Source organism: Haliotis asinina, chromosome 12, assembly GCF_037392515.1.
Source record: "Haliotis asinina isolate JCU_RB_2024 chromosome 12, JCU_Hal_asi_v2, whole genome shotgun sequence".
Taxonomy (NCBI): domain Eukaryota; kingdom Metazoa; phylum Mollusca; class Gastropoda; order Lepetellida; family Haliotidae; genus Haliotis; species Haliotis asinina.
Window position 1 is genome coordinate 39,875,074 of NC_090291.1, and position 144,179 is coordinate 40,019,252.

Genomic DNA, 144,179 nt, shown 5'->3' on the forward strand with positions numbered 1-144,179 from the left:
TGAGCAGAGAACTGTGTTCAGGTACCTTCTGAAAGGTGTCTGTGTCCCTTCTTGCATGTCAGTGTACCTCTTAGCATGTCAGGGTACCTTCTAGCATGTCAGTGTACCTTCTAGCATGTCAGTGTCTCTTCTAGCATGTCAGTGTCTCTTCTAGAAGGTGTCAGTGTACCCTCTAACATGTCTGCCTTCAAGGTAGTATCAGTGTGCCTCCTAACAGGTGTCTGTGTACCTTCTAGCAGGTGCCAGTGTACCTTCTAGCATGTCAACGTACCTTCTAGAATGTTGGTGTCTCTTCTAGCATGTCAGTATACCTTCTGGAAGGTGTCAGTGTATCTTCTGAAAGGCATCAGTGTCCCTTCTAGCATGTCAGTGTACCTTCCAGAATGTCAGTGTCTCTTCTAGCACGTCAGTGTACCTTATAGAAGGTGTCAGTGTACCTTCTAGCATGTCAGTGTACCTTCTAGAATGTGTCCATATCCCTTCTAGAATGTCATTGTCTCTTCTAGCATGTCAGTGTACCTTCTAGAATGTCAGTGTCTCTTCTAGCATGTCAGTGTACCTTCTAGAATGTCAGTGTCTCTTCTAGCATGTCAGTGTCTCTTCTAGAAGGTGTCAGTGTACCCTCTAACATGTCTGCCTTCAAGGTAGTATCAGTGTGCCTCCTAACAGGTGTCTGTGTACCTTCTAGCAGGTGCCAGTGTACCTTCTACTAGGTGTCAGTGTATACCCGCTAACATGTGTCAGTGTACCTTCTACTGGACATCAGTGTACATTCTAGCATGCTTTGGTGTGCTTTCTAGTCAGTGTCATTGTACCAACCAGCAGGTGTCAGTGTACCGTCTAGAAGGTATCAGTGTACCTTCTAGCATGTGTCAGTGTACCCACAAGCAGGTGTCTGTGTACCTTCTAGCATGTGTCAAAGTCCCTCCTAGCAGGTGTCAGTATCTGCTAACACGTCAGTGTTCCTTCTAGCATGTGTCAGTGTAACCACAAGCAGGTGTCGGTGTACCTTCTAGCAGTTGTCAGTGTATCTTATAGCAAGTGTCAGTGTACCTCCAAGCAGGTGTCAGTATACCTTCTAGCATGTGTTGGTGTACCTTCTAGCATATGTCAGTGTACCCACAAGCAGGTGTCAGTGTACCCACAAGCATGTATAAGTGTGCCTTCTAGCATGATTCAGAGTCCCTCCTTGCAGGTGTCAGTGTACCTGCTAACATGTGTCAGTGTACCTTCTAGCATGTGTCAGTGTACTCACAAGCAGGTGTCAGTGTACCATCTAGCAGGTGTCAGTATACCTTCTAGCAGGTGTCAGTGTATCTTATAACAAATGTCAGTGTACCTTCTAGCATGTGTCAGTGTACTCACAAGCAGGTGTCAGTGTACTGTCTAGCAGGTGTCAGTATACCTTCTAGCAGGTGTCAGTGTACTCACAAGCAGGTGTCAGTGTACCGTCTAGCAGGTGTCAGTATACCTTCTAGCAGGTGTCAGTGTACTCACAAGCAGGTGTCAGTGTACCGTCTAGCAGGTGTCAGTATACCTTCTAGCAGGTGTCAGTGTATCTTGTAACAAATGTCAAGGTATCTTCTAGCATGTGTCAGTGTACTTTCTAGCAGGTGTCACTGTACCTTCTAGCATGTGTCAGTGTACCTCCTTGCATGTGTCAGTGTACCCACAAGCAGATGTAAGTGTGCCTTATAGCATGTGTCAGTCCCTCCTAGCAAGTGTCAGTGTACCTGCTAACACATGTCAGTGTACCTTCTAGCAGGTGTCAGTATACCTTCTAGCAGGTGTCAGTGTACCTTCTAGTCAGTATCAGTGTACCTCCTAGCTGCTGTCAGTGTACCCACCAGCAGGTATCCGTGTATGTCAAAGCAGGTGTCATTGTACCTACCTGCCAAGTATTCCCTCCTTTGTGTGACTTCGTCTGTGACTCCTGACGAGTGAGGGTGATCACCGGATTGCCTATAAAACATGATAAACACCAAGAGAAAAGAAAATATGTTAAACTGGTGTTGGGTATCGGAAACCAAATCCACTATCAGAGGACTTGTGGTGAACGATTATCGATTATAGTTGAAATAAATACATTTTTAATGTAATCACCAATTTTAAAGGCTTTTCCCAGGTTCAGTCTAATCAATGTTTCTCATAACTAACATTGTCATGCAATGAAATGCACACATGCCAGAAAGACACTGGAATCATAATTAAACAATAAAACTGGTTAAACTTTTACAATGCTTCCTGTTATCTTTTCATTACTTGATTATTTTATTCTATCTTATTAAATATATATACCATCATTCATGAGTGTCCCGAGTCTGATTATGATCTGAATGATTATTACTCTTCATATTGTCACCCAAAGATTTTGCCTGCATACACAAACCACGATTTGACACTGAGACTGTCTGACACATTCACCTTGCTGACAGCCTTTTAGTTTGGGAGAGAAAATTTGAAAAATCATGGTCAGTATACAGTAGTTTGCAATAACATTGATGGACACTGACGGTGACAATCATTCATCACTTCACACCAACATTTGAAAACACGATGAAACTGACGGTGAGATTTATTCAGATTCACTGTACAGGTACATTACATAATAACATTTGCTGTTTAATTTGTATTATTATCTAACAGGCCAGTGTGTTATTGAAATATGAAATATTGACAAATATCTTAACTTCAACTCATGGTGTTACTTGATGTACCATTACATACAATGTACAATGTATTGGTAGATGTTTTGTTTACCTCTCAACAACAGGCAGATAAGTACAATATTTTCATATAAAAATTTTAAAGTGAACTACTTTTACTTTCTACATACATATTATTCTGTTTATTCACAAAACAAATATTTAGCAGTACATCTCATTCCGTTCACAATAGATGTAGAATTTATTCATAGACAGGTTACAGTAAATGTAAAACGAAACTTTGCTTTACACTGTTGAGTGCATGTTTGTTAGTGAATATTCCTCAAATTTGATGGTTAGTTTACTTCATTCAAGTATGTTATACTAAAACAACAAAATTCTACTTAATCGAAAATATGTTTTTTACAATCGATAAGCATGATTAATCTCCCTTTCAATCGACATTTTATCATTTTTTATCATCAGAACACTACAATGTCAAATAATAATAAACATTACTTCCAGGATATATATATATATGTCTTTATGTATGTAGAAAAAATGACGAAAAATGTAAACTCTACACCCCATGGAATTTATGAGTAAGTTTCATTTGAGGTTGAGTAAACTATACGTAGTAGTAATACTAGCAGCAGCAGCAACAGATATAAAATTCCCATGCTGGTGTTTGAACCACAGACCTGATCCGAAGTCCTATGTCTTGATCACATGACCAACGTCAGCAAAATAACGAGGTAAACATGTCAACTATGGGGATGAGTCCACGCCCCTTTTTTCGGACTCAAAATCCAAATTTGGGAGTCAAACAATTTACAAAGATAATAGATTTTCAAGTAATAATTTCTTTTCTTTCAGGTATATGTCTGTAAGTCTGTATTCTAACGAACTATCATGTGTACTTTTGAATCAGTTTGAAATCAGAAATCAATTTTGTTACATTTATTACACATAGCATTGAATTGTGTGGTTTTGATTAGTGACTTTATTGCAGAAGAAGTGATACAGTGTTTGTTTTTTGTGCGTAGTTTCACTTTAAACTGCATCATATATGCAGGTTTTCCACTTCAAAGGGAACTCTGACCCCCGTAGTGGTGGTTGAAGTAGAGGTAGTAGTTGTTGTAGGTGTACAACAGAGGGTGTCGTAGGGTGGCCATGGTGTAGTGGTCGTAGATGGAGGAGGGACAAACGTTGCAGATGTGGTAGCAACAGCTACAGTATGGTTCAAAATTATTGAGAATAGCTAAAGCATTTCATATTATTAAACGAGAACAAATCAGATAAAATTGAATGTATTGTGAAAGTGAACTGACCTTTTCATGTTGTGTAGGTAACAATTTAATATTTTATCAAGTCTCCTTGAGCTTCACGGCACAGTCTAAGACGGGTAGGCATACTTCCTATCAGAGAGGTTAGTGTCTCGTGAGTTATGCTGTCCCAGTATCGGACCACTTCTCTCTTCATGTCTTCAATTTTTGTCAACCCCTTTTGATTCACACATTCCTTCATCATCCCCCAAATGTTCTCAATGGGATTTAAGTCAGGACTATATGCAGGAAATGGTAATGCAGTCACATTTTTCTCCTGAAACCACTGCTTGGCATGTTTTGCGGTGTGTTTAGGATCATTATCTTGCTGCAAAATCCAGTCATTTCCATAAAACACATGTGCACTTGGAAGGAGAAAATTATCTAATATGTTAGTGTAGCGTTGACTTGTCAGATTTCCCTCAAACACACACAGCGGGGTCGTTCCTAATAAGGATATCCCTCCCCATACATGAAACTTTGGGCTGTATTTAGGTCGTCGATACAACGGTGCTGTCGCAGACTTTGTCCATATTTTCACATTATTGGGATATACCCATATTGAGCTTTCATCAGTAAAAATCACATTTTCCCAGTCAAAGTTTTCATGTGCCAAACACCACTTAACACGCCTGTCTTTATGTTCTTGTTTCATGAGAGGAGAAGGAATTCCAGTCTTTTTCTCCCATCCAAGATCAATCAAATTTCTTCTAACTGTAGATTTTGATACAACTGTTAATCCCCTTTCTATCATTTCATACCTGATGTTGGAGATGCTTGCCCTTTGCTTTTTAGACGCTAAAATTCCCAGCCGGACGCGATCTGAGAAGTCCAATTTTCTGGGTCTCCCTGCTCCTTTCTGGTGCCCCAAATCCTTTCCCTCTTTAAAATTCTTCCTAATCCTATACACAGTAGAAAGAGGAGTTCCTGTTCTCTCTGCCAATGTATTTACATCATCAATTCCTTGATTACACAACTCAAAAATCAACCTTCTTTTATCTTCAGCAGACATTGTTGACAGTGCTGAGGAAAATGACGTCTGCTGCAAATTCAGGGGAGGTAACTCTAATTGTACTATACTCAGTAGGGCAAGATGAGTTACCTCCCTTATACCATTACTTAGTTTTAAGTATCAGTGAATCAGTTGAGGTGTTAGGATAGCTCAAAGTAAGAAGAAAAATTCTCAATAATTATGAACCAGACTATAATATATTGTGGCAGTGGGGTAGTAGTAGTAGTAGCAGCAGAAGTAGAAGATGGTGGTGGTGGTTGTGCTGTTAAGAGTATGTGTCAGTCAAAGAAGACCTTCAGTGAAGTGATAGCAGCATGTTTCTCTCACCTTTCTCCTTTGATTTTGTCCCTTAAGTTTTCTGCGTGGGTCAATAATGCTGCTATCTTAGTGTTCAATAAAACTTTTAAATTTCCTGTTCTGCCAGTGTCTGAAAAATACACACAATAACAAATGGCATTTGGATCACAGAAAAAACAAAAAATACATCTATCAGTATCATTGTATACAACATCTGATGACTGTTTTTAATAAACTGAAGTCATGCAAATCTTATCTGAATTATCTGAAAATCTCTTGATTTACTTGGTGGAGTGGATACAGCACTTCCTAGAGACTGGAAGGCAGGTGGTTCGATTCCCTTGTCACACTGCATGTTTTTACCCCATGAGCATTAAAAGAATACAACAAGGACAGTGTGCAAATCTGCACCAACAAGTCACTAATACAATAAAACAGTGGATGCTATCAACAAATATTACAAGTTGTATACTTTCCTATATCTTGAATTTAATCAAGCAGGTGTATGTCAGTCAATAAAAACAGGAAGCTGAAAATTGTTTACATTTTCATTTTCAACCACACTATGAGATTTAAGGAAATGATAACTTCCACTCTGTGCAGCATTAGGCAATAACCTTGTAGCACCAGAAAGTAACAGCTCCTGCTCCTCAATATGTTATTATGTATTATGTTTCAGTTTTATAATGATGATTTAGAACATCATTCTAACAAAAGTATTGTCTGATGAGATCACTTCCTCATACTTCATAAAATTTCATGACATGGACAGTATCAATCATTCAGTCACTGTCTGTGTAGTCATCAGTCAATGCTCTAAGCCAGTTTCACATTTTGTTTTCCAGCAGGTCTGTGTTTTTCCAAAATTGAAATGTGCAAGTCGATTTAAACACCAGTGTGCACATCGTAGTTTTAGACTGCACCAGTGCAAGTTCTAAATGCTAAGTTAAGCCATGATAAACCTTTTACTCCAAACTGTTCTGTAAACCAATTGATAATAAAAATGGGGGTGCTGATGTCATACCTCAAGAGGAGCTAAGGGAAGTGGTAAAAGTGTTCGTTTATCATGTGACAGGGCCAGGTTCAATTCCCGACATATGTGCAATGTGTGAAGATCATTTCTGGTGTCCTCACAGTGATATTCCTGGAATACTGCTAAAAGGGGGTGTAAAACCAAACTCACTCACTCACCTATTTCCTTAGATGCCTCAAGAAGAATCTGAATTCCCTCCTTGTAGAGGCGGAAGGACTCTGGTAAGTCTGAGTTCTTCTCACTCTCGGACGCTCGTCTCAGTATAGCCACTGCTGCAGCTATCTTCCGACGAAGAGTCTATGAACAACGCACACTATTTTATAGCACGACACACAACAAAACATTATGAATTTAACACCCCACTTCAGCTTACCTTAACACAGCTCAACATAGCTTACCATCAACAAAACATGAGATGTGGTGTGACAGATTTTTTTAAAATTGCACTGTGACATTTGTTGTGATTTGCTGAAATAAAACGCCTAACATATTGAAGGAACTATCTTATAAATAATTGTAATGAGATATTCACAATGATCGTGCTTTGAAATTCATATCCAGGATATATATATTTGTTTTAAGATGATTACAAATGCAAACTTTCTCTATTGAAGTACAGTATACAAATGCAAACAAGAAAACACAAAACATGGTAAACAATGGTCTGAACAAAGTCAAATTTCAGTTTCTTAAAACCACAGTTTTGTGCATTTTGTCTGTCAGATATTTGGATGCAATGAGTCCTTATGCTACGAGATAAATCAGAAACAGTATTTTGTATAATGTGTATGCATGTCATTCATGAATTAAGTAAATCTTCATTATAATTGTCTTAAGTACTGAGAAGTTTCCAATGCACTTGAACATTGATGTCTTAAGCTTTCAAGGTGTGTTTGTCAATATAACTATATACCTTATCAGTCCTGAGGTTCCCATCTGAAGCATTTATAGACAGAATAGATTTACTTCAAAGGTTAACAGTCAATCACTGTTTTACTAATGTTGATTGAAGCAGTGAGGTAGCTTCAAGACTTAAGCATTTGCTCATCACATATAAGGCCTGGGTTTGATTCCTCATATCGGTACAATGTGTAAAGCCCATTTTTGGTGTCCCCTAACGTGAAACTGCTGGAATATTGCTAAAAGTGGCACGAAACTTAACTCACTAATGTTAATTGTGAGCATGGTGAGTGTCAGAATTTATTTGATTTTTCTTGTGGCTTTGAACAACTGCTGTGGTTGAAGACATTGATAACCAGATTGCTGACAGCTGAGAGAGTGATAGTTTGCTGGAAACACAACTTTGGCAGAGGACGTATTTCCTCACAAAGTGAGTTAGCTATATCTATTAGTTTGTTTTAAGTAAGTTCACAATATCCAACAACCATGTAAACTATTCAAAACATGGATGAATATAAATGAACTGTTTGTTATATAGATCACTTCAAATTTGCTATTATCTTTATATGTGTGTTAGTTATAAACATTCTTTACTGTATGCTTCACATATGCATGCATGAAAACATTTTCTAAAAATATTGTACTGAATGTTCCTCCAGAAAGGAGAGAGTAAATGCATGTTCCCTGAACAGCAAGAGTTATTGCTCACAATATGCAAACTGATAACAGGAGCTCTGTAATCAATCAATTATCAGGTGTATTCACAAAACTCATGTTGTCAATAACTGGACACAATCATAACATTGTGCAAACAAAACAGACACAGATTAATTAACACTACAATCAAAACATTCCAGACTGCTTCCTGGAATCAGAGACAATATAGTAGATCTATTACATGGTCTCTGCTGGAATACATTGTATATCTTTGTATTGGGGGTTTTCGGATGCTGCTTAAGAACAATTCTGATGACAGTGTAAGAATCTAAATTGGAACATCGCCCTATGCAATTCAGAAGAAGTTGTCATCCATAAAGTTGTGTGCTTCATTTATAACAAGTATTATGTCACAAATTTATAAAAGACAACTTTATCTTAACAACCCATGAGCTAAATATTTAACAACTTTAACAATGTCGGTGACAATATAGAATTATAAACATGATTTCTGAACCTTTAAAATGATGATAAATGTAATAGCCAAGGATAGGACTGAGATATCATTCTGGTGTTTACAACTTGCCAGATTGTTCAGCTGATGGTTTGAACAGCATCCACTTGTGATCAAGCTGACGTCCATAACATTATTGCCTTTATGTGTATCACTTCTAAACGATATTCATTTTCAGCAAATATCTACTTGATTCCAAAGCCCATCGATTATGCAAGCGAGATTGATTAACTGATTATTCGATTAATCCCCCTGAATTTCTAAAATTCAACAAATTAACATAACAACTTTTCTGTTAATGAATAGTGGGCACTAACATTCTTTCTTGGTGTCTCCTGTTTGTCAGGAGAAAGTTCCAGTTGTTCCGCATCTCCACTGCCGGAAACGTTTCCATCAATATGAGAGGTGACATCTTCTTCTCTTCTGCGTCCATCGCCCGTATCCACGTGCACATCATGATCGCACGCGCCTTCTACGACAGCACCATCACGGCACCCAACATCGTCAACGGTGACATCTAAAATTTCTGTCAAATCACTGATATTTGTGTCTTTAACGTTGTTTTCACAACCACCAGACGCCATATGTTGTTATATTTATTATTTGGTCGTTATGACTCAAATTTGTTGTGAAGATTCCACTGTGACACAGAGTGTTATCAACATCATCGGCAAAAGATAACCTAAACCATCCGCAAGAAAGACACTTTGTTGGGTTTTCAGGTACACGACAGCTATATATTCTATTTATACTACGTGACTACTGTTCGTTAGGCGTCATTACTCAGAGTCAGCCGACACGGTTTGTTTATGTTTACCTGCACGACCCACTTCCGGTGTTCACAAAACAGGTTAGAGTTTGTGAAGTATCCATCAACAATGTTTGACAGTCTGAAATATAGGCAATGTGATGTTTTGTGTGACATTTCTCATTCATTTATTTTCACGTAGTCGAATGACAATGCGCTTTTAAAGTTTATTTGCACCTTATAGTGCTCGTGTCGTCTGAACAGGTTTTCTTACTTTAAAGGTGAAGAGTTACAACCCCATTAGACTGGTTCTATGTAAAAGGATCGCTTACCATACTGAACTGGGTAGCTGTCTATTGTGAAACCGACGTCAAATAACGTGTTTTATAGTTACTTTCCTGGAAGATTGGGGACGATTTTCCAAAATATGACAGTCGCATAAGATCTGCAAAAGATTAACCCTTTCATACAATAGTACCAGCTGTTGATCTCTTTGTTCAAAACGTACAAAGTATTTCAAATACTCCGGGAAACCTATGATGATACGACTCTACAAAATTACTTGTAGATCTGTATGAACCGAAAAAAAAAGAATTTTCTAAATAATTGATTTGAAGCAGGTTAAACTGATAATATTAATGGACGATTCAATGACAAATGTTTAAAGCTACATGGTTTTTTTTCTTTCATGAAAGGTGAAAGTGAGAATGTCACACCCTTTTTCAGATCCATGGTCATGAAAAAGACTGTAAGATCATCATGTTAAGTTGTAACGGGAACTAGATCGACAAAGACCGACAACACCGCGCGCGACAGTTTTCTATGTATGGAGCAATTGGTTACATTCCAGAAATTGTTATGGCAAGACTAGTGTTCTCCGTTAACAGCTGCCAGAAGTGTCAATTATCGATTTCAGGCAAGCCGTGGGCGATAATACGTATTTTACCGCATTAATGGGGCGCTAAAGTGAGTGGATATGCCCCCAAAAATATATCCAAAATATGGGCCAAAATATTGTCGACAATGTGTGAATTTGTGCCATTAAATCTGGGGAAGCTGTTTCTCTCAACTGATTTGCTAAATACACGTGAAGCAGAAATACATTTCCAATCAATGGTGGGCATGCAAAAAATTCACAAAACCTCATTTGCTTATTTCTTGGTCAAGGCCAAACACAATCATATGCTTGAAACATATTTATCCGAGAATGGCCATGCAAGTCTAGAGTATATAATGAGGCAAGTTTAGATCTGAACATGTAAAAAGTCTCTGGGCTCCTTGTCATTAGATACACCTGGAAGGTAATTAAGCACCCCTCTATTTTCGGGATTATGAGAAACAAAACGTACTGTAACTCTCTCACTATTCCAAAGATAGTGGAACTTTAGCGAGTGAGTGAGTGATTTTAGTTTAGTTTTACGCCGCACTTAGCAATATTCCAGATATATGGCGGCGGTCTGTAAATAATCGAGTCTGGACCAGACAATCCAGTGATCAACAACATGAGCATCGATCTGCGCAATTGGGAACCGATAACACGTGTCAACCAAGTCAGCAAGCCTGATCACACGATCCCGTTAGTCGCCTCTTACGACATGCATAGTCGCCTTTTATGGCAAGCATGGGTTGCTGAAGGCCTATTCTACCCCGGGACCTTCACGGGTTGTGGAACCTTAGCGATTGTGAAGTTGTAATTGCGTAACCAATGTGATTTGGTCACTACTGATTTTTGATGAAAATAGTCACTGAACAAGTATGGTCGTAGCACTGTCAATGGCTGACTATTACAAGAAATTATGCACAACGAATGTCACATGTTAACGTCAGATGTGTCTGGTATCAGCATTGGGTGTCTCCCCCAGGTGCCTGGATGACAGCTTGAACCCTTCTCCTCATGCTACTATTAAATCTTCTGATAAGATAAAGTGGCAGTTGCAAAGCAGCTTCTAGCTGTGCAATATTCTGGAGAGGGGGTACTCTCAATCTCACACGTTCTCTCAATCTCCAAGAAAGTCCCATTCATATTTAACAATGGTTAACAGTTGCTCTGGTATCATGAAATATATCAGGGGGTGCTTAATTAAGTTCCAGGTGTATATTTTATTATTTTAATTAGGAGATATACATCATGTGTTGGCCAATTTCCGGGTGTTATTGAGTATTTGAAGCACGGGGATGCATTTGGAACCGACGGCGTCAGCCATCGACATTGTAAACACAAAAGTAAACCAAAGGGTTTTAGTTGTCTGCACTCGTTTACATCGAATACGGACACAGCAGTGAAGTGTCATCAGCTGGCCGTTTCAGCTGGTTCCCATGGTAGCATCTGGAGCTGCTCATTTGTGACGTCATTCTAACTTTACGTCACAATATGATTTGAATGACGTCACCACTGTTGATGACACAACAAAACAATTGTTTACGTGTCAATATGCGGTGAATAGTCTTTCAGTTTCCGGGAATCTAATACCATTTAATCATGTTTTTCAACCAATCAGATTACACAACACCGTAACTTTTGGTTTACAATGTAGATTATAGTCTAGTGTCAGAGAATAGGAATTACGATAGTCGCAGAGCTTAGGATGGTGTGTGTAGGCTTGCACGTCTTTGCACATGGACGATTGGAGTTTGTATCAAAGGAGAGACTGATAGCATGATCACTATACCACACCACTGAGATATTGTGAGAAGCAGTCAACTTGGTGTATGTAGTTGCCTGCACAACAAGCACAAGTAGCTGCATGGGTGAGTATAGTTTTACGTCGCTTTTAACAATATTCCAATTATATCACGAGCGGGGACACCAAAAACTGGGCTTCATACATTATACCGATGTGGGGATTCGAACCCCGATCTTTGGAGTGATGAACGAACGCTTTAACCACTTCGTTACTCCACCGTTCGCAATACTATAATACATGACGCATCCATGTTCTTGCCGAGTGCACACTTGCGTGTCTATCTCTGTACAGGAGTGAGTGAGTGAGTGAGTGAGTGAGTGAGTGAGTGAGTGAGTGAGTGAGTGAGTGAGTGAGTGAGTGAGTGAGTGAGTGAGTGAGTGAGTGAGTGAGTTGAATTTTACGCCGGGCTCAGCAATACCAGAGAATCCAGTGATCAACAACATGAGCATCAATCTGCGCAACTGGGAACCGATGACGTGCCAACCAAGTCAGCGAGCATGACCACCCGTCAGCGTCCGCGTCATACATAAACATTATAATAACGATACGTGTTCTTACCCTGACTGGCGAGCGGGATATGAGGATATGAAACAAGGATTGGTCGGCTCGGAGTCAGTATACTGTATCTAAGCCGGGAATCCGTCTTAAACCATCGACATGGTGAGTGAGTTTAGTTTCACGACACGCTTAACAGTAGTGAAGCAATATCACGGCGGGGGACACCAGGAAATGAAATAGCTTCACACTTTGCCCCTGTATGGGTAACCGAACGTTTTAACCACTAGGCTACCCCGGAGGCTTTCCGTTTTGCTTGACGCTTTTGTTGTAGATAAACATTCACTGATACGCGATAATCCCTTGAACAATGTGGGATTAACTTAGATATAGTCTGTTTCGGCCTAACAAAGTACGCACTATAACTTCATCTCGATTTTGTTATTTCAACAATTCAACATTTTTGTGTTATTTTCTCTTCCTGAAAAAATTCACAAATACACATTTCGTACAGTTTCAGAAAATAGTAACTGAAGACATATACATACATGTATTCTATTTCTTCATTGTAATAAATAGCCTGAGCTGGTTTAGAATGTCTCTGAACTTTGGTCTTCTACGTGGCTTGACGTCCTAACGATAAACCCGTGACCTAGATAGATTAAGTGTCCACCTCCCCATGAATTTTGAAGGAACTGAATGTTAAATTGTGCTTTTGGCATTTTGCAACGTGGGAACCATGTCTATATTCTTTATGTACAGACACGGTGGCAGAAATAATTATTCGAATAAGCTTCACTGAATTTAGCTAATATAATTCGACTTCATTCAAATTAGTTCACTAATTAGAAATCGAGTTCACCCAAAACGAAATCGGTGCCTTGTAATTAATGAATTCGAACTCAGTCTGGTAAACGCTCATGTCTTTCACATGAGCATGTGTGTGACAACTACTCACTGAAAACAGGCTCAGAGGCTGTAGCCTGCAAACTAGCGGACCGTTACTCTTAATCCGTTATCATCACATCAGCTGTCCTGGCAAATTGGGGTATCACCGTGATCACCGTTACACGCGGCACTACAGTTATAAACCCGGAGTCAACGAGAACCGGTTTATTGAAACTTGAGGTGGAAACGGGCCGCTATAGTCACCTACCAATCCCCTTAAATCAGAGATTTTGTAAATTCTGTTCGAACAATGTTGAAGGTGAAACCCATTTTCAAAATATAAGTACAATGTACTAATGACTTCCGGTGTAAAACCGTTGTAGAAGCGTTAACACGTACACACTTTTTTGTCTTCAATTCCATGATACAACTGCAGGATTGCTTGTTCAATAAGCGTTTGAAAGAAATATCATGCATAATTTCGGTTCAATTTTTACGTTTCAGTGCAAAATTACAGATATCGTGCACATACTCCATTGTATTTTGGCTGCCAGATTACAAGACTGGGCTTAAACTTCACCGCAGAATTAATCATTACAGATATCATATACATACTGCACAGGATTCTGGCTGCCAGATTGCAAGGCTGGGTTTAAATTAAACTTCATCATGGAGAGCATGAAAAGATAACCCAGGAAAAACATTGAGATTTATCAATTCTGGATGTATGTTGCAGCGAAGTATCTCTTCCTTAACATGATTAAAACAAGGTTTAATCTTAATCTTAGTGCACTATAAATGTTTTGCTTGGCAATAATAGTAATCACATTTAACAAGTTGTTTTTATTTGTTAGAAATCTAAGGATAATCTTATCAATGGTAAAACTATTCTCCTACCTATCTAACAAGTGATTCAATAATACCTGTGTGTAATCACACTCACATAACAGAAAGACAATTGTTGCAGGGTTTCGTTTCATAAAATGTACACTATATGGGGAGTCAACATAACCTATTTTATGTAAACATTTAATTGTGAACAGAATGCTATGCACAGTTGTGAACTGAACACATTTTAAGTTGACACTTTGGGTATATCTTTTCACTGTCAAGTATATACTTTCCTTTTCAGAACCTGCGTATTCTTTATAAACCAACCCACCTTTTCCCGTTTCAGGTATTCAGGAGGTTTGTTTGCACCCATTAAAGTTTGATGAATGTGTTTACTGTCTTTTTGTTTTCTGAGTTTTGAATGATTAAAGGATATCAAAGAACATTCCAGTTTCTATGAATGTTTATTTACATACTTGCTAGTATACTCGCAAACTGAGGCTCGCAAGACCCGGAATCTTAAATAGCATATTTTCAATTTTAACCAGTTCATTTTTTGAGCCGAAACAGTGTGCACCTATCCCACATGCAAACAACCTCTTTTATTTTAACTTGGAATCCATGCAGACATTATTCTATACAGCATTTTTGAAACAATATACTGTGTGTAGCTGTATCCATGGTAGAAGATACTAGTGACTGCAGTTAGTTCACAAGATCAGATAACTGAGCAGTTACAATATCATGTATGGTAAAAGTAGTGTCAGTATCGATAATCAAGGTGAATTTCGAATATATATTGTTGACGTATTTGTTTCAAGAGTTTGTTTTTATAGGAAATAGTGAACCAAATATACCGTATCAAGGGAAACTTCACAAAATGTAATTTTTATATATGATGAATAATTATTCTCTGATGATACATTTATGTATCCGAAATGGGATCCCCATCTTCCGACTCCAGAAAAGTCGTGTTTAGCGATGAATCCAGGTTTACCCTCAGATTCGTGGACGGCATGCATATAGTCTGGAGACGACGTCGTGAACGGTATGCCCAATGTTGTGTACAGGAAATCGACAGATTCGGGGGCGCGAATTGCATGGTGTGGGGTGCTTTCTGTGGGAACAACCGTTAACGACTTCTGGTCATCCGTGGAAACCTCACAGATGCTGCTTACCGCGACCAGGTGCTCACCCCTGTACTCGTTCCTTTCATGGCTGCTCATGGCCCAGGTCTAGAGTTCCAGTATGATAATGCTCGGCCGCATACCGCGATGTTGACACGAAATTTCCTTCGAAACGCTGGAATCAACGTCATGGACTGACCATCTAGGTCCCCTGACCTTAATCCAATACAGCACGTTTGGGATGCACTTGGCAGAAGACTTCGTGGTCTTAGGAACCAACCTCAGAATTTGCAGGTACTTGGCGCTGCCTTGCAAGAGCAATGGCGCAGAATCCCGAACCACGTGTTCACAAGCATCGGGCAGTCGATGGGGAGACGGTGTTTGGCAGTGGTGAATGCGCGGGGCGGCCATACACAATACCGAACAGAGAAATGTCGGGGTTTTTTTTCTTTCTTGTGACTTGACGCTCTGTATACACATGTTTAGGAACGGCGGTGTAGCCTAATGGAACTTATTGTGGCACTGTCAGTGTATCGAGTACATCACACAGATCTCAGCAATGAAATAATAACAATTTAACCATCTTACCATCTCTTGTTCTTTTATAGTGCCCCAACGATGGAATATGAAGTTTCTTTTTTGACTCGGTATACATTCTACAAGCAGAAAAGCACGCGTCTATGTTATGTAACGCTAAATCACCTTCACTAGAGGGTGCTGTCAAAACCCCGCATCTGTCCAAACTGGCAAGTTGTCAACACCGGCGTAAAATCGGCGTACATTTGTCATCGGCTCTACAACCCGGCACGTTGTCTAAACTGGATTATTTCTTCAGTCCCGATGAGGCCCGGTCTGGACAGATTCCACTGTACTCTGTTAACCTAAAGGGCAGAGTAGCCTAGTGGTTAAAGCGTTCACCCGTCACGGCGTAGTGGACACTTGCACTGTTCTTGGCCCCGTAGTGGTGTGCATGTCTCACTGGTGGGACTGGGTCACCTCGCCTTTTTCCATGTTATCATTGTTTGTGATTAATTCCTGAGATTTTGAAAGCGCGCTGCCTGACATATATTTTACGATTGTGGAAATAATTTTGTCGGTTTCGCTGAACATTAACAGAGGTAAACATAACTGCGCATGCACTTCTGTTCGGGACTATAGTGGAGAGCCTTTTCGACCATGTTACGAACTTCGTGTCATAGACTAAAAACTGAAAGTGGATGCTATGAAAATATTGATACGTAGAAACGGTACTGCGTCTACTGGAAAGGAAATAATGTACTTTATTATTTCCCGACCTAATAAATTCATAGGGAAAGAATCCACTGACGGGGGACAACTATCATGCTTTGTACTTCCTGTGGCTGCTATATATCAAGAGACACTAAATTAAAAATCTTTTCTTATTCCTTGTCTAATTATGCATGTGACGAGACGTGCAAACATGGAGACGAGTTAAAACAACGTTACCACCAGGCAGTTTGCGAAAATGAAAGACAGCTGCGGTCGTTCCTTGTTTCCCAACTACAAAACGCGTGAAAACGACTTACAGTTAAAAACAGTGACACCATGGTGAATGAATGAACCCCCAACTAAACAATACCGTAAAGATGTAAAACTAATCCCATGCCAGTGTAACACCATAGTGTCTGGCAAATCGTTGCCCCTTTAATGTTAGATATCGACAGTTCATATTCAGCCTCCAATCCGTCGTCAGTGTTCCATGTTACCCTAGCTAGTGTTTTCGTCATTAAGGTTAGCTAAATTTACACTGGTCTTTTCCAAACAACCATCTTCAGACTTCATAAATCATATTAACCAGAATCAGAATAGTATAAAGAGATCTGCGACTTTTTGTGATTACACTTTCATTACTTAATATTGTAACACTAAGATTAAAACAGGTCAACAATGTGTGAGTGAGCTGATCAATCATTAACACCATATCGCAATATTTCAGTCATATCTTGACGAGAACAATTTATACATTAAAGCGAATAAACTATTGAAAGAACATGCTTACGGGAGTCTGTTTTCTGTGATTTGTATTACACGTATTATTGATTAAGGTATAGTTATTAATGGGTCACAATGTTTACAGTTTTGAGTGGTAATTATTATGGATCATACTTCGTAATAGCGGCACGCCTTTAAGGTAGCGCTTTAGAGTTGCTTCCCTTTGGTGTGTGAACACGAACCGATCGCTGGAATGCTCAGGAATCAGTGACGGTGTTTATATAAGGCAGGTTTTTATTTTGACCGCACACACACAGACGTACAGAGTTTTCCTGGAGTTGTGTCATTCGCCCTACATCCATCCGTCAGCCTCTTTGCCAACGTGCAACCGGTATTCAAGAACTTCGGCTCGCTGCAACATTTAGCGTAACTGTTTCACTGAAAACGAAGACTTTAGTGAGTTGATATTATATTTTTTACCCATTACTTTACGTTTGATTCTCCTGCATTGTACTAGAAACCTCTATTGTGAATCTTTGTATCTTGCTCTTTGGTCAGCACATCATACTGGTTACATGTATATTGGATTTGTCAGTGTTATATTTTGCTGGTTCTGAGGGGATATCTTTCTTTTATACCTTTTGTTAAATTATCAAATTATCACCGTAACAACATAAAAACATGTCGTCAATGGGCAGTAAAGAACTAGTACTTTGACTTAAAACAAAAAAATACAACATAAATACCAGTCTAAGTAAACATAGTCTCAGTATTGTTCGTTACACTCCTATACTGAGTCTGACAACCTCTAGGAGGAGTTCTCGTCAGGTAACCTTTGACATTGACCTATCAGAACACAGCTAACCAAATCGCGAAAGTGCTCATTCGCACATACCTTTCGAACCCGGAAAAGATTTGTACCCGAAAGGCTCTATGCTATTTTCCGCACGATCGCTTCCGACTGATGCACATGGAGCACGCTACAACAGTGAGTAACAGTCGCTGAAAATAGCGTTTTGGCAATATTCAATCATGCTAGCGTGAGGACATATTACCTATTTGTAAGCATGTCAACAGAAAACCCAAAGAGTAGATACTGCATGTCAAATAGCTGTGTTATATGCGGATTTTCGGTTGTTGAGGAATCAGTGTCAGTGATCGAGGAATTTTGTAAGTCCCGCCGATCCCTTAATCGTAGCTGTTGTGTGATTGGTTAAATCCGTTAGGGCGTCTCGTATTTGACTGGACGGCCATAAGTCGCTCAAAGGTTTCCTGACGTGACCTCCTACCACAGTTTCTTAGACTCAGTAGTGGCGTGTAACGAAAAATACTAAGTTTGCATAGACTGATATAAATACGGGCTGGAGATCACAGGGAGGTAACTAAAGGTGGAAGAACATATAAAGTAGGGGACGTGGGACCACACTGTCCGATCTGATAGACTGTGTTATCAAACTGGACAGTGTTTTTCACCTATCGTGGAATCTAACACGATAGTGTAATTAAGCAAACCCTGTACTTTTGCAACGATGGGGTTTCAACAACCACAGATGCTAATTGCTCATTGTAATTAAAAACAGTCCTGGTCTTGGTACGATTATGTTGTGACACTTGCGACAAAGGGCCTTTACATGCTCTCAATCCCCCGAAACAAGCACCTCACAATATCTACCCAACTGTGCACAAAAAGGCGTAACTGATTCTGGTGCAAAAGTGAATGTGTTAGCTTGCATGATACTGCTTTCTCTGCCAGACCCATGACATTAGGATACATATTGTACAGTATTGAATGACAGTAGGATATATATTGCAAGGTATAGCATGATGGCTTGATATATATGGCGCGGACTGGCATGACAGCAGGTTATATATTGTACAATATAGCATGACAGCGGGATATATATTGTGCGGACTGGCTTGACAGCAGGATATATTTTGTACAGTATGTCATGATGGAACGATATATTTTTTACGGTATGGCATGACAGCGGGATATGTAGTGTACAGTATGGCACTGCAGGAGGACATGAATTGTACGGTATGGCACTACAGTGGGATATATTTAACGCGAGCATGTGACATGTCATCCTGATATACTGTGTTATTAAGGGGAGAAGAAACGTGTAGCCGTCGAATTGAAAGACGGGCAGCGTCATTTTTCCTTTAAACGTGTTGACAGCTTTGTTCTGGATTAGACGCAGGAAGCTGACAAAATCTTCCCTGTTTCAGAACTTAATTACTGCTCATTCCCAAGGGAACCATAGAAGAACGTGTCTCTTTTGAACTGGGTGTTTGACTTGTTCGGAAACATCTATTCTGCTTCGCAAAAGATGGCCAGGATTCATCTGAATATGGTCCCCCTTTTTGATGGCTCAGCTGTCCAAGTTTGATGACTGATCGCGGTGACATAGTTAGCATTTACCAGTAGTAGACATTTTGTAGCCTGTTTTAAATCGCCCTTACTAATTAGAGCAAAAAGGTATACCACAACTAAAAGTGCAACTAAAAAGTAAGAGAGCTATACGGGCAACAAAAAGGTTAGTGAGCTATAGGTGCAACTAAAAGGTAAGAGAGCTATATTAAGTTAACACCGTAAGAGAGGAATGCCTTCAGTTTGACCCAGTAACATATATCGAAATTGCGTTAGTCGGACGTTAGTATTCACTCGTCGATGGGGGCCGTTGGTGAAGCGACGGCTTTGGCCGACGCCCCGAGCTAGCCGAAATTACAATCCGTCCTCTTCTATCGATGATCTGGTCCCGTCTCGATGGCTCATCTCTTTGCTCATCTCTCCGAATGAGAGGCGGTGGGGCAGCCTAGTGGTTAAAGCGTTCGCTGGTCACGCCGAAGACCCGGGTTCGATTCCCCACATGGGTACAATGTGTGAAGCCCATTTTCTGGTGCACCAAACCGTGATATTGCTGGAATCTTGTTCAAAGCGGCGTAATACTAAACTCAATCACACACTCTCCGAATGATCATGTCAGTTAGGGACACTAGACCTATGCACATGCACATCAGAGAGAGAGAGACAGACAGACAGACAGACAGAGTGAGAGAGCATAAATGGGCTTCACACATTGTATCCATGTGGGAAATCGAACCGTTTCTTCAGTGTGAACAGCGAACGCTTTAACCAATAGGCTACCCCACCGCCCCAATTGACCGTCAGACCAATATCACGGTGGTTATTCGAATTTGGAGAGAGGGTTATCTCAGAATATAACTGTCATGCTTCAACGATCATGATTTTCAAAATGTTATTTTAATCTGTTTATTTATTTATTGAGCTCCAGATCGACTGCTCACATGCACTTTGTTTTTCCCTCGATCATAAGATGTCAGTCTCAACGGCACTTCGTATCACTCTCAACTCCACGGGGATCATGCAGTTCTTGTAGTCACTAGGCTCACAAAGTTAATTTGACTTTCCTATCCTTACAGGGTGCCCATTCACAGCTGGGTGGACTGGGACACATAGTCACCGTACTTTGTTCAAGTTTACTGCACTAGCTGTACCCACAAATAGGTGGGAGCACGTATTGACGTGGCCACCATCTGGCCATTTATCAAAGGATTCGTGGGTTCTTTTAAGTGCATGGGGCTGTGTACTGTAAATATGGGTTGTGACATCACTGAAAGTCGACTCCAAGGTATTGTCCAAGAGCGGCCGTGGTGGTCGCTATCGGGTGGTATAGTTTAGGATGGTGGACAAGAGACAGGGAAGACAAGAGTCGGTGTTAGAGATGATCTCCACCATCTGTCCAAATGCGGTCGTGGAGGTTGCTCTCGGGTGATAGTTTAGGATGGTGGACAAGAGTAATGGAAGACAAGAGTCGACGGTAGAGATGAAGACAGCAGCAGCCATGGTTTATTATTGTTTGGTTGAATGACGGTCGAAATGGTATACACAGTGATAAACATGTGACAGAACGCACATCGGGACTGAATGGCCAATGATCCCGATGTGGAGACCCGCTCTGTCTCTTACATATTAGAAGTCCGATTCCTCATCGTCGACGTAGTCGTAGGTGGGGTGACGGCCATGGCCTTGGCCGACACCCCGACTAGCCGCACAATCCGTCCACTTCTGTCGATGATCTGGTTTCGGTGGTTAGTCTCGCTGGTTGGTCTCCCGACTGACCATATCAGTCTGTTTTTTATACATAGGGCCATTACGCCACATTGTGCAAGGTCACTGACCCATACACATGTACATACGCAAGATTCGGCGACTTAGAGAGGTGTTAATTGACATGTATTGATAGCGTTTGAGAATTAAGGGTCCTGTCCGGAGCGAGGTTTATGATAAGAGGGGATACACAGAATGTTTGCTGAATACATTACATAGACAAAGGGGTTAGACTTTGGACATATATTGAAACAAATAGATCACGTGAATAAATGAAGTTTTAAAGAAGCTTATTGAAATGATTTAGTGTATGACAGTATTTACGTGTGGGATAAAAGGCTATCGGGTGGTATAGTTTAGGATGGTGGGCAAGAGACAGGGAAGACAAGAGTCGGTGTTAGAGATGATCTCCACCATCTGTCCAAATGCGGTCGTGGAGGTTGCTGTCGGGTGATAGTTTAGGATGGTGGACAAGAGTAATGGAAGACAAGAGTCGACGGTAGAGATGAAGACAGCAGCAGCCATGATTTATTATTGTTTGGTTGAATGACGGTCGAAATGGTATACACAGTGATAAACATGTGACAGAACGCACATCGGGACTGAGTGGCCAATGATCCCGATGTGGAGACCCGCTCTGTCTCTTACATATTAGAAGTCCGACCGCGATTCCTCATCGTCGACGTAGTCGTATCCAATCCAAACTCCATTCCAAAATCCATTCCATACTTTACACTGTGCCCACTGAAAACAGGCTCAGAGGCTATAGCCTGCAAACTAGCGGACCGTTACTCTTAATCCGTTATCATCACATCAGCTGTCCTGGCAAATCTTGGTATCACCGTAATCACCGTTACACGCGGCACTGCAGTTATAAACCTGGAGTCAACGAGAACCGGTTCCTTGAAGCTTGAGGTGGAAACGGGCCGTTATAGTCACCCACCAATCCCATTAAATCAGAGATTTTGTAAATTTTGTTGGAACAATGTTGAAGGTGAAGCCCATTTTCAAAATATAAGTACAATGTACTTATGACTCCCGGTGTGAAACCGTTGTAAAAGTGTTAACACGTACACACTTTTTTTTCATTTCCATGATACAACTGCAGCATTGCTTGTTCAATAAGCGTTTGAAAGAAATATCATGCATAATTTCGGTTCAATTTTTACGTTTCAGTGCAAAAAGTATTACAGATATCGTGCACATACTCCATTGTATTTTGGCTGCCAGATTGCAAGGCTGCGTTTAAACTTCACTGACGAATTTATTATTACAGATATCGTGTACATATTGCATTGTATTTTGGCTGCCAGATTGCAAGGCTGGGTTTTAATTTAACTTCAGCACGGAGAGCATGACAAGATAACCAAAACTAGAAAAAACAACATTGAGTTTTAGCAATTCTGAATGTATATTGTTTTTGTTGCCTCATAGTAGCGAAGTATCTCTTCCTTAACGTGATTAAAACAAGGATTAATCTTAATCTTAGTGCATCGTAAATGTTTTGCTTGGCAATAATAGTAATCACATTTAACAGGTTGTTTTTATTTCCTACAAATCTAAGGATAATCTTATGAATGGTAAAAACTATTCTCCTACCTATCTGACTAGTGATTCAGTAATACCTGTGTGTAATCACACTCACATAACAGAAAGACAATTGTTGCAGGTTTTGTTTCACAAAATGTACACTATATGGGGAGTCAACATAACCTATTTTATGTAAACATTTATTTGTGAACAGAATGCTATGCCCAGTTGTGAACTGAATACATTTTAAGTTGACACTTTGGGTATATCTTTTCACTGCCAAGTATATACTTTCCTTTTCAGAACCTGCGTATTCTTTATAAAAAAACAAAACAACTTTCTTCCCATTTCGGGTATTCAGGAGGTTTGTTTGCACCCATTAAAGTTTGATGAATGTGTTTACTGTCTTTTTGTTTTCTGAGGTTTGAATAATTAAAGGGTATCAAAGAACGTTCCAGTTTCTATGAATGTTTATTTACATACTTGTTAATATACTCGTAAACTGAGGCTCGCAAGACCTGAAATCTTAAATAGCATATTTTCAATTTTAACCAGTTCATTTTTTTGAGCCGAAACAGTATGCACCTATCCACCAAAGTGTAATTACGTTTTCACTTTTCCATGCAAACAACCTCTTTTGTTTTAACTTGGAATCTATGCAGACATTATTCTATACAGCCTTTTTGGGACAATATAGTGTGTGTACTTCGAATAAATATTGTTGACGTATTTGTTTCTGTGGGAACAACCGTTCCCGACTTCTGGTCATCCGTGGAAACCTCTTATTCTTTTATAGTGCCCTGACGATAGAATGTGAAGTTTCTTTTTTGACTCGGTATACATTCTACAAGCAGAAAAGCACGAGTCTATGTTATGTAACGCTAAATCACCTTCACTAGTGGAAGCTGTCAAAACCCCGTTTCTCTCCAAACTGGCAAGTTGTCAACACCGGCGTAAAATCGGCGTACATTTGTCATCGGCTCTACAACCCGGCACGTTGTCTAAACTGGATTATTTCTTCAGTCCCGATGAGGCCCGGTTTGGACAGATTCCACTGTACTCTGTTAACCCAAAGGGCAGTGGAGTAGCCTGGTGGTTAAAGCGTTCGCTCGTCACGGCGTAGTGGACACTTGCACTGTTCTTGGCCTCGGAGTGGTGTGCATGTCCCACTGGTGGAACTGGGTCACCTCGACTTTTTCCGTACGTGTTATCATTTTTTGTGATTAATTCCTGAGATTTTGAAAGCGCGCAGTCTGGCATATATTTTACGATTGTGGAAATAATTTTGTCGGTTTCGCTAACTGCTGAACATTAACAGAGGTAAACATAACTGCGCATGCACTTCTGTTCGGGACTATAGTGGAGACCCTTTTCGACTATGTTACGAACTTCGTGTCATAGATTAAAAACCGAAAGTGGATGCTATGAAAATATTGGTACGTAGAAACGGTACTGTATCTACTGTAAAGGAAATAATGTACTTTATTATTTCCCGTCCTAATAAGTTCATTGGGAAAGAATCCACTGACGGGGAACAACTAGCATGGTTTGTACTTCCTGTGGCTGCTATATATCAAGAGACACTAAATTAAAAATCTTTTCTTATTCCTTGTCTAATTATGCATGTGACGAGACATGCAAACATGAAGACGAGTTAAAACAACGTTACTACCAGGCAGTTTAGCGAAAATGAAAGACAGCTGCGGTCGTTCCTTGTTTCCCAACTACAAAACGCGTGAAAACGACTTACAGTTAAAAACAGTGACACCATGGCGAATGAATGAAACCCCAACTAAACAATACCCTGAAGATGAAAAACTAATCCCATGTCAGTGTAACACCATAGTGTCTTTAATGTTATATATCGACAGTTCATATTCAGCCTCCAATCCGTCGTCAGTGTTCCATGTTACTCTAGCTAGTGTTTTCGTCATTAAGGTTAGCTAAATTTACACTGGTCTTTTCCAAACAACCATCTTCAGACTTCATAAATCATATTAACCAGAATCAGAATAGTATAAAGAGATCTGCGACTTTTTGTGATTACACTTTCATTACTTAATATTGTAACACTAAGATTAAAACAGGTCAACAATGTGTGAGTGAGCTGATCAATCATTAACACCATATCGCAATATTTCAGTCATATCTTGACGAGAACAATTTATACATTAAAGCGAATAAACTATTGAAAGAACATGCTTACGGGAGTCTGTTTTCTGTGATTTGTATTACACGTATTATTGATTAAGGTATAGTTATTAATGGGTCACAATGTTTACAGTTTTGAGTGGTAATTATTATGGATCATACTTCGTAATAGCGGCACGCCTTTAAGGTAGCGCTTTAGAGTTGCTTCCCTTTGGTGTGTGAACACGAACCGATCGCTGGAATGCTCAGGAATCAGTGACGGTGTTTATATAAGGCAGGTTTTTATTTTGACCACACACACAGACGTACAGAGTTTTCCTGGAGTTGTGTCATTCGCCCTACATCCATCCGTCAGCCTCTTTGCCAACGTGCAACCGGTATTCAAGAACTTCGGCTCGCTGCAACATTTAGCGTAACTGTTTCACTGAAAACGAAGACTTTAGTGAGTTGATATTATATTTTTTACCCATTACTTTACGTTTGATTCTCCTGCATTGTACTAGAAACCTCTATTGTGAATCTTTGTATCTTGCTCTTTGGTCAGCACATCATACTGGTTACATGTATATTGGATTTGTCAGTGTTATATTTTGCTGGTTCTGAGGGGATATCTTTCTTTTATACCTTTTGTTAAATTATCAAATTATCACCGTAACAACATAAAAACATGTCGTCAATGGGCAGTAAAGAACTAGTACTTTGACTTAAAACAAAAAAATACAACATAAATACCAGTCTAAGTAAACATAGTCTCAGTATTGTTCGTTACACTCCTATACTGAGTCTGACAACCTCTAGGAGGAGTTCTCGTCAGGTAACCTTTGACATTGACCTATCAGAACACAGCTAACCAAATCGCGAAAGTGCTCATTCGCACATACCTTTCGAACCCGGAAAAGATTTGTACCCGAAAGGCTCTATGCTATTTTCCGCACGATCGCTTCCGACTGATGCACATGGAGCACGCCACAACAGTGAGTAACAGTCGCTGAAAATAGCGTTTTGGCAATATTCAATCATGCTAGCGTGAGGACATATTACCTATTTGTAAGCATGTCAACAGAAAACCCAAAGAGTAGATACTGTATGTCAAATAGCTGTGTTATATGCGGATTTTCGGTTGTTGAGGAATCAGTGTCAGTGATCGAGGAATTTTGTAAGTCCCGCCGATCCCTTAATCGTAGGTGTTGTGTGATTGGTTAAATCCGTTAGGGCGTCTCGTATTTGACTGGACGGCCATAAGTCGCTCAAAGTTTTCCTGACGTGACCTCCTACCACAGTTTCTTAGACTCAGTAGTGGCGTGTAACGAAAAATACTAAGTTTGCATAGACTGATATAAATACGGGCTGGAGATCACAGGGAGGTAACTAAAGGTGGAAGAACATATAAAGTAGGGGACGTGGGACCACACTGTCCGATCTGAGAGACTGTGTTATCAAACTGGACAGTGTTTTTCACCTATCGTGGAATCTAACACGATAGTGTAATTAAGCAAACCCTGTACTTTTGCAACGATGGGGTTTCAACAACCACAGATGCTAATTGCTCATTGTAATTAAAAACAGTCCTGGTCTTGGTACGATTATGTTGTGACACTTGCGACAAAGGGCCTTTACATGCTCTCAATCCCCCGAAACAAGCACCTCACAATATCTACCCAACTGTGCACAAAAAGGCGTAACTGATTCTGGTGCAAAAGTGAATGTGTTAGCTTGCATGATACTGCTTTCTCTGCCAGACCCATGACATTAGGATACATATTGTACAGTATTGAATGACAGTAGGATATATATTGCAAGGTATAGCATGATGGCTTGATATATATGGCGCGGACTGGCATGACAGCAGGATATATATTGTACAATATAGCATGACAGCGGGATATATATTGTGCGGACTGGCTTGACAGCAGGATATATTTTGTACAGTATGTCATGATGGAACGATATATTTTTTACGGTATGGCATGACAGCGGGATATGTAGTGTACAGTATGGCACTGCAGGAGGACATGACTTGTACGGTATGGCACTACAGTGGGATATATTTAACGCGAGCATGTGACATGTCATCCTGATATACTGTGTTATTAAGGGGAGAAGAAACGTGTAGCTGTCGAATTGAAAGACGAGCAGCGTCATTTTTCCTTTAAACGTGTTGACAGCTTTGTTCTGGATTAGACGCAGGAAGCTGACAAAATCTTCCCTGTTTCAGAACTTAATTACTGCTCATTCCCAAGGGAACCATAGAAGAACGTGTCTCTTTTGAACTGGGTGTTTGACTTGTTCGGAAACATCTATTCTGCTTCGCAAAAGATGGCCAGGATTCATCTGAATATGGTCCCCCTTTTTGATGGCTCAGCTGTCCAAGTTTGATGACTGATCGCGGTGACATAGTTAGCATTTACCAGTAGTAGACATTTTGTAGCCTGTTTTAAATCGCCCTTACTAATTAGAGCAAAAAGGTATACCACAACTAAAAGTGCAACTAAAAAGTAAGAGAGCTATACGGGCAACAAAAAGGTAAGTGAGCTATAGGTGCAACAAAAAGGTAAGAGAGCTATATTAAGTTAACACCGTAAGAGAGGAATGCCTTCAGTTTGACCCAGTAACATATATCGAAATTGCGTTAGTCGGACGTTAGTCTTCACTCGTCGATGGGGGCCGTTGGTGAAGCGACGGCTTTGGCCGACGCCCCGAGCTAGCCGAAATTACAATCCGTCCTCTTCTATCGATGATCTGGTCCCGTCTCGATGGCTCATCTCTTTGCTCATCTCTCCGAATGAGAGGCGGTGGGGTAGCCTAGTGGTTAAAGCGTTCGCTCGTCACGCCGAAGACCCGGGTTCGATTCCCCACATGGGTACAATGTGTGAAGCCCATTTTCTGGTGCACCAAACCGTGATATTGCTGGAATCTTGTTCAAAGCGGCGTAATACTAAACTCAATCACACACTCTCCGAATGATCATGTCAGTTAGGGACACTAGACCTATGCACATGCACATCAGAGAGAGAGAGAGACAGACAGACAGACAGAGTGAGAGAGCATAAATGGGCTTCACACATTGTATCCATGTGGGAAATCGAACCGTTTCTTCAGTGTGAACAGCGAACGCTTTAACCAATAGGCTACCCCACCGCCCCAATTGACCGTCAGACCAATATCACGGTGGTTATTCGAATTTGGAGAGAGGGTTATCTCAGAATATAACTGTCATGCTTCAACGATCATGATTTTCAAAATGTTATTTTAATCTGTTTATTTATTTATTGAGCTCCAGATCGACTGCTCACATGCACTTTGTTTTTCCCTCGATCATAAGATGTCAGTCTCAACGGCACTTCGTATCACTCTCAACTCCACGGGGATCATGCAGTTCTTGTAGTCACTAGGCTCACAAAGTTAATTTGACTTTCCTATCCTTACAGGGTGCCCATTCACAGCTGGGTGGACTGGGACACATAGTCACCGTACTTTGTTCAAGTTTACTGCACTAGCTGTACCCACAAATAGGTGGGAGCACGTATTGACGTGGCCACCATCTGGCCATTTATCAAAGGATTCGTGGGTTCTTTTAAGTGCATGGGGCTGTGTACTGTAAATATGGGTTGTGACATCACTGAAAGTCGACTCCAAGGTATTGTCCAAGAGCGGCCGTGGTGGTCGCTATCGGGTGGTATAGTTTAGGATGGTGGACAAGAGACAGGGAAGACAAGAGTCGGTGTTAGAGATGATCTCCACCATCTGTCCAAATGCGGTCGTGGAGGTTGCTCTCGGGTGATAGTTTAGGATGGTGGACAAGAGTAATGGAAGACAAGAGTCGACGGTAGAGATGAAGACAGCAGCAGCCATGGTTTATTATTGTTTGGTTGAATGACGGTCGAAATGGTATACACAGTGATAAACATGTGACAGAACGCACATCGGGACTGAATGGCCAATGATCCCGATGTGGAGACCCGCTCTGTCTCTTACATATTAGAAGTCCGATTCCTCATCGTCGACGTAGTCGTAGGTGGGGTGACGGCCATGGCCTTGGCCGACACCCCGACTAGCCGCACAATCCGTCCACTTCTGTCGATGATCTGGTTTCGGTGGTTAGTCTCGCTGGTTGGTCTCCCGACTGACCATATCAGTCTGTTTTTTATACATAGGGCCATTACGCCACATTGTGCAAGGTCACTGACCCATACACATGTACATACGCAAGATTCGGCGACTTAGAGAGGTGTTAATTGACATGTATTGATAGCGTTTGAGAATTAAGGGTCCTGTCCGGAGCGAGGTTTATGATAAGAGGGGATATACAGAATGTTTGCTGAATACATTACATAGACAAAGGGGTTAGACTTTGGACATATATTGAAACAAATAGATCACGTGAATAAATGAAGTTTTAAAGAAGCTTATTGAAATGATTTAGTGTATGACAGTATTTACGTGTGGGATAAAAGGCTATCGGGTGGTATAGTTTAGGATGGTGGGCAAGAGACAGGGAAGACAAGAGTCGGTGTTAGAGATGATCTCCACCATCTGTCCAAATGCGGTCGTGGAGGTTGCTCTCGGGTGATAGTTTAGGATGGTGGACAAGAGTAATGGAAGACAAGAGTCGACGGTAGAGATGAAGACAGCAGCAGCCATGATTTATTATTGTTTGGTTGAATGACGGTCGAAATGGTATACACAGTGATAAACATGTGACAGAACGCACATCGGGACTGAGTGGCCAATGCAATGATCCCGATGTGGAGACCCGCTCTGTCTCTTACATATTAGAAGTCCGACCGCGATTCCTCATCGTCGACGTAGTCGTATCCAATCCAAACTCCATTCCAAAATCCATTCCATACTTTACACTGTGCCCACTGAAAACAGGCTCAGAGGCTATAGCCTGCAAACTAGCGGACCGTTACTCTTAATCCGTTATCATCACATCAGCTGTCCTGGCAAATTGGGGTATCACCGTAATCACCGTTACACGCGGCACTGCAGTTATAAACCCGGAGTCAACGAGAACCGGTTCCTTGAAGCTTGAGGTGGAAACGGGCACCCACCAATCCCATTAAATCAGAGATTTTGTAAATTTTGTTGGAACAATGTTGAAGGTGAAGCCCATTTTCAAAATATAAGTACAATGTACTTATGACTCCCGGTGTGAAACCGTTGTAAAAGTGTTAACACGTACACACTTTTTTTCATTTCCATGATACAACTGCAGCATTGCTTGTTCAATAAGCGTTTGAAAGAAATATCATGCATAATTTCGGTTCAATTTTTACGTTTCAGTGCAAAAAGTATTACAGATATCGTGCACATACTCCATTGTATTTTGGCTGCCAGATTGCAAGGCTGCGTTTAAACTTCACTGACGAATTTATTATTACAGATATCGTGTACATATTGCATTGTATTTTGGCTGCCAGATTGCAAGGCTGGGTTTTAATTTAACTTCAGCACGGAGAGCATGACAAGATAACCAAAACTAGAAAAAACAACATTGAGATTTAGCAATTCTGAATGTATATTGTTTTTGTTGCCTCATAGTAGCGAAGTATCTCTTCCTTAACGTGATTAAAACAAGGATTAATCTTAATCTTAGTGCATCGTAAATGTTTTGCTTGGCAATAATAGTAATCACATTTAACAGGTTGTTTTTATTTCCTACAAATCTAAGGATAATCTTATGAATGGTAAAAACTATTCTCCTACCTATCTGACTAGTGATTCAGTAATACCTGTGTGTAATCACACTCACATAACAGAAAGACAATTGTTGCAGGTTTTGTTTCACAAAATGTACACTATATGGGGAGTCAACATAACCTATTTTATGTAAACATTTATTTGTGAACAGAATGCTATGCCCAGTTGTGAACTGAACACATTTTAAGTTGACACTTTGGGTATATCTTTTCACTGCCAAGTATATACTTTCCTTTTCAGAACCTGCGTATTCTTTATATAAAAAAAAAACAACTTTCTTCCCATTTCGGGTATTCAGGAGGTTTGTTTGCACCCATTAAAGTTTGATGAATGTGTTTACTGTCTTTTTGTTTTCTGAGGTTTGAATAATTAAAGGGTATCAAAGAACGTTCCAGTTTCTATGAATGTTTATTTACATACTTGTTAATATACTCGTAAACTGAGGCTCGCAAGACCTGAAATCTTAAATAGCATATTTTCAATTTTAACCAGTTCATTTTTTTGAGCCGAAACAGTATGCACCTATCCACCAAAGTGTAATTACGTTTTCACTTTTCCATGCAAACAACCTCTTTTGTTTTAACTTGGAATCTATGCAGACATTATTCTATACAGCCTTTTTGGGACAATATAGTGTGTGTACTTCGAATAAATATTGTTGACGTATTTGTTTCTGTGGGAACAACCGTTCCCGACTTCTGGTCATCCGTGGAAACCTCTTATTCTTTTATAGTGCCCTGACGATAGAATGTGAAGTTTCTTTTTTGACTCGGTATACATTCTACAAGCAGAAAAGCACGAGTCTATGTTATGTAACGCTAAATCACCTTCACTAGTGGAAGCTGTCAAAACCCCGTTTCTCTCCAAACTGGCAAGTTGTCAACACCGGCGTAAAATCGGCGTACATTTGTCATCGGCTCTACAACCCGGCACGTTGTCTAAACTGGATTATTTCTTCAGTCCCGATGAGGCCCGGTTTGGACAGATTCCACTGTACTCTGTTAACCCAAAGGGCAGTGGAGTAGCCTGGTGGTTAAAGCGTTCGCTCGTCACGGCGTAGTGGACACTTGCACTGTTCTTGGCCTCGGAGTGGTGTGCATGTCCCACTGGTGGAACTGGGTCACCTCGACTTTTTCCGTACGTGTTATCATTTTTTGTGATTAATTCCTGAGATTTTGAAAGCGCGCAGTCTGGCATATATTTTACGATTGTGGAAATAATTTTGTCGGTTTCGCTAACTGCTGAACATTAACAGAGGTAAACATAACTGCGCATGCACTTCTGTTCGGGACTATAGTGGAGACCCTTTTCGACTATGTTACGAACTTCGTGTCATAGATTAAAAACCGAAAGTGGATGCTATGAAAATATTGGTACGTAGAAACGGTACTGTATCTACTGTAAAGGAAATAATGTACTTTATTATTTCCCGTCCTAATAAGTTCATTGGGAAAGAATCCACTGACGGGGAACAACTAGCATGGTTTGTACTTCCTGTGGCTGCTATATATCAAGAGACACTAAATTAAAAATCTTTTCTTATTCCTTGTCTAATTATGCATGTGACGAGACATGCAAACATGAAGACGAGTTAAAACAACGTTACTACCAGGCAGTTTAGCGAAAATGAAAGACAGCTGCGGTCGTTCCTTGTTTCCCAACTACAAAACGCGTGAAAACGACTTACAGTTAAAAACAGTGACACCATGGCGAATGAATGAAACCCCAACTAAACAATATCCTGAAGATGAAAAACTAATCCCATGTCAGTGTAACGCCATAGTGTCTTTAATGTTATATATCGACAGTTCATATTCAGCCTCCAATCCGTCGTCAGTGTTCCATGTTACTCTAGCTAGTGTTTTCGTCATTAAGGTTAGCTAAATTTACACTGGTCTTTTCCAAACAACCATCTTCAGACTTCATAAATCATATTAACCAGAATCAGAATAGTATAAAGAGATCTGCGACTTTTTGTGATTACACTTTCATTACTTAATATTGTAACACTAAGATTAAAACAGGTCAACAATGTGTGAGTGAGCTGATCAATCATTAACACCATATCGCAATATTTCAGTCATATCTTGACGAGAACAATTTATACATTAAAGCGAATAAACTATTGAAAGAACATGCTTACGGGAGTCTGTTTTCTGTGATTTGTATTACACGTATTATTGATTAAGGTATAGTTATTAATGGGTCACAATGTTTACAGTTTTGAGTGGTAATTATTATGGATCATACTTCGTAATAGCGGCACGCCTTTAAGGTAGCGCTTTAGAGTTGCTTCCCTTTGGTGTGTGAACACGAACCGATCGCTGGAATGCTCAGGAATCAGTGACGGTGTTTATATAAGGCAGGTTTTTATTTTGACCACACACACAGACGTACAGAGTTTTCCTGGAGTTGTGTCATTCGCCCTACATCCATCCGTCAGCCTCTTTGCCAACGTGCAACCGGTATTCAAGAACTTCGGCTCGCTGCAACATTTAGCGTAACTGTTTCACTGAAAACGAAGACTTTAGTGAGTTGATATTATATTTTTTACCCATTACTTTACGTTTGATTCTCCTGCATTGTACTAGAAACCTCTATTGTGAATCTTTGTATCTTGCTCTTTGGTCAGCACATCATACTGGTTACATGTATATTGGATTTGTCAGTGTTATATTTTGCTGGTTCTGAGGGGATATCTTTCTTTTATACCTTTTGTTAAATTATCAAATTATCACCGTAACAACATAAAAACATGTCGTCAATGGGCAGTAAAGAACTAGTACTTTGACTTAAAACAAAAAAATACAACATAAATACCAGTCTAAGTAAACATAGTCTCAGTATTGTTCGTTACACTCCTATACTGAGTCTGACAACCTCTAGGAGGAGTTCTCGTCAGGTAACCTTTGACATTGACCTATCAGAACAGAGCCTACCAAATCGCGAAAGTGCTCATTCGCACATACCTTTCGAACCCGGAAAAGATTTGTACCCGAAAGGCTCTATGCTATTTTCCGCACGATCGCTTCCGACTGATGCACATGGAGCACGCCACAACAGTGAGTAACAGTCGCTGAAAATAGCGTTTTGGCAATATTCAATCATGCTAGCGTGAGGACATATTACCTATTTGTAAGCATGTCAACAGAAAACCCAAAGAGTAGATACTGCATGTCAAATAGCTGTGTTATATGCGGATTTTCGGTTGTTGAGGAATCAGTGTCAGTGATCGAGGAATTTTGTAAGTCCCGCCGATCCCTTAATCGTAGGTGTTGTGTGATTGGTTAAATCCGTTAGGGCGTCTCGTATTTGACTGGACGGCCATAAGTCGCTCAAAGTTTTCCTGACGTGACCTCCTACCACAGTTTCTTAGACTCAGTAGTGGCGTGTAACGAAAAATACTAAGTTTGCATAGACTGATATAAATACGGGCTGGAGATCACAGGGAGGTAACTAAAGGTGGAAGAACATATAAAGTAGGGGACGTGGGACCACACTGTCCGATCTGATAGACTGTGTTATCAAACTGGACAGTGTTTTTCACCTATCGTGGAATCTAACACGATTGTGTAATTAAGCAAACCCTGTACTTTTGCAACGATGGGGTTTCAACAACCACAGATGCTAATTGCTCATTGTAATTAAAAACAGTCCTGGTCTTGGTACGATTATGCTGTGACACTTGCGACAAAGGGCCTTTACATGCTCTCAATTCCCCGAAACAAGCACCTCACAATATCTACCCAACTGTGCACAAAAAGGCGTAACTGATTCTGGTGCAAAAGTGAATGTGTTAGCTTGCATGATACTGCTTTCTCTGCCAGACCCATGACATTAGGATACATATTGTACAGTATTGAATGACAGTAGGATATATATTGCAAGGTATAGCATGATGGCTTGATATATATGGCGCGGACTGGCATGACAGCAGGATATATATTGTACAATATAGCATGACAGCGGGATATATATTGTGCGGACTGGCTTGACAGCAGGATATATTTTGTACAGTATGTCATGATGGAACGATATATTTTTTACGGTATGGCATGACAGCGGGATATGTAGTGTACAGTATGGCACTGCAGGAGGACATGACTTGTACGGTATGGCACTACAGCGGGATATATTTAACGCGAGCATGTGACATGTCATCCTGATATACTGTGTTATTAAGGGGAGAAGAAACGTGTAGCTGTCGAATTGAAAGACGAGCAGCGTCATTTTTCCTTTAAACGTGTTGACAGCTTTGTTCTGGATTAGACGCAGGAAGCTGACAAAATCTTCCCTGTTTCAGAACTTAATTACTGCTCATTCCCAAGGGAACCATAGAAGAACGTGTCTCTTTTGAACTGGGTGTTTGACTTGTTCGGAAACATCTATTCTGCTTCGCAAAAGATGGCCAGGATTCATCTGAATATGGTCCCCCTTTTTGATGGCTCAGCTGTCCAAGTTTGATGACTGATCGCGGTGACATAGTTAGCATTTACCAGTAGTAGACATTTTGTAGCCTGTTTTAAATCGCCCTTACTAATTAGAGCAAAAAGGTATACCACAACTAAAAGTGCAACTAAAAAGTAAGAGAGCTATACGGGCAACAAAAAGGTAAGTGAGCTATAGATGCAACAAAAAGGTAAGAGAGCTATATTAAGTTAACACCGTAAGAGAGGAATGCCTTCAGTTTGACCCAGTAACATATATCGAAATTGCGTTAGTCGGACGTTAGTCTTCACTCGTCGATGGGGGCCGTTGGTGAAGCGACGGCTTTGGCCGACGCCCCGAGCTAGCCGAAATTACAATCCGTCCTCTTCTATTGATGATCTGGTCCCGTCTCGATGGCTCATCTCTTTGCTCATCTCTCCGAATGAGAGGCGGTGGGGTAGCCTAGTGGTTAAAGCGTTCGCTGGTCACGCCGAAGACCCGGGTTCGATTCCCCACATGGGTACAATGTGTGAAGCCCATTTTCTGGTGCACCAAACCGTGATATTGCTGGAATCTTGTTCAAAGCGGCGTAATACTAAACTCAATCACACACTCTCCGAATGATCATGTCAGTTAGGGACACTAGACCTATGCACATGCACATCAGAGAGAGAGAGACAGACAGACAGACAGACAGAGTGAGAGAGCATAAATGGGCTTCACACATTGTATCCATGTGGGAAATCGAACCGTTTCTTCAGTGTGAACAGCGAACGCTTTAACCAATAGGCTACCCCACCGCCCCAATTGACCGTCAGACCAATATCACGGTGGTTATTCGAATTTGGAGAGAGGGTTATCTCAGAATATAACTGTCATGCTTCAACGATCATGATTTTCAAAATGTTATTTTAATCTGTTTATTTATTTATTGAGCTCCAGATCGACTGCTCACATGCACTTTGTTTTTCCCTCGATCATAAGATGTCAGTCTCAACGGCACTTCGTATCACTCTCAACTCCACGGGGATCATGCAGTTCTTGTAGTCACTAGGCTCACAAAGTTAATTTGACTTTCCTATCCTTACAGGGTGCCCATTCACAGCTGGGTGGACTGGGACACATAGTCACCGTACTTTGTTCAAGTTTACTGCACTAGCTGTACCCACAAATAGGTGGGAGCACGTATTGACGTGGCCACCATCTGGCCATTTATCAAAGGATTCGTGGGTTCTTTTAAGTGCATGGGGCTGTGTACTGTAAATATGGGTTGTGACATCACTGAAAGTCGACTCCAAGGTATTGTCCAAGAGCGGCCGTGGTGGTCGCTATCGGGTGGTATAGTTTAGGATGGTGGACAAGAGACAGGGAAGACAAGAGTCGGTGTTAGAGATGATCTCCACCATCTGTCCAAATGCGGTCGTGGAGGTTGCTCTCGGGTGATAGTTTAGGATGGTGGACAAGAGTAATGGAAGACAAGAGTCGACGGTAGAGATGAAGACAGCAGCAGCCATGGTTTATTATTGTTTGGTTGAATGACGGTCGAAATGGTATACACAGTGATAAACATGTGACAGAACGCACATCGGGACTGAATGGCCAATGATCCCGATGTGGAGACCCGCTCTGTCTCTTACATATTAGAAGTCCGATTCCTCATCGTCGACGTAGTCGTAGGTGGGGTGACGGCCATGGCCTTGGCCGACACCCCGACTAGCCGCACAATCCGTCCACTTCTGTCGATGATCTGGTTTCGGTGGTTAGTCTCGCTGGTTGGTCTCCCGACTGACCATATCAGTCTGTTTTTTATACATAGGGCCATTACGCCACATTGTGCAAGGTCACTGACCCATACACATGTACATACGCAAGATTCGGCGACTTAGAGAGGTGTTAATTGACATGTATTGATAGCGTTTGAGAATTAAGGGTCCTGTCCGGAGCGAGGTTTATGATAAGAGGGGATATACAGAATGTTTGCTGAATACATTACATAGACAAAGGGGTTAGACTTTGGACATATATTGAAACAAATAGATCACGTGAATAAATGAAGTTTTAAAGAAGCTTATTGAAATGATTTAGTGTATGACAGTATTTACGTGTGGGATAAAAGGCTATCGGGTGGTATAGTTTAGGATGGTGGGCAAGAGACAGGGAAGACAAGAGTCGGTGTTAGAGATGATCTCCACCATCTGTCCAAATGCGGTCGTGGAGGTTGCTCTCGGGTGATAGTTTAGGATGGTGGACAAGAGTAATGGAAGACAAGAGTCGACGGTAGAGATGAAGACAGCAGCAGCCATGGTTTATTATTGTTTGGTTGAATGACGGTCGAAATGGTATACACAGTGATAAACATGTGACAGAACGCACATCGGGACTGAGTGGCCAATGCAATGATCCCGATGTGGAGACCCGCTCTGTCTCTTACATATTAGAAGTCCGACCGCGATTCCTCATCGTCGACGTAGTCGTATCCAATCCAAACTCCATTCCAAAATCCATTCCATACTTTACACTGTGCCCACTGAAAACAGGCTCAGAGGCTATAGCCTGCAAACTAGCGGACCGTTACTCTTAATCCGTTATCATCACATCAGCTGTCCTGGCAAATTGGGGTATCACCGTAATCACCGTTACACGCGGCACTGCAGTTATAAACCCGGAGTCAACGAGAACCGGTTCCTTGAAGCTTGAGGTGGAAACGGGCACCCACCAATCCCATTAAATCAGAGATTTTGTAAATTTTGTTGGAACAATGTTGAAGGTGAAGCCCATTTTCAAAATATAAGTACAATGTACTTATGACTCCCGGTGTGAAACCGTTGTAAAAGTGTTAACACGTACACACTTTTTTTTCATTTCCATGATACAACTGCAGCATTGCTTGTTCAATAAGCGTTTGAAAGAAATATCATGCATAATTTCGGTTCAATTTTTACGTTTCAGTGCAAAAAGTATTACAGATATCGTGCACATACTCCATTGTATTTTGGCTGCCAGATTGCAAGGCTGCGTTTAAACTTCACTGACGAATTTATTATTACAGATATCGTGTACATATTGCATTGTATTTTGGCTGCCAGATTGCAAGGCTGGGTTTTAATTTAACTTCAGCACGGAGAGCATGACAAGATAACCAAAACTAGAAAAAACAACATTGAGATTTAGCAATTCTGAATGTATATTGTTTTTGTTGCCTCATAGTAGCGAAGTATCTCTTCCTTAACGTGATTAAAACAAGGATTAATCTTAATCTTAGTGCATCGTAAATGTTTTGCTTGGCAATAATAGTAATCACATTTAACAGGTTGTTTTTATTTCCTACAAATCTAAGGATAATCTTATGAATGGTAAAAACTATTCTCCTACCTATCTGACTAGTGATTCAGTAATACCTGTGTGTAATCACACTCACATAACAGAAAGACAATTGTTGCAGGTTTTGTTTCACAAAATGTACACTATATGGGGAGTCAACATAACCTATTTTATGTAAACATTTATTTGTGAACAGAATGCTATGCCCAGTTGTGAACTGAACACATTTTAAGTTGACACTTTGGGTATATCTTTTCACTGCCAAGTATATACTTTCCTTTTCAGAACCTGCGTATTCTTTATATAAAAAAAAAACAACTTTCTTCCCATTTCGGGTATTCAGGAGGTTTGTTTGCACCCATTAAAGTTTGATGAATGTGTTTACTGTCTTTTTGTTTTCTGAGGTTTGAATAATTAAAGGGTATCAAAGAACGTTCCAGTTTCTATGAATGTTTATTTACATACTTGTTAATATACTCGTAAACTGAGGCTCGCAAGACCTGAAATCTTAAATAGCATATTTTCAATTTTAACCAGTTCATTTTTTTGAGCCGAAACAGTATGCACCTATCCACCAAAGTGTAATTACGTTTTCACTTTTCCATGCAAACAACCTCTTTTGTTTTAACTTGGAATCTATGCAGACATTATTCTATACAGCCTTTTTGGGACAATATAGTGTGTGTACTTCGAATAAATATTGTTGACGTATTTGTTTCTGTGGGAACAACCGTTCCCGACTTCTGGTCATCCGTGGAAACCTCTTATTCTTTTATAGTGCCCTGACGATAGAATGTGAAGTTTCTTTTTTGACTCGGTATACATTCTACAAGCAGAAAAGCACGAGTCTATGTTATGTAACGCTAAACGGATTATTTCTTCAGTCCCGATGAGGCCCGGTTTGGACAGATTCCACTGTACTCTGTTAACCCAAAGGGCAGTGGAGTAGCCTGGTGGTTAAAGCGTTCGCTCGTCACGGCGTAGTGGACACTTGCACTGTTCTTGGCCTCGGAGTGGTGTGCATGTCCCACTGGTGGAACTGGGTCACCTCGACTTTTTCCGTACGTGTTATCATTTTTTGTGATTAATTCCTGAGATTTTGAAAGCGCGCAGTCTGGCATATATTTTACGATTGTGGAAATAATTTTGTCGGTTTCGCTAACTGCTGAACATTAACAGAGGTAAACATAACTGCGCATGCACTTCTGTTCGGGACTATAGTGGAGACCCTTTTCGACTATGTTACGAACTTCGTGTCATAGATTAAAAACCGAAAGTGGATGCTATGAAAATATTGGTACGTAGAAACGGTACTGTATCTACTGTAAAGGAAATAATGTACTTTATTATTTCCCGTCCTAATAAGTTCATTGGGAAAGAATCCACTGACGGGGAACAACTAGCATGGTTTGTACTTCCTGTGGCTGCTATATATCAAGAGACACTAAATTAAAAATCTTTTCTTATTCCTTGTCTAATTATGCATGTGACGAGACATGCAAACATGAAGACGAGTTAAAACAACGTTACTACCAGGCAGTTTAGCGAAAATGAAAGACAGCTGCGGTCGTTCCTTGTTTCCCAACTACAAAACGCGTGAAAACGACTTACAGTTAAAAACAGTGACACCATGGCGAATGAATGAAACCCCAACTAAACAATATCCTGAAGATGAAAAACTAATCCCATGTCAGTGTAACGCCATAGTGTCTTTAATGTTAGATATCGACAGTTCATATTCAGCCTCCAATCCGTCGTCAGTGTTCCATGTTACTCTAGCTAGTGTTTTCGTCATTAAGGTTAGCTAAATTTACACTGGTCTTTTCCAAACAACCATCTTCAGACTTCATAAATCATATTAACCAGAATCAGAATAGTATAAAGAGATCTGCGACTTTTTGTGATTACACTTTCATTACTTAATATTGTAACACTAAGATTAAAACAGGTCAACAATGTGTGAGTGAGCTGATCAATCATTAACACCATATCGCAATATTTCAGTCATATCTTGACGAGAACAATTTATACATTAAAGCGAATAAACTATTGAAAGAACATGCTTACGGGAGTCTGTTTTCTGTGATTTGTATTACACGTATTATTGATTAAGGTATAGTTATTAATGGGTCACAATGTTTACAGTTTTGAGTGGTAATTATTATGGATCATACTTCGTAATAGCGGCACGCCTTTAAGGTAGCGCTTTAGAGTTGCTTCCCTTTGGTGTGTGAACACGAACCGATCGCTGGAATGCTCAGGAATCAGTGACGGTGTTTATATAAGGCAGGTTTTTATTTTGACCACACACACACAGACGTACAGAGTTTTCCTGGAGTTGTGTCATTCGCCCTACATCCATCCGTCAGCCTCTTTGCCAACGTGCAACCGGTATTCAAGAACTTCGGCTCGCTGCAACATTTAGCGTAACTGTTTCACTGAAAACGAAGACTTTAGTGAGTTGATATTATATTTTTTACCCATTACTTTACGTTTGATTCTCCTGCATTGTACTAGAAACCTCTATTGTGAATCTTTGTATCTTGCTCTTTGGTTAGCACATCATACTGGTTACATGTATATTGGATTTGTCAGTGTTATATTTTGCTGGTTCTGAGGGGATATCTTTCTTTTATACCTTTTGTTAAATTATCAAATTATCACCGTAACAACATAAAAACATGTCGTCAATGGGCAGTAAAGAACTAGTACTTTGACTTAAAACAAAAAAATACAACATAAATACCAGTCTAAGTAAACATAGTCTCAGTATTGTTCGTTACACTCTTATACTGAGTCTGACAACCTCTAGGAGGAGTTCTCGTCAGGTAACCTTTGACATTGACCTATCAGAACAGAGCCTACCAAATCGCGAAAGTGCTCATTCGCACATACCTTTCGAACCCGGAAAAGATTTGTACCCGAAAGGCTCTATGCTATTTTCCGCACGATCGCTTCCGACTGATGCACATGGAGCACGCCACAACAGTGAGTAACAGTCGCTGAAAATAGCGTTTTGGCAATATTCAATCATGCTAGCGTGAGGACATATTACCTATTTGTAAGCATGTCAACAGAAAACCCAAAGAGTAGATACTGCATGTCAAATAGCTGTGTTATATGCGGATTTTCGGTTGTTGAGGAATCAGTGTCAGTGATCGAGGAATTTTGTAAGTCCCGCCGATCCCTTAATCGTAGGTGTTGTGTGATTGGTTAAATCCGTTAGGGCGTCTCGTATTTGACTGGACGGCCATAAGTCGCTCAAAGTTTTCCTGACGTGACCTCCTACCACAGTTTCTTAGACTCAGTAGTGGCGTGTAACGAAAAATACTAAGTTTGCATAGACTGATATAAATACGGGCTGGAGATCACAGGGAGGTAACTAAAGGTGGAAGAACATATAAAGTAGGGGACGTGGGACCACACTGTCCGATCTGATAGACTGTGTTATCAAACTGGACAGTGTTTTTCACCTATCGTGGAATCTAACACGATTGTGTAATTAAGCAAACCCTGTACTTTTGCAACGATGGGGTTTCAACAACCACAGATGCTAATTGCTCATTGTAATTAAAAACAGTCCTGGTCTTGGTACGATTATGTTGTGACACTTGCGACAAAGGGCCTTTACATGCTCTCAATCCCCCGAAACAAGCACCTCACAATATCTACCCAACTGTGCACAAAAAGGCGTAACTGATTCTGGTGCAAAAGTGAATGTGTTAGCTTGCATGATACTGCTTTCTCTGCCAGACCCATGACATTAGGATACATATTGTACAGTATTGAATGACAGTAGGATATACATTGCAAGGTATAGCATGATGGCTTGATATATATGGCGCGGACTGGCATGACAGCAGGATATATATTGTACAATATAGCATGACAGCGGGATATATATTGTGCGGACTGGCTTGACATCAGGATATATTTTGTACAGTATGTCATGATGGAACGATATATTTTTTACGGTATGGCATGACAGCGGGATATGTAGTGTACAGTATGGCACTGCAGGAGGACATGACTTGTACGGTATGGCACTACAGTGGGATATATTTAACGCGAGCATGTGACATGTCATCCTGATATACTGTGTTATTAAGGGGAGAAGAAACGTGTAGCCGTCGAATTGAAAGACGAGCAGCGTCATTTTTCCTTTAAACGTGTTGACAGCTTTGTTCTGGATTAGACGCAGGAAGCTGACAAAATCTTCCCTGTTTCAGAACTTAATTACTGCTCATTCCCAAGGGAACCATAGAAGAACGTGTCTCTTTTGAACTGGGTGTTTGACTTGTTCGGAAACGTCTATTCTGCTTCGCAAAAGATGGCCAGGATTCATCTGAATATGGTCCCCCTTTTTGATGGCTCAGCTGTCCAAGTTTGATGACTGATCGCGGTGACATAGTTAGCATTTACCAGTAGTAGACATTTTGTAGCCTGTTTTAAATCGCCCTTACTAATTAGAGCAAAAAGGTATACCACAACTAAAAGTGCAACTAAAAAGTAAGAGAGCTATACGGGCAACAAAAAGGTAAGTGAGCTATAGGTGCAACTAAAAGGTAAGAGAGCTATATTAAGTTAACACCGTAAGAGAGGAATGCCTTCAGTTTGACCCAGTAACATATATCGAAATTGCGTTAGTCGGACGTTAATTAGTCTTCACTCGTCGATGGGGGCCGTTGGTGAAGCGACGGCTTTGGCCGACGCCCCGAGCTAGCCGAAATTACAATCCGTCCTCTTCTATCGATGATCTGGTCCCGTCTCGACGGCTCATCTCTTTGCTCATCTCTCCGAATGAGAGGCGGTGGGGTAGCCTAGTGGTTAAAGCGTTCGCTGGTCACGCCGAAGACCCGGGTTCGATTCCCCACATGGGTACAATGTGTGAAGCCCATTTTCTGGTGCACCAAACCGTGATATTGCTGGAATCTTGTTCAAAGCGGCGGAAACTTAAACTCAATCACACACTCTCCGAATGATCATGTCAGTTAGGGACACTAGACCTATGCACATGCACATGCACATGCACATCAGAGAGAGAGAGAGAGAGAGAGAGAGACAGACAGACAGAGAGACACAGAGAGAGAGAGAGACAGACAGACAGAGAGAGAGAGAGAGAGCATAAATGGGCTTCACACATTGTATCCATGTGGGAAATCGAACCTGCTGTTCAGTGTAAACAGCGAACGCTTTAACCAATAGGCTACCCCACCGCCCCAATTGACCGTCAGACCAATACCACGGTGGTTATTCGAATTTGGAGAGAGGGTTATCTCAGAATATAACCGTCATGCTTCAACGATCATGATTTTCAAAATGTTATTTTAATCTGTTTATTTATTTATTGAGCTCCAGATCGACTGCTCACGTGCACTTTGTTTTTCCCTCGATCATAAGATGTCAGTCTCAACGGCACTTCGTATCACTCTCAACTCCACGGGGATCATGCAGTTCTTGTAGTCACTAGGCTCACAAAGTTAATTTGACTTTCCTATCCTTACAGGGTGCCCATTCACAGCTGGGTGGACTGGGACACGTAGTCACAGTACTTTGTTCAAGTTTACTGCACTAGCTGTACCCACAAATAGGTGGGAGCACGTATTGACGTGGCCACCATCTGGCCATTTATCAAAGGATTCGTGGGTTCTTTTAAGTGCATGGGGCTGTGTACTGTAAATATGGGTTGTGACATCACTGAAAGTCGACTCCAAGGTATTGTCCAAGAGCGGCCGTGGTGGTCGCTCTCGGGTGGTATAGTTTAGGATGGTGGACAAGAGACAGGGAAGACAAGAGTCGACGGTAGAGATGAAGACAGCAGCAGCCATGATTTATTATTGTTTGGTTGAATGACGGTCGAAATGGTATACACAGTGATAAACATGGGACAGAACGCACATCGGGACTGAGTGGCCAATGATCCCGATGTGGAGACCCGCTCTGTCTCTTACATATTAGAAGTCCGATTCCTCATCGGCCTTGGCCAACACCCCGACTAGACGCACAATCCGTCCACTTCTGTCGATGATCTGGTTTCGGTGGTTAGTCTCGCTGGTTGGTCTCCCGACTGACCATATCAGTCAGGTTTTTATACATAGGGCCATTACGCCACATTGTGCAAGGTCACTGGCCCATACACATGTACATATGCAAGATTCGGCGACTTAGAGAGGTGTTAATTGACATGTATTGATAGCGTTTGAGAATTAAGGGTCCTGTCCGGAGCGAGGTTTATGATAAGAGGGGATATACAGAATGTTTGCTGAATACATTACATAGACAAAGGGGTTAGACTTTGGACATATATTGAAACAAATAGATCGCGTGAATAAATGAAGTTTTAAAGAAACGTATTGAAATGACAATGACGTAGTCTATGACAGTATTTACGTGTGGGATAAAAGGCGACTCCGGGGTTTTGGTTGAGAATGTAAAACCTCAGGGGAAGGAAATCTCATGACACTGAGGTTTTACATTCTTAACCAAAACCGAGGAGGAGTCTCTTATCAAACATATAAACCGTCTAAGACAACAATAAGTACTCAAACAAGCTCTCAAAATTAACACATACAGCCTGAAACGAATACACTGCGGTATAACGGAGATCGTCGGAATAAACACCGCACATGTTAAACGTAAATTTCCATAAAATAATCAGCAAGAAGGGAAATACAGCATTTTGTGCTTGCGTGCACACGCGCGCGCGCGCGCGCGCACACACTCACACATACACACACACACAAGCACAGAACAAAAACATACATTTATCAGAGCAATGGATAATACACAATATTCTCTCCCTCGTATGGGATAACAACCACTTTGGGTATTATAATTATAATTTATCACATTCCAACATGAAAGGAGCAACTATCATATGATCTGTGTCTACCTAGCGATTGATTTTAGTTTTACGCTGCAATGAGCAATATTCCAGGTATATGGCGGCGGTCTGTAAATAATCACATTTGTACCAAACAATCCAGTGATCAACAGCATGAGCATGAATCTGCTCATTTGGGAACCGAACCGCTGACGTACCAAGCAAGTCAACGAGCCTGACGACCCGATCCCGTTAGTCGTCTCTCACGACATGCATGGGTTGCTGGAGGTCTATTCTACCCCGTACCCTCACGGTCTGCACTCACCAGTATTCCAGGGGCGGTGGGGTAGCCTAGTGGTTAAAGCGTTCGCTCGTCACGCCGAAGACCCGGGTTCGATTCCACACATGGGTACACTGTGTGAGGCCCATTTTCTGGTGTCCCCAACAGTGATATCGCTGAAATATTGCTAAAAGCGGCGTAAAACCAAACTCACTCACTCACTCACCAGTATTCCAGCGGGACATGATGACGTAACAGTAGCGAAAATTTGTTGTTTGTTAGACCGTTATCTTTAAAATTTCCCGTGCTAAATGGGAACAAATACTCAATTTACAAAGATGTCTGTTTATGTACTAGTATTAGATATTGTTTGTTTCTTTTGGGCTGTGCGTTGTAATTGAGTTTGAATGTTTGGTAATACAGACGATAATATGATAGTGAGGTTCCCTAATGGTTATACAGGAAGAATCACATAATTGTACTTTTCAAGTTTCAGTTAAAACAAAATCAACACTTTTATCACATCTGTTGTGTTGATAAATTAGCCATGTTGGTGATCAAACTGAAGTGTTGAGACAGTGTTGTATACGTGCGCAGTGAAACGCCCGTGAGATCAGACACACTTTGTATCTGGCAGACCACCCAAAGTGTCAGAAGCATTCGTAAAATATTCCACTTAAACGATTTTTCCCTATTTATTTTTGTTTAGACTCCGGCATGAAACGGTATGTTATAGAAAACGCCTGTCAAATCACTGGTTACCATGTGATATATAGGCTTGTATATGTGTCAGCGTCGGTATGAGCGTGGGTGTTTATGTGTGGATCTCTTCGTATATTCGTTACTGTGTGCGTGTATTTACCATATAATGGTACGACTTCTTTTAATAATGTTGGCTGTATCATTATACATTATATATTTATTAATAGATTTCTTTCTTTGAAACAAATTGCCGTGCTATGTGTTATTCACGAGATAAAAATGTCATCCTCGGCCTGACATATTGATCCATTAATGAAAACTGCTTCTCATTTTACGCTCAAAAAAGTATAATGGTCCAAAGTTGACGGAAAATATTGAATTTTATTCTATTCCATGTTTGATAAGAACATACCATTGATTCAAAACACAATGACTGAAACGTTTTCATGTTGTGAACACCGGAACAACTCATTAAATTGTATTGTATTTCTCTCATAAAATGCATATGGATCTGCTTTTAAAACATGCATTTGTTAAATACATGTATTAGGACTGACGACGATGATAAGATATGATTCGTGTCGTGTACTAGTATATTAGTTATAGTACCTTATCTCAAACACTTTTTTTCACGTAAATTTTCTGTACTGGTTTGTGGTGCAAAGAGAAGACATATGAAAAAATATGTTGTTAAATATTTACAGATTGTGTCTACTGTTTACAATATGTTATTATGTATACTTGCAGCTCATTAAAGTTCACTGTATTTTTGTTTCTTGAATCATTCCATTTCATTACAAAGGTAGTTGTTGGTTCAATCAACCATACCATATATTGCTTTAACCTGTATGTCTGATGGGAGGACACCGAGGAAAGGGTGCGCATATGTTGAAGTTTTTGTAGGAGCTCGGCGTTCAGCGATTTAATCTGATATAAAGTTTAAACGGTGTTGAAAATTCAGCACGCGCTCAAACATGTCGTCATAAAATCCTTCATTATTTTCAGATCACTTGGACATGTTTTAATTCATAAAACCCTTTAATTAATCTAATCTCATTAGTAAAGTATCCTGAGACCCCCGAGATCTCCTATAGCCTCTCCCAAACGCATTTTCGGGTCAGTGACTCCACGGCTCATACTGACCCATGGAAAAATCACTCATGCGTGGTTAGACAATCCAGGTATAGTCAGGGCCTAAAAATTTGACCAATCTCATTACCTGTAATCATCTATGTATGTGTTCCTGTTAATGCTCCGCGCCCCAGTGATTTACTGTTATCAGCGGTCGTCTCCCAAGCTGCTGTCTGTTAGTCGTCACCTGGTGGCCTTACGTGGTGTTCGTGTATTCCAAAACCCCATATCCTATGACTGATTACCAAGATAGTGTTATCACCCAATATTACCGTATTAGTTTTCATTTTTTTGGACGCGCTTCCCATGTATTCAGTTTCAACTACGACTCAACAAAACCAATAAGCTGACTAACAATCGCACTTTCTGACCTCGATGCAAGAATGTATTTCAAGGAGTGTTGGTGGAGAGGTAGCCTAGTGGTTAAAGCGTTTGCTCGGGTTTGGTGACCCAAATGGGTACAGTGTGTGAAGTCCATTTCTGGTGTCCCCAGTCGTGACATTGTTATAAAACTGAATTCGCTCACGCCCAAGGGCGCGAACGTGAACATAGGGTAAACTATCAAAGCCTTCTCAGTTCATGCAAAGGATGGGATGTGTTGTAAAAGGAATTTTCGTACCTATGCTGATATTATTTCAGGTAAAGTAATTTCAGTCCGTTATTCCGTTGAACGTTGTTTAATAACCGGCACTTATTAAAGGATATACGGTTTTTCTTTTTGCTCTATACACGCCTAACTGTTACGTCTTCTTCATTCTCATACACGTGTCAATGTCTAGTAGCTCATTAGGTTGGACTGTTCAACACGGTATTTTTGAACAAGAAAATCTGCAGAAAGCCGATAAGACCTGCCTGCGCACCTACATTTTCTGGAATACACTCATTACCTCCCCTCGTTACACCAGGTCAATACAGCATCGTTGTCTTGGAACTAGTGTTATTCAAGTTAATTATTGGTTCAAGGGAGATAATTCAAAATGGACTACTATCAAAATACTGGCGACAGGGCCAAGGAGGAACCCGCATTGTCCACCCACGGGCCCTACTCTACCCTTACCACCTCTCCTGTCCCGGCGAACATCGAAAATAACTGCGTGAGTGTTAACAGTATTATTACATGCCCCCTGCCATTCAGACAATGGTAGCCGGCGCGGTGTAAACAACAAAAGCGTCATTTGTCGACTGCCTGTTTCGGGAGTGCGAGTACAGTAATGGGCGACACGAGCAGCGCCCATCGGACAGAGGAAGTGTTCCCGTGGCTGTTTGATAATACTGTTGTATGTAACATCATGATTTTACGATGGAAATAGACTACACAAAGACTTGGGGACAACCTCCCTGTCGTCTGACAGTTGTGGGTTGCCATGGATACCCGTAGTCGCGGCGGTGACAATGGAACGTGCACGTTGTTCTAGTCATTTCATTTTGGATGGCAGTGTTTATCCTGTGCGCATAGGGGGCGGGTTATTGATTGTGGTAGTGTGGGTTTATCGTACAGACCCGGTAGATACACACATGGCGAATGACTTTAACTTGGGGTTAGTGAATTCTTCTTGTTGATGTGATTAGAAGGATTCACGAAATCAGCTTGTCAGACATATCACAGTCACTTGGTGACGGAAGTAATTTCATGCGGAAAACTTAGGCGGATCTCAACGACTGCGGTGAATTATTAATCTTCATACCTACGCACAGACTGACGAGCCTACATTCTAGTTTCAAAATTAAAACTGATGTGATGTGAACAAGCTTGTGTTTTAAACATGCGGTTAAGGATCAGGCGAGCGTTCTACACGCTTTCCGTCGTGAACCTATTGGTATTTTTGTTTTATTTATACGGCCTCGCATCAACAGTGCCTAAAGATACAGTTGAACATCTTGGACGTCCTAAGACACGAAAGGAGGAAACAGTTAAACCAGCACCGACCACAACCGTTAGGCCCATTTCGGAATCACTGCAATTTGGAAACAGATCAAGTCAAACATGTCAGCACGTCAAACGACCCATCGCCGTTCCAGATATTCAGCAATTTCAAAAAGTTGGCCACAGTAATGCCTTTTATGTTTTTTCTGCATTTTTTGACGATGTGGTGGAAGCCTCACCCATCGTTCGACTACTGGGCCTCTCCACAAGGGGAGGGGGTGGACCCCTGTACTGCCAGCTGTGGTTCAATGATTCGACGGGACCTGATTTTCTGGAAGTTCCAATTCATGTCCAAAGGATACCTGAGGACCACGGCCGGAAGTAAGTACAGGTTATTAAATGACATTTTCTTGGTATTAACATGGGCAAGTGATTGAACCTTGCTTTACGCCACAACATCTTGCAGGTATTCGCTGCGAACTTCTAAACATAAAAATAGTACCTCATGGTTTACTAGGTGATTATCCGTCTCACTGGATAATTATAGCTATAATTGTTGTCAGTTATGAAGGACGTAGTGATGACTTATCATCCAAAATGGCTGGGAGATGAACATTATATGTCAATTCCAGGAATAGGGCACCGAAATAATGTGCAGACCACTGTGACGTCATCAGTTACTATGACATCACCATCAAATGACATCACTAATCCTTGCTCCTGAATGTTGATAAGCAGTACTTTCTACCCTTAGTCATTACTTTTTATTTTCAAACTGAACACATTACATGAATGATGATGGATGACATTACTTGTGTAATTATTTTTAATATTGATCCAGTAATCATGCATGATTAAAAGGCCTATCACAACTTAACAAGTCGGAGGGTGATATACTTTCAAAATGACCCCCTGAAAATTCACTAGCCAGTCGGACCTATGACGGTGCAGATGTACTTGCCCGATTTTAGTTTCACTAGCGGGCTAGTGACTAGTTCTCTAACTTGTTAGGAGACAAAAAATTCACAAAAACGTAATTTAAAACATTTAAACGGAGAAAGGTCATACACACTTTGTCGAAGTATGGGACGTCGCGTGGACGAAGAAAACAAAAAGAAGACTATTTTACATCCGTAAATGTTGTTTGATATGCAATCTGGACTGACACCCCAGTCTCTGTTGTTGATCATGACATGCGATAATCTGGTTGTAGTTGAACACATCTCGTGTTAAGCGCGACGTTTTCTTCGTGAAAAAACATTCGTTACCAGCTCGAGTTATTTAGTGACAAACCGAACAGAGAGTATGCCAGTGGTGACAAAAGTCAAAATATGATATCGACAGATTCGCACGTAGCTACGTTTACAGTTTAGATATACTTATAAATGCTATATGGTATAGTCTTGATATCACCTTATCTCAAATTTTAATCGGACAGTGTGCATATTAATACAATACACTGTTACTATTGAAGATAAATGTTTATGTAATGAAAATTGTTTGTTTATTGTCCCACAAGGAGAGGTATGTAGAACTAAGTCGCGTAGACACTGCTGTCTGCATATAATATGTGTGAGGAATTATAAATCTCTTCTGCCCTGATGACACGGTCCCTCAGTGGTTATGCTGCAATACGTGGCTTTGACACAATAAATCATAAGTGAGTGAGCGAGTTTAGTGTTACGCCGCACTCAGCAATATTCCCGCTCTATGGTGGCGGTCTGCATATCAACTCCATGAACATCGATCTGCGCAATTGGGAACTGATGACGTGTGTCAACCAAGTCAGCGATCCTGAGCACCCGATGATCCCGTTAGTCGCCTCTTCCGACAAATATAGTCGCCTTTCATGGCAAGCATGGGCTGCTGAACGCCTATTCTAACCCGGGACCTTCAATCATAAACATAAAGTAGGCATAATGGGTGCTGAAGGGTATGATCACACAATGAATCCGATTACAACTTGAGTATGGTTATTTGTGTATTGTTTCGCAATAACCGCACTCAGCAATATTCCATCTATTTGACGACTGGCGGAACCGGACAATCGGCGAATGACATCATGAGCACCGACCAACGCAGTTTGGATCCGATGACATGTCAACCAAGTTGCATTAGTCGCCTCTTACGATAATCATGGGTCACTGAAGATCAGTTCTAACCCGGAACTTCACGGGTACATCGGTTCTGAGACGGTCGGTTCAATTAACTCTGTTCCTAAATTACATGGGAAATTGTGATCTCATCTCTGCTAGAATCCTGAAGGTTCTGTATAATTTGGTCTTGTTCTGTAAGACGGATGTTACCAAGTATATCAATTAAAGATAGATATGTAATATACGCGATATATTGCCCATTTACCATATTGTCAGAAGTTCTTTACAAAACCATAAACTGTTCTTTATGAAACTATGTACCAGCTGTTCTCTATCGAAGTAGCAGCTGCTCTTCACCGAACTGTCTGCTGTTCAAAACCAAAACCGATTACCCGTGCTTTACCAAACTGTTACCAATTGCACATTGTCAAAATTAGCAACAACTTTACCAACCCTTCTGTTCACTATCCACCATATACTTTTACCAAAGCATCTTTGTTGGCCATTCGTTTCAAACCGTAAGTATTTTAAACAATAATACGTATATCTTCATTTTCACGCTTATCCAATTCACACTGTGCCCACGCTTTAGGGAACAGTTTGTGTTTGTATGTTGTTACGCTCGCATACGCACAGGGTACATGGGACCAATTCGAACACGGAATGCCCCTCTAGGTTTGAATGTGGACTAAGCGTATTTTACACCAGCACCGCTCAAGCATAAGTATCAGTTAGCAGGTGCTATGGCCTTAGAGGAAAAACTCACTGGTCGATAGTTTGAACATGTCCACACAGTGTCGGGATCCAGGGAAAAGGTGTACGAGAGTGGCAGTTTTCCAGTGGACACGGAAGGACAGCTGGCAAGACCTCTGTTCGCTAAACAGTTTCATTCCTTCCTTCGCTATATACAAGGAACCCTTAGAGTGTTCGAATCCCGATTTTGCCGATTATGTTCCTGGTGTTTTAGACACCAAACCTATGTTTGTGTATTTACCACTGTCAAAGCGGCAAATGCCTGACATGGAGACCAGTGTTCAGATCCACAATACGCCCGTAACGTTACGACTTGTCTTAACTAGATCCGTGAAGATACGGGTTGTCGTAAGAGGCGACTATCGGACTCAAGTGGCCAGACTCGTCGATGTTGTAGACATGTCAACGTATCCGAATTGCGTAGGTCGATGTTCATGCTGGTGATCACTGGATTGGCTGATCCTGACTCTGTTATTTACAAACCGCGGCCATTTAGCTGGAATTTTGCTGGGTGCGGCGTTAAACAACGAACCAACCGACCGACCGACCCGTCGTAACTAAACTCTAGTGTTTCATAGTCTTACGAATGTCGTACTTCGAACGTTTTGTGTGTCAGCCTCTATTCATGAAGCAACCTTAAGTAAGGTTAATCTTACCTCCCATTTGTTAACACTTCACTAAGGTAGGTGTTACCAGCCCCATAGACCTACGACAGTCGTACCTCTAGTTGGCCACATTTGCCCCCACCCCATCCCTCTTCCTCTCTCCCCACCCCCACTCACCCACACGTACGCACGCACGCACGCAAGCTTCAAGGACACTCAGCCAAAGAGGATTTCGTTTCAGCATTACAACGCCATGAAGTATTTACCTTGTCCATACATCTCAATCCACTATGTGTAATTTCCGTTATGTTCTATGTCGTAGTTCAGATGTAACACTTGGCATAGTGTGAAATTTCTGGTTATTTGGTGGATGAGTCGTTTCATGTTTTTACTGATCTTCGCAAGCGAGACATACATATCGATTTCATTTTTTAAAACTTATATACAGACGCTTTATTGTGTTTCGTGGACAGACAGGAATGTTTGCTAAAACGTCTGCGATTATCATAATTGTCAGAGTGATCCTCTGATTCATGTGTGTGTGTGTGCGTATGTGTGTGTATTATTTTTCTCTTTCTTTTTCAAAATTCGAAAGAGAGCATTGTGAATGAGTCTACCATCAATGGCATCTATTTTGGTGTATGCAAGGTGCGTTGGTGTTTAACGCGTTTGCCCGTCTCTCCAAAGACTCTCCGGCAACCCGGTAGTATAGTGGTTTAAGGTGATCGCTCGTCACGTCGAACATCCGCGTTCGACTCCCCACGTGGATACAATGCGTGAAGCCCATTTCTGGGGTCCCTCGCCGTGATATTGCTTGAATAGTGCTAAAAGTCAAATACACTCACTCTTGTCCGAATCCCATTGTACAGGGAAGGTCGTTATATACGAAGTACAGCATTACATAACACGGTCAAGCGAATTAGAGATAATGAGCTGCAGAATCACGAGCGCTATGTGACCACCCACGCTTGTGGAATTGCAATGTATTCGACCACGAGGCAACCTAATAAATACACCCGAAATCCTTCCGAATATTTTTATCAATAGCCCTCATAATGGACTACCTTCAATCACGAGCTGGTTGTCAAATACCAAATACCCCTATAAACAACAAGGGGATTTTTATTAAGACAAGTCCAGATACAACAGGACCGTTCTCACTCGCTGAATATGTTAAATTGTAAAGTTACGGAAATGGTGATGTCTTGGTTTCAAAGAATGATTTCAGTATTGCATCTTTAAACGTTGACAACGAATTCTGTCTTTTTTTTCTAACTGCAGTACATGTATATGGTCGCATAGTGTTCGTTATGTAGTGTTGCTTGATGGATTAAATGGCTTGGGTTTGGCCTCCAGGAAGAACACGTAGATACTCCGTAACCCCAGTTACTTGCGAAATTCTTCGTTTTAACATGTATTTCTTCTGAGGTGAAGTGAGGTGAAATGGGTTTAACGTCGTACTTGAGAATATTTCGCTCATATGAGGACATCCATGAGTGTGTATGTGTAGCCGCATGTACTGGCCCAGACTTAAGCTGGTTTTATAGAGCTAGCTCACGGAGATACCATGCTGCAGTTAAGCATGTATACTCCACTAAGACACAGTGTATTGTCTATGAGCCGACCAGTCCTTGTACCCGTTAATGCTGAGAGTCAGACAGGGGCCAACACGCACCATATGTTAACTTCTTATTTGGTATGACGTGGCCGGGGATCGAACCCGCGCCCTTCCGCTCTCCGCCCTAACCACTACACCACGGAGGCGGTCTATTGATCTGCGAACTAATGATGTACATCTTCAAGAACGCCAAGTCACGAAGACTTGTTCGGGAAGGTTGGGAAGTGTGGTTAAAGCGTTCATTCGTCACGCGGAAGACCCGGATTCGATCGCCTGTGTTTATTGTGTAAAGCTTATTTCTTGTGGTCCAGACGTATATTGCTGAATTTTGCTACAATAGGCATAAGAGAGTACTCATTTACCTCAGTGTAAGTAAACTTATCCTCAGTACTTTTCGTTACACGCCACTATTGAGTCTAACAAAACCTTATGAGAGGTCAGGTGACCTTTGAGATTGACCAGTCAGACCACAGCTTACCAAATCGCGAAAGTGCACATTCGCACATACCTTTTGAACTTTTTATCTCGAAAGGGTTCGTAATCGAACGATTCCAAATGCTAAATAGCGTACGCTCGCTTCCGCGTGATGCACACGACGTAGGTACAACCATGCCAACGGCGAGTAAACAGTCCCTGAAAATGGTGTTTTTGGCAATATTCAAGGATGTTAACTTGCGGAAATATTAGCTAATGGGTTTCAATAGAAACCCCAAAGCGTATATACTGCAGGTAAAATAATTGTGTTATATGCTGAATTTTGGATTTTTGTTTGTGGAGAGACCTGTGTCAGTGACCTGAATATTTTTAAAGTCCCTCCGATCCCTAAATAGTACCCGTTGTCTGATTGGTTAAATCTATTTAACCGTCTCGCGTTTGACTGGACGGTCATTGGTCGCTCAAAGATTACCTGACGCGACCTTCTACTAGGTTTTGTTAGACTCAGTGGTGGAGTGTAACGAACTACACTGAGACTAAGTTTACTTAGACTGCATTCACCTTGATCGTTGTGAAATATAAAAACAAACAAAAGACCAGCATGTTAAGATTATGTAAGCATTTATCGTTTGTAAAAACACGCATGTTTCAATGAATAAATTCTTATGAACGGATCAGAAAATATGCACGAAGGTATTCAATTGTTTAATTTTTGCATGGCAGAAACCGCCGTAGCCATTGCGCCATTACTTCAGGCTGCAGGTTTTATGAATGGTATCAAATATTCAAGGACGATGTACATGATTGCCCAAGCTGAGAGAAATCCGCCCAGTAACTTCCCACACTAGACATTTGAATAGAACAAATGTTGACACGCATTTGCTTTATTAATATTCGCTGTAAGCTGCCTTCTTATCTCGAGTACATGCAAACAAAAGAATGTACATATAATGTACAGGAGGTTAATGGGGTTATGTTGCGCTATCAGCAATTTAGGAATCAGAGAAATATGTTATCATGAAGGCCATGCTCTGTTTCTACAATGACGACTGCATCGATATAGAGGAGCGTCATTTGAGTGAGTATAGTTTTACACCACTTTTAGCAGGAGGTCCGGTCAAATATGGACGGGTAAATAATTGAGTGAGTGCATAAGCTCAATGGTTCAAGCGTCTGTTCATCATGCTGAAGGCCGAGTTCGTTTCCCAGCATGGGTACGCTACATATTAAGTCATTTCTGGTGGTCCTCGCAGATATAGTGATGAATCAGATGCTCAAAGCGGCGTTAAACCATACGCACTCAAATGCAAAGGCACCCCAAAATCAGTTTATGATGCTTCAGTAGTTCAATATTGGATGAAATTAATGTAATGTTAGTGTTGTGTAACCGTGTGTGCAGGTGCTTTTTCAGGCTATTCTGCTGTAGCGATCGACTGTAATAGTAATACTGAGCTGTCTACTTTGTAGGTGTTTCTTTTCTTCCAGTTCCATCCGATTGAGATTTTCATGGATACCCCAATGTGTACCCAGTGTACACTCTGGGGTCGATCTCCTACCTTGGTAACATCTCAAACCATCTAGCCTGTGTGTCATTCGTGGTGGGGTAGCCTTTTGGGGTAGCCTTTTGCTAGTCACGCGGAAGACCTGGGTTCGAGTCCCCGCATGGGTTCAGTGTGTGAAACCCATTTCCGGTGTCCCTAGCCGAGAAATTGCTGGAATATTGCTAAAAGCGGCGTAAAACCATATTCACTCACTCATTCCCCTTCCTGCTGAGCGCAGGAAGGGTAAAAACAAGTACCACATTTAAACATCTCTGAAAATGTTTCTGATGATTCCCATTGTAATCGTAAATCCTGCCTCTAGACAGCGACCAGAGCACGCCATACACTGACACAAGGAACGACTAATCGGAACATGAATTCATAACTACCAGTGTATATTTTTCATTACTGTAGGTCGTTGGCAAGGCAACCATAAACCTATTTTGTTTATCGCCTCCCTCCGGACCCTGTAAATATATGTAGCTGAGAATGAAATATCAGAAGTATATCCGTCGCTGACTGTCGAAACGTCACAAATTATTTATAGATAGGAATGAAAAAAAAGCATCCACCACAGAACTTGTCTACCCGCCGTATACTGGGTCACGTTGACCTGGAAGAAGATACCTGCTTGTGATATCGTTATATCATGCATATGTAAACACTTGCGCACTACGATTTGACATGGCAACCAGGGAATAAATATCTACAAGGCTCTTGCTGGGTTTTATTATTTCGACCAATCTAACGGTTAATAATTTTCTGATGACCAATGGACCTAGTGTCGGGTTCAGAACGACAATAATTACGATGTCTAGACCCATACACTCGAAATTGACTTCTCACGTTTCCCTTTAATATTTCACGACATCTCGCATATCGTCGGTTTCTATGTTTGTTCGGTTGGTAAACAGAATTTATCCATGGCAAAACGTCCAAACAGTTTCTTGTTACGTTTGATCATGATGGCATGAAGAAGTTTACCTGTATATAGAGTAACTATACCCTCAGCATCCTCGACACCCCCAGGGTATACGTTCCGACAAGTCTCTACTATACCCTGGATGCATCTACGATAAATTTATTACCTCCGTTGACTGGCTTTTTATCCAATCAGGTGTCTACGCAGGGAAAATGAACGAACCAATCACAACTCTCGTTCGCTTTTCAAAAGTATCTAGCCGATTAAACTCGGCAGCACAAACCACGCAGAGGTTCTTTGAAAGAGTTTGTTGACAGCAGCACGGTCGTAACGGCGGCTTATCTTATTGGCTACTATGAGATTGCGGAGCCTGCAAACGGAGGTAATAAGTTTATCAGGCCCGTAGATGCATTCAAGGTATAATGGAAACTTATCGGAACGTATACCCTGGAGATATCGAGGATGTACCCTCAGTGGTTACTTGGGTTAGGATTGGGATCCAGTAACCCATGCTTGTCGTAAGAAGCTCGCTAACTTGGTTGACACGTCATCGTATCCCAATAGATCGATGCTTATGCTATTGATCACTGGTTTGCCTGTACGGACTCGTCTACTTACAAACCGCCGCCATATACCTGAAATTGCTGAGTGCGGCGTTAAGCAACAAACCTGCCTACCCACTTGCGTCGTTTTGTCACGCGTTTATTGACGTGGTAATTCGTGTTATATGTGGAAGTAGCTTGAGAGGTTTTAAATATTTTTCGATTCTTTTTGTAATTATGTATCTTCTTTGCCATGGGTAACAAATCACCCAGTTTTCCATATCTAATTTTGATGTTTATGTGTTTATAAATATATTCGTCGTCTGAAGAGATGTTGTGTACGGCAAATGTACAATATGGTTAAAGCGTTCGCTAGTCACGCTTTAGATCCAGGTTCGATTCCCAACATGTGAACAATGTGTGAGGCCCATTTTCTGGTGTCCATCGCCACGATATTGCTGGAATATGGCTAAATGTGGCGTAAAACTACACCCACTCACTCACTATTGCAAATCGTGCAGTTCAGGTTCCCGCTACTGTTTTATAGTACCCGTCAAGATAAGGGGTAGAAATGGTATTCAACAACCCATGCTTCACCCTCAAAGGGCGACTATGTTTGTCGTAAGAGGCCAAGGCGACTAGCGACCGGGTGGCCAGGACCACCGACTTTGATGACGTATGTTATCGGTTCCCATTTGCGCCAAATCGATTTTCATGCTGTTGATCATTGGATTGTCTGGTCCATACTCGATCATCTACAGACGTTATTCCCATCATTATATATACACATATATATATGTGTGTGTGTGTGTGTGTGTGTCTGTGTGTCTGTGTGTGTGTACACAAACCAGGTTTGTTTGTTGTTTAGCGCCGCACTCAGCAATATTCCAGCTGAATGGCTTCGGTCTGTACATAATAGACTCTGGACCAGACAATCCAGTGATCAGCATCTTCAGCAACAACCTCTGTGGTTGAGGTATGGTACTATGTGTCAAACACGTCAGGGTCTGACCACATGGAAACTATGTGCGAAGCATACTTCTGGTGTATGCAGTCCTTTATTCAAGTGTCCATGACATTTCTACACTCAGTATGTTGACACTTCTACCGCCCCAGATAACGTTGTCAAAAAGACTTGATGTGAAATAAATTCAAATAACATCGATATTACTGAATTACTGCCAGGCTGTAAATAACATCAGTGTTGCAGTCTTACTAAACATTCAATATTTATTGCGTGCAATATATGTATTTGTATATTTGGTTTCCTGTATTTGAGGGATAAATAAAACCATATATAACATTTACAATCGGGGTCCTTCTACCCAACTCACAAAGTAAAGTAACCAAGTTTATGCACGTAGGCGTTATGTAAACTGTAAACTCTTGTGAGATTGTGGTGTACCTTTAGTCTGGTCACTGTTATCTTATCTAGTTCGCAATTCATCTCTGACTAATCGGTCGTCAAGGCGTGCCTCATTTCCATAGTAACCGATAGCTGTGACAAATAGGTCAAGGTGTCATGCGTTTGATGTCCTTTATTGGTTTGTGTCTCGCTCTTAGGGGTGAAGATAAATTGCCGTGCAGTATTTGTGTGTGAGTCAGTTTAGTTTTACGCCGCACTCATCAATTTTCCAGCTACATGGCGACTGTAGATAATCGAGTCTGGGGCAGACAATCCAGCGATCAACAGCATGAGCATCGATCTTCGCAATTGCGATACGATTGCAAGTGTCAGCCAAGTCAGCAAGCTTGACCACCCAGTCCCGTTAGTCGCCTCTAAAGACAAGCATGGGTTATTGACGACTGATTCTAACCCGAACACGATACAGTTGTAACTTTGAGTGAAGAAGCCTTATATCTCTGAAAGAAGGAAAATTATAATTTTTCACATCACCGATGTACGATATTATCTAACAAAACTTTCATATGTTATTGGTATTTTATTTCTTTTTGCAATATTTCCGATTATCGATTATTTTAGCCACCCCTATGACATATCCCTGAAACACACAAAGCTCCAGAAATGGCACCTATTTGCGTATTTTACTCAATAAAAAATTACATTTTCTGAATTAATTACAAATCTTTGAGTACTAAAAGGAATCATTTAAAATCCTATAGATCTATATATACCTTGCGTACTTTACTCAGTTGAGTAAACTAAATTGATTTGCGGGTGATACGTCGTTGTCGCGCTCAAACTCTACAACAGCGTTAGCAATTGTAAAACGATGCCTATATATGAGTGCAGAAATTATTTCTAGCAAAAACTCCTTCAAATTTCCACATCTTTCGCCGTTCAACGGCTCTTCGGGTGATTAATGAAAACTAAGCGTCGTCATAGGCGACGCACTACTGTAATAGATATGTCGTCATCTTGAGTATGACGTTACAGATAGTGACATAGAGGGAGACGTAAAACGTAGTCATGGGAAACAGTAGGGTTGCGTTTGTGACGTTATCATGTTTTGGCGTCATAATTAGGATACAAAATTATACTTTTGAATTGAACTTAGGTTTAAACAGCCTTATGAACAATTGTTCTTTTTCCTTCCGTAATTGTTTGTCATTGTTATACAACTGATGAAACGGAAAGATTGTAAACTTACCATTTCCGCATTCATCAATGTGTTTGCTTACATTTATACATCGCGTATCCGGATCTCAAATTTGCTGTCTGTGTACAGTGACTCGGTCCTTTAGTTACATTCGAGTTTCTCCAATATAATTTTGACCACATCCCGCACATGTTAAAACATATGTAACATTTTTGCTGCGGCAGTTCATGTTGGTTTTGATAGTAAATAGTTTGTCTTCGCAAAACATAATTCTACTGTCTTCGGTTATTATTGAACAAGTTCCATATCGAGGTGTGTGACATTTTGTCACACTGACAGTGTTTGTATCTTGTGAATATTTAGATTTACACAGGATTTGTTTTAGATTTTTAGGCTGTCTAGTGCTACGTATACATTTAGTCTTGGATAAATCCTTTTTCATAGTATAACTTTTATACAAAATTGGAAGATTCGCTTTTACACACTGGGCATAAATGTACAGTTATTAAGGTTCTAAGGACAAATAGAAGAATATCCACCTGTGTATTTGTTTCTTTTGTTTTCAAAAGTGCCCCTCTTTTCCCTCTCTCACTCTCTCTCTCTCTCTCTCTCTCTCTCTCTCTCTCTCTCTCTCTCTCATTAATTTTAATTTTTAATGATTTATGAACAGCATTTTAAACTACCCCACGTGGATATCCTTCTAGTTGAAGATATCTCACATTTCGTGTGTCCACAGTCGAAACTATAGTACATACTCATCTTGCCATTACATATGCAATATGTATTTTTGTGTGCCGCGGGTAACATTGATTGAATTGCAGTTATTGATGCATGTCCGTCGGCTTGTAGTAAATAATCGTTTTCAGTATGTTGCCTTGCTTTATGACTTTTTCGTCCAACAATGATATCGCTTTTTGGTCGAATTCCATGGTGAAAGAACTCAAAGGATAGATCGAATCAAGAATATTCTAAATATGATGTAACTCTTCCACAGTTGAAGTCCCAAAACAATCTTCCAGATATTTTCTCCGTGTGTCACGGACATATTTTGCTGTCTTTTCATTCATCGAATTTGCTACTTTGGAATATAACAATTCTTCTACATACCTCATCACCAGAATAGCGCATGTAGGTGCTACTTAGCTCCCATGGCTGTACTGTTTATTTGCTTATAAAATTGTTGTTGAAACGAAAGGTGTTGTTTTCCAGAATACATTTCAATGATTCCATGATGAACGCATTTGTGAAATTTGCTGTCAGCAGCCTCAGGATGCTTATTTAAACAATACTGCACCGCTTCAAGTCGTAAATCATGAGGTACGTCAAAGGTTACTAGAACGGCATCCGTAGGTACGACGTCAGGCAGGTGACTTAAAGAGTCTATGTCATCTCGAAGAAAACTTGGAACCTTCTTTGTGACTGGTTTCAAAATGATATGTATGAAGTTATTTGAACGTTGTGTAGATCTACATGTATTCGGTCCTCCAACGATAGGCCTTAATGATAGGTCTTTGGGGTTCTCTACTTCCACGTACTCACAATTCTGCTTCATGATAGCCTTGTTTATGTGTTGACTTTCATGTATTTTGGGTCGACCACAAAAGTTCGCAGTCTGAAGATTGTAATTTGATAAATAATTTCGTTCCTTTTTCGTGGAGCACAACATCCTCCTGGTCGTCAGGTTTTTGGGGTTTTTTAAATTATTTTTTTTACAATTGATCATCACGATTATTTGTTTAGGAATTGCGAATATAATCTAATGAATACTGAAACAAGTCAAACAGTTTCTTATGTCTGAGCATGCTTGTAGTGTTAAAGAACTGTGACCACATTGTTGTCAAATCGAATTTTTATACTAAGTGTTTTCTGTTATACTGCATACTGCTATACTATTTGGATATGATCGATTTTGCACATCTCGCTTTGACAAAATCAGGTAAACACTCTCCTTTTGAAGAAATGATCATGTATATTCGATGTTAGTGATTACGAATAGCGACTTATATTCAGTATGGCATACCGTGAAATTCACCAAACACTTGAGTCTGTTTTATGTAACTCCATTTCTGTTGTCCCCCGCCGTGATACTGCTGGAATATTGCTAAAAGCGGCGTAAAACAGAACGCACTCACTCACTCGCTGTCTTATATTCATCCTCGATATGTCCAGGATAGTGGGGATTCATCGGAACCTTTACCCTTGAGATATCGACGATGTCTCATGTTTAATTGATGCAGGTGGCGTTAAATTATATCTCTCTCCATGACAAAGATCTCATCTCGTAATGGTAATCACTGGATGGTCTGGTCCAGACTGTAATACTTACAGATCGCCATCTTGCAGTTAGAATATACCCATGTGTGACTTTAAACAAAAAGCAACCACAAACAGACAAAATTAATATTATCACACTATGTTTAGAATGTGTTTAGAACAGGTTCCCGGCAGTTGATGAGTTTACTGATGATGAGATCTTTAATCTCTTGGAACTGTGGCGTATCGTAACTTATATTATCGATCACTGGATTGTTTGGCCCATACTGTTTGTCACGTGGCTAGGTTATTGCTGGGATGGTGATTGGCGTAGGGGGAGGGTGTGTGAGTAGGGGATGGAGAATTCGGTTAGGGTGTTTGGGTAGGGGTGTGGGGTGGGAAGTGGAACGGCGTTAACTATGCCGGATTCTAGCTGTCTGAAAAGTCATTTGTACTGATTGTACCTTCCATTTTATTCAGTAAATGACGTCCAATTCTGGCTTTATTGCTTGCTACCCATGGGGCGTTGTGTGGATGTCATAAATGAGATAAACTGAATGCAGAAGTAGGCCCTGTGAATTTCCCAGGTGAAGAATGATTTCACCATGCACCTACGCCCGATGTCTCAGCGGGGTGGTCAAATGAAATGTGTGGTCATTTAGAGGTCACCCACACAGGCCAAATGTACATAACTGTTGACTGGATTCCCGTACACTTAAACGAGGACACACTGGTAGGCGGATTTCTCGTTGGATGCGATTCTACGACTTTAAACATGTTATTCATTTCGCTTTTGTATAAAAGAAACACGAACGATTTCCAGACTATAGGAGATGAAATTGCTTGTTCCGGTGTTAGTGAGTGAGTGAGTGAGTGAGTATGGTATTACGCTGCTTGAAACAATATTCCAGCAATATCCAAGAGAGGGGCTTCCCCTTTTTTACCCATGTCCGGAAATGAACCAGGGTTAACGGTGTACCGAGCGAACACTTTAACCACTAGGCCACACTGCCCACACCAGCAATAGCTTTTAATTGAGACCATTCTGATAATTGTTTTTTCACGGAAAACTTACTTTGTGTATGAGTGAGTTGAGTTTTATGCTGGTTTCTATGATGTTCAAACAATAACACCAGAAATTGGCTTTACACATTGTATCAAGGTTTCTTTGACGATACAGATGTGGACAGCCTCTATGACATGCATTCAGAAATAGAAACGTCCTTATGCGCTTCTGTAACCGGCGGTGGTTTTCAGATTTGGAGATTTTTGTTTGATGCCGCTACATCTTGTTAGCTACATACTTGGACAGGGCATTAAGCTTTTTCACGACGAGCACTATGAACCGCCATCTTACTCAAAGTAGCGACCTGCGAGTAGTTTGCATTCGTATCTTGTTATCGTAAAAGCATTATATGGTTTTCACATGTATACTTCAAAGAAATGACTTGGCCAATTACCGCTCCCTGTTGGGCTGCTCGTGAAAGAACGCAACGAGTGATGGTGTCATTGAAATACGTGTACTTTAAGTCGTGTTGATAGTTAGAGATCTACTCGTCTGAAGACAAAAACAGTTCAGGCCCGGTTTAAAATACGTTTGTTATACGTTTGCATGGAATAATTAATTTTGTAAAGAGTTTGAAAGTATTTTGTTTAAATAAAAAAGACGGATCTGTTCTCCACTAAGTGAGATTTTACCAAATAAAACCTTACGTTGCTCGAATCATTTTCTGAAATAGAAATAACATTTATTTAGGCAGAAATGTGTCTTTTGTGTGATTAGTGGTTATGTTGGCGAAAAGAATTTTTTCTAATTATTCCAGAACTGTAATTACTATATTTTCTATGTTTTGATACGTTTGTCATTGTTTTGTATTCACATGAGGAATCAAATTCCATCAGTTTGTTTGTTGAACGCCACGTTGAACAGTAATCTAACTATAGACGGCGGTTTGAAAATAATCAATTCTCTAGTGGCTGACACCATGAACATTGATCAGCTCTGTCACAATGACATGTGTGAACCAAGTAGGTTATCCTGACCACATCTCCTTGTTAGTGTCCTTTTGCGACAAACAAGGGTGCCTTGGTGTATTTCCTTTGTTTCGTCCAGCTGTGGTGATTAATCCGACAGAATCTGTTTCATATTACGTGTAAAGCAGTAGAGGTTGCCAGTGCGTAAAAGTAGCCCTGCTTTCTACTGAAAACGATACCACATTTCAAGGATGTCAGTTATATCTGGACCGAAACCTGAATCATATATCTGTCCCATCAAGCCAGGGACTGTGTTGGTGGATACATCCATCATGAATAGATCGTTCTAAAAATAACTGCTGATTCGTCACTCGTGTCCACAGGTCGCCTTGACACTACGATTTTGAATTATATTTGTGACGTCAATTCTTTGTACACTCGTTCAGGCCTGTTCTACCCCGGACCTTCACGGGTCTAAGACACAAAGTTGTGACAAGCGAATGTGACATCAGCAACACATGCTTGCCATGAAAGGCGACTTATTAAGAGGCAACTAACGGGATCGGGTGGTCAGGCTCGCTGACTTGGTTGACACATGTCATCGGTTCCCAATTGCACAGATCGATGCTCATGCTGCTGAGCACTGGAATGTCTGGCCCAGGCTTGATTATTTACAGACCGCCCCCATATATCTGGAATATTACTGAGTGGGGCGTAAAAATAAAATTCTCACTCACTCAGGTCAGACCACTTTAGTGGTACATCGTAGTGACCAGGCTCTGATAGTGGTACAGTGATGTGAGAGACTGCGTTAGTAGTACTATGCTATGACAGGCTGTGTTAGTTTTACACTGCTGAGACAGGCTGTGTTAGTGGTACATGTTTTGCTGGTGATACAACGATCCCCTTGTTAGTCATACAATGCTGTAACAGACTGTGTGATAATATGTCACACATTCGGAATCCATTCGATCAGACTATCTAGTCCACATCAAATATACATATATCATTTAAAGTTACTAACAGTTTAAGTGAAGAAGATACAGTTGGATGATTCTCGTTATTCTCTACTTTTTGACACAATACAGGATAATGTTGAAGGGGCTATTTTATGAGTTATTGTGTACAATCTGTATTAGTTAGTGTAATCTGTACAGACGTTTAATTGACGACTCTGTCGTTCGTTGTTGACTAATGGTACATAAACTGTCCAGGTCCACGTGCTCCCTACGTTAGTGTAGATACAGACAAGTGCGTGGGTGAGTTTAGTTTTACGCCGCATTCAGCAATAATCGAGCTGCTTTGTGTCAAAAAAATCACCCGATCCTGTTAGTCGCCTCTTACGACAACCATGGGTTGCTGGACCCGTGAAGGTCCCGGGGTAGAATAGGCCTTCAGCAACCCATGCTTGCCATAAAAGGCGACTCAGCTTGTCGTAAGAGGCGACTAACGGGATCGGGTGGTCAGGCTCGCTGACTTGGTTGACACATGTCATCGGTTCCCAATTGCACAGATCGATGCTCATGTTGTTGATCACTGGATTGTCTGGTCCAGACTCGATTATTTACAGACCGCCGCCATATAGCTGTAATATTGCTGAGTGCGGCGTAAATCTAAACTCTCTCACTCTCTTTCTCTCCCATGGGTTGCTGAAGGCCAGTTCTCACCCAGGGCCCGTTTCACAAAACTCTCGTAAGCCTAAGATCTCGTAACGTTTCTCGTAACATTTGTACCTGGCATACTGTAACATAGGAGGTGCAGATGCTACGAGGAAACTTACGAGATCTTAGGCTTACGAGAGTTTTGTGAAACGGGGCCCAGATCTTCACGGGTTAGCCTTTCACGACAAGCATGGGTTGCTGAAGACCAATTCTCACCCAGATCTTCACGGGTCGGGTACAGTCGAGTCAGTGGAGGAGGGTTACGACGGACGGCTTGATGTATATTTCAATCAACTATCCACGCCACCGGGTCACGATGACTCACTATCAACCAAATGTTCCTTTCTAACCTCCCAGTCCACTGCATTCGACTTGTACGTCTAGGTGGCAAGGGAGCAGTTCTAACCTGCCCCGCCCCCGGGGTTACTTGATGTGATTAGTCGGGGATCAAACCACAGAACATATTTTAACGCTTTGGGAACAAGGTCACGCACAGTGGATCTCTGCGGGACTGTCGTAAACTTGAGATCTGTACGAGACCACCGTCATGCACGGCGATTACCCCCTCGGGGACACCGATCCGTGGGGACCGTCACAAACTGTTTTTTGCCTGCATTAATTAGAGCATTCATGAAGGTGATGATTGGTTTCTGTTGTCGCCGAGTCGCCTTCACCTTCACTTTTATCGAAGGGCGGTTAGGTAGCCGAGTAGTTAAAGCGTTTGTTCCTCAGGCTGGCCAGTTTCGATTCCCTGTTCTGTGCGTGAAGCCATTTGTGTAGTCCCCGGTCGTGATATTGCTTGAATATTGCTGAAAGCAGCATAAAACCATACCCATCCACTCATAAATTATAGCATTCAGTAATTTGATGATTGATTTTTGTCAATAATCAGTGTGGTTAAAGCGTTCGATCGTCATTCCGCAAACCCGGGTTCGATTCTCTACATGGATACAATGTGTGAAGCCCATTTCTGGTGTCGTTCGCCGTGATGAATGTTGCTTAAAGCGGCGTAAAATTAAACTCACTCGCTCACTTTAGGATTGTTGTTACTCTTCCTATTTTCGTACAGTGTTTTATATGTTATTGTCTTTATAACAATGGAAATGTGATGACTACACAGTCCAGGGCCTTGATTTTCGAAGCTCACCTCTCAGGTAGCCTTAAGTGCCATGCATTAAGATTCACTTACGACTATCATAGGGCTAAGAGAGCTTCGAAAATCTTGGCTGTTGTTCCATTGGTAACACCTGTCGTACCTCCTATACTGGGCTTAGATTGTCGAATCTGTCTTAGCGCTACATAGTCGTAAAATAATGTAAACGTATGACACTTACGTCTATCTCAGCGCTTTGAGAGCTCCGAAAATCTAGGCCCTGTATCCATGACTTACGACAGTCATTGCGCTACGATAGCTTTGGGAAAGGGGTCCCAGGGCTTAGATTTTCGAAGCTCTCTTAGAGCAAAGATAGTCCTAAGTGCCATACATTAACAATAACGTACGACTATCCTAACGCTAAGAGAACTTCGAAAATCTAGGCCCTGTATCCTTGACTTACGACAGTCATTGCGCTACGATAGCTTTGGGAAAGGGGTCCCAGGGCTTAGATTTTCGAAGCTCTCTTAGAGCAAAGATAGTCGTAAGTGCCATACATTAACATTAACGTACGACAATCCTAACGCTAAGAGAACTTCGAAAATCTAGGCCCTGTATCCTTGACTTACGACAGTCATTGCGCTACGATAGCTTTGGGAAAGGGGTCCCAGGGCTTAGATTTTCGAAGCTCTCTTAGAGCAAAGATAGTCCTAAGTGCCATACATTAACAATAACGTACGACTATCCTAACGCTAAGAGAACTTCGAAAATCTAGGCCCTGGAAGATTGCAGAGTGCGGCGTTAAACAACAAACCAACTAATTAGGTCGATCGGATGCCTGTAAACAACAACCACACACTCCGCGAGGCTGCATGCACACGACCAGTCCGTCCAGCACTATGCCTTATAGATTTCCCCTTACTAACATATCGCCTTGTAAAATATTAATCGCACTTTGTCGTCACCTTAAACTGGCGTGTGTGAGAGTCAGGACGATCGATGCGACAGAGGATATGTCATGTACGTATAACATGAACGCTCATAAAAGCATTTCTATCTGTCTGAGAGAGCATCTCCCTAACGGTGACAGACAGCAGAATACGAAACGGATTAAGTGTTTGTTAGCGTGTAAAAATCTTTACAGGTTAACAGTCATGTGGGGACAGTTTCTGTACTCACACACGCTTGTCCAATGACCATGTAGTGATGATTTATGTATTATAAATCTGACTTTAGATGACAGACAGCCTGTGCCGTGTCTCTCACAAAACTCCGCTGATTGCTCGGTACGATCCACGTGTCAGGTGCTAATTGCGCTTGTAGACTGAATGGTCAATGACAGCAATAATCCGTCCGTGTCTGTTCCTCCACATATCCCGCACATGTGCCTGTTTCTGTAATGCTATCCAGTGCGGTGTGGTAGCCCAGCGGTTAAAGTGTTCGCTCGTTACGCCGAACACCCGGGTTCGAATCCCCACGTGGACACTATGTGTGAAGTCCGTTTTGAGTGTGTCACCGCAGCGATATCGATCACCGGGTTATTTACCAGCTGTCCCCACATAGTAGGAGTCAGCCGGATTCAACTCCGAATTTAACAATACTCCAGCAATATCACGACGGGAGACCCCCAAGTTGGGTATCACACATTGGGCCCGTGTGGAGAATCAAACCCGTAGCTTTGGCGTTACGAACGGACACTTCAACCACAAGGCTATCTCACCGCATCAACACGGCAAGAATGCTGTCAACTGCAGCTTTAAGTAACTCACATACCGAGAAACACCACACAACAGGCCCCCAAGTAAAGGATTTTTGCCTTAATGGCTAGCTTGTAGTTATTGGGTTACCTCGATAACATTACTGATTGTGTAGTATCAACGTACCCGGAAGTAATGGGTCGTCGCGAAGCGACATATTTGAAAATCCGAGCCTGTATTATTTACTTGGGATTGTCGTGATTCTCCACATCAACGGCCTCAGTGCAGGTTGTTTTGCCCTGGCAGTGCAGAAACCAACAAGGGACCTGTGTCCAGTTTATACCTATATGTGCATGGTTAGTCTTTGTGACGTCACTACGCGGTGAAAGACCCAAATCAGTAACGACGGGTTGTGTGTCTTAATTATAAAACAACAGCGTTAATATTTGATGAAGAAGGAAAGATATGTCACTGGTATATGGTATGTGTGAAAACACTGAAGTATAGTTCTGTGGAGATATTATTATGAGAGCCGTCATTTCCGACACTCTTCAATGCAGGAAGTGAGCGTTATGAGGACGGACAGTTAGTCAGTTTGTTGTTCGACGCTGCATTCATCCACGAAGATCCGGGTTAGAATTGATCTTCAGTAACCCATGCGTGTCGTAGGGGGTGACTGACGGGATCGGGTGATCAGGCTCGCAAACTTGGTTGACACATCGAATCCGAATAGCGTCATTACCAGTTTTCAGTGATCCATTCGCATAATTTTCACACCTATTTTCCCTTGAAAATGGAATCTGTTACTGACGATAGACAAGATTCTGTATTCTTCTGCACTGGCGTTCCATATTCAAGCTCTTTTGACTTGATTGTCGTGATTGAATACTGCTTTTGTTACCTTAAACCTTGGAAATGAACGTTCGTCTCCGACTGGCTCGAAAATTTACCTGTTTTATATGTCCATCGTTTGCAACGAAAAATCACGTTATTGTTTTCATTATTCTTGTAGAATCAGCGTGCTGTGTCTCTAATGGTGTGATCGGCGAATTTACATGAACACATGTGCATAACATGTCATACGAGAACGGTCGTATCTCAAGACAACAATGGGACTTAATGGGTACTTTGTTGTCACATGATATATGTTGACCTCGGCCCCAAACCTGTGTTAGTAACCGTTGCAGTGCAAATAGCCTGTCCTTGTTTCAGTATCAAGGATAAGAACATGAAGATGGTACAAGTAGGTAAATACTGTTCAGCCCGGTTATCTGTCGCTTTATCTAACAGCTAACAGTGTTTGTGTGACCCGGTGATATAAATGTGGTCGTCTCTAGCTTTTGCGACATTAGTGGAGGGCTGGATGACTTTGTTTATTGCTTGTCATCTTGACATGATGGCGTTATGGTGTTGTATGTTGGTTGCAGTTGGTCGTAGGTTGTGTCAGCGTTGGTCGTGGTGGCGGTCCCTCTGTCACGTTGGTTGTAATGTCGGTCGATGTTGGTCTTGATTGCTGTCGACGTTGGCCGTCATAGTGGTCAACGTCAGTCGTGATGGCTGTTGATGTTGGCTGTGATGGCAGTCAACGTTGGCCGTCATGGCGGTCAACTGTAGTCGTGATAGCAGTTGACGTTGGTTGACATGGCAGTTGACGTTGGTTGTGATGGCAGTCGACGTTTTTTGTGATGGCAGTTGACGTTGGTTGTGATGGTAGTTGACGTTGGTCGTGATGGCAGTTGACGTTGGCCGTCATGGCGGTCAACGGTAGCCGTGATGGCAGTTGACGTTGGTTGTGATGGCAGACGACTTCGGTTGTGATGGCAGTTGACGTTGGTTGTGATGGCAGTCAGTGTTGGCCGTCATGGCAGTCAACGGTGGTCGTGATGGCAGTTGACGTTGGTTGTGATGGCAGTTGACGTTGGTCGTGATGGCAGTCTACGTTGGTCGTGATAGCAGTCGACGTTGGTCGTGATGGCAGTCGACGTTGGTCGTGATGGCAGTCGACGTTGGTCGTGATAGCAGTCGACGTTGGTCGTGATAGCAGTCGACGTTGGACGTGTTGGCAGTCGACGTTGGTCGTGATAGCAGTCGACGTTGGACGTGATGGCAGTCGACGTTGGACGTGATGGCAGTCGACGTTGGTCGTGATAGCAGTCGACGTTGGTCAATAGTTATGGTTATGGATTGTTGATGACTGCGGGGTTAAACAACAAACAAACATGCAAACAGATTAAAGCGATCATTATGTCAAATGCATGGCTGGAACACCTCGCTACGCTTCCTTCGTACACAATGGCCCCGTTTTACAAGAAGTTCGGGGTTTGTTTAACTTTTACTATTTATATAAATTTTGAAAATGATATGAAATGTGTACATGACTACTATCAAACTCTCTTGTTGTTGAAAGGTACCAGCACTAAATAACCATATTGGATGGTTACAGAATGCATCTGAGGAATAATAGAGACCGATTTTGTTCTGTATACAATCATTAAGTCATTTGTTCTCGCAGGTTTGAGGAATAGGTTACAATTTTTATAAAAGGGACGGTATTTGTATCTTGGTTAAACTCTCCGGAATGTGGTCGTTGAACATTCTGACTCTCCTTAAAAAAATGGTTATGATAAATGTAAATAATAGTTCTGTGAATTTGCGTGTTTGGAATCAGCCCCCGCTGCGTGCGTTTATATTTTGCTTGTGTACTTCGACCGGGCGTCGCGGAGTATATTATACACATTCGAGAAACCAATTGTCCTTTTGGGAGACCATTAGGAGAATATCGTTTTTTTCAGAACGTTGCATTTTTCCGATGTACAGGCGAAAGAAAAGGGCATCCGCAAGTGTAATTTGACAGTAAGTGTCTCTGCTGTAAGACGTACTGGAGATTTAGAACCTTATTCTGTCTTGAGTATATTATCACGACTCATATTCCATCAGTTCGACGGCTGAGACTTCAGTGGCATTTCCAAAGGCTTTAGTAAACTGTATCTTGCGGTGACAATGGTGAATATTTCCTAGTCTGTTCTGACGGACTCAATCATTGGCTAGACAGACAGCATGAATGAATAAAGCATTTGTTCAACTTCTTCAGCTGGATTATATGAACACTCATGTCGTCGATGTCGTGCAGACGGAGACCCAGCGGAGGTGGTCTCATCACGACGTTGACCTCAAGCCGTTCACCACGTATCAGGCGTTAGTGATGATTCCTGTAATTGTATATGTCATTTATATGGGATTGTCCATGTTAGGACCTGGGGTTTGGAAGGTGGTAGGGCTAAGTGCCAGTTATGAAGCTGATGACTGCTGGAGTCAACGCACGGTGCCCCAGTATTAATGAGATGAATGGTATAATGTACGTCAAAGGCGCATGTGCGCTCATACACTCTGGACGGTACGGGTTATGTTTATTAATGCTCCACCGAGCAAGACAGACGGAAATAATACGTCCCCACTCCCCCACACCACACCCCGCACACACACCAACCCCAAACTACTGCTCATCCCTCGCATCTCTCCCCAACTGCCACTAAAGAATAAAAGAGAAGAAAAATTGATTTTATGAATGTCACGATGATGCTTTTCGTCGTTGTGCAATTGATCATTAAAAAACTAATTTCTTCGACTTTGGTTTTCCTCTACACCAACTCAGAGATCCTTAAAGATTAGGCTAGCTATTCTCGAAACGCTCGTAACCCTACGAACTTCTTTAAGCCCATACTTAACACATTGGCTACGATCAAAGTTAAGAATTCTTAGGGCTACGAACGTTTCGAGAATAAGGGCCCTGGGTTAGAACTGGTCTTCGTCTTTAGTGACGGATGCTAGTTATAGCAGGCGACTAAAGGGATTGGGTGGTCAGGCTTGCTGACTTGGATGACGCATGTCATCGCAACCCAACTGCGCAGATCGATGCTCATGATGTTGATCACTGGATTGCCTGGTCCAAACTCAATTATTTACAGAACGCCGCCATGCATCTGGAATGTTGCTGAGCGCTGCGTAAAACTAAAATCACTCACTCACTGTGACAAGATTCTCAGTAACGCGATGTTATGACAGTCTGTGTTAGTGCTGCAGTGTTGTGGTTAAGCCTTGTTAGTGATAGTAGTACAATGCTGTAACATGTCGGTGCAAGACTGATAGATCTGTCTAGAACTGCCTTTTGTATCCCATATAGACCACTGATCCATGCGGAAGGTCGAATAGCCGGCGTTATTAATGCCAGCTTGCACCACGACGCCGCTGCAACTGGTACGACGTCTTTTGACAAGGCTACAGCACAGCTGGGTGCAGTGTCGAATTATTGCAGCTGGGTGCAGTATCGAATTATTGCAGCTGGGTGCAGTGTCGAATTATTGCAGCTGGGTGCAGTGTCGAATTATTGCAGCTGGGTGCAGTGTCGAATTATTGCAGCAGGGTGCAGTGTCGAATTATTGCAGCAGGGTGCAGTGTCGAATTATTGCAGCTGGGTGCAGTGTCGAATTATCGCGGCTGGGTGCAGTGTCGAATTATAGCAGCTGGGTGCAGTGTCGGGCTTTTCATGAACAGGTGCTTCGTCTAATCGTGCAGTCAGTTCGCTTTACCGCAACGAAAATATTCGTGTAGGTTATTGTTTATTCAGCAAGGAATTAATATTCATCGAATCAGCAAGTCTTATATTAAATCTTGCTAATCTCATCGATAATTCTTAAATAGTTGAATTTGTGAAGGTTTTGTACTTCCATCAGTAATGAAAGATACATTAAACTCTTATTAGTAGTTCATATATTGTGAAAACTGGGATGAATGGTTAAAACGTTCGCTTGTCTCTCTGACAGCCCGGGTTCCATCCTCACGTGTGTGAAGCCCATGTATATTGTCCTCCGCGTCAGGCAACCTTGATAGCGTTGCCAGAGAGGCGGTCGGGAAACCAAGTAGTTAACGCCTTCACCTGTCACCCCGATAGCCCGGATTCTATTCGACATGTGTATGAAGCCCACAACCGCATTGGTGTTGCTCTCAAAACTGGTATTTTCTGGTGCTTTGGATACGGTTGCCAGTTCGGCAGTGACGTGGCCAAGTGGTTAAAGCGTTCGATCGTTACGCCAAAGGCCACGGTTCGATTCCCCACATGTTTGAAGCAAATTTCTAATGTGCTGATCGATGTAACTCGCAAGACTCTGGTCCCTCACGTGTACTTACTCGCCGCGGTGGGTACCACATTCAATCGCCAGTTTGTCTTAATCCTTCTTTGATACAAATAATTGTTTATTCCGTTATGTCGATCAGTCTGGATAAAGTGACGGAGAGCTGCATGTCACGATCGAGCGAAAGCTTCGTAACTCCGTTTCACTTCTCCCTGCCGTTTATTGACACACCCTGGCCTGTGTCATCAGCTCTGTTTACTGTAATAGATCTGTCAACACTCTTCGAGCTTACTGTTGTGTGGCTGAATTCCCCAGTCTGATCTGGTAAATCAGGAATTGACACGACACCGATCAGCGAGACCAGCTGTCACATGACTCGGGCTTTAACGACAGTCTGTACATCGCAGCATGGAACAACAGTCTGTTTCTAGAGTATCCTTTAATCACAGAAATATAATTATTTGAATACTCATGGCTACAACGAAATTCAACGTAAAATCGAAATTATGCCCAGAACAGTGTTTACTTTTTCTTTCCTCAAGTCACAGTAATGAGGACGGGTTAGAATTGATCATCGGTAAGCAGTTTATAAAACGCCTACAAAAAGACAGGGAGCCCACAGGGCTGTTAACTAGAAAATGTTGCCGGCCCTGTTAGCATTTAACAGCCCTGTATTAAATATAGGAAAATGAGATATGGTGTTAAAAGAAATTAATTAATTAATCAATTACTGGTAGTGATGTAGACATAAACATGTGCAAAAGCAAATTTAATAAAATCATGACTTGGTGGTCACTGCTTATTCAGTTAATGTAACTGCCATCAGGAAAGAGCATTATTCATTGGCTGAAAGCATTCTCTAGACCAGTCTCATTTAGTGTTAGATAAATCGGTAGGCTGATCTGTTGAAGTTACAGTTTGATTTATCATGAATTATACAGACATCATCTAGTTACCACAGATTTAAATTATTTTCGAAATACTTCCCGTAGTCAATGATATGGTCAAATATATTCCCTTGGAAAATGTAATGGCGCATATAGGGCCAGCTGTATAATAAGTTGCAAGCCCGCCTTGTAATTAGCAAGCAGGGGGCCGCCGGGAGACACTGTTTCATACACTGTCGGTAAACCTTGCAGGTCGTCATAGGCGAATGGCAGGATCTTGTAAGAAGGCTCGCTAACTTGGCATGTCATCGGTTCCCAGTTGCGCAGATAGATGCTCATGCTGTTGACCACTGAGTTGTCTGGTCCAATCTCGATTATTTTCAAAGGGACGCCATTTAGCTGGAATATTGCTGCAGCTTAAAAGTAATTAAACTGAAACTAATAACACAGAAAAGAAATTATTTAAACGGTCGTATTTAGAAATATATATCAGCTGAAATTAAAATCTACAAACAGTAAAACGATAATTATGTAACAATAAACTTTATAAATAATCTTTTTTATAAATGCTTAAACAATATTCGAACTGAAATCTGAATAAAGTCCAAAAGAATATTTTTGTTTATTATATTTCAATTGAATTTAAAACTTGATTTTGATAATTTTTATTTGTTTAATGTGTTTATGTATTCTATCGATTCTTAGAGACAGACTATTACCCATCACTGAAGTGTAACAGCTTGTGTGTGCTCGTTACTCGCTCTGTGGGATGCAGCATTAGTGGTTTATATCATGTCGTTAAATTGCCATTTGCTCGATGACGTTGTTATATTTCTAAATATTACTTATCGTTAGGGTGATCGTTTCTGTTTAATGTTGTGCAGCTGCTAGGACCTTTATTGGTGCATAATATCTGTAACGGGGTACAAAGATATTACTGTCTGCTTTCAAACTCTATTAAACGCCATGAATGGGGAAATCGGAAACAATCGACATCATTTTTGGAGACATTAAAGGAATGAACCAAAATACGCAGTCTTCCATGTTCTACTGGGGCATTAGGGGCCCAGTCTGAGGCGCCGGAATTCGCGCTGGAAGTTGCGTCCCTTGGGTACACCAGGAGTCTGGTATACTCAGTTCGAATGCCGGCTTGCGTTTTTTGTTTCTAGGTTTGTCAGTACTATGTCAGCGCCGAGTGGTCACCACTTTCATCACTTTCACCACTGTGATAATCATAGAAAATACTGTCCAAAGTGCCGTTAGACTCACTCACTCACTCACCTAGATCTAGCTTTACCCTCTGACACCTCTACCCGTCTATCCTTGGACTTTTGAACAGTGCGCTGCTTCAGGAGATTATCTGCAATATTATTCTGGCTGTACCGTACTGTACTGTACTGTACTGTACTGTACTGTACTGGTATTGTTATCGATCATTTCAGTGGTAAGATACAAAGATAGATATTTCCTGATTTTTTTTCAATTTTCATTAAAGGATAAACAGGAATATATATTTTTCATACACAGTTTTCGAACATGGACAGACTACTTTCAAAGTTGCTAACGTTATTAAATATTTTGCCCCAGATACTTTGCCGTTTTCAACGGCACCCTGCACAGAGGATTGTGTTGCTGAACAGTCACACGATGAGGCCTCTGACAACAGCTGTGCTTTGTCCACTACCAGAAACTATGATCACAACCCTACAGACAATCAGGGCCGTGAAGTAGCTCTATTTAAAGCATTATGCTGACTAAATCTGATCTTCCTCGTGGCTATAGTGAAGTTGTCTGTAAATGTGTTTCGTCAACCAAACAGGGAGATAAGGGGTTAAATGTCAGTTACAGCAATGTACGTATACGTGTATGTCCGTCGGGAAAGATATCTGGAAAGCGATTTGAATATATCTAAACACGATGTCTTTAATTTATTTCAAAATATATTCAGTTCAGTTCAAGATATGTTCAGTTCAATTCAAGATATCTTTAGAATAATTAGAAATTACTGTGTTGGAAAAATCAGATGTATATAACGAAGTTATAATACATATCTAAATTTGATTTAAAACCGAACGCGTCTGCTTTTCAAGATGTTAATGTGCTTCATCATATCACTAATTCATTTTGCGATATCATGAATTTTATTGCATATATCTCTATTTTTCTATTCGAGATATCTTGAATTCAAGTTATTTCTGTATTCATTCACGATATCTTTAAAACATGCTTTGTTTCTTCCATGATGCAAAGATTATGCAGTTCCTTGTTTACCGTGGATGTTTAGTCTGTAGTCTCTAGGCAGTCTCTATACACCTAAGTCTAGATTTTCGAAACGCTCGTAGCCCTACAAAAGCCTTAACCCCATTCTTGGCATTGGCTACTATCAAGGTTAAGAATTCCTACAGCTGCGAACGAAAATGTTGGCCTTGGATCCACTTGCACAAAGCGATGTTAGCGCTACGACGATCGTAAGCCAGTAAGTGTGGGAGATTCAACCATCTTAGCGCTAAGATAAGCTTAGCGCAACTTGGCCCCGCCCGCTTAATAATCGTCTCCCAAGACGTATTTTAAGGTAGTTTTCATGGCAGCCAAATTAACCTCTTGAACCTGCATTGTTTGACTGGCCTCGGCCTTGCCTGATATGATCGTTGTCAAGATATGATCAGCGAGTGTAAGGGTCAGGTTTGTGAACATGACGTCAACAACTGCCTTATCTGAACAGAGTTTACCGACAAGACGTTACAACTTGAGCCGACAATTTATGACTTGAAATCATGGAGACCACGTTCAGTTTGCTAAAATTGGCGTTAAAGTATAGGTTCGATTCCTCACATGGGTACAAAGTGTGAATCCCTTTTTGTGTTGTCCCCCGCCTTGATATTGCTGAAATTATGCTAGAAGCAGCGTAAAACTAAAGTCACTCCCCGTTTTATATGTTACAAACACCTAGTTGCAGATATACAGCAACGTGCAGTAAACATGGACAAAATACTGTGACTATGTGTCCCATTCCACCGAGCTCTGAATGTGTATCTTGTTAGCATGGGAAAGCTACATCAACTCGATGTGCCTTATATGCTGCAGGAGTTGTATGATACATACAAAGAGATAACGCGCCCATAAGCGTACAGCTTATGAAAAAACTAATTATTTCGTTCTTCAGATATCCAACAATGCATGCAACATGTCATATCAAGTTGACACGTTTACCGCTATTGTAGACTTTTTATTGCTGCAGTAAAGTGTCATCATCTAAGCTGATAAAATGCAAAACAGCTACAGCTGGGCTGCTATTGTTGTATGCAGCTGCAGGTCCAAGGCTTTCAGTTGACCATTTTTATGTGTTTATAGCGAATGTACAAATAAACATCAAGCTCTTGAACTCGCATCAGCGAGATCTTGCTACGCTTCTCATACACGACAAACATGCTCCAACAATGCATTTAACATGATGTATCTGTCATATCAAGTTGCCACGTTTACTGTTTACCGCTTAAATATTGCTGAGTGCGGCGTAAAACTAAACTCACTCAATCACTCGTTTACCGTTTATTGCAGTCTTTTTATTGCTGCAGTATTGTTTCTTTTCACAAGTTGATAAAATATACAACTGCCACACCTGGGCTGCTGCTGTTGTATGGAAGTCCCGGGTATTAAATTGATCATTTTGATGTGTTTATAGCGAATGTACAAATAAACATCAAGCTTTTGAACGCGTATCAACGAGATGTTGCTACGCTTCTCATACACGACAACTTGCACCGGAAAGAACTTATCATTATCATTTTGTTCAGCTGTTTTATTGTTAACAACTTACAGGAATATATAACTGTACATATGGAACGACACCTAAGTGGACACGTGTGAGCTATCTTTGACAAAACAATGCATGACGAAACGAGCAGAACAGATGATGAAAAGCAGTATGTTACAGTCCATTAAACGGAAACATATGGAGATCATATACTCTTCAAAAAAAGTAGGGGAACATGAACTTTGATGTCCGGTAGATAGAAAACCCATGGAGGAACGTTACAATGACATTCATCTTGTGTATGCAGCATCATTTCACGTCATCACCACACGCAAACACGATGCATGAGAAGCACGTGCACAACATGGGAGCCTCCTACACGTGCAGGGGGTGTCATTCTGAGTCTTGACGTTTTTCAGGCAGGTCGATAAATCACTGTAGACCATTTTTTGCCGATAATTTTCTTGCATCTGTGCATGGTCAGGGTTTTCAGGGTAAAATCACACAATACTGACTGAACATTGTAAAACTAAATTTTTCATGTCATACTCCAGTCACCTAACACAAGGGTGATAACTGAACGAACAGCTTTGCTTTGAATGTGGCGATGCATTCTAAAGACATCCATTATTGTTGTATCAACATTGATTCAATCCGACATATCTCCCAGTTTCGACAATAGTACATTGAAAGTACAGTTCCCCTACTTTTTTTGAAGAGTGTATTATGGTTTTACTGTATTGTGGAAAGTATAGACTAGGCATAGCGTGTAAACTTTCATTTGACAATTAGATGTTTTAAACGTATAGCAAAAATGATAACAATTAAAATAATAATCATATTGCATCATTGTTTCTGCATAAATACGGGTGGTCAGACTTGCTGACTGTTGACACAAGTCTTCGATTTCAAATTGCGCAGATCGATGCTCATGCCGTTGACCACTGGATTGTCTGGTCCAGACTCGAATATTTACAGACTATGTAACTGGAATATTGCTGTGCGGGGCGTAAAACTAAACTCACTCACTCTGTATAAATAGCCATAATAGAACTAATCATGATTCGACTTGAATAATGACAAGTATGTGAACAGTAGTGTAATGAGCTTCACACATATTACCATATTACCTTGCGTACTTTACTCAATGAATTTAGTTGGTTTGCGTATGATAAATTGTTGTGGCGCCCAACCTCTATAACAACGTTAGCAAATGTTAAGTGATGATTATATATGCATATACTATTATGCCTGTTGTCACTCTCTGGAGTTTACTGTAGTAGTCACGTGACTTCCATGTTGAGTGTTTAAAGCTGGCTTCCAACTATTTGACAATACAAGAATTACTAAAAACATAGTCCTATTGAGAAGCATTTGTATTTATGCATTTAATACTGTTAATTACCCAATAAGGACAAGAAACTCGGTGTTAAAGTACTCAATTCTTTAAAATAGGAGGAATACACAAAAAACTCCTCAAAAAATGCAATTACTCATACATAAACATACATGGGAATAAATAACCAGTTGCTTGAAAAATTATCTGGAGCCCAGAACATACTGTATAAAGTCTAAATAAAACCGTGGTCTAATGGAGGGTGTCAAGCACTGCTGATCAACCTGGTAAGGTGAGCAGTGTGGTTACACGGCCGGATGTGTCGTTATCTCTAAGTCCGGCCAGGCAGTAATATACATTCTGTAAAAATTCTAAATAAAACCATATCTGTTGTTCTCATGACACTCAATCATGTGAATAACTATTTTAAAGAATTGTAAACATGTCCCAGTCGACATGACAACGTGCCCAACGCTTCTATTTTGGCGATCATGAATAGGCCCGTCAGTTTGTGAAACACGATGCGGAGCTTTAGCATACTGCAAGCTTATCCCTTATACCCTAAACTTGAACGTCTCTTGAGCTTCGCAAGCGTCACGCACGGATGCTATCACAGCTTGCCTGTGTTTGTATGAGCGTGTTTCAAGTCAAGATGGACGATTGAAAGGGGGGTGGGGGTATGTTTACCAAGATCTTTCTTTAGAAACACATTATTTACACAATTGTTGTGTACAAGGTGGTGACGTGTGGTCATGCGCATTTAAGTCTGGGAAAAGATGGGACTCTGTCTATATAGCAATATATAATAGAAAGTGCATGCAGTATTGCTGAATGGGTCATTGTCGGCGCAAGCACTACAGATGTGTATACGGAAATGTAACCTAAACAGTGCCAAACTACAGAAATGTTCCCGGTACCCTAAACAGGTTAGGTTGTGTTTATGCCTTACTCAGTGATCAACAGCATGAGCATCGATCTACGCAATGGGGATACGATGACATGTGTTAACCCAGTCAGCGAGCCTGACCACCCGATCCACCCCGTCAGTCGCCTTATACGACAACCATAGTCGCCTTTTTGTGGCAAGCACGGGTTGCTGAAGGCCTGTCCTACCCCTACTACTCTTCTACTGAAGATCTGTTCTACTTTGATCTATGCTCATACTGTTGATCTCTGGATTGTCTGGTCCGGACTCGACTGATTACGGACCGCCACCATACAGCTGGGGTATTGCTAAGTGCGGCGTAAAACTAAACTCATTCATCCATTCACTATTGCTAGTCATGACAAAAAAATATTTGTTATCACGTCATGAAGATCTCAAGACCAGCAATATGTCTAAAAATCATTCTGACAATTGCTTAAATAATCAGTGTTGTTTCTTACATTTTCCTGTGTAGCATAGAACACAAAAATAGCAATGTGTCGTAAATTGATGCTGGCGATAAGGGATAACGGAAGATCGGTATGGATGGAATATTGCCGAGTGCGGCGTAAAACTAAGCCCACTCAATCTGAGTACCATGGGTCGACAACGACCTCTCATCGGCGGCGTTGAGTGTATCCAATGCCGCGCCTTCCTGGTGCTCGTCCTCAGCACGGGGTGATGTCCTGGCTTCACCATTGATTTTCCGTTTTATCAAACGTGACAGGATCCTAGATATGTTTTCGAATTTGGATTAGTCACGCACAGGGACTTGTCACATATGAGGGTTTTACTGTGACAAAAAGAGTTGCAGAGCATTAACACGCCAACAGGATGCGTGTGTATTTAACGTGAACAGGTTCTTCGTAAATACTTCTTGTTATGATCATTATTCCGTTTAACAGAGAACCCTCTAAACATGTGAAATGATACTGATTTCAAACAGCTATTCGTTCCTGTTTTTATTGACACTGAATAATTTTTCAAACTAGGGAACAACCATGACCTCTCAGAAGACGTGAGTCGATGAATGCAGCCCCTCCTTAAAATCGGGACAATAAAGATGAAATTTCAACCCGGATTTTGTACCGGACATATCCACACTATTTCTGACATGTTTCGCAACGAATATAGTTTCAGCTTCTGTCATTTACTTTGATGTTGAAGATCGTTGTTATTTGTCACTACCGGGAATGGGCTTGGGGAATGTGTTTCTTGTTATAATGAGACGCGTACGTAAGCACGTTTGTGACGTAACATCAACATGGTGTACTGTGTGATATTTACTGGGAAAATGTTGGATGATGTGTTATTTCTGTATAACGACGCGTCATCAGTATATCACATTTATGTGACTAACAGCATGAGCATCGATCTACGCAAATGGGATATGATGACATGTGTCAGCCAATTCAGCGATTTTGACCACTCGATCCCGTTAGTCGCCTGTTGCTGCATGTTTTTGGAGACCAATGTTTGATGTACTTGTCATCGGAATCATAGACAGCACTGTATATAGTCTTTACGGCCTTTCGGGTTTTTTCCGCCACAAGTCATTTACGACTGAAACCGAATATGCGAGTCTCATGACTCATAAGTCAAATGTTCAAAGGACACATTAATCGTCTTGAATCGACTTAAGCAGTTGTTTTATGAATGGAAATTGGTCTCGCCAGAAAGAAAGTCAGATACTGTACATTGCCTGAGGCTTTAGAACAGGAAACGGCGGGGACCTTTGATATACCGTTGTTGCCGTTTTGTATCGTCAACGACGGATGCAGCTGGTGATTTCGTTTTATCTTGTGATGTTTTTATTTTTGCATGGTCAGGAATTAGTTTAGGTAGGACGGTACACTGGAATCCCGGAAACGTAGTCTGTCTTATGTGTAAAGGCTGGATATTTTGTCTCTGGCCCTTGTACTAGTAACCCAATATCCCTCTCTTTACCAAATATCTGATAAGGTTTGGGGGCTCAAGGCACTGGTGCCATGGGTCCCATAGCAACAGTTTTTTTCAGCCAGTCCCCAGGGGGTATGTTGTCGCGTGACAGGGGCGAGATGGAGCGTGGGACCCCCAACCTCGAAATCTTCCTCTTCCTGCCTGTACTGTCTAGGTGACAACAAGCCCTCTGGATTGTGTTTTACGTAAGAATCCCGGTTTACCTCCAAATTGCTACTAGGTCTTCTGTATTAGGTTCCAATGTATATTTATGCTGTTAGCAAGAAAAGTAATTGTGGGCAGTTTTCAGATTAATACATTATTATTTAATTCTGATAAATCAAAATTTAAAACATGTGTTGTGGTCTCTGTTATCAGTTGTTCTTGCTGTGCCAATGTGGCAAAATGTCACTCATCTGTGACAGTCCAAATGTGCACTCGATGGCAAGAACAAATGACATGTACTCATTGTAAAATACTTCCCCCTGGAAATTAATTTTAGCAAAGTACTTTGTGTGTTGAGAATGGTAAATTGCTTATTTGATCTTCTTGTCAAAATTGCTCTAGCTCATTGCTAAATTCAAAATTCCATTTTATTTAATACTTGTTGCGTTAACAGCAGAACTTTTCAGCCATTTTATGCTACACTAAAAAGCGGCTGTACCATTGTCCCGGTTTCCATTGTTTTCCACTGCGCCCAGTTAAAGTATCACTGTGTCATCTGGAGGTAATTAGTGGCAATCATTATCATGCACTGACCAGTGCTGACCTCTCCACCGAGCAGCACACAACTTTGGTAGTGTTCGGTTCTCCACGGCATAACTCGGCTCCCTTCCGGCTGCATTACAAAATGGCTGCACCGGATGTAAACAAACCAGGGTCCGTCGTCTGCTCATGTTTATCTTAACACAGTGGAAGCCCAGTACAGTCTCATGTCACCTTATCCAGTATATCTGTAAATTACTACTGATGGGTAATGGCATATTCGTTACATGGTCATTCAGCATCTGAATATTACTGTCATCTCAAAACTGTGTTTACTTTTCTACACAAGACTACACGTCTGGCGTTACGCAACCTAATGTTGCCAAAAGCCTTAGCATTAACTACCATGCAACCCGCTCAATTTATTGTGTGAAATATCAATCGCAATTATTTCTTTGGAATTATGTAGTATTTCTACATACCGTTATGTCAATCATTTAAGGATGTTTCCCCACTTGAGGTGAAAGTGAAGTCACTGTTTATTCAATAATAATATGATGTATCATATTATATGGCCAATACTACACCTGCAAATTGTAGCAATATAAATAATGTAATATCCATTTATTACATCTTATTAATTTATTAATTACAATTAGGTGTTCTTCCTGGGTAACCACTAGTGGCTTACCTACTGGGTGTATCGACATGCTGTTGGAGCTAGCCTCGTATGGACCAGTTCGATCATCCAACAGGCTGTCATACCCCATCTCCCTTAGCCGCATACATTGTATGTCCTGTCGTGGTTATTGTGATGTAAAAATTAAAACCGGTTTATATATATCACAAATGTGTTCGGCATACACATTGCCCCACTTTGTGCATATATATGTATACTTTTATCCTCCCCGTTGGTAATGTGCATGTGACATTCACCCCACCTCAGGTGGGGATCCTATGTACATACTTTATATCACTCTGTATAACTGTTTTGTGGCTCTTTCTGCCTGTACTGTCTAGGTGACAACAAGCCCTCTGGATTTTGTTTTAGGTTTCACCTGGACTGTGCAGTCAGAATATGCAGATCCGAGCCACACCTTTTCGTTTTAATACATGTTTATTACTGTTCTTTTGTGTTGTGTCATCTTTGACTGGAGGACTTAGCGCAGTAGGCACACTTGCCCATCCCTTTTCATCGTGAGACGTAATTGTTACACAATCAGAGCAATTCACCAGGTCTTACATATGTAGTAAGTATGTTGATGGTTTTAAATGGTCGCGTATTAAGGGCGTCAGAGAAGACCCCAAGGTAACGAAAAGGGGCGGATGTTTCAGCTTATACTTCGTAAATACCACGGCTGGGGAAAACCATAAGTAGGAAATCGAACCCGGGCTTTCAGCGCGATGAGCGAACGCCTTAACCAAGTGTCTTCTTCAGCTACATGCAAACAACTGTTTCTATTGGAACTTTGAACCAAGATTTCTATTCTGTCTGAAGACATGTTGCGCCAGTATGTGTTTTGGAGCTGACGTTTTCTTCATTTTTCAACACCCTGTAGCATAAACTATACTTATAGTAACAATTTGTCAAGGACTACAGATATTTTACATTCATTGAGCAGACTATGTATTCGCGTACATCTCAATACTGACTCGATGCCAATGTTTACGTCGACACTATGTGGGGAGTAGAAGTCGTTTGAAGTTGCGTCACATCTTTTGCTTTATTTGAAATATTTGACGATTTCAGATATCCGTCAGTCAGTGTTGTATTGAAAAGAACGCCCGATGCGTTAGCCAACATACGTCCACTGCTCCACTCACTTGCCTGTGTACTCAGTGTCGTCTGCTCAATTTGTCGTCTGCTCAGATCGAGCTGCCGATTGAGCAATATGAAGTCCATGCATAATTGATGTGAAGCTCTTTGGATTTTGACCTTGAATGAATGTTTCATCGTGAAGCTACAAATATAGCTGTGTTACGATAAAGTAATATGTTTTGCTTTTAGCAACTCTCGGATCTCTGACACGTGTGGTGTTTTGGGCGTGTGCGATCTACGGGTATTGTCGCAAGACGACACCTGTATTGCATAAGCAAGCGTCAGTTATTATAGAAGGATGGAAGGTTCGAACATGTGGATTGGAAAAAGTTTGCAATCATCACCAAACCTTATTTCAGTATGGCGTCAGCGCATTTATACATTATCATCTAAACTCAGTCAGTGTGTGGCCTTAACAACGTCCACATAAATCTAGTCGTGTAATGCGTAGCAAGTAGCAATGTACAGGTATGTCCCTCGGGCCAGCCAGACTCTTATTATGGTCATGGGTTCGAATCCCAGTGAATTTTCAGTGCCCATGGGGTTCACTGAGTAGCAAATGGCTAGTGCCTGCATCGGCCCCAGATTTTGAATTGATACGATATATTTCCCCAACCAACAACCCTGATACTTATAGGGTTGGGCGCATATTGGTATTGTGTTGTCATTTGGTACACTTTATTTGAACTAGTCTAAGTAAACTTAGTCTCAGTGTGTTTCGTAAAGGTTACCTGACGCGACCTTCTACTAGGTTTTGTTAGACTCAGTAGTGGAGTGTAACGAAAAGTATTGAGGATAAGTTTACTTACCCTGAGTATTTTCAAGCATCCAACCCTTTACGTTTTTGATAAAAAACATAATGCAGAGAATTTACCCCGAGAGCTTCGAGACTGACGTCATGGCTGTCATAGCTGAGTCATTATATGCAAAAGGACTGCCCTTTTATTACTTTTGAAAGATGAAATTATAAATCCTGTAACTGCCCTTCCTAAAGCCGTAGAGGTTGTCACAGCGCTTTGTGGTAGAAACGATGCCATACCCACGTAACGTTGTGACTCGATGATACAGTAATAACAATCTGGGTCCTGTTTCACAAAGCTCTCGAGAGTCAAAGAGCACCCGTATACCTCTATAAGCTGTACCGTATGTAGTACGAGTGCCCCGTTTCACAAAGCTTTTGTAAGCCTAAGATCTCGTAACCTTTCTCGTAGCATCCGTAGCTCCCGTGTCACAGCATAGGAGTTACAATGACTACGAGAAAACTTACGAGATTTTAGGCTTACGACAGCACTGTGAAACGGCACCCAGGTGAGTATGGTTACACAAAGCTGTCGAAGCACTACCGCTGTCGTAACTAAAACGCTTTTAATGTAGACTTACGCGAGTCGCAGCGCTGAGGTCGTTTTGTGAAAGTTTGTTTAACTTAATGCTGTGGGTCCTGTGAATTTTCAGTGGTTCAGACAAACAATCTGAAACTTACAGGACCCACTGTCCTGTTACTTTGAAACACCATCGTGAACACTGGACCCTGTTTAAGTGGGTACGTAGGAGGCGAGACATGTAAGGCCTCAGTTGCGTGCAGACTCAAAGTGTAATCACACTGCACCCAAACTGTCTCATATTGCACCTATATTTGGTAGATAAGGAGGTAGATACGCCCGTACTACTCCGTGCTCGTATATGAGGCACGCACTTAAGGAACAGATTATATGTTAACTTAGCATGGCATAGTGTATTCGGGTGGCGTTTTGCTCTTTAAAGAGTTCCAGCAGTTGAAATAATTTGGGGGGTACTGCTAACTATTCACCTGCCTGAAACACTGATTGTTTAGGGAAACTACTTACCTTTTACTACTTAAATGAATGACTAACGGACAAGAAATGTCTTCGCAAACAGCGTAGCAGAGATCTGGTCATATTTGCTTTATACCGTCATTTAATGTAATTTATAACTGCATATATTAAGGTCGGGTCCAGGATGTTTGACGCACGACCTGTTTCAGTGTACGTTTTGAATTACGTCGAGAATTTCCCCTTGGCTGCAACATCTCAGCGTCGAGTATAAAATCATATCTTAAGTCATACATCATATATGTGTTCCTTCGGATTACGCATGATATCCGTCGCTGTGTGGTTGAAATCGCACGGGTTCGATTCACGGGTTTATACAATCATTTTTTTAGATTAAAATCTAGATTTGTGCAGTCGTATTTTGTTTGTATATGTTACGAGTACCATGTGTTTCAAATTTGAACGCAATAGGTGAAAAAAAACTACCGCTACTCTCATTGCATAAAATATGCAAGGGGTGACACTTGGGTGCTAAAAATGTGATAGAAAACTGGACACCCGACTATTTTAACGTGCTGTTCAGTCAAAACTCAAGACATTGTGTTGAGTGTGTATATCATTCTTTCACCTCTCCGCTCATCGTATGCAATTTGTCTAAATTCAATTCATATTAGCACAATACAATCGTGACAACCTGGCTCCCATTTCTCATAGCTGCCGTAGTGTCTTCTGTTTCAACGAACCCGTCAAGGTCCCGGGGTAGAATAGACCTTCAACAACCCATGCTTGCCATAAAAGGTGACTATGCTTGTCGTAAGAGGCGATTGGAGGGATCGGGTGGTCAGGTTCGCTGACTTGGTTGACACGTCATCAGTTCCCAACTGCGCAGATCGATGCTCAAGTTGTTGATCACTGGATTGTCTAGTCCAGACTCGATTATGTACAGACCTCCGCCATGTAGCTGGAATATTGCTGAGTGCGGCGCAAACCTAAACTCACTCACTCACCCACCTGGTTTCAACGACAAGACGTTTGTTTCACTGTGACCTTGTTCACAGAGCTGTGTTTGTCTTGTCCGTCTCCAAAACCTATAGGTCTTCTTTGTACACAGTGATCAGGGACTTCTCGAACATACTTCCCCCGTTTCCATGACAACAGATGCAACCATATAGATGTTCTTTCCGGACATTCTGCCCTCAGGTGAGACTTGTATGAATAGGTTATAAACTTGTGCTGTTTAGCTATTTACATACTTTTAGATGGAAATCCGTTTCCATGGCAACACGTTTTACGTTGATTCTGGTATAGTGGTCTGATTGCACCCATATTTCCAAAACAAATATTCATTTATAAAATAACCCTTGCACACGCGGCGATGTCCAGTGACATCTTTGGCTGTTTGGCGTTTGATAATCTATGACGTATTCTGGAATCCATGGCCTATATTTTCGAAGTTCTCTTAGCGCTAAGAGAGTGTTAAGTGCCATACGTTAACTTCCGACTCTCTTAGCGCTAGAAGAGCTTCGATAATCTAGACCCATAACTTTGCAAAGCTTTCGTAGCGCTACGACAATCACAAGTCAATGTTACAGTAATGGACGGCATAGGAAGACAGATACAGGAAAAAATACGAGATGTTAGGCTTACGAGAGCTCTTCGAAACGGAGCCAGGCATACAGATGGTTAGATCCAAAGCCCGATCTATGATACTGTTTTGACAGCTCAATAACTACTGTTTTATATGTACAGGAATATAGCATGTTCTCATCAAGTTGGACAGTTCATTCTTGTGGGGTTTGCTGTATCAATCAGATGATTTGTTCTTTGGAATGTATAGGGCCGTCGGGATTTGTCATCTTCTGATTAATCTTCGTGTACATTAATGTGAGTCGGGCCTCTACGATGGAAGCTTGTGTCATGAATGTGAAATGTGAAATAAAACCTCACTAGACATTACGTTTTACAAGTCCATTTGCATTTCGTATTCTGCTAGGCAATGTCTTTTATGCAGAGATCAACATTGTCGTGTGTCTCGTAGACTGATCAACAAGAAATAATCATTTATCCTCGATCTACCGGTGTTTGAGTTAAAAAGTTCGTTGTTCACATTAACATGCGTCGGGTTACCGAAAGTGGGATGGGTAATCGCACGATCATTATATATTGATGAGGTATACCAGCTTCTTTGTCGCGATTGACACACCCGTCAATTGAGACATATAGGTAGATAGATGGATGGATGGATAGATAGATTTTCATTTGTGTCATGTGTTCGAATATCGTTTCGGTACAGTGCAACACATTCATAAGCCTATACAATCACTGAGTGTTTCATCGACCGTTTTCTCGAACTCAACCTAGCTCATAAATGGCAAGGCAAAAACGGCCTGATATATTGTTGCATTTGGACAACCAGGGTATTGTTCCACAAAGAGATCGCAGCGCTAAGATGATCGTAACTCCCATACTTTAACATAGACTTATGCGCAATGATCGCCTTGAGGAACAGGTTTTAGTCTGTCCATCAAAGTCCATTTCACCGACTGTGAGCTCCTCTCCGCCTTAAAATGCTCAGGAATTCCTGATATTGTACGTCGATTTGACCCTGTGACAAAAGTCGACGAAAATGAGTACGGGTCAATTTACATTTGAAATTTTAGTCTCTTAAATATCTATTAACATTTCTTGAAATTTCAAGACAATAACCATAGGAAACAAGTAACCCCGAATGATTTCAATACCTTGGTTCACAGACCACCTCAAATACCTGGAATAAAGGAATGTAACGTATACAGAAGCAGTGATGACAATTCTAGTTCAACCAGTTCCATTTTAAAGACAGAAGCGATCGCAATTGATTTATCGAGTTTCACCCTGGCTGTCCTTTCATTGTTCTGGATCTTGCCAGTGTTTTCCAGTTACCAAGACAGTACCGTTACATCTACGTAGAGTCATAACCAGCGGAAAGCCAGGATATCTATAATTTTTTGTACCACTCTTGATAACACAATGAACATCCATGGGAACTGTTGTGTGATGGACGTTTGAGGGGATTCGAGCAGAGTAAGTGTATGCAGCTTTTAAAATTGCACTATTGTGTATCTGGAGTTCAAGAAGAAGAAGAAACTACAATTTAATGTTCGTTTGTTAAACAATTTGTAATCGACTGTCCATAATTAAGAGAGAGATTATCAGCGTTGGCCTAACGATTTCATGTGACTGCGCAAAATTTGGTTTTGTTGCATATATTAGGTGGTCTTTGGTGTGATGAGCGAACGCTTTAACCACTAGGCTACCCCACCGCCCCTTAATACCAAAGAACATTACGCGCATGCACGCACATCGCTGTGTACGCGCAGTGATGCTGTAAGCGACGCTAAGTCCTATCTCACTTTATCCCTAACTTTAGCCAAGGCTTGTGTACTTAGCATGAGGTACTTACCGATTGTGCATATATTCAATTGTTCATTGACGGTGTTCCGTGCAATCTTTTGATAAAACTAACCCTGCTTTGTCTCGAGAGGCGTCTGTTTTTACACCCTCCGTGGTAATATGGAGAGGAAATAGTCAGCAATACGTGCTTTCCTGTGTTCTGTTGTTGAATTATTGACCGTCGCCTCATGCTGGGACCATGGCTACGTACAAGAGAATAACCAAGGCCCCGCTCCTGGGAAACGTCGTAACACAAAGCGATCTTATTTAACGACGAGAATCTAATTTAATAGTGTCTTTCTCAACAGACAGACAATGGATGTCCCCAATCAGATAGTGTGAGTTGTTTGGGGGATTTGGAGTGAAAGCCTTCTTGTCCTACTTTCCATGTCTGGGTTTCATCAGCTGCTGATGAAATAATGGTATGTTTTACACGACTGTAAAACGCTTACAAGCATAACGGTACAAACAGTTTACGGCGTGTCTCATAACCAGCACGGCGGATAGCCTAGTGGTTAAAGTGTTCGCTTGCCACATCCAAGGTTTGCATTCCTCGCAGTGTGTGAAGCTCGTTTCTGGTGTTCCCCACTGTGGCCTTACTAGAATATTGGTAAACGCGGCGTAAAACCATAGTCATACAATCTTAAATCATTACGAGAATGGCCATAAGGCTGTGAAGTGATGAGTTAGTGGTGGATGAAACGTTAACACTAATTTGTCAGTTTGTCTGAAATAGAGGTAGCCCCGTCTTTTCTCCGCCTATTCGTGAAGCTGGGTAACTGAGGATGTTAAGTGAAGTGTTAAGTCCTTCCGTCAGTGGTTGCAACAACGTGTGTGTGTGTGTGTGTGTGTGTGTGGGGGGGGGGGGGGGGGGGGGAAGGGGTCATTTTTTGGGCTGTTAGAGCACATCTCCATTGTCTAACTCCCCTCTCGCTTTCTCTGCATCTCTCGTCTCTCTACACATGGATATGCATTTGCATTTATAAAAGGCGCTTTATAATGTATGTATGTATGTATGTATGTATGTATGTATGTATGTATGTATGTATGTATGTATGTATGTATGTATGTATTCCTCTTCCTCCTTACCCTCTATCGCACCCCCCTACCTACCACTCCCTCTCCCTCAACTGCTTCACTTCGTTTTTTTCTCCCATATTAGCCACACCAACTGGCGATCAGTTCACCCTGACGCCAACTGCCCTAATGGAGAACCTTTCAGTCTCCCAGCTGTCTCACCTGCACTTTACCAAAACTCCAGCTCATGTCCACAGAACTCACACACGTGTCCTCACACAACTCGAAAAACATTTACACACTCACGCACCTCAACAAGAAGACAGAATCACGGTTGATACTCATCTTCGCCCACAGGGATTTAGTATAATTTGTATACGGTGGAGCCATGTTGCTCAATTTGCCTCCGCATTCTCGTTGAGGTTTTGTTCTAGTGCACTGGGCGTTCTTTTGATGGCGCTTCAGCAACAGCACATTATCGCCATAATACGATACCACTCCACCACTAGCTGAAGCACTGACGCAACGTCGATGCCGTTCAAAAGAGTCACTCTCGAAGATGGCATCACCTCTCCAAATCCTCCTCTTGAGTGGCCGGTTTTTGAGTAAGCGGCTCGCGAACACTAACGGGACATTTAGAAGACAAAGCTTTTATGTACCCTCTTTGAGACCGCCATGCTGCATCCACTACGTTGAGGAAACTATCGATTTTTTACAAGTATTCACAAAACTAAGTTTGTTATGGAGAACGATGTGCTGTTAATCCCTGGTATCATGTCGCGTGTTTCCGTAGAGCATAAGAATCGTCATGACGGATCAGTACAGGTCTTTCAGTGAGGTTTGGTTTCCGAGGTGTGTCCTTGTACATCAAACAAAGCCTTGCGTAGTTTTTCATGTTGTGTACTTCAGTAGGTATGTACATGACACAACGTGGGTTTTATGAAGTAAAGTTGCTCTTATCGTAATTAAACAGAGCAGTTAAAGTATTCTCTTTTCAGATATATTTCTTACCCGTGAAAGTCTAGGTTAGAATTGTCTTCAGTTACCCATGCTTGAGGATCGGGTGGTCAGGCTCGCTGACTTGGTAGGTTCCCACCTGCGCAGATCGATGCTCATGCTGTTAATCACTGGATTGACCACCGCCATATTGCTGTAATATTGCTGACTGCTACATATAACTAAACTCACTCAGATATAATTTTAGATTGTGGATTTACATTTCGGTTTTTTTGTTGTTTTTTGTTTGTTTGTTGTTTTTTGGGGGGTTTTTTTTATTAATTATTTTTTTTATTTTGGGTTTTTTTTTGTAGTTGTTGTGGTGGTGGGTTTTGTTTGTTTTTTGGGGGGGTTTTTTGGGGTGGGTGGGGGGTTGTTTGTGGTTTTTAGTGTTTTTGTTGGGGTTTTTTTTCTTTTGTTTTTTTGTGTGTGTGCCTTGGGGTCGGGGGAGTTATGTGGGTGTTTCTTGTTTCTTGTTTATTCCCATTTATTGTGGGTTAGGTGTGTGTGTTCGTAAGTATAGATATATAAACGTTACGTATACGTACCTGTAAGCGGTAAGCCGTGCGCACCTTTAACTGGATTTTTAAAACCTAGGTATTGACGTTTAACTTTTCGACTGAAAAAAAAGTCTCAGCTCAACTCACAATTAAACAATGACACGGCAACATTAGCTAAGCCTGTGTACAGTTTCCCCGTGAACTTGTGCCTTAAAGCACTGTATTTCTAAAGAAAAACTAGTTGAGACTCCCTGGTGCAGTCGGTCAGTGGAAACAGTTGCTCGTAGTTTACCATTGTCGAAATCTAATTTGATGGCAACTTTTAAGTGATTGGTATCAGCGTGATGGTGCGTTTCGACCGTTTTGGGGTTTAATGTTTAGATAGGATCGTCGGAGTCCACGTTTAAGGTACGCGGGAGGCATAGGAGTCGAATGTTTGCGAAAATCTATAACTGTTTGTGGAGAAAACTTTGTCTTCCGGTTAACCATGCAGTTCCGATAACCCAGTTCCTGCTAACGAGTTGCGATAGACCAGTTCACTTCCGGTCCTTGTAACAGCGAAATCTTGTGGATGAGGAATAATTTGGTTTGGGGCCGGATTCTCAAAGCGTTCGTAGCTCAAAGTCATTCTTAATCCTATGATGAACTATATAGTACCGATAGGTCGTAATGTTAAGTCCGCTTTGTGGGTCGTAATCCTGGAATGACGTATTTATTGTTCTTCGTTATGGCCCAACAGTGGTGGTGTCGAAATGGTTTATTTTATCACGGACTTATTTCCAGGTTTTATTTTAGTCAAGTTGAGTCAAGAAGGTTTCGTTTCTAATTCCGGGTTTGAATAGACCCGTGGCAACGTCTGAAGAGGTGCCGTTGTGGATTGAGGTTTCAGGCATGGTGTGCTGGTTGGTGGCATTTCGATCGTTCACTCACTCACTCATAGAGTCACCCCAATACCCCCGACACACTCACACATACACTCCCTGTCACTCACGCTCACACACGCGCACGCGCACGCGCACACACTCGCTTACACACATGCGCCCCCACTTATCAATATCAGGTCATTAAAATACTCCTACGCTGAGAAGACAACTGTATGGAGAGATTCCATCAAACACAAACCTTGTTTATATCCGCAACATGAAAGTGCAAGTGCCTACATCAGCAGTGTTATCACTCTCGCCCTGGCATGGCGACTAAAACGCTTTTGTGTACACATCATACTGACCGCACTCCACTCTTCAAAGGGCAGCAAGGATGTTCTCGTTCTCGGGTTGTTTTTTTTTTTTTTTTGCTCTCTCTCTTAGTTTAGAGTGAGTGAGTTTAGTTTTACGCCGCACTTGGCAATATTCCAGCTATACGGTGATAAGCTGCATGAGTATCGATCTATAGATAGATAGATAGATAGATAGATAGATAGATAGATAGATATCATAATATACCAAGTAGATACGAGAAAATTTCGAATTTCGAGATGAGGCATAATTCTACACTGATACAAACAGAACATAACTGGCGAATACAGCTGATAACTCTAAAATTTTAAGGTTAGTTAAACTACATAGAGAGTGCAGTGTTACATCCCTGTAACAAAAATACTTATCCCTGTAAATACATCCCTGTAACAAAGGTCAAATGACAAGTGTCACTTACTCCAACTATGTATTTCCGGAGCGCCAGAGTAGTAAAATCGTAAAGGGTATTTTCAGTTCAGGCCGTTTTGCCAACACAACCCAAATATACCGATTCTCCTACTCGGACTATAAGAGTAGATACGTACATAAAGTCTCCCGGAGATATGTGCAGTCCCGGTCGTTGATCCCTTGCCAGCTGCCTATCCAAACAGCCAAGACCGATAGGAGTTAATATTAAGTTGTATGAAATTTGTGCGTTAATCATCGCTCCCTGGATAGACCAGTCGCGATAAAGTTTTGTCAATCTCAAATCAGGAATGGTATTTGCTTTGCTTCAAGGCATGTCTCGCGTTACTGATTCGGACTGAAGCCCCAACTGAGACATGATTCTCATCCAGGAACTTCTGATTGTCAATTGAAGGATGTTAACGTCTCACAATGCCGGCACACGTTGGAAGCTCGTTAGTTGAGGACAGCTGAGGACGTATATCACCCTGGTCTCATGTACATCTGAATACGAAGACTCTCGGATTACAAGAAGTGGATGTAATTAAGTAAAGCAAGCAAAGTAATGGTAGTATGAATTTGCTGCCAATTATCATCTAAATCTGATCATGTCTGGGACTTGCAAAGCGGAATTAAATTTCTGAAAGTACTCTTGGCTAACTCCCAGGAATCGATACCGATTCTTGAAGGATTTAGTCTCCTGTAGGGTTTTACCCTGGACTTTACAAATAGGGGTCTAGGGGGCCATGGGAGATGTATTATTGGTTTTGTAGTGTGAGTAGTGAAAGTATAGTGTACTGTGCGATTTTCTAATTACTTGAATTTAAGGACGTTTTCTTGTCGTGTCGGGCTAGCACAGTCGCTAAAGCGTTCGCTCGTCATGCCGAAGAACTGAGTTCGATTCCCAAAAAGGGTACCTTGTGTAAAGCATATTTTTTGTGTCCCGCGCCATGTTATTGTTGGAATATTGCTAAAAGCGGTGTAAAACCAACTAGCTTAGTCACTCACTTGTCTTGTCAGCACTTTTGAGCAGTTGATCAGATTCTGTATCCCTCGGGATGTAATACATCCTTTTCCCTTAACAGGACGAGCATTTCTTCGTCTTGTAGAGCCCTGTCTTTCTATTTGCCCGGGAACCGTGAAGAATAGGTAGAATAGGCCTTCAGCAACCCATGCTTGCAGTAAAAGGCGACTATGCTTGTCGTAAGAGGCGACTAACGGGATCGGGTGGTCAGGTGACTTGGTTGACACATGTCATCGGTTCCCAACTGCGCAGATCGATGCTCATGTTGTTGATCATTGGATTGTCTGGTCCAGACTCGATTATTTACAGACCGCCGCCATATAGCTGGAATATTGCTGAGTGCGGCGTAAAAATAATCTCACTCACTCTATTTGTCCGGTTGGGAGGCCAAGTGATTAAAGCGTTCGCTTTTCACGCGGACGACCTGGTCTCCATTTCCCATCTTGTACCATGTTCGAAGTCCATCTCTGGTGTCACCACCGGGATGTTGCTGGAACTTTGCTAACGGCGGCTTACAAGCAAACTCACCCAGTCTGCTTAGCGTGATGTATTTTTCTGATGTCTGCTCTAGACAACCCTGGGTTAATCTCTCAGAATAGTGATCTCACAGCTGTCTCCGTCAGAAACGTATAGATACGAAAGATAACGCCACTACTTCGTTTCCGCGGACTTTAATGATCTCCCTTGAGTGAAGTTGTTGGAACTGGCTGCGTATATGGAAGTCATTTCAAATAGCTGATCCCGTGAGCTACCTCCCATACCATCATTGTCACGCCTGGCTCTGTCAGCTTGGGTTGTCTCCCCCTGGAGACCGCTAAGTCTAATCGAAATCAAGAGTCGTATGATCGAATCACGAATCAATGACGAGTCTGATAGGTAATAATCTCGCTTGGAGGGGGAATAACGGTAACTTAACTGCGCGCGACAGAAAGTGGAGGGACTTTAGGGGATTCCCGTGGTGAAAACTGGCTGAGGCTGAAGGTCAAACGGTTGTAGGACCTGACGTGGGTTAAAGGTTAAATCAGTCTTGGCATTAATGGACTCGTGAGATAATGCCTTGCTGATGGCAAAGGCGTATAGCTGGTTTCAGTGTCCCCAGTCGAAGACCTTTAAACTTTATCACCACAATACATTGTGCTTGTCGTTGACAGAATGGCATGGCTTGTCATTTAACTCACACGTCTTTCCGAACACAGATGAGGATTAGCTGACAAACGCAAAGTACTTGAACGATAGAAAGGGGATATCATGCTTTATATTTCTTTCGCGTGTGGATACGGTGTCCGATTGTGTCACCGAAACCTAGGTTAGATTCCACACATTTTTTCACGAACGGCTGTCATCTGTGATTTGTTGTTTGTTGACTGCAATCAGCAGTGTTATAGCTTTATGCAGACGGTCTATAAATAATTCAGTCTAGACCAGACAAGCAAGTGATCAACAGCATGAGCATCGATTTGCGCTATTTGGATACGATGACGTTTAAACAGTCAGCGAGCTTGACCACCCGATCATGTCAGACTCAGCTTACGACAAGCACGGGTTTCTGAAAACCAATTCTAACCCGAATCTTGTATTCATTCACTCAGCTTTTCATTCGTGTTATTCCGCAGTTCTTACTGGATGTTAGGAAATATGTGCCCCCCTTTGTCAAACGGCAGCATGGTGAGCTGCATACTCGGTACTGGTACCGGCACACACACGAACGTTCACAAGAACACAACATGCGCAAACATATTGAACACTTAAAACCCTCTATTTGCCCAATGTAAAATACTGGATGTTGGTACATCTGGGGGACATAATAGCGAATAGTGGTGCCTTAGAAGATCAGGGCCTCCTTTCACAAAGTACTAAGATGGTCGTAAGTCGCTAAGGTAACCTTAGTGCAATGTTAAATAATGGGAGTTAAAGGTTAACCTTAGTCAAGGTTGCTTCGTGAAAGGAGCCTCGGGGTTCCTTTCACAAAGCATTAAGGTGATCGTAGTGCAATGTGATAGAATGGGAGTTAAGGTCAACCTTAGTGAAGGTTGCTTCTTAAAAGGAGTATGTCAGAGTGAGTGAGTATTGTTTTGTCCCGTATTTGGTAGTTTTCCAGCAATATCATGACGGGAGACACCTGATCTGTATGTCAGAAGCTCAGGCTGAGTATTTTTTTCTCAGCACGAGATCATACGATCAGAGGACGGTGAAGTAGCCTTGTGGTTAGACCACTTGGTCATCACTCCCAAGACCTGGATTTGATTCCACACAGGGGTACGATGTGTAAAGCCCTCTTCTCGTGTTCCCCTCCGTAACAGTGATGGAATATTTACTAAAAACTAAACTTATTCACTCACTCATGCTGTCAGACACTCATTTTCTTGTCCCTATCTGTGCGTCTCTCCGAACATAGATGAGGATAGAATGATAAATTCAAACTACGTGAAAGTTAGATTGAGGATATTATTCTTTACACGTCGGTGGCGTATGTATGTCCGAAGCTCTGATTATTTTGTCTCCGCATGAGTCGGTCCTCATGCTATCACACACTCGTTGCCTTGGCCCTAACTGAGCTTAATTGATTGAGAAGGCGCACACACGGTGAATGCATTTACGTCCCTCTATTAATGCCTTAATCTGCCAGGATACGGCTGACATTATCTACAACCCGACATTAAACTCCATATCACCTCTCCTCTGGTAACCACTGGCAACGGTGCCTGTGTTAATTACAAGAGGAAAATCAAGCGATCCTACCGTCAGGGTGGGATGACTCTGCCAACGAAATAAGCTCAATTCATATTCATATAAGCACGAGACAGAGGCCACTAAAGCCATAGTTGATTCCGCGGGGGTAATGAAAGTTCGTATTGAAGCACTTGACTGCTTGCACTGTTAATATTGGCGATCTGGATCTACTAACTCTCATATCACGTCATCACGTAACATACTGTGATTGTGATTGAACTGTTTGATGTGGCACAGTTGCCCGTGGCGAAAAAACAAACCCGATATTCGCTCATATGTTCAGGGTAGCAAACTGGATCGATTTTTGATCCATATTTATCGATTGGCGGAGAATGTGTCGATGCAAATGAAGTACGTTTTTTACGCCGGATTGATTTTGTTATTTGTCATTGCATTTGGTAGAATACGATCGAATATGATAATAGACGTTTTACTTGTTAGACAGTGAATATTTCACTTAATACCTGCTCGACAGTGAATATTTCACTTAATACCTGCTCAGTGAGCTTAATGTTAGCGTGTCAACCCTGATTGGTTGGCTGTTGTCTAACGCCGCACTCAGCAATACTCCAGCCATATGGTGGCGGTCTGTAAGTACGTGTAATCGAGTTTGGACCAGACAATCCAGTGATCAGCATGAGCATCGATCTGCGCAGTTTGCATACGATGACGTGTCAACCACGCCTGTCCACTCGATCCCGCCAGTCGCCTCTTATGACAAGCATTGGCTACTGAAGATTATTTCAAACCCGTATATTCACATGTCTGTCAACTGAGAGACGGAGGTCCTTGGTTGGCTTATAAAGGTGACACTTATTGTTTCCCCGCCTGGTGTTCGTCTAAAGTGAGATAAAACAAGGAACGCTTCTCGGAGACAAAATTATTAACACATCTCTTTATAGATACATACGTACACGACAGAATATATTATAAGAAATTCTAGATCCTTATCGGGGCGTGGGGTAGCCCAGTGATAAAAGCGTTCGCTCATGACACCGGAGACCCGAGTTCGATTCCCATATGGCTACTTGTGTGAAGCCCTTTTCTAGTGTACTGCGCCGTGATATTGCTGGAATATTGCTAAAAGCGGCATAAAACCATAATCAGTCTCCCACTCACTCGCTCGCACACTCTTCATGTTTGTTTTAACAAGAGATATTAGGTTGAGTGTTATTACTGCTGTGGACTACATACAACCATGATGGTTCTGTTAGGAGATGGCGGAGACAGTAATTGGGCAAAAACAAGTATGTTTTACAATAACAGACTCTTTCTAATGTCCAGTAATGGTTTCATCTTCGACATGCAACAGATTCTAAATGCCACGTTGCCTTCTCAAGGAAGGGGCGATTGGGTAACTAAGTTGTTAAGGCGTTCGTTCGTCACGCCAAAGACCCAGGTTCGATTCCCCACATGGGTACAGTATGGTAAGCCAATTCCTTGTCTCGCCTGCCTTTATATTGCTGGAATATTGCTGAAAACACTCCTTCACTTTACGGACAATTCCACGCAATAGACTCCGATAAGGATCCATACGGAGACCCCACTCCGAATGCCCACGGTCGTAATTATATCGCCATAAGTATTGTATTTACATGAAATATAGTGGGTGTGTTTGCTACACGCGTCATTGTATCCCAGTTGCGTTGATCGATGCTCATGCTATTGATCACTGGATTGTCTGGTCCATGCTCAGTTATTTACATACCGCCGCCATATAGCTGGAATATTGCTGAATGTGGCGTAAAACTAAACTCACTCACTCACTCAAACTCTCCCTGTCACAATCCAAATGCCTCAAGTCGGCCCTCCTCTAACATGGACATAAAGTGATGTCCACTCACTCGCTTAAGAGGCAACTGACGCGACTGGGTAACCAGGCTCGCTGACGTGGTTCACACATGTCATCATATCCCATTAAAGTAGATCGATAGACTGGATTGTGTGGTCCGAGGGCGGTCGGGAAGCCTAGTGGTTTAAGCAGGCGCTCGTAACGACGAAAACCCGGGTTCGATTCCCCACATGGGTACAATGCGTGAGGCCCATTTCTGGTGTCCTGCGCCGTGAATATTGCAAAGAACGGCGTAAAACTGAACTTTCTCACTCACTTTTTACAGACCGCAACCATAAAGCTGGAATGTTACTAAGTGCAGCATTAGACAACGTTTAACAAAATCCTCCCACTTGAAGTAGACACGCTGTGATATAACTGGAATAACTGCAAGCGTCATTAAACCGCATTCACTTTAATTGTCTCAAAGAAACACGTTTTCGAAAGCATAATCGATTTCATCAATTGAAAAGTATATAAGAACAATAAAATTGAAATAAAACAATCTTCAGCTTGTCCAAGAGGAGTGATGTTTCTGTTATCATTTGCCCCTGAATAACAACATCACTGTTCTTACATTCAAAGAAGTATCGCAGAAAGAAATATGATTATCTCTCAATTGTTTGAAACTTTAAGCTATTTCGGTTCAGCACGGTTTCTTGATATAGTGAATGACTGAGTATGGTTTTGCGCCGCTTTTCGTAATATTCCAGCAATATCGCGGCGATGGACACCAGCAATGGGCTTCACTCATTCTACACATGTGGAGAATCGAACCCGGACTTTCGACGTGACGAGCAAATGCCTTAACCACTTGCCTACCCTTTTGTATGTGTTATGTAGAGGGACAGTGTGGAGTAACCAGGCGTTTAAAGCGTTCGATCGTCACATCGAAGACACAGGTACAGTTCCCCACATGTACACATGACGCTCAATTCGACTGTCTCCATCGGTGATATTGCTTGAATATTGCTAAAAGCGGCGTAAAAACGACCCAGTCACTTACGGGTGTAACACAGATGAAAAAAAAGAGTTGGTTTTAACACCGCTTCTAGTAACATCACTTTATGTCCATGTAAGTGGAGGGCCGACTTGAGGCATTTGAATTGTGACAGGGAGAGTTTGAGTGAGTGAGTTGAGTTTTGCGCCACACTCAGCAATATTCCAGCTGTATGGCGGCGATCTGTAAATAATCGAGTCTGGACCAGACAATCCAGTGATCAACAACATGAGCATCGATCTGCGCAATTGGGGACCGATAACATGTGTCAATCAAGTCAGCGATCCTGACCACCCGATCCCGTTAGTCGCCTCTTACGACAAGGGTGGTCGCCTTTTGTGGCAAGCATGGGTTGCTGAAGGCCTATTCTACCCCGGGACCTTCACGGGTCTGTGACAGGGAGATATACATATAGGTTGTATTGTACGCTTGCTACATGTCCACCGCATCAATGTGTAAGTCAATCTGGCAGTGTCTGGTGAACAGAACCCGAGTAGGCACCGACTGACTGCACAGTTATGGATGTGGCGTTTTGCCCCGTGCATACAAAATATCCACATTTGATGTTGAAAATCGATCGTGGCGACTTTAGTGTTGTATGAATCAGTTGTTAATGTATCTCCACATGTGCTGAATAAGACGCGAGGATTGATCTCGAGGTGAGAGATTCAAATGCAGCCTTGCTCCTCAAAGTTCATGAAAGACTACCGCCATAAAGTTGGAATATTGCTGAGTGCGGCGTTCAACACGGAAAAACATTAAAGAATACCACCATGTAAGTGGAATATTGCCGAGTGCGGCGTTAAACAAAATTTGAAAAGAATCTCTGTTAGAATGTGAGGTTTGCATATTAGCGCACCGTGGTTTTGTTTGTCTTGTATTTGGCGTGTATGTTCTCTTTCGCTGCATGTTTGACATGACTGTGATGAATCTGTGATGGAGACGTGTATGGTGGATTTCGTTGCTGTCAGGGGGCGGTGGGGTAGCCTTGTGGTTAAGGCGTTTGCACGTCGTGCTTGGTAACCGGGTTCGATTCCCCTCAATGTGTGAAGCCCATATCTGGTGTCCCCGGCCGTGGTATTGCTGGTGGAATATTGCCAAAAGCGGCATAAAGCCAAACTCACTCACTCGGCCGTTATTGTTGGTGTCAGATTCCCTGAATCCCCAGAACACGTGAAGCATGGATTTCTTTCTCAGTGCCGGGAATAAAGATTTTACTTTGTGTCGTCATTACCGTTACGTCATGAGGACTCCGACCGTGACAGAGGTTAACGTTCACCCACAGACAATAAATCTGGAATCTAATGCATGCATGTACTGTTCACTTATCCGCGAATGGGTGCCCGGTGGTATCATGCCATAAAGTTAGTCTCGGGTATAACGGCTTGTTTTTCTTGTAAAGTACCTGAGGGGTAAAACTGCAATACTGTTAGCTATCTTATTCTTTTACGAGAAAGTTGTTCTTCTGTCGGTGTTGTGCCGGGGGAATTCTGAATGGTTGTCAACATCATCGTCGTCATCATCATCATCGGAAAAGTGACAATAACCATTAGGGCCGATGGGGTAACCTATTGGTTAATGATTTCGTTCGCCACGCAGCTGACCCTGGTTCGATTCCCCACATGGGTGCAGTGTGTGAAGCCCACTTTTGGTGCTCCCGTCCGTCAGATTAATGGAAAACTCACAATAACTATTAAGTATTTCATCTTCTCATGACAATGCCGAGTGCGTGTATGCTACCCGTGAACATCCGGGGTAGAATAGGCCTTCAGCATCCCATGCTATGCTTGTCGTAAGAGACGTCTAACGGTATCGGGTGGTCAAGCTTGCTGACTTGGTTTACTCATGCATCGGTTCCTGTTTGCGCAGATCGATACTCAGGTTGTTGGATTGTCTGGTCCAGACTCGATTATGTACAGATTGCCGCCATATAGCTGGAATAGAGCGGGAGTACGGCGTAAAACTCAACTCACTCACGCTTCTTCTTCCTGCTAATGCTGCCAGACAGATGAGAACAACCGAGTTTGAAGTGTATCCGCAGCAACCAGTGTCTGTCAGCCATGAGAAGGTTAGCCGCTCATGATGTCGGTCACTGGTGTGGCAAGTCTAGAACCGATTTATGATACGGCTGGAAAATCTTTATGGCGTCAGACAGCAAACAAATCGGCAAAAAAGTAGTTCAGCATTTTTATCATTGTGTATACATGCGTGAAGGATATCAGTTTCATGGAACAGTGCCCAGACCCCTTTGCCAATCCAAGAATTCTTCATTTGTGTATTCAGGACAATTCATTGACGCCAAGATTTGTTATCTTGAAAGAGACACAGACGAGTACACGACGCGGAGGAACCTGAAGACTCTCAAATCCGTGGGTTACAGCCTCCATTTGAAATGTAATGAAACCGAATCGCGAACGGGTCATGTGTGAATGGTATTGGTGGATTAGGAATTATTTTAGGATGATAGGGGTCTTAAAGTCGCCACCCTTGGAAACCTTCAGCAGCATCAGCTGAAGTCGTAGTATGGAGCTCCCCAGCAAAACCTGCCCATGCTGCTGGGATCGATATACTTTGACTGGTACTAATAGCCTATTTATTTTGTTGTCTCCAGAATCAATAATCATAACCCTCTTTCGGAGTCTTTGCACAATCAGGCCGGAATCACCCCCTGACCTGTGCTCGTTTCCACGCCGTCCCCAATTCCCTGACCCAAGCTTACTCCCTTGGGGTCTGTAGCTCACCTTCATAAATGGCTGTTTGAAATTCGACTTTAAACGCCGTGACCTAAGTCATAGACACGACTTCCGCTCGAGCTGTTCAATATTGCAAACGTCTTTTAAATTCACTTTTCTCAGGTTCTTCCGGACGGTCATATATTTGAACTGGAAGCTGGTTACATAGGTCAGATTCACGCAACTGTGCTTCTTAATGTTCGGCTGAAGTAGTTTTACGACGCTCTAACGAAATTGGCTGACATTTGCGGCATCCTTGGGGAAGACAGGGAAACGAAATGTGCTACGATCGTGTTGCTACTGAGTTAAAATGGCGGCCAGTGGGTATGCTAATAATTGCCGAACTCCCAGACAGCGTAGAACAATATATACAAGTGGCGGAGAAAGCACGAGTTGCCTTTAATTATTGATATCTCTTCCGATAATTTTTCCCGCCTGATGCTTGTTTAGTGCAGATTGTTTACAATGGTCTATCTATCTGACACAACGGCGTAATAAGGGTTTAAAACGGTTGTAATGACATCACCAAATTTTATAACAATGTTTTGTTTGTATGACACTCTGAAGAAATTGGGTTTTTAATCACTAACAAAGTATTACGATGTTCGGAATTGTTAGATAATTTAGGATTGCAAGGTACGTAATTTTTGCAGACGCTAAATTCAAATGACTAAATGACTTTGTAAGGTTAGATGAAATAAACGCGGTCGTTTTCTACTATTTTCTATTAAATATTAATTAAAATGGAAACATTATTGTAAGCACTATGTATAGACAGTCGTACTTTTAGTATCATTAAGTCTCGTAAACTCTTTCAGTTTGACATGCAACTTCACACAACTGAATAACAAGATCAAGAAATTAATACAGTTTTCTCACGGAAGTGGTCCTGTTGCAGTCACAAGCACATCAGAGACAATATACTTTCGCAGCATGCAAGACCATGAGAGACTGATCGACGATCTATGCCATTTTCAGACGTAAAAAGAGTCTCATTGCTTCTTTTCTCAATTCTTTTCTGTGTCTGGACAAATATGGCTGCTATTGCTCACTTGATCTCCATTTTACATAGGAATTGTTTTGTAGTGAGGCATTTGATATTGGTATTCGTCTCCTTTGAGGAAAAGAAGTCTCGCCAGGGGAAAAGCTTGGAAAGCAGATCTGTGTGAGATCGAGGATGGAATTTGACTTTACTCGGAAACGTGAAGTAGCACGTAAACTGATCAATTCCCAAAGAACATATTTGAGTTGTAGCTTGTATGTGTACTATTGTGTTTGAGTACTTAGTTGAAACGTTTTTGAAATTCACAAAAGACTGTAAATGGTCTTGTCGTGCATTTATGCTGAATATTTTGGGGTTGTAGCAGTTTGAGATTGACAAGCAGAATAACATCAGAATAGTTGAAACTACTGTGTTCACCTGGCACTCAGGTTGGATCGATATCCTGTACGACTTAAATGTCTCTGAACTTTACATGTTGGAAAGGTTTTATCTACGTGCAGCTGAACATTTGGTCGCAAGTAACTGGGGAAATTAAATGAATTTTTAAGTCCCTCTGATAACAGCTGAAACAGTGCGCTCTTGTAAGGCGTGTTAATGTGTCTGGCCCCACTGCACGTAGCAATAGGTGCGGTGGAGTTGACACTCCGAAAACCCGGGTTCGAATCCGGAGACACACACACACACACACACTCTCTCTCTCTCTCTCTCTCTCTTTCTCCATCTCGACGCTCATCCTCTTGTCTCTCTCTCTCTTTCGCTCGCTCTCTCTAACCACGTCATGATCAGTCACGTAGCGTTCGATCGATCGCAACCCCACCCCACTTCACCAAATCATAGCACTTTCAAAGGTCGTTCAAGCCAAAATGTCACGTTCTGGTGTATTAATGTCAGCTCTTCACCGACTGTTCGAAAGGTTCAGAATACCTGAGTAGAACCTGGTCACGCTGCCGACAGTGTGAGACCTGAGCTTTAGATTGTTACAACGTGCTGACAATAGACGTTGGCAGACGCTGTCCGCGTCGAGGGGACTACTGATGACGAGCCATTTGTTCCCACCATGTACACGCTCTCAGAATTGTACATGACTGTCAGATAAGGGAGTTTTTTCGTTGATCGAGTTGCATCATACATGCTCATAGCTTCAGTTGGCAGTATTTCAATATTGATAAATCTTCATATTACACTTTTTGCTGGTATATGTGCAAAAGTGGGTTCTCGGTAACTATTTCTTTGTCCTCAGTTGGTAACGCTTTGTCAGCAATGAATCCCACCAATAAAAAAGCAACACCCACATAGCACCACAACCCACCACCCACCACCCACCACCCACCACCGCACACAGCAATATTCCATCTATACGGCGGCGGTGGTTTGTAAATAATCGAGCCACAACCAGACAATCCAATGATAAACAGCCTGAGCATCGATCTGCGCAATGGGAACTGATGACATGTATTGGGTTACTGAAGATAAATTTGAACCCGTATCGGATAGCAGGCAGAAGTGATTAATATATTGACTTGAATAAACATTACTCTGACTGACCCTTCGCCTCATATTCTGACCCTTACAATAATTACCAGTGCAGTAGGCGAACTTGATATCAGCTCCAGCAGCTAAACTGTTCCACCGTCACTCGGGTGATTTGAAATCGAGTTACTAATGACTATCTCCTCTGTTTCAGATACGGAGCTGTATACCTTAAGTGTAGCCTACCACACAAGCGACGCCCATATGCTGTCTCGGTTACAAGGCAATCCTGCGAACCTCCAACGAACTATCTGCCTGTTATACATTCTGAGAAAATGTCTCATGAATTTACAGTTTGCGTAACGCCGTTCAATTTTAAATACAGTCGAGCGTACGAACTGGTTGAAATGGTGGAGTTCAACAAGCTGATGGGCGCCGGACTGGTGATGTTTTACAACCAAAGCACAGGCAAAAACGTTGACGCTGTCCTCCAACATTACAGTAAGGAAGGATCTGCAGAAGTAGTGCAGTGGCATCTGCCAATGAAGGTGGACACATGGCCGCCAAGCGGCTCACCGGAAGTGCACTATTTTGCGCAGCTTGCAGCCTTAAATGATTGTGTGTACCGAAATTTACACCGCTCAAAGTACCTGGTATTCACAGACATGGATGAGTTTGTTATCCCCAAGGCGGAAAAGAACTGGACATCTATGGTTCAGAAAAAGGTAGCTAAGAACCCAAACATTGGTGCTTTCATCATAAGGTGTAACTTCTTCAGGAAAGATTGGCCGCAGTACTCGAAGGACTTTGCCGGAAGGAGCGACGCGGAGAAATACAAATCCATCCTGTTGTTGAATGTGTTGAAAGAGAACAAGGCTTTCAACTACTTTCAACGTTCCAAGTATATTATCGTGCCTTCTCGTGTGGAAACCGTGGGTATTCATAACATCTGGGCTCTGCGTCCAGGCTTCATAACAGACCGTGTGTCGACAAACGATGCCCTTCTCCATCATTACAGGAACTGGGAGAACCCGAATGACAGCCTGACCAGAGTGGAGGACTTGGTCGTCCATGGCTACAAAGACAAGCTGCTGGAGAGACTCCGCTACACCTGGGGCAAGTTACCGGGGGTTGTAATGGACATACCTCTTTCAAACTATAGCAAACCTGTATAGATTCGAATGAACCTCTGTGGTTTGGACTATACCTCTTCAGTATTCCTGGGGCAAGTAACTCTGGGTCTGTATCGAGTCTGGTATTCTAAGTTATATGTTATTTGACGAAAATTATCCGGTTCAACGTATATGGACATATTCAGTAGTATTCCGAGGGGAAATTACCCTTGTTGGTATGACAGTCCTCTTCTATGTTACTTTTATAAATTTACCCTTGTTCTTATGAGCACCTCTTTGGTATTTCAAGGCAAATTACCAGGGATCGTACACATATATTTCTTTAGTATTCCTGGGGTAAGGCAAATTACCCCCATACTGGCATATATATATATCGCTTAAGTATTCCTATTCCCTCTGTTCGTATGGGCATCTATTCCTCAGTATTCCAAGTATTCCTTAGGGTAATGTTTCCTCGGATGTACATACTTCTTACATGTTCCTAAGGCAGGACAAACTAACTTGGGTTGGTGTAAAGATACCGCTTTGGTATGCCCCTTCTTTGTAAGGACGCGCCGCTATTGCGTATTCCCAGAGTAAATTTCGTTTGGACACACCACTTAATATTCTGATGTGAAAATACCTTGGGACTTTCGAATTTAGTAGTTTTGGTGCAACAAAGCTGGGGTTTGTAGGATATTTGTGGCAGATTTGGTAAGGACAGACCTAGTCAGTATTTCCTGCTATCATCTAGTCAGTGTTACAAATACACATGATTCCCTATGGATATACCTGTGTCAGAGTATAACAAGCTTGTGCAAATGCACAAAAACTCACTTGCATTCGGGCTTCTTCGTCTATAAGACATAAATAGAGTATCTCACTTACTTACTTAGTGCTTGGTACATCCAAAGAAAGATATAAGATGCAAGTCTCGCAAATGTCATATTGTTAGAGCAATATTTCGGCAATGTCATAGCGGAGGACACCAGAAATGGTCTCAACACATTGTGTTCCAGAGGACAATCGAACCTGGACCTAGGTGTGACGAGCAAACGCTTTAACCACATGGCTATCCTACCGTCCTTACAGACGTAGGACTACATATGTGTATATCATATCTGTATTGAGACTGTTGCTTTCCTGAAGTGAGTGCTGGTTAATAGATAAAGTTACCATTTGAATTGTTCTGTAAAAAAAATACTCAATATTTAAGAGTAGACTTATTTTTTTACTTTGGAAGATATTTGTGGATATTTTCTTATAACCGAAATCTGTTTTCAAACCAGGCTAGTGTTGTGTGTTAGACACTAGACAGATCCATTTGTGCTTGACTTGTAAATTGTGAATAACTTTGAGTGTGAAAATGGACACACATTATGCTTTTTTATTTCATTACCAAGCGGGGACCGTTTCATAAAGCGATACCATGCTGTCAAATTAAAGTTAAATGGAGTCGTGACGCCCGGACTGCTCTATGAAACGTTGCCCTGATAGTTTGAATGTATTCACAATGAAACACCGAAACATTACCAACTGTGATACATGCCAGTTGCGGGTAACTGTAGTTTAGAGGGAACGGTTCTTTTCGACAGCTATAATTGTCTGGTAAAGGAGACCATGGGACTTGCAAGGATGCTACCAAATCAAGGTTGTTTACAATCAAATCCCAACGGAATCTGCTTAGAAACTTGTTAAGTTCTTACCGTCAATTGCTTAGCTCATGCTATGCACAAACCTTACTTCACAGTGTCTGGTATTTGATCAAGAGAGAACTCTCAGAGTGAGCCGACGGATTGGCTCATATTCAGTCGAATATGTGAGTTGCCCATAAGGTGATTACGGTACTAAGCATTCCAAAATTGGTCATTTGGGAACAGGAATCTTACCCACCATCGCAATAAAGCGCCAGCTTCACATGAAACAACTTCCTGTTTGTCTAAAAACTGCTTCATTTCACTACATGAGATAGATGATTGTGGTGATAAAAAGCTGCGCGCGCATTATGATGCAACGGCTATTTAATTACGATATTCATGATATAAGGTCAAAAACAGTCGCTCCTACGACAGTAACGTCAGATACAGCAGCAGATTGCGGGAAACAGTAGCATTAATAGCATTTTGATTCCAGCACGCTTCATTCCATTTCTTTAAGCAAGGCTGGTCAGTTTAGCCAGTTGATAGCCGCAAGTTATTACATCCCGTCAACCGTTGATTGAGACAGGAGAAAACTGCTCTCGGTGATAAATGTAAACCCCCCGTTTTTTCCCTCCAGATATCATTTTTGATCAGAATGGACGTTTGTGGATGTAGCGAAGGTGGTATTAGCGATCGTATTCATGGCAGGGAGTTTTGTTTGAAGGATGGTTTTGATTCGAAAGTTTTCTGTCGGTTTCAACGTGGTGGACGTCCTCACATGTTGAAACGTTCGTTATTTTCACATTGTCAGTTTGGAGTTGTGTTGTCTCTAACCCCGCTGAGGAAATTGCCACATGCCACTTTTTGTCTCAGTTCACGTCAGTATGATCAGCGTGCTTGCAATTGTAAAGCATCCTGTCAGCAAGGTTGAAATTATGCGTCCAAAATCAACATCCACGCTGTCACGCTGAGCACACTGCCTCTGCTTCCAAGATAACACCAAACCTGATATGTAGGGAAAAAACGTGGAATAAAATGATTTGTACATCATAACTAAATGCAAACCTTCAGCGTTGAGTGAACTCATGCCCAGATGAGAAGCGTCAACTTTCAGATTCGTCTAACACCTACCATCATGCTGAAAGTGATGAGTTAATGGCACGTGAGTGATGCGGTGGCGACCACGAGTCCATGTCGTTTTGTTAGTACCACTTTCAAATCCCAACGAAAGTTTATAAAACAGAGGGAAAATGTAATATCATGAATTTCTATTTCTTTTTTCATCATAATCCGACTGTGATTAGAATATCGGCTGTCGCTGGAACAGTTGCTGTCATCACTCCTGTTTGACAACGTCCTCTACGCTCAAGCCTTTCGATGTTTCTTATGGAAATGTGTGTTTAAAATTGAATGTGAAACCTACAACAAAAATTGTTTAAACATGTCAAGAATTTAATGTTAAGTATCGATATGAAATAGATACTTATCAGTTTTGAGAGTGTAGTTTACCATCAGCTTTCTTACCCAGATCAGAGATACATTAATGAACTTCATATTCCCATATGACCAACGCAGTTATTTACTAGTTACAGCGTTTATTTTTCAGTTTTGTCAATGAAGGTTTTTTTTGTTTGTTCATTTTTTATTTCTTTTTTTATTAGTTTGACACGCAAAACAAATTTGACGTAATCAAATGTTCTGGATGGTGTTTGCACCAAGATGTATATATTTTGGGGAAACTGTGATTATATTGACCTTTTTGCCTGGTGTATGCATGGTGCATGAGATCAATGTCTCTGAAAGCGGTGAATGTTCTATACCATGAAGTTAATACCATTAATACATATGTATTAACCGGATATATGACCTCTCCTGTTTGAAAGGAAGAATATTTACCCAAGACGTTTACATATGTTTATTGTTTCTGTAAATTTGTTCAACATGCTTTAATTATAGTAATTTATTTAATCTACTTATCTTGACATTGGAAATGAAACATTTTGCCTATTTCTGGCCGCCAGAATGGAAAAGCTGCTTACTATTTAGGCACTTTTCCACATTTCAGGTTTCGTTTACCGACTTTGAAGAAAAAACATCTTTTGTGGTAGGAAGAAAAAATAATATATCATTTACACGTGATGGATGCATTCAAATGAATTGGCCTCCCGTTCCCTCTGTCTCACGATGGAAACGCTCGATGTACATTCAGTCTGTCTCTGTATATTCTTGAATAAATGTGTCAGTAATAATGTTTCACGGGGTAGATAACGTGTCTAGAATGATGACATGTTCCAGTGTTGACTGTTTGTTGTTATGTTTGTTTTCATTTCATCAATTATCAAAGATGCGTTCCACGTGTGGGTGTGTATGGCTGTAACATGCTGGTTCTTACCTAGTGATCACCAACAGTAGACCGATTTGAGATTGTGTGGTATTGTGATAAGCCGAAATTTCAGGTATGTTTCATTGGGAGTTATCTGCCCTAACTCTCTGTCTCCCACAAGACATGATGCAACAGAACCACGGATACTGTTTGCAGCGTAAAGACTGGCATTACGACAGTAATCTAGTAGTGTTGATACACTTGCCAATACCAAGTTGGCACAAAATTCAGTTAGAACATAACAATACTATGTTTTATGAATTTTAATCAACATTTGTTTCCATGCAGGTTCACTGTACATTGTTGAAGGCTGTATGTTTTGTTTGTGGATTTGCGATGGATTATTTATGTCAGTTACGTTTTGATATTTAACCTTGTATCATTTAAGTTGCCATATGTTTGAACCCACTGTGATTGTGTGGTATTCCCCTTTATGTCCATTGGATGCGTTACAGTATTGACACATAGCATGGTATTGACATAAGACGTAGTGTTGATGGAAAACAAAGTGTCGACGTAAGCGTCGACATGGTGTGGTGTTGATATCTGGCGTGGTGTTGACATGTCATCACTGATTATCCTATTCTTAGAAAACCATGAGTGGGGCTCGTGAGTATGTCCCACACTTCTTACAGATTAACTACCTCTAACAAAGGGATTACGGACTTGAGCAGTGGTTATTGTTCTGAATGCTTCATGAAAATATTATGGAAACTTGTGAAAAAAAAAATAGACATACCGCTGTGCAACACGATTGCACGGTTCAAACTGAAAACAAAATATATTAAGGCTCATAGTTCCCCGGGAACGACTTTACCCAGCTCCACCAACACTCATTCAACCCAGCTCCACACACACACACCACCACCACCACCACCACCACCCACCACCACCACACACCCCCAGAATACTAAACAGTCAATACCTAAAACTCACTCCCAGACCCCAAACACTACACTATCACCACCACCACCCTCGCTCTCAACTCGCTCCCAAGCCCCCCACCCCCTTAGCCTCAATTGTACTTCTTAGAAGTTCACAACCTGTGAGAGAGCATGTGTAACCGGCATATAGGCAGACTGCTAGGAGAGATCAGTACCAGTGATGGCAGTGCGACTACACATTCACTTTCAGACATTGTTGGCATTCATGAGTGCTGTTGTGTTTGGAGACACCAAGAGTGCAATACATATATATTCTTGTGCTAGTCATATTCCTGGTCGATAGTCAGTCACGTGTAAAACCAATAAATAATAAACTGTCCTCTCAGATAGTTTCGTCTGGACAAACACCAACAGATACATTTCGTAGAAGTAGAAAAACGATCGTCTGTTATCCATTATCACCAGCATCAATTTACGGCATATAGCTACTTATAATGTTTCAAGCTACCCAGGCAAAAGTGAGCAACTATATTGATTATTCAAAGAATTGTCAGAATGGTCACTATTGAGATATTTGTGACGTGATACCAAAGATTGTCGCGGCTGGGTATACCAGATATGGGCTTTATGCATTGTTATAATTGCGGGTTATCGGACGCCTGACCACTGGGCAACCCTACTGCACCGACTAAACGTAAGCACCCAACAGGACTGTTGTATTAAACACAGAATGATGTATGTAAAGCTTATGTCAGTGACGTTTTGTTCATACATTAATCTTGTGTTGATCTTCGTTAATCAGATTCGAGCTAGCATGTCCTTGCTACAGACTGCAAACACGTTTTCTTCAAATTGTGTGGGCTATCGATAGGACAGGACATGCTTACCGTTTAATTCTGTTACATTCTTAGTATGTGTGGATAAATGATACTGTTTGGAAAAGGTGTTTATTTTAAATTTTGTTTTTCTAAATTTGTGTACGGTCTTTTCATTCATGGCAACGACCGATCAAAGGTCTAGAGCCTGTGGCGTCCCAGTTGTGATAGGACACAACCACTATAAGTGGTGTCATATATCCCTTGTACCACTTCAACAGGACGGAGGTAGCTTTGAGATGGACCACGACCCTGTGTGGATATTTAAATAGTGTATTTGATGCATGGCCTGCATGCGTGTTCTTTGTAGCTTGTATCTATTGGTACAGTGGTGTCACTGATGATATGCACTCATAATGATAGTGCACACAAAATATGATATTATATATTCCGTTTTGTGCAGTTGTATTTTGTTTAGTGATCAGCAAACATGCATTTGTATCCTTTGATAAAATGTGTTTTTAGAAATTCTCATTATTCATCATTTCCAGTTGAGTTATTGTAAAAGAACGGATGTGACATTTTAGCTCATGGGAAATTTGAACGAAATATATATATATATATATATATTGATTTACCCGATGTATATCTGACTGACGCTGTTATTTGGCTTTTATTCAATTGAAAACTGAATAAGTGTGCTTAAAGAAATATCAACCCACAGAGTTTAATATTTATTGGACTATTTGATAGCTTATTGGAACATGCGAACACTAGTTGGGGCGTCCGAGGCGTGCGAGGTATATGTTCAGAGTAGCGTCCCTTACCTTGTAAGGATCCTCATACATGTGGTCAGATCTCAGATCTCCTTGTCAGAAGCATGTCGAAACCCTTTACCAAACCCTCCGACTCAAGGGGATATAGCTGGAATCACGTTGCAAGGGTGTAAAAGACAAATTACTTAGTCGCTCATTGTTACGTGTGTATACGTCCGTGGAACATCACTAGTGCTACAAGACACAGTTCGAGGCTTTATATGAACACTTGTTGGATTTCAATGTGTACAGGTATGACTGATGTTGTTGATATCATTCATTGCGTGTGTTTGACATTGCGTGTTTCGGAACAGGTATTTAACTATTTTGATTTTAACATTGTTGGAATAAAATGAATATTAACTTTCCTCAGTTTTTTCTTTTCAAAGACCTTGTTCATAATGGCTTCCGTGAATGCCACCACCTGCAGTTCAGGCCGTCTAGCAATCTTGAACACCATGATACATCCGACCAAGTGAGTGAGTGAGTGAGTTGAGTTTTACGCCGCACTCAGCAATATTCCAGCTATATGGCGGCGGTCTGTAAATAATCGAGTCTAGACCAGACAATCCAGTGATCAACAACATGAGCATCGATCTGCGCATTTGGGAACCGATGACATGTGTCAACCAAGTCAGCGAGTCTGACCACCCGATCCCGTTAGTCGCCTCTTACGACAAGCATAGTCTCCTTTTATGGCAAGCATGGGTTGCTGAAGGCCTATTCTACCCCGGAACCTTCACGAGTCTCCGACCAAGAGTTTTAAGCCGATATACATCTCTTTTGTACCGTCTTAAGCGTTCAATTTGTTATTGGTGTGTCTGGCCCAGATCCATCTATCTACAGACTGTTGTGACGTGGCTTGAATGTTGCAATCGGAGCCAGTGTATTACTGGCAAACAAGGATAAGTTGAGCACCGCCCTGACAACTGACCCGTATTAGCGTCTATGAGTGCCATTGTGAGCGAAGGGGTCCCGAGGTTTCTGTGATAAAATGTAGCTGCTGCGCCGATCACATTAGAGTTTTATCAGCAAGGCATGTGCAGCTGTGCGTGAAATCAATTTCATCATCATGTACTGCCAACATCTGGTCTCCCTTTCACAAACCTGATGGGTGTACTCATTGCCGTGCACCGCCTACTTCTCCTAAATGCATTCTCTGCACCAGTCCAACTTATCCTTGTTTGCCAGTAGGTATCGCATGCATTTGGAAATTAAGATTAAGCAGCACACATATTTTCTAAGCAACTTTAATGATCTGGACCTACTTGCACAAAGCGATCTTAGTGCTACAGCTACCCTTACTGACCCTTATGCAAGTGGGCCCTTGTAACCCTAAGGTCTCGTACAAGTACACATCCTGTTCACGGAATTGAAGACCCTTGCTTTCTTTGCGCTGGTTAACTGACTGTAGTGAACTCGGCTACAGATACATGTACCATTTGAATTGTATTGATAGCGGATACTAAACGACCACGTAATACCACTTTTGTTAAACAGGTTAATGATTTGGTATCAAATGAGCGAAAATGGTATTTCACGGAAGCGAGTTTAGTGTTCTGTTTATTACACTCCAGCACAAAGTGATAGAAACTGAGGCTATACGGCCTACTCTGTTTTCCGCGAGTCAAGCAGGGTGTAGGACCATTAGGACAGCAGCATTAGCATTGTGACGTCATCACTTCGAAGCGTTATGACGACTTCGTCATACGTCTAGCGGTATCACAATAGTATAATATTGCCGTCAAAATATCACACGGAGTATCTTCCGCGGGAGAGCGGTAACAAATAATAGTTCATGTTTAAGAGTAGACTTTTTTTACTCTGGAAGTTATTTGTGCATATTCTCTAATACTGAAATCTGTCCAGTGTTCTATGTTCAACACTAGAACAATCCATTTGGGATTGAATTTGTAAATTGTGATTAGATTCAAGTGTGAGAATGGATACAAGTGACTAATCTTTCTGCTTTTAATTTTCGAAGCAAAGTCGATCCCGATTTTTCAAGTGATGCCAAACTGTCTAGTTCATCATGGACGTGTTAAGGACGCCATCACTGCTCTGCGAAACATTGTCCTAATGATTTGAATGCATTCACAATGAAACAAAGAAACATTGTCATCTGTGATACATGCCAGTTGAAGGTAACGGTAGTTTAGGGGAGATCGGTTCTTTTTTGACAGCTTTCGTTGTCTGGTAAAGAATGCCTTGGGACTTGCAAGGATGCTACCAAATCAAGGTTATTTACAATCAAATCCCAACGGAATCTGCTTAGAAACTTGTTACGCTCTAACCGTCAATTGCTTAGCTCATGCTTTGCGCAAACTTTACTTCACAGTGTCTGGTATTAGATCAAGAGAGGAGAAGTTGACACTCTCAAGGTGAGCCGGCGGATTTGCTCATGTTCAATCGGAGATGTTAGCTGCGCATAAGGAGATTACTGTGCTAACCATTTGAAAATGGTCATTTGGGAACGGGAATCTTACCCACCATCGCCATTTTCACATGAAACGGCTTCCCGTTTGTACAAAAACATGCTCCATTCCACTACAATAGGATAGATGGTTCTGATGATAAAAAGCTGCCCGCGCATCATGATGGAACTGCTATTTAGTTCTGATATTCATGATGTAAGATCAAATAGCATCGCTTCAACCTACAGCAGTAGATTGCGGGAAACAATAGCAATTGATTCCAGCAAGCTTCACTCCATTTTTTAACCAAGGCTGATCGATTCAGCCAACTGATAGCCGCAAGTTATCAACCGTTGATTGAGACAGAAGATAACTCCTCTAACTTAATGCAGGGGATAAATGAAAATCCTCCCGCTCTTCCCTTCAAGTGTAATTTTAGATCGGAATGGAGGTTAAAGAATGTAGCAAAGGTGTCATGAACGATCGGTTTCATGACAGGGCGTATACTGGAAGTTTTCTTTCGAAGAAGGCTCTGATTCCAAAGTTTTCTCTCGATTTGAACACTGTGGACGTCCTCATAACATGACTCACTTATTTTCACATTGTCTGTTTAGATTTCTGTTATGTGTAACCCCGCTAAGCAAAGTGCCACGTGGCACTTTTTATCTCGGTTCACATCAGTATGATCTGCGTGTTAACGAATTATATAACATCCTGTCAACAAGGTTGAAATTATGCGTCAAAAATCAACATCCCTATTGTCATCGTTCGCGTAGAACACTGCCTGTGCTGACTACATAACATCAACGCTGAAATGCAGAAAAAACATGGAATAAAATGTCTGGTGTGGTTTTAATAGCGCAACATCATAATCAACATGCCTGTTCTGTTTACGGTCTCTTATCCCATCAAATAGCGATGACAGCGAACCTTCAGAGTTGGTTGAACCCATGTCATGATGAGAAGTGTTTCAGATTCGTCAAACACCTACCATTAAGCTGAAGGCGCTAGAGTTAATGGCACTTGAGAAATGTGTTGGCGAACATGAGTCCATCTCTTTTTCTTTACACTAATTTCTAAACACTACGAAAAATTTGAAAAAGAGAGGATATGTGATATCACGAAGTTCTGTTTCTTATATCCCCATAATCCGACTGTGAGTAGAATGTGACCTGACACTGGAACAGTTGCTGTCATCATTCCTATTTGACAACCATCACTTGTGAATTCAAACCTTTCGATGTTTTTTTTGCTTCAAATGTGTGTTTAAAATTGAATGTGACACCTAAAACTTAACTGGAATTTAATGTCAAATAATGATATGAAAGATATTCATCAGATCGGGGGTGTATTTTGCTATCAGCTCTCTTTTCCAGAATCGAGACAAATTCATGCACCAGATATTCGTTGGTGGCCTATGCATGTCGCTATTATATAAGAATTAGTGAGTCAAAGAGATACGATGCCAGTTCAAATGGGGTTGCAACTTGGAAATGACTTTAAAATTATAGCATTTCATTTGATGTTATACCGATGAAGGTAGCTTTATAAGCCTTACGAGTAAATCAAAACTGACTTGATCAAATGTTCTCAATTGTGTTTGCACCAAGTCGTAAGGTCGAAATTATCTCCAAATTCTTCCAAATTTAAACAATTTGAATATGTCAAAATTGCTCTGTTTTGTAGTTTCTGTAAATATTTTCAACATGCTTTAATTATAGTAATTTACTTAAACTATTGATATTGAGATGACACAACTTTATGGATGATCAGCTTCTTTATTGTGAACAATGCAACGTTTCATATGCTTGAAAACGGTATAAGAACCTAAAGAAAAAAATAGCAATTGTTAAAATGAAGAAGTTGATCATCAATAAAGCTGTGTCATCTCTATACTAGCAACTTCTAGAATGCCACTCAAACAAATCCATTTAGATTGATAGCGGAAGTGAACGTATGTTAGAAACATTTTAGCTATTTCTGGTCACCGAGGAAAAGGTTCATGCTATGTTATGCATTTTCTAACATTCCACTTTTTTTATCTTAGCATTTTTTAATTTTGAAGTAAAAACATCTTTTGTGGTAAGAACAAAAAATATATCATTTACACGTGAGTCACCTATTCAAACGAGTTGGCCTCTCATTCCTTTTGTCTCAGGATGGAAACACTTGATGCACATTCAGTCTGTCTCTGTAGATTCCGGTATGAATATGTCAATAATAGATGAGGTATCACTGGATCAATAGATGTATAGTGTTACGGTTAAGAATTTACTGTGACAACAATGTAAGAAATCCCCTTGTGAACCAGCAAAACAGAACAAAGACAAGTCATAAACGTTCAAATTCTGTTATTATGTAATGAGAGCAAGGTATACAAAGTCACAAGTCAATATAACAATGCAGATTTCAGGTACAATTCAAGAGAGACAAAATCTAAGTCAGTGGGTCACAAAATACAATATAGCAAACTCACCAAAGTCTTGGAGTGAGAGAGAATCAGCTATGACAGAATGTCAACACGGCGATCGGCGCGACAGCAGATAATGTAGGTCAGGAGTTGACGGGTTTTGAAGATCAAGCTATGGCAGTAACTCCAGCAAATGTGAATGAATGAGTGTTAGTGTCGCCCTCCACACGGCAGCCAGCCTATTTATATATAAACTAAGTCATTTCCCGAAACTTCGGGCACAGCTATTAAAACGAAATGTGACCCATCATAATTAATATTCAAAACACTAAATGTTGTGACCCAATAATAATTATTACTGAATTAATAACAAATATATACAGAAAATACACACTCGTAACAATAGATAATCTGTATTCCAATGTTCCGTTTCCAGTGTTGACAGGTGTTATTGTGTTTGTTTTTATTCAGTTTATATCATCTATAAAATATGCATTGGTCATTGTGTAGTTTACGTTGTCTCATGAGAGATCTTACCGTCAGTGATCACCAATAGAAGGCCGGTTTGAGATTGTATTGTGATAAGCCGAAATTTCAGGTATGTTTCGTTGGGAGTTATCTGCCTTACTTTCTGTGTCTCACAAGACGAGATGCGACAGTACCACGGATACTGCTTGTAATCTAAAGACTGGTATTGCGGCAGTAATCTAGCGTTGGTAATACATTTAACATTTCAAAATGGAAATTAGCACTGAAAACATGGCCATAGTATGTGTTAAAAAAAACAACATTTGTCTCTACACTGTTTCACTGCACATCGTTGAAGGCTGTATGGTTCTTTGTGGATTTGCGATATATTTTTATGTCAGTTAGGTTTTGATATTTTACGATGTTGTGCCATGTGAGTTATCGTATGCTGGAGCCCACTATGACAATGTGGTATTCCCCTATAAGTCCATTTCAAACGTTACAGTGTTGCCACATAGCATAGTATTGACATATGAGTGTTGATGGAAAACAAAGTGTCGACGTAGGTGTTGACATCTGGCGTTGTGCTGACGTCTAGCGTGGTTTTGTTATTGCAGTGATTATTCTATTCTTAGCAAAACAACCGGAGTGTAAGTGGAGCTAATAAGTAAGTCCCACTCTCCTTAGAGAGTAACTACAAGTACCAAAGTGGTAATGGACTTGAGCTGTGGTTATCGTTCTGGAAAATGCTTCAAACTGAAATGAAAATATATTAAGCCTCAGAATTCCCCGAAACCGATTTCACCCAATTCCATCCACGCCCATTCGACCCAGCCAGTATACCAAATGGTCAATCCCTAAAACTCACTCCCAAGCCCCCCCCCCCCCCCCCCCCCCCCCCCCCCTTAGGTTTAATTGTACTTGAACACAACCTGTGAGAGAGCATGTGTAACCGGCATATAGGCAGACTGCTAGGAGAGATCAGTACCAGTGATGGCAGTGCGACTACACATTCACTTTCAGACATTGTTGGCATTCATGAGTGCTGTTGTGTTTGGAGACACCAAGAGTGCAATACATATATATTCTTGTGCTAGTCATATTCCTGGTCGATAGTCAGTCACGTGTAAAACCAATAATAATACTCTGTCCTCTCAGATAGTTTCGTCTGGACAGACACCAACAGATACATTTCGTAGAAGTAGAAAAACGATCGTCTGTTATCCATTATCACCAGCATCAATTTACGGCATATAGCTACTTATAATGTTTCAAGCTACTCATAATACTTCAAGCAAATCTGAGCAACTGTATTGATTATTCAAAGAATCGTCGGAATGGTCACTATTGAGATATTTGTGACGTGATACCAAAGGTTGTCTGATCATAACTAGCAACAGTGAGTGCGCGAGTTTAATTTTACGCCGCTTTGCAATTTTGACGCGGGGTACACCAGATATGAGCGCCATGCATTGTTCCCATGTGGATTATCGAACACGGACAAGCAAACGCCTGACTACTTTGCTACCCTACTGCACCGACTAGACGTAAGCACCCAATAGGACTGTTGTATTAAACACAGAATGATGTATGTAAAGCTTATGTCAGTGACGTGTTTGTTCATACATTAATCTTGTGTTGACTGCCCGTAGTCAGATTCGAGCTAATATGTCCTTGGTTCAGACAACACACGTTTTTTCTTCAAATTGTATGGGCTATCGATAGGACAGGACATGCTTACCGTTTCATTCCGTTACGTTATTAGTACGTGTGGGTGACTGATAGTGTTTGGAAGAGGGGATTATATTTGATGATTCATAAATAGTGTACAGTCTTTTTTCACTCAACGCAACGACTGATCAAAGGTCTAGGGTCTGCGTTCGTAGTGCCATGACGTCCCAGTTGTGACAGGACACAATCACTGTAATATCCCAAGTACCACTTCAACATGGAGAAGGTAGCATTGTGATGGACCACGCCCCTATGTGGATATTTGACTAATATCTTATGATGCATGATCGACATGCCTGTTTTTTGTAGCTGGATTTTATTGGTACGGTGATATCACTGAAGATATGCACACCTAATGATAGTGTACACAATATATATGCCGCATTTTGGAGTTTGGGTTTGAGTGTGTGTGAGAGGGAGAGAGAGAGAGAGACAGAGAGAGATCAGCAAACAAGCATCTGTATGCTTTGGTGTAGTGTTTTTCGAAATTCTGATTGAGGAATTTGGAAGGAAATATATATGAGTTTCTGCCCAGCGTGTACTGACTGACTGATGCTGATGCTGATATCGACACATAAAGTTTAATATTTATTGGGCACTTGGATGGTTTATTGCGAAAACTGGCTGGGAAGCCCATATTCAGAGTAGTGTCCCTTATTTGTGTTAAGATCCTCAGGCATATGTTCAGATGTCAGATCTTTTGTCAGAGGTGTAATCATGCCGATGGTTTTCACCTTAGCTATTAAAGAAATACATCAGCCCTCCTACGCTAAACTGACACAACGGGATAGCTGGAATAATGTTAAAAGGGTGTTTAAAATTACTCAGACGCTCATTGTTAAGTGTGTATACGTCCGTGGAACACCACTAGTGCTACAAGTCAGGGTTCGAGGCTTTTTATTAACACTTTTTGGATTTCAATGTGTAGAGGTATGCCTGATGTTGTGTTCGACATTGCCTGTTTCAGAACAGGTATTCAACTAGTTTGAATTTGACCTTGTTGTGGTATAATGAATGTTGTGTTTGATGTGATTTTCTTTCCAAAGACCCTGTTCATGGCTTCCATGAACGTTTCTTCCATGAACGTCACAATTTCAGGCTTTGCAACAAGCTTAAGCTTCATTGCGGTGACCGACCCAGTATTTAAACCAATATACATATTAACTTAAGCACTTAATTCATTTTGTCATTGGTATCTCTGATCCAGACACAGTTATTTACACACTGTCTATACTTTCCTTAAAAAGTACAAATCTGAATGACGGTAGAAGAACAATAAAGTGTATTAAGCTCCGTGTACATTTGGAAATTGAAAATATGCAACACACGTATTTTCCCAAACTCAGCAACTTTAATGACTTGGTGTCAAAGATTTCCATTCCATGGGAATTTTATAGTAAATACAAAGAATTGAGAGGAAAAGGTAGCTAAAATTACCATGACATAATCTGGTTTATTTGACTTGTGATGTAAATTATACTCAGTTTTTAGAGCAAACTTATTATGTTACTTTTAAAAGCTAAAAGATATTTTTGCATCAGACCTAGCCAGTGTTGTGTGTTTAATACGAGAAAGATCCATTTTTGGTTGAATTGTAAATTGTTATTAGATTCGAGTGTGAGAATGGATACACATTACGAATCTTCGTTTCTAATTTCATAGTAAAGTGGACCCTTTTTCATAAAGCGATGCCAGGGTGTCTAGGTATAGTAAGGGTGCTAGAAGAGTCCTGGCGTGGGGAAACGGAACTCTGACAGTTTAAATGAATCTCAAGGGTGAAACACCAAAATATTTCCATCTGTGATACATGCCAGTTGCAGATAACGATAGTTTAGGGGGATCTTTTCATTTTGACAGCTTTGATTGTCTGTTGAAAAGGCCTGAGGACTTGCAAGTCTGCTACCAAATCAAAGTAATTTACAATCAAATCCCAAAGGAAACTTGTCACACTCTAACTGTCAGTTGTTTAGCTCATGCAGAAACCTCACTTCACAGTGTTTGGTAGATCAAGAACCTTACTTCACAGTGTTTGGTAGATCAAGAACCTTACTTCACAGTGTTTGGTATAAGATCAAGAACCTTACTTCACAGTGTTTGGTATAATATCAAGAACCTTACTTCACACTGTTTGGTATAAGAACAAGAACCTTACTTCACACTGTTTGGTATAAGAACAAGTACCTTACTTCACACTGTTTGGTATAAGAACAAGAACCTTACGTCACAGTGTTTGGTAGATCAAGAACCTTACTTCACAGTGTTTGGTATAATATCAAGAACCTTACTTCACACTGTTTGGTATAATATCAAGAACCTTACTTCACACTGTTTGGTATAAGAACAAGTACCTTACTTCACACTGTTTGGTATAAGAACAAGAACCTTACGTCACAGTGTTTGGTAGATCAAGAACCTTACTTCACAGTGTTTGGTATAATATCAAGAACCATACGTCACAGTGTTTGGTAGATCAAGTACCTTACTTCACAGTGTTTGGTATAAGATCAAGAGCGGAGACCTTCGTACTCCTGCAGCGAACCGACGGATTTGCTCAGTCGTTGATCTGAGTTACCTATAAGAAGATTACTGGGCTAAGGATTTGACATTGGTCATTTGGGAACGGGAATCTTACCCATCATCACAATAAAGCGCCTTGTTCAGGTGGTAAAACTTCCTGTCTATCGAACAAATACCTCATTCCGCTTCAAAAGGACAGACGGCTGAGGTGATAAGTAGCTGCCTCGGATACTTAATTACGATATTTATGATGTAACATCAAAAAGCGTTGCTCCTACGATAGTAACGTCAGATATAGCAACAGGTTGCGGGAACCAATGACAATTGATTCCAGTAAGTTTCAATTTTAACCTAGGCAGTTCAGGTTAGTCGTTCGATAACCCAGAGTGATGTTGGGGTCAGGAGCTAACTAAATTGCCCACTTAGTACAAGGGTTTTGGTGACAAACATGAAACACTTCCTGTTTTTCCTTCCACGTGTCATGTTAGATCACAATGAACGTTCAAGGGTGCAGCGACGGGGATATCAGAGATCAGATTCGTGGCAGGGCGCACGCTGGAAGTTTTGTTTGAAGGAGGGGTTTGATTCGAAATTTCTCCTTAGTCCTTGTCGATTGGTTGATGGGTTTCCTATCCACACATTAAACAAGTAGTTATTTTCACAACGTCTGTTTAGAGCTCTGTTATCTGTAACCCCGCTACGAAAATTGTCATGTGGCAAATTTTATCTCAGTTCACGTCAATAAACGTGTTAACGAATTATAAGGTATCTTGTCAACAAGGTCAAAAATCAACATCTACGGTTTCATCTCTCCCTTGGAGATTGGAGCTAACATCATGAAATGCAGAAAAAAAGCATGGAATAAAAATGTTTCGTTTGGGTTTTATAACGCAACATCATAACTAAATGCCTGTTCTGTTTACGATCTGTTATTACATCAAATATCGATGACAGCGAACCTTCAGAGTTGAGTGAACCCATGTCATGATGAGAAGCGTTTCAGATTCGTCAAACACCTACCATTAAGCGGAAGGCGCTAGAGTTAATGGCACTTGAGTGATGTGTTGGCGAACATGAGTCCATCTCGTTTTGTTTGTACCACTTTCAAATCCCAGCGAAAGCTTGAAAAAGAGAGAGGAAATGTATTATCATGAAGTTCTGTTTCTTATATCCCCATAATCCGACTGTGAGTAGAATATGGCCTGACGCTAGAACAGTTGCTGTCATCATTCCTATTTGACAACCATTACTTGTGAATTCAAACCTTTCGACGTTTTTTTGCTTCAAATGTGTGTTTAAAATTGAATGTGACACCTAAACCTTAACTGGAATTTAATGTCAAATAATGATATGAAAGATATTCATCAGATCGGGGGTGTATTTTGCTATCAGCTCTCTTTTCCAGGATCGAGACACATTGACGGACCACAGTTTCCCTTGTGGCCTATGCATGTCGCTACTATAAGAATTAGTGAGTCAAAGAGATACCGTGTCAATTCAAATGCTGTTGCAGCTTATAAATTATTGAACAATTATAACATTTCTTTTTTCAGTTATACCAATGAAGGTAGCTTTGTGAGTATAACACATAAATCAAAATTGACTAAATCAATTATTCTCGATAGTGTTTGCACGGATGTGTATGTATTTTGGGAGAAGCCCTCTACAGGGTGTACGAGATCAAAGTCTTTTAAGGTGATAAATGTTGTATACCCTGAAATTGATATTTTTGATAGATATGCTTCAACCGGCTATATGACCTCTCCTGTATCAAAGACTGGGGGTAGGGTGGGGGAGGTGGTGGTGGTGGTTGGTGTGTGTGTGTGTGTGTGTGTGTGTGTGTGTGTGTGTGTGTGTGTGTGTGTGTGTGTGTGTGTGTGTGTGTGTGTGTGTGTGTGTGTGTGTGTGTGTGTGTGTGTGTGTGTGTGTGTGTGTGTGTGTGTGTGTGTGTGTGTGTGTGTGTGTGTGTGTAGGCAATAAGGTCGTAAGGTCAAAATTATCTCCAAATATTTCAAATTTTAAAGTTTTCTGAATTTGTCAGAAATTGCTCTGTTTTGGGAATATCTGTAAATATCTTCAACGTGCTTTGATTTTAGTGATCTGTTTGATATATTTATATTGACAGCGGAAGCGAACGTGTATTAGTACCATTTTACCTATTTTGGGTCACCATGACAGAAAAGTTGCATGCTACTTGATGCATTTTTCCACATTTCACTTTGTAATCTCGGCAGTTTCTTTTTTCCGAATTTTGATGTGAAAACATCTTTTGTGGCAAGAAGAAGCTAATATACCATTCACAAGTAGATCACCCATTCGCGTGATTTCACCTCCTGTTCCTTTTGTCTTAGAATGGAAACACCTCAGTCTAAGTAAACTTAGTCTCAGTGTATTTCGTTACACTCCACCACTGAGTCTAACAAAACCTAGTAGAAGGTCACGTCAGGTAACCTTTGAGCTACTTATTACCGTCCAACCAAACGCGAGACGGTTAAATAGATTGAACCAGTCAAACAACGGCTACTATTTAGGGATCGGGGGGACTTTAAAAATATTCAGGTTACCCACACAGATCTCTCCACAAACAAAAATCTGTATATAACACAGTTATTTGACCAGCTGTCTATACGCTTTGGGTGTTCTGTTGACATGGTTACCATTAGCCAATATTTCCGCACGATGACATCCTTGAATACTGCCAAAAACACTATTTTCAGGGACTGTTTAGTCACCGTTGTCATGGTTGTAACGTGCGCCGTGTGCATCACCCGGAAGGGTTCCTACACTAAATGGCATTCGGAATCGTTCGTGTACGAACCTTTTCGAGATAAAAAGTTCAAAAGGTATGTGCAAATGTCCACTTTCGCGATTTGGTAAGCTGTGTTCTCATTGGTCAATCTCAAAGGTTACCTGACGCGACCTCCCATAAGGTTTTGTAAGACTCAGCGGTGGAGTGTAACGAAAAGTACTGAGGATACGTTTACTTAGAATGGGAAACACCTGGTACACGTCTATATTCCGATATGAGTGTATCAATAAAGAATAATACTTCACGGGATCAATATCGTGTACAGGTAATATAGATTCCAATGTGGACTGTAGTTATTATATTTGTTTTCATTCAAGTTATGTCGATTGTCGATCGTGCATTCCACGATTCCAGATGCCGATATGAGATTGTATTGTATCATGATTCAGGTATCTTTCAGCGGGAGGCATCTGACCTTACTTTCTGTCTCCCACTAGGCGAGATGCAACGCTACCACGGACACAGCTAGCTGTTTAAAGATTGGCATTACGGCAGTAATCTAGCGGTGTTGATACACTTGCCCACATCAAACTTGAAAATAACAAAAAAATTAAAGAGAGGAGAGCCATCCTATGTAGAATCAAAAATCAATATTTGTTTCTATGCAGGTTCACAGCGCATCGTTGAGGGGTGTATGTTTCTTTGTGGATATGCAATGCATTTTCATGTCAGTTTTTATTACATATGGTAGTTAATCATGTGGAAATTGAATGCTTAAACAAAATATCAACACACATAGATTAATATTTATTGCACCATTGAATGGTTTGTTGGAACAGGCGAATATTTGTTGGGGTGTCCGAGACGTCCGAGTAACGTCCCTTACCTGTGCAAGGATCTTCATGCATATGGTCAGATCTCAGATCTCCTTGTCAGAAGCATGTCGAAACCCTTTACCAGACCCTCCGACGCATGGGGATATAGCTGAAATATTGTTAAAATGACACTCAGTCACTCATTGTTACGTGGGATACGTCCGTGGAACACTAATGCTACAAGACACAGTTCGAGGCTTTATATGAAGACTTGTTGGATTTCAATGTGTACAGGTATGACTGATGTTGCTGATATCATTCATTATGTGTGTTTGAAATTGTGTGTGTGTTTCGGAACAGGTATTTAACTATTTTGGTTTTAACTTTGTTGGAATTAAATGAATTATATTAACTTTCCTCTGTTGTTCTTTTTAAAGTTCTAGTTCACAATGGCTGTCAAGAACGTCAGTACCTACAGTTCAGGCTCACCGACAAGCTTGACCCATAGTTTAAAAAGACATACATGTGTCTTTTTTACAGTCCTAATCATTCATTTTGTGTGTCTGACACAGACCCAGCGATTTACAGACTGTCGCAATTATGCTGAAATATTGCATATATATATATATATATATATATATATATATATATATGTATGTATGTATGTGTGCGTGTGCGTGTGCGTGTGCGTGTGCGTGTGCGTGTATATATGTGTGTATGTGTGTGTTTGCGTTTGTGTGTATTCATATAAGGTAGCGTTCAGAAGGAACATACCCAAGATTACAATGACATAATCTGGTTTATTTGATGATTGTACAAGGACTTCACATATTTGTGCATATTTTCTTATGCTGAAATCTGTCTAGTCAACCTATCTAGTGTTGTGTATTCAACACTAAAATGATTCATTTGTGGCTGAATTGTAAACTGTGATTAGATTCATGTGTGAGAATGGCTACAAGTGACGAATCTTCCTGCTTTTTATTTCCGAAGCAAAGTTTCTCCCGAGTATTTAAATGATGCCAGCCTGTCTAGTGCTATGAGGTGTTACGGGAGTCCTAGCGCCCTCATTGCTCTGTGAAGCATAGCCCTGATAATTTGACTTTATTCACACCGTATCAACATTGCCATCTGTGATACATGCCAGTTGCAGGTAAAGGTAGATTAGGGGGATCGGTTCTTTTTGACAGCTTTAATTGCCTGCTAAAGAATGCCTAGGGACTTGCAAGGCGGCTACCAAATCGAGGTTATTTACAATCAAATCCCTACGGAATCTGCTAAGAAACTTGTTACGCTCTAACCGTCAATTGCTTAGCTCATGCGATGCACAAACCTTACTTCGCAGTGTTTGGTATTAGATCAAGAGAGGAAAAGTTGGCACTCTCAAAGTGAGCCGACGGATTTGCTCAAATTCAGACGGAGATGTGAGTTGCACATAAGGAGATTACTGTGCTAAGCATGCAAAATTGGTCATTAGGGAAGGGGAATCTTACCCATCATCGCAATAAAGCGCCTGGTTCACTTGGTAAAGCTTCCTGTCTATCGAAAAAAATGCTTCATTCTGCTTCAAAAGGACAGATGATTGAGGTGACAAAACGCTGCGCGTGCATCACGATGCAACGGTTATTTAATTACGACAGTTATGATGTAAAATCGGAAAGCATCGCTTCTACGATAGTAATGTCAAATACAGCAACAAGTTGCGGGAACCAGTGACAATTGATTCCAGTCAGTTTCATTTTTAACCTGGGCAGTTCAGTTTAGTCGTTCGATCAAGTTATTGTACCCCATCAAGTGATGTTGGAGACAGCAGATAATTTGCTCAGCTAATGCAGGGGGTTTGTGAGAAACGAAAAAGCCTCCTGTTTTTCCTTCCATGTCGAATGCTAGATCACTGTATGCAGTAACGGATGTCTCAGCGAATGGGTTGATGGCAAGGCGTATACCGGAAGTTTTGTTTGATGTTTTGAAGGAGGTGTTTGATTTGAATTTTCTCCCTAATCCTTGTCATTTGGATGACGGACGTCCTCTCCACACATAAACCAGGTAGTTATTTCACAACGTCTGTTTTGAGTTCTGTTATCTGTAACCCCGCTACGAAAATTGCCACGTGGCACTTTTTATCTCAGTTCACATTAATGACCGTGTTAGCGAATTATAAGGTATCTTGTCCATAAGGTCAGTTATCAAGATCCATGCTGTCATCATGCGCTTGGGCATTGGTGTTTTTCCAAGCTACCATCAATGATGACATGCAGAAAAAAAAGCATTGAATGAAATGTTTTGTGTGGTTTTATTAACGGAACATCATAATCAACATGCCTGTTCTGTTTACGATCTATTATTACAACAAATATCGATGACAGCGAACCTTCAAAGTTGAGTGAACCCATGTCATGATGAGAAGCGTTTTAGATTCGTCAGACACCTACCATAAAGCTGAAGGTGCTAGAGTTAATGGCACTTGAGTGATGTGTTGGCGAACAAGAGTCCATCTCGTTTTATTTGCACCACTTCCAAATCCCAACGAAAGCTTGAAAAGGGGAGAGGAAAATGTAATATCATGAATTTATTTCTTATATCCCCATAATCCGACTGTGATTAGAATATGGCCTGACGCAGGAACAGTTACTGTCATCATTCCAATGTGACAACCATTACTTGTGAATTGAAGCCTTTCGATCTTTTTGTTTCACATGTGTGTTTAAAATTGAATGTGACACCTAAAACTCTCCCAGCGAAATAGAAAATAACCATGTCAAATATTGATATGGAATAGATATTAATCAGCTCGGAGTTAGAACCTGAAGGACAACTGAAACGCTGGCAACATATATTCTGATGAAATGAAAGCGTGCGACAATATATGTAAGCAATTATGACTTTATAGCAAAGAGATGGTAACTGACAACAGGTGTACACACTATAACAATATTATGGTGAATATTTAAGAAATTATGATGAATGTTGTTAAAGCTGTTGGATTGTCCATAATTCGATCAAACTCAAATCACCCAAAACTGAGAACACGTCATCAGTATGCAGTGTGTCCACCTCTAGCACGAACGCACGACGTCTAACTGATGTAATAAGTCTCTTGACAGTTGCTAGGGTGATTTGACGCCACTCCTCTCGCAGGGCTTGCGTCAACGTCTGTCTGTCATGAGGACGTTGCTGACGTTGCTTAAGACGTCTCCCTAAGTGATCCCACAGATGCTCTATCGGATTCAAGTCGGGGGATCTGGCTGGCCAAGGAGGAACCTGGATGTTATTGGCGTTGAGAAAGTCCCTTGTAACACGTGCACTGTGTGGAGTGGCGTTATCCTGTTGGAACAGGGTTCTTGGGTTATTCTGCATCAGGGGAAGCACGACTGGTCTCAATACCTGGTTGATATACCCTTGAGTATGTAGATTACCATTAATGACAACCAAATCGGTCTTCCTGTCTCCACAAATACTGCCCCAGATCATGACACTTCCGCCACCATGGGATTGAACACAGCAACATGACGTTCGTTCCCCTCTACGTCTGTAGGTGCGCACTCGGCCGTCAGCATTGAACAGTTTGAATCTACTTTCATCCGAAAAAAACATTCTGTCCCAATGTCGTCTTTGCCAGAGTTGCACAGTTCGAGCCCACCTCAATCGGTTCCGTCGATGTTGCAGGGTCAAGGTCATTCCTCTGAATGGTCGATAAGCCCTCAGTCCATTATGGTGGAGACGTTGGGCCACGGTCTTCCTGCTGATGAGGTGTTGTAGTGCATCTCTTGATGATGATGTAACAGTGAGGAATCTGTTACAAAGGTGCAGCAGACGTAAATAGCGGTCTTCATTTTGCGTTGTCACCCGCGGTCTACCACTCCGTGGTCTGTCTGATGTCTGACCAGTCTGTCTGACACGTTTCACTAGTCTGTCTATCGTGGTTTTCTCTCTGTCGTGATTGTCGCAACCCTGGACTGAGTTGCACCCATCTCCATCATTCCTATCGCTCTTTCGCGCTGTAGAGATGTTAAACGTGGCGTTCGTTTCTTTTGTCCGTCAGTTTATTTTACTCTTTTCTTTCCCAGAAAGATAATAGCAATACATTCATGCACTATACATTCCCCGATGATTCACCATATTTCTTAGAGATTTAGTTACTCAAAGAGATCCGACGCTGTTGCAACTTATTTAGGAATTATCGTATTGTTTTACAATTATACCAATGAAGGGAGTTTTGTGAGTATAACACGTAAATCAATACTGACTTAATTCAGTGAGCAGGGTAGTATTTGCCCCAGTGTGTATATATGTTTCTGCGACGTGTAATATAGGGATATTAGGGGTATGTGTGTATACCAGTTACATGGTGGAAATGGTCAATGCTTTTCTTGGTCATGAATGTTTTGTACCCTGAAATTGAAACCGCAAGTCATTAAATAGATGTGTCTTGTCCAGAAATATGACTCTCAACGCCCCGGTGCCCCTCCTGCATGAAGGAAGGAATATTTAAGACTATTAAGGCTATTTCGTGGGTTTATTGATTTAATTGTTTTAGGAAAACCAGGTCGTTAATTCGAAAAAAACATACAAATAGTTCTAATTATTAATCAGTTTTAATTTGTGATAGTTTGTTTTGTTTTTGATGTTCTTAAGACATATCTTCTACAGGCTTTATTTAATTTAATTTTATTTAACCCTTTTATATTAACAGCGGTAGTATTCAATTTGGTATTTGTAATATTTGACCTACTTCTGATTGCTAATTTATGCATTTTCTCGCAGGAAAAAATCATCTGTTGAGGTAAGAAGAAAATAATGTGTCATATTTTCGCCGGGGGATCAGATACTTTGGCTTTCTGTTGCTGCTCTTCTACAGCCCGTACTTGTCGTTCGAGGCAGCTGAGGGGATCGGGTGGTCAGGCTTTGTTGACTCAGTGATCGTATTGTCATTAAGTGAAACGATGCTCGTGCTGTCGATGACTGTATTGTCTGGCTCAGACTCGATTATTTACACACCGCTGCCATATATACTCTTCAAAAAAGAAACGCATAAGCCATGTTTACCTTGACGAATTTATCACAATAGTTTAAGAGCATGTATTTCTGATGTAAGTTCAATGTCAGTGTGTTGTATGGTGACCACTGGCAGCAAATGTTGCTCGTCACAGACTGGATAAATCGACGAAGTCGCTCTTAAGGAATTCTTCCCCTCTCTTTCCGCAATGCGATGGCCAGATGTGGAAGTGTCTGAAGCGCGTTTTGACGTTGACCTGATGAATCAAGCCAATCGAGTTCAGCCCACAAATCTGGTGATCCGGAAGGCCATGGCAAGACACTGACATTAGAGTTGGCAAGGTAGCGGACCATGCCGCCTGCCGTATGTAAAGTAGCGATGCCATGCTGGGAACTACATGACATGATAATAAAGACATAAGTTATTATAACATTTTCACTTATTCATACATGATGCCAACAGTTGAAACTAACTACGAAATGGTCACGCAAGTGTCAGCTCTCACTATATTGTATACAGGGACGGCTTGAACAGCAACACAAAGTTTCTGAAAGAGTGAACAGTGGTGTCTTTAGAAACAGTCCACGTCTAATGCAAGCAACCCAAGTCTTTGACTGTTGAATATGACAGGAAGTCATCCAATACTATGAGGGACATACTTTGTGTGATATTATCTAAGGGCATACGATTATCCAGGAGGTACCAAATGACAGATCGATTTCAGTTTCTGCCATTCTATTAGAAATAATTTACCCCAATGTCTTGTGGTTACTCTCAAACTGAAACGGCAGCTTTTCTAACATTTGACATCGAGAATATCGTCAGGCCGAATTTTAATTGACCGATCCTCGTACTAAGCAGATCAGATAGTTCTTTACAAGGAGATTTCAAAGAGCGTCATACGACCAGTGCTGCGACTTTGTTTGATCGCGTGTGTATGCGTGCATGTGTGCATTTCGCATCATATAATATTATATTCAATGGCAACAGTATGTTAACGGCACTGTTTTTTTATAGCGGTCCAAAGTTGACTCCCTTGAATGGTAGTTTATATTGTTGACTTCCTGCTATCGAGACGGTTTTGAGTGAATGGCGATTCAACCACGCTTTGCGTGAATGTTCCCGTGTCAGTATATATATAGGCTGGTTGTTGTGTTGACATGCACACATGGACTTATACTGGACATACGAAGCATTTAGCAATTTTCTAGTAATATCACGTCGGGGGACACCAGAAATAGGCTTCACACGTTGTGCCCATGCGGGCAATCGAACCATTGTCTTCGGCGTGACGAATGAACTTTTTATCCATTACTAACTCACAGATGTCAAACGGGCCCTACCATGTGATTGTAAGAAGCATACCATTACTTGATATTGAAGCAAAGTGCATCATCGATGAACGCAAACGTTTGATACACTTTTTTGCGTGTGCGATGTAATCTGATACATCCTGATACATGCCGCGCACTGAGTGAGTTTCTTTTTACGCCGCACCCAGCGATATTCTACCAATATGGTCTGCAAATACTTGAGTCTGGACCCGACAATGCAGCCATCAAAGACATTAATTTTGCCAGTAATGTATATGCATTGTGTAGGTATATGAAGCGCAAATTGTGAGAATCACACAGTACGTAGTAAGAAAGGAATTCTCGTTTAATGTGAAGATAAGTGAGAGGATGTCTATCGAATACCGTCTCGGGCACAGAGATGAAACTGAGAAAGCATAATTTCGTGACAGAATAGAAAGAATTAGTCAAATGGCGAAACAGTGATGTAACTGGGCGATTAAGTTTTTCGGTTTGCGAAAAAGCAAGAAAAATATCAAAAATACTGTAGATACAAGCAAAAACACATTCATTGAAATTGTTTACTCATGGACATAAAGGATGGTGTTAGATACGTTGGAGGTGGTGAAGGTTTTTGGGGTCCCCAAACAGTCAAACTGTGTGTCGGGGAACCTGTGGAAAGCAAAAAATAATCGTCGAACTTTAAACCATAAATAAAGGACGACTCTCTTACGACAAACACGGATCGCTGAAACCCACTTTAAATTCTCAAGAGTCTGAAAGAGGTGCGAAACCTCACTCAGTCACTGAACACAAGTCAGCTTGTAGAGGGAAAACTTCATTCCTCAACCTTCCACACAGCGAGAATGGTACACATCAATTACGTTTTTTCGTTTAAAGCAAATGAATAAATAACGTCTGAAAAACAATATGGATACAGCCTCTTTTTGCTCGTGGGATTGTCGTTTGAAGAAAGGGTATCTTAAATTGCAGTCTTAGATTTTTCTGAGCTGCATTTACATTTTCATGAAACACAATGACCCGATTTGAATATACATCCCCGGAGGAGCTGAACATGAATATTTGCACACAAGATAGACATGAGTCAGCTGGGAAAATCTGAACGAATCACACTGAATCGAAACTGAAAGTTTCACCAAACAAACTTGGCAGGATCAGGGAAAATATTGTTGATGTTATCATCCGCAAAATTTAAGGCGTCCTATGGAGTGTATGTGTTTGCTTGCTTTATCATTTTCAAATTATTCGAGTTGATTATTCACAAATTACTCCAGAAAGATGGCCTGTTGAAATTGCCTTCCGTGACTTATTCTCAATGAAACGAAAAAAACACTTCCTTGAATTATTCTCCAAGAAACCTACAAGTGTGTCATTTCCTGAACTATTCTCCAAGCAGAAGCCTAGAATATAGACTTCACTCAGTTATTCTCAGTTATTCCTCTCAGATGTTCATTTCGCCAAGCACCTGACCTTTCCCTGAGATACACCAACTTTGGGATGTCCCTTCACAGAGCATTCACATTATTGTCCGGGGTGCCCTGGGGAGCGTGACCTATCTTGACCACGCCCGGGGGGTCGCTTAACCGACAGTAATGGACTAAAATCATAAAAATGGTAATAAGCCTTTGCATAGTTTAATATCAAGTTGATAACAGTAGGAATGATCAAAGATCGGAATTTGCGGTTTATCAGGATCACCTGAATACCACATTTACCTCTAAGGACAATTTATCAGGATATTGTATATGTGCATGTGTATGTTTAAAGATGATTTCCATTGATTTCCCATTTTCCTCATAAATCACAGAACTCAACTTCAGATTTCCCTCCAGCACGGTATGATGTATCGTTAATAGCGTACTGTTCAACACGTACGAATCAAATCCACTTAGTTACTTCAGAAAAAGCTAACGTGGAAAATAGACGCGCGACTAATGTCAGACAGAATGTTTGTCTGAAGTGAGAGGTGATTCTTTATTAACCCAATAGTCGGCAAGTTCAGCGTAAATGGTACCTCACAAGACATTAACGGGAGGTGAGGTAGCCTAGTGGTTAAAGTGTTCACTCGTCCCACAGAAGACCCGGGTTCGATTCTCCACATGTAGTACAATGATGACGTGGGACGATGATACAAGCTGCATGAATTGTAACCATTACATCTTAATAATAATAATCATCGTCATCATCATCATCATCATTAGACAAGCGTGGGCACTTGCTACCTCATCCTCCCACTGACGCCAACAGATGATAAATTTATACAGTTGACAAAACACTCTTTCAGAAGAATGAGACACACCGCCCCGTCTATCGACAGCGGTAATGGCCAAAGAGAGGAAACTGAAAGTTACCGGTAACTGCTAGCACCGGCGTTTCAGGAAAATGTTTTGTTTTGTTTTGTTTTTTGCTTTGTTTTGGGGGGTTTGTTTTGTTTTGTTTTGTTTTTGTTTGTTTGTTTGGGTTTTTTTTAGTGGTGTTTTGTTTTCGTTTGGTTTTTTGTTCGTTTGGGGTTTTTTTTAAATTTTTACAGAAAAAGAGCAAGAAATAACAATGCTGTTATTTTGTCAATGACCGTCAGCATGTATCTCCAAGCATCGCCTCTCGTCTTTAGGATAGACTGACGCTTTGTCTCTGAATATTTATATTCTTGATAGAAACAAATACTTCCATTTAAAATCCCTAGTGAGATTGGAGATTCAGAATATGAAGAAATCTAGACTTGCTTCATTTAAAACTTCAACATTCCTTAAGGGGCTGGGCGAACGGAGAAAATGCAGTTGGGGGACTTTTATACATTCTAGTGATTAAGTCAAGAAAGTGTCACCCGGTTATATTATTAAATTACAAGAAAAGAATAGAAACAACGAGAAAAACCTCGAAATTCACAGACGACAACCATTAAGTAATCAAGCTCGAGAAAAAAGTCGAAATTGCGAGTTTTTAAATTTCCTTCAAACAAAAAGAAAATAATCGAAATTTCCAAACTGTAATCGAATTAGAAACAAATAATCGAAATTTCGAAAAAGTAAAGGAAAAGGAATGATTGAAGTAACAACAAAGAATTACATGTTTTATGCAACCAAACTGGTACCATTACGCTTTCGTAATCTGCAGTATCTTGAAGATTTGGGATTCAAGGCCTGCAAATCAGCAGTTGATAGCATTATCAAATATCGCAGGCAAAATTACCCACAGACTGGTGGCACACTCCCATACTGAAGATTGGTATCAGTGTCCCCAGAGACTAGTACAGGAAGGTCGGCAGCAGTCTACCCGTAAAGTCCCGGGTTAGAATTGGCCTTCACCAACCCATGCTTGTCGTAAGAGGCGACTAACGGGATTGGGTGGTCAGGCACACAGATTTGGTTGGTACTTGTCATCGTACCCCACTTGCGTAGAGCGATGCATAGATATTGATGCTGTTGATCACTGGATTGTCTGGTCCAGACTCGATTATATACAGATCGACGCCATTTAGATAGAATACTGCTGAGTACGGCGACAAAACCAAACTCACTCGCTCACTAAAACATTCAAAACATTAATTCCACGTTGTTGTAATCCGTGATGTTCTAAAGGATTCGAGAACAGAATATCCTGTTCTACAATATTCTGGAACAGCAGAATTTCCCCCAGCATAGTAAGGAAGTATCTTGATTTCAGTTTCGCTTGCGAACCTGTATGAACTTGCATTTGTCGAAATATAACTGAGCAATGCCACGTTACATATGAACTCACGCCCTGGAAGATTCAAGGCCAACCTTGATTTCAAAAGCTGATAAATATTACAGCTTACACTACACAACGCTTTACTTAAAACCGAGCAGAAACAAGGTAATACAATTACTACATTGATTTCCAATAAACGACACATCTAGTGACAGAGAGAGTCACGGGAGTATCTTTTTACCCACTTTTTACCCCAAATTCGTTTTATGTCCACTATCGTTAAAATCATCTTTTACAACATTTCATTGGGTATCTCTTACTTTTATTGTAGGTAATTTTATCCTTTGTTTTGACATTCTTATGCCACTAAATATTCACATGAGTATTTACTAAACACCTAAGTTTGGGACTCATGAAGGTCCCGAGGTAGAATAGGCCTTCAGCAACCCATGCTTGCCATAAAAGGCGACTATGCTTGTCGTAAGAGGCGACTAACGGGGTTGGGTGGTCAGGCTCGCTGACTTGGTTGACACATGTCATCGGTTCCCAATTGCGCAGATCGATGCTCATGGTGTTGATAACTGGATTGTCTGGTCCAGACTCGATTATTTACAGACTGCCACCATATAGCTGGAATATTGCTGAGTGCAGCGTAAAACTAAACTCACTCACTCATTCACCTAAGTTTGGTCCAAACAGGTTATCATTCCCATTATACTGGAATGCACATGTACATCACGTGCTTCACATAAAAAATTCAAAAGCTATGATAGCATGTTCTAGTGTTGCGAATTTGGCTAAAATTTCCCTGATTATTGTATGTGAACAACAAGTCTCTGAAATGAACACATTTTACAGAAATAGGGTTCATAGTTAAGCATAGAATGTATTAAAGAGAAGTCAGTTCATTTGCTGAATCTGAGGAAATCTGGCCTTGCCACATTTTCTAGACTTGGGGGGGGGGGGGGGGGATTTCATTGATAGATTTGTTGCAGGGTCTGTATGCCAGACCAATATAGGACTACATTTGTTATCTGTGATTACACGATTCAATTTAGACAGTGGTCAAATGTAACATATGTCATATTTGGGATTTCACTTTCTCAGTAAAGAACAAATTCTAGAACTTTTTTACCCGTAGTCCCATCCGGGATTCAAACCCGCACCCTCCGAGTCAGGGACCTAATCGGCAGCGCACAAAGCTCAGCTCAGCCAACGCGACTTCCACGGGTTAGGCGGCTGACTTTGTGTGCTGGCGATTAGGTGCCTGACTCGGAGGGTGCGGGTTCGAATCGCGGATGGGACTCAACCAAAAAAAAGTATTGGATTTTGTACTTTACTGAGAAAGTGAAATCCCAAATATGACACATTTTTATCTGATTCTGAATATCTATAAATACAGAATGACAAGTTATTGGCTTGTATAACGCAGGAATGCCTTGTTGCATCACTGGTGAATATTTACTACACCGTTATTTGTCGACTGGTCAGGCAGCCAATGGCCACCAGTGACATCAAGGATCGTGCAAGACATTGAAGACCATGGAAGATTAATGATCGCGATAACCGAGTCGATACTATCACAGTATGGCTGACAACCTGGCATAACGTGAACAGCTTTGACGAACAGACAATGCTCGACAGCGTTAGCGCATTCTTGTACATGTTGGTTTGGACAAACAAACCATGCTCGGCATCATTGTCATATTCTCGGCGTTTTGAATAACAAACAATTCTTGGCAGCATTAGCATGTTTGGACAAAGAAACAACCTTCGAGAACATTTGATTTAGCATATTCTTGGTGGTTTTGATAAACAAACAATATAAGGCAACATTAGCATGTTCTGGGCGGTTTGTATAAACAATGCTCGGCAACATTAGGCATGTTCTGGGCGGTTTGTATAAACAATGCTCGGCAACATTAACATGCTCTGGGCGGTTTGTATAAACACACACCGGCAAAAAAGTTAGACGGCTGTTGTGCAGAGAATGTAAACACACTGCTTAACAACATTTGATGAATGTAGGGTTATGGAATAAACGGCAGAGAAAATTCGTAAGTTTTATTTTTGTAAAACATTGAATATGGACAACCCTTATCTGAGGATAATCTTCCATGAATATTCCCAAGAACCATTGTTGTATGGTGTTGTGGTTTCAGCCCTAGTTCAACACGATTGTACAGACGTCGCCCGACGTACAAAACTCGATTCCTTCGAGATGATGTCATCTTGTAGGGAACGTTGACTTCAGATCTGTAGGGAACTTCAGATCTAGCGACAACAGCATGACCTATTGATGCTCACACAATCCTATCATTATCACAGATCAATGGGTCGTAAGAGCTTCGAGTCGCTGGTATGTTATATCAATGCAATGTCCTGGATTGTATTTCAGGCAATGCAGACCATTCACAGAATTTCGCCATTACATGTTTTATGAGCGTCTAGTTGATCTGCATAAACTGCTAAATGTGTTATCCCCGCTGTTATCCACGACACTCATCCGAACATTCTCATCTCGCGACAGCGGATTGATTTCCCACAAACACTTTGACTGTGTACGTTTTTCACAAAGTCCCTTAATCTCTTTGTAGATTTCCTGGAGGAATCGACTTCAGCGAGAACTTCCATTCCGGGAGTCGGGCGTTGATTTGGACCGCCGCACGCATTAGCGAACTCACTGGCGCGGAGTCTTTTCCGTATTCCTCCGCGGTGAAATGTCCATTGTGAAAACATGCCCAGTTTCAGAGAGGGATAACTTTTGTTGATTGAATTTCGAGTTTGCTTAGAATGTAAATTGAACTTATGCCGATTTGCCTGGGGACGCATGCCCGGATGTAGTAGGTGACGGGGATTGCTTGCCGAGCGCATAAAGGACCCTCAGCGATGCAACCTCCCGATTGAGGTCTAATGCCATTGTATGCTAATGTCTCCGTCGGAACTTTTCGCATTAAGAAACTTGAAAGAGTTGGTCTTTCTTACCGGCTCGTTCTGCTTGGGTCTCTGTTTTATTTATGTCACTCCACTCGTCCAGTTCTTCAACATTCAAACATGGCGGAGGTCAAGGACGACACGAAGACGGTCCATTGCCACCTCTGTTAACATCTCATGCATTTTGAAAGAGAAAGGACTTTTCATTAGTCCTCTCAAGAACTCTTTGACTTTGCGAATGTTTGGGTTGAATGAGTGAACCGTGGCTGAACAGCTATGGTTTTTAGTACACTGTTGTTGCTTATTATCTAAATGGGTAGTTGCCATAAAAGGTGACTGCTTGTCGTAAGGGGCGACTAACGGGATCGGGTGGACAGGCTCGCTGACTCCTATCATCGGTTCCCAATTGCGCAGATCGATGCTCATACTATTGATCACTGGATTGCCTGGTCCAGGCTCGATTATTTACAGACCGTCGCCATATAGCTGGAATATTGCCGAGTGCACACGTAAACAGTAAAAGTTAGATAAAAAGAAACCCTTGTTTGCCGGTAACCTCATAAACATGATCGCATCCTACCTTTCGCACCAGGTGTTTTTTTGTGTTTTAAGCATGGTCTGTGTGCACAACCGAGACGTTTCATTCCTGATCTGATAAGACTCATCCAGAAGTATAATTTGACAAATGTGCTAGATGACTACTTGTCAACTGGCATCTTTCCACATAAGGCATCGTGGAAACAAAGTGTGAAAGCCCCTGTTTGGAAGTTCCACTCCTCCTATTGGACTGATAGGATAACAGGTGATCCAGATCTCCAGAGGTTCTCAAAGATACACAAAGATCTGCGTGGATATTGTCTCGGGAAGACCACCTGTACTGAACCTCGTCCAAGTTCCTGGTGCAAGTATGTTCCAGCATCACTAAAGATGCTGTGAGCCTGTGTGGGAAGTTAGGACGGACATATAGTGACCCGTGTGTTCATGCTGTCGTGCAGTGTGATAACTTACCCTCTCTAAGAGATCAGTTGTGGTGTGAACTAATCAATATTGGCCCTGTGGACTTCAGTATATGGTTCCACAACTTGTCCGACATTGAGATGGCGTTGTGTCTTCTGCCATGCAGACCGCAGTATAGAAGATCGGAGATCAGAGGATATTCACCAGTAAGGCTGTAAGATGCAATTCATCTGTTGTGCATCGAAGTCACACATCACTAAGCAGTGCAACCAATTTCCAGAGAGACATTATATCACGTAACGATATGTTAGCTTGTACTCGCACGGATGGAAGCTCACATCTCTCTTTCTCTCTCTCTCTCTCTCTCTCTCCATCTCTCTCCCCATCTCTCTCTCTCCCCATCTCTCTCTCCCCATCTCTCTCTCCCCATCTCTCTCTCCCCATCTCTCTCTCTCCCATCTCTCTCTCTCCCCATCTCTCTCTCCCCATCTCTCTCTCTCCCCATCTCTCTCTCCCCATTTCTCTCTCTCTCCCCATCTCTCTCTCTCTCCCCCCATCTCTCTCTCCCCATCTCTCTCTCTCTCTTTCTCTCTCTCTCTCTCTCTCTCTCTCTCTCTCTCTCTGGGTTGATACGTTAGAGTGGTTGAGTGAGTTTCGTTATACGTACGCCTCTTTCAACAATACTTTAGCAATATCACCAGACATTGTACCCAAGTGAGGAATCGAACTCGGGCCTTCGGTGTGACGAGCGAATGCATAAACCCCTAGGTTACACCACCGCCCCTGTTACGTTAGACCTTTGTATATCTACCCTCCCCAACAGAAGGAAACCTACGTTCACGTAGCATCATGGAAATACGGTTATTTAAAACGAAATCCATATAAATACAGTTATTTTAAAGCAATATATTCCTCCTCGACTTTCCATAAAACACTAGCTGTTTATTAGCGGGCCTCTTGGGCACACCACGCGCGTCCTCATTTCAATCATTAATGCCTTAATTCTCGCTAAAAGCATTTTACTGTCAACTGCGCTGATTAGGGCCAAAGTCTGCTTCTCGTTGATATGTCTTCTGTGAGCATCGGGGGAACATACGAGCTGACGGATGCGCTAACAGTAGCTTGGAGAAGCACTTTGTCAGGCGAGTGGAATGCCAAACGGAAGTCTGATCAAATTGAGCTTACTGCCAGGGGAGATAATTCATGATGACGTGTTGTCACGGAGGCAAGGCAATGTGTGAATATTTCGAATTTGTTTGATCGAATATTTTTACAGGGGGTGGTATGGGTTTTTTCTTTGTGCTTGACAACGGGAAAATGTCCAACACGAAGAATGTGCGATACATTGAAACTTGTGTGAACTATAGGTCATTCTGCAGATCTGGTGATGGTTCTAAGAGTGAGGTAGTGAGAATGGTTATGCGCCACTTTTAGCAATATTCCAGCAATATCATGGCGGGAGATAGAAGAAATATTCTTCATGCATTGTACCCATTGAAGAAGCGAAACCGGGTTTTCGGCGTGACGAGCGAACGCTTTAACCACTGGGCTACCCAACCGCCACTAGTTCTAATTTTTCGACACATTATGTGGTCAGATTTGGTCATTATGTGGTCGGTAACTTGGCTGAAGTACTGACCACTGACGACATGAATCCTTGACCATGTCAGTCACTGGAGTGGGGAGGGGACTGTGGGGTGGGGGTGGGGTGGATATTTTGAGGCCCTGGCCATATTGCGGGAATAAGCAACGTCGTTAACTCTCTCTCCTCCTTCCCCCCCCCCTCTCTCTCTCTCTGTCTGTCTGGCTCTCTCGCTCTCTCTCTCTCTCTCTCTCTCTCTCTCTTTTTTTTTTTTTTTTTTTTTTCTCACGCACTCCCTGCTCACGGTGACTTTAGTTTCCTTGACAGATTGCTACCCAGCACGGCTAATTGCAGTAATAGATAGGCGAAAAAGGTTGTTATCAAAGGATTTAACTTGAATCCCTAGATATGTATCATGGCCTGAAGGAATGGAAGTTGTGAAGAAATCGATTCCTTCTACTTAACCATTATACCACGCTGTGAACGCAGTGCCAGGTGATACGAAGGGTTTCAGTCCTCGCTGAAACCAGAGTGATCTACAAGGAAATTACGTGTGTATATTCGTGCCTCTGTGCAGAATCAACTCGATTTCATTATAATTATAAATATCAGGAAAACATATGGTTTTAAAATTACAGTCGATTGTACGATTCGGAGCAACCGCCAAAGTGTGATGAATATAGGAAAAATGAACGCATCCATCACTACCCGTGGGTGGCGTTATAAATGCATGCAAAGGAATGTCAATTGCTCGATAATTACGAAATGCTTACAGTTTTGGCAAACAGATTATAGTCGGAATCTTACACAGGACTTTTTAGGAGTGATTTCTAAGGAATCATAGGTTTGTCTATGTTGTCTCTTGTATTCATAACCTGGATGTTTTTGTCGACGTCGTGGTTGGGGTGCCTGTCTCTCTGTGTCTCTCTGTCTCTCTCTCTCTCTCTATCTCTCTATCTCTATCCCTCTATCTATCTCTTTGTCTCTCTATCTCTCTCTGTATCATCTATCTCTATGTTTATCTATCTAACTATCTATCGTATCCATTTATCTCTCTCTCGCTCTCCCTCTCTCTCTCTCTCACCCTCTCACCTGATTTGGTGTTCAGCTACCCATGCTTGTCGTAAGAGGCGACTAAAGGGAACGGTTTCTTGTTAAGTTAATTATTCATTCGATAATGACACTATTCACACGATAAGACATCTCACGATCCCACAAACAGTGTTGCCCATCTCAGTTCTTCAGAAGCTCAGACTAGGAACAGTGGCCATCGTCACGCTGTCAAAGGGGACGCGTCAGTGGCAGGACATCATAAATAAAATTAGGAAAAATACAACGTAATTCTATTTGGAAGCTTGAAACACAAATCCGAAGTAAACATCTTCAGGCAGA

General features: G+C 41.3%; 2 protein-coding genes across 2 annotated transcripts in view; one reads left to right on the forward strand and one right to left on the reverse strand.

Moving 5' to 3' along the window:
* LOC137257610 (vacuolar protein sorting-associated protein 4A-like) overlaps nucleotides 1–9,427 on the reverse strand; it is a 17,868-nt gene extending 8,441 nt beyond the window's left edge. The window contains exons 1-4 of the mRNA XM_067794931.1: nucleotides 8,701–9,427; nucleotides 6,471–6,609; nucleotides 5,310–5,409; nucleotides 1,892–1,962 (exon numbers count right to left, since the gene is read on the reverse strand). Coding sequence (XP_067651032.1) covers nucleotides 1,892–1,962; nucleotides 5,310–5,409; nucleotides 6,471–6,609; nucleotides 8,701–8,967 — 577 coding nt within the window. The 5' untranslated portion in view covers nucleotides 8,968–9,427. The remainder of the gene's footprint in view (nucleotides 1–1,891; nucleotides 1,963–5,309; nucleotides 5,410–6,470; nucleotides 6,610–8,700) is intronic.
* Nucleotides 9,428–48,303: 38,876 nt separating this feature from the next.
* On the forward strand, nucleotides 48,304–107,928 carry LOC137258553 (uncharacterized). The gene is made up of 2 exons (XM_067796261.1): nucleotides 48,304–49,555; nucleotides 106,798–107,928. The coding sequence occupies exons 1-2, from the start codon at nucleotides 49,074–49,076 to the stop codon at nucleotides 107,756–107,758; spliced, it is 1,443 nt and encodes a 480-aa protein (XP_067652362.1). The 5' UTR covers nucleotides 48,304–49,073; the 3' UTR covers nucleotides 107,759–107,928.
* The last annotated feature ends 36,251 nt before the right edge of the window (nucleotides 107,929–144,179 follow it).

Bases quoted from the DNA above. Each gene is read 5' to 3' on its own strand.
- LOC137258553 (XM_067796261.1), top strand. From the start codon at position 49,074: ATGCGGTTAAGGATCAGGCGAGCGTTCTACACGCTTTCCGTCGTGAAC. The intron at 49,556-106,797 runs GTAAGTACAGGT...CCTCTGTTTCAG, and splicing joins CCTGAGGACCACGGCCGGAA to ATACGGAGCTGTATACCTTA.